The sequence below is a fragment of the Onychomys torridus genome, chromosome 21 (assembly GCF_903995425.1).
Source record: "Onychomys torridus chromosome 21, mOncTor1.1, whole genome shotgun sequence".
Classification (NCBI taxonomy): domain Eukaryota; kingdom Metazoa; phylum Chordata; class Mammalia; order Rodentia; family Cricetidae; genus Onychomys; species Onychomys torridus.
The window spans coordinates 42,262,178-42,406,356 of NC_050463.1; the positions used below are offsets into that span (position 1 = coordinate 42,262,178).

The 144,179-nt window shown below is 45.4% G+C and overlaps 1 protein-coding gene across 1 annotated transcript; it reads left to right on the forward strand.

Annotated features, from left to right (window-relative positions):
- Positions 1-905: 905 nt before the first annotated feature.
- Cyria (CYFIP related Rac1 interactor A) lies at positions 906-115,374 on the forward strand. The gene is made up of 12 exons (XM_036171424.1): positions 906-972; positions 46,429-46,574; positions 78,983-79,062; positions 99,341-99,462; positions 100,156-100,261; positions 102,968-103,104; positions 103,769-103,846; positions 104,009-104,125; positions 104,231-104,310; positions 106,962-107,088; positions 112,406-112,476; positions 115,119-115,374. Exons 3-12 carry the CDS (start codon positions 78,993-78,995, stop codon positions 115,180-115,182), a joined length of 972 nt encoding a protein of 323 aa, XP_036027317.1. The 5' UTR covers positions 906-972; positions 46,429-46,574; positions 78,983-78,992; the 3' UTR covers positions 115,183-115,374.
- The last annotated feature ends 28,805 nt before the right edge of the window (positions 115,375-144,179 follow it).

The window sequence follows — 144,179 nt, forward strand, 5'->3', positions numbered from 1 at the left end:
GGTGAAGATTTAATATTGTAGAGATTTTATGGTGATCTCCCCTGGTTAACTGAAAAGAGCAGTCCAACCTGGGGGGTCTGCAGGACACACACACACACACACACACACACACACACACACTACCATCAGGGGCTCTGACTCACACAACCTGTTTGGCACAGCTCTGTCCTCTGGGTTTCCGGGATCTCCCTGTCCTTAATGCACAAAGCCTCCATGGCAGATGTTTTAAAAGCAATGATCCGGTGACAATGATAGTTGAAGCTACTTTCTCCTTACACCGGAGAATTTGAGACTTACTCTTTAGAAGACCGTTGCATTTCATAGGCTAAACATTTGGAAAGACTTTTTTTAGGGAATCTGATCCAATAACTCCGGCCCTTAAGGCTGGGTGTGTGTGGCTAGGATAGTCAAGATAGGAAGGTGTGAGAACAAGCAGGGTTCGTAAACCAAAGTAACTTGACAGCGGGGGGGGGGGGGGGGAAGGCGCTAGGGCTTTGGGGTGATCCCGCGTGGGCACACTACTGTCAGTGTGGGTGTATGTCAGCGGCTTGCGGGGATTGTGTCTTTGGGGGATCTTTTTTGTTGGAAGGGGAAAGGTGGGTATGGAGGAATTCGGGCCTCTTAATGAGTAGCAAGGCAAGTGACCCAGGCCGAGGGACGGCAGGGTTACCATGAGCCGGGAGGGCCAGTGCTCGCTCCTGGGTGCAGCTCCTAGTGCTTACTTAGTCTAGCTAGAAGAAGGGAACCCGGCTGCCGGGTGACAGCGGGGTGGGATTCCCGGGCCAGGGAGGGGCGGGCCGTGGGGCGTGGCGGGGGCGGGGACGGGGGCGTGGCGGGGCGTGGCTGGAAGCCGACTCTCGGGCTGCGGCTGCGGCGGGAGAGGCTCGCACAGCGGCGGAGCGGGCGGCCGAGCGCGAGCAAGGCGGCGGCAGCAGCGGCGGGGCGCTGGGGACAGCGGCGGCGGCGACTCCGGTGAGCGTGGTGCGGGCGGACGGGGCTGGGGCGCGGCAGGGAGCGCGGGTGGGGAGCCGCCGGGAAAGGCGCTGCGGAGCCGCGGGGGCCTCCCCGGCGCCGGGCATGGTGGAGCGGGGCCCGACCATGACCATGGCCCTCCTCGCCTGGCTCGCGATGCCCTACAGCCCTGGGCGAGGGAGGGAGGGAGGGACGGAGGGAGACCGATCGACCGGGTCTTGAACCCTTCCTCTAGATTCCCGAGTCAGAGGTCTGTGCGTCCATTGCTCTCGCGCGCGCCGGGACTCTCTCCTGATGTTATTCCTTTTCCTGACGACTCCCTGCACCCTCAACCACTCCCACCCACCCCCCAGACCCTTCATCCCCAGAGCTATTCTTCGGGAGACCCCAGTCATACCCCTTCGGGTTCCTTTGCGAGCGCCCCTGCTCCCCATCTTTCAGCAGCCCCGAGGCATGGGTGAAGCCTGCCCTGGCCCATGCACACCTGGACCCTTCGGCTGCCACCTGCCACAGAAGTGCTTAGCCAGCAGGCAAACTGCTGTGCCTAGGACCTCGCCTCCGCTGCATTTACTCCCCCTCACACCAGAACTCCTAACTGGGAGTCCAGAAGGAGGAGACTTTTCCAGGCTGGAGCTTCGGGAACAATTTGACCCACTTCCCAAGGCATTGGTCTCAGGCCAGCCATGCTTTTTGGTAGACACACCTGTCTCGTTTGCCAGCTGAGGGACTGACAAGAATGCCCTCTTGTCAAAATGTACCAGCCCATCCTTGAGTCTTTGTCCAAGCTGCTAAACTTTCTGGCCTCTGTCCCCAGAGACAAGGTCCAGGGCCTTTGGCAATTGAAATCTGCTAAAGCCCCACCCTCACCCCCAACCCTCCATTCCTGTGAAGAGCTCCGGAATTCTGTCAGCCATCATTGGAGAGGAAGGGTCCAGTACTGTTAGTACCACGATTCCGGGTTCTGGGCATGATTCTGCTCCATAGAGAACCCCAGGCACAGTCATCAGGCTCCCTCAAGCTGAGTGGTTTCCCTATTAGAAACTTTCCCTGCTCTCCAGTCACCACCTCCACTAGATTGGCCCAGGCCATCTGCACAGTGTTGGGTCCCCAGGGCATAGAAAGCTGGACTGGGACCTGTGCTGGGCAGCAAGAGGACAGTGGCACCTGGCCCGGCCTCCACCTGGGAAGACCAGCCTGTTCCGGTTGTTCACAGTGGGACTGAATTTCATATAACTCCTAGACGGGTTTGAGGGTTTCACGTCAAGAGAGGAGGCAGAACAGGGGCTGTTTTTCCTGCCTGTTTCTGCCAGTCTTGTGTTGCTATGGTGACACTTTTGCCTCTTCCTCCCTCTGACTCTTCTGGGAGCTGGTTTTTATTGGTCTGTTGTCCTGTCTTTTATGGCTCTAATTTCTTCTTTCTACTTGCTCTGAAATAAACAGTCATAAACATGGGCATTGGGCCCAGGCTGGGGGCTGGCAGAACTTCACCCCCTGAGGATGGGGGGTGGGGGGAATGGACCTACCATACTCCTTCCTGCTTTGACTCTGAGGAGGGGACCATAGTAGCATCCCAGGTGGAGTGCATAATTGATAACACACTGCTGAGGGTGCCAAACGCGTGTGGTAGCTCACTGGGGTGCGCTCATGTTCAGGATAGTGTTCTAGGGGAGGGGAAGCCCCCCCCCACACACACATACACACACTTTGTAGATGTGGCAAGTCAACTCAGCAAGTGAGTTGCTTCCCATGGGCTCCTGCTGCTGTGAGCACACAGTCAGCCCTCAGATTTGATAAATGAAGGGATGTCATGGCACTGATATATGGATCTCCTGCCTCCCATTCTGTTGTGCACCCTGCTCTGTCTCCTGGGGGACTTTGGTGCGCACCAGGAAGTTAATTAGAAAGGGTTCCAGGCCCCTAACCCTGGTTGAACCACTGCACCCCAGGGAATGTGATCTGCCTTCCATGCCCTTTGTGCATCCTGAACCCTGAGTGTTGGAGACCCAAGTTGAGAGCGGAGTGAAGCCACTTGTGACTTCCTGTTTTCACTCAGCACTGAGAAGAATTCAGTTTGCATGTGCTCCCAGAGCCTAGATGCAACCGGATGAGTCAAGGACACAGAGCCAGCCCTGAGTGAGGAGTTCCCAGGGAGCTAACCCAGGCCAGAGTATCACCCACTGTCCCCTGTCAGTGACACTCTGTAGTGAAGCTGCTCCTCCCTTTCCTGGTTATTTTTCTGTCCCTTGCATTCTTCTCTCTGACTCCCCTTTGGATGGCAGTGCCCTGGGCTTGTGGGATTAGGGCAGCATGAAAAGACAAGGGCATGAATGGCCGGCCTCACGGTCAGCTGTTGACCTAGAGGAAGTCAGTTAATTCACATGGACCTCACTCTGTCTTTAAAATGGACTTGACAGCATCTTTATGTTTCCTGCTTGATATTGCTTCTTTTTTTAATCATGGGATGGATGAGCCTATCAGGTATATTTTGAATGGTTGGAAGGCTGAAAGACCTTCCCTAGTTTATGTTGGGAGGTCTCAGTTTAAAGAGATGCCTTGAGCCACTACTGGCAGGTTGAAAAAAAAAAAAAGAAAAGGATTTTAAGCCATACTCTCTCAAGACTAGTGGCATTTCCTCAAGTTATTTTATGGCATGTTCATGAAAAACCACATCTTCATTTATACACCTTGTGTTTATGTGTCAAAAACACTGCGGGCATCATGGAGACACTGCTCCCATTTCTCAACAATGTGGTCTGGTGAAGGAGCTAGACATCGGGATAGATTCTTGTCATGTAGTCAGAGGAGTGTTTTGACAAAGGGACAGGTGATGTGGGATCTAGAGGTGGGCTCTTGGTCAGATAATCCCTTAGGGTTGATTCGGGTAGCCTGGGCTTTGTGGCTGAAATGCAGCTACTGTCCCCTTGGGAAGTCTTCATTTAGTCTTCACAGAATGGGATTACTATCCAAGAGAGCCCTCCTTTAGTCCTTTAGTTCTGGCGAGCACACAGCTACGAGGCAGCCCTGAGTGCCTCTGGGAGTTTTGACTCATTCACAGTAGCCTCTGGTTCCTACTTCATCTGGGTTAAAAAGCCTGTCTGTGGTGCCCCAAGAATTCTAAGATTAGGTTTTACAGTGGTCGGAAAGGAGGAGGATGTTGGAATCAGACGTGAGTTGAAGCTCCATTCTGGTGTGCTCTGGCTGAAGAGTCCTGAAAGTGTCTACCTGGCCTCCCCAGCCTCCATTCTTGTGGCAGAAAGACTCCAATACTTACACCTGCCTTCTTTGGGGTTAGATGGTCTTCCATATTTATGGGGTCTGGCATGGGGCCAATCTCACCATAGACTTGCTGTTATTTAGTTGTATTGATTAGAAAAGAGTTCTCTTGTTAGTGGGCCCTTGGGTCCTCTTAGAATCCCAGGAGACGGCTCTCTGGATGGATTCTGGCCCTTGGAGATCTATTCATTATCTACGAAAGTTAAAAATTGCCCACCCTCTAACTGCTAGCACGTCTAGTTAATATTCCAGTTATATGCCGCCAGATAAACCATGTTCTCCACTACTAGGGCAAGTGCCAGTCTCCAACACTTTTTGAAATGCAAACAAACTTCTAGAGTGGCAGGTATGCATTTTTTTTACCTGTGAGAATCCTTGAAAATCAATGTTTGCTTTAAAAAAGAAAAAAACATCCTGGACCTCTCTAGCTGCCCCCTTATTTGATTTTTTTTTTTTTTAAAGCGAGAACATACATGTTTATTTATTTGCTTGTCTCTGTTCTGCAGTTAAAGAAATGGAAGCAAGGAGGTAGAATCACTTGCATAAGTGTTGTCAGCTCCTAAGAGGCAGGGCCAGAATGTAAAACTAAGTCCCGCTTACTCTCTGTGCCATGGCATACAACTTTGTCATTTCCTTGGCTGGTATGTCAGTGACCTAAAATGAGTGTGTTTGGAGAATAGGAGTGGATTTGATTAAGGGAGGAACTAGTCTGTGCTGTAACTCAGACTCATAGTAAATATTTAGAGCGTTTATTAGGGTTTTGCTCTGAGTGCAGCATTAACGGGGCTTTCTGCAGCTGGCTGCAGATTTCTTTCTACACGTGATGGATAGAAGGGGAGTTCGACATGTCTTAGTTAAGAAAAGAAGAGTTGATGGAATTCAAAATAGTTTTGTTAGCACAAGAATCGATTGTTGGTTTGTCATTAAAATAGCCCAAATCATTGGGCAGGCCAGGGTTTTATCACCGGACATATGAATGGAAAACATTACAAGTGTTGCCCTGGGAGGTAGATAGAGAGACAGGCTATGGAGTTCAAATGGTTGGTGACGGGCTTGGGGGCAGGGAGCTTTTCAAAGGTAGAGGTGATGTGGATTGTGTCTGTAGGTACAGCTCGCGTCCAGGAAGAGGAGAGTGAGAAGTAGCTTGAGAATTGTTCTCTAGCCTTCCCCAGCTAAGGTAGAAGCCAGCATTTCCTGAGGAACCCTGCTGCCCCAGCTGCCCTACGTGCTTGTGGAAGACAGGGACCACGTTTCCCAGCAGTCTGCTTACCGGGTCCAGCTGAGCACGGCCGACAGATGCGTTTCTATTTGCAATTATCTCAGGGCCTGAGTCTGGTGTCTGCTTACTTAATGACTTCACTTTCTAATAAAAATTCTGTATGGCATAGATAATTAGATTTTTAAAATGAAACTGGGAAATCGGGTGCCCCAAAGAGTTTAATTGCAGTTTTATGATGGATCAGGCATTAAAAAAAATGGAATCATTCATTCCTACAGCAAATACATACCATGTGGGCCCTTGCCCTTCGCCTGCACTGGGTTGAGAGCATACAGATCAGTATGCAATCATTCCTGCCCTCATGTGGCCCTTACACCCAAGGAAAAAGCATCTGCCTAAGCATGGCCAGAGTCATAAAACAACTATCTAGAGGAAGAGAAAAAGGACCCAGCCCAGCCCACCCTCCTCTTCTATTGAGATGCCATCTGAGGGCATATCAGTTCCCTCTTGAATGCTGAAACATAAAAAGCATGTGCCCAGGAATAAGAGCTGGGTTCAGCAATCAACATGCAGCCTAACTTCCGGGATCAGGGAGGAGCAAGCCCCGGGGTTCTGTATCACCCTCACATATAAGACAGGAAGGGATTTGATGGCTCGAAAGGGCTTTTCCACATCTAGTCTGATGATCTTCAAAACTCTTCATTCATTTTACCCAGTAGCCAGAGGGGAAGGGTGACTTGGTAGCCTTAGTGAGCCAGCTTTGTTGAGAGGGACTGGGGGGAGTCAGACCGAGGAAACACTGTTCCCTCCCAGGAAGGGAGCCATTTTCTAATGGAGTACCCCCCAAATGACTGAAAAGTCAAAGCTAATGAAAGTAGAAAACCAGGGGAGGTCACTGGAGTGGAGCACAGTTAATACCATATTCCATAACTTCCATTAAGGTGAGTGAAGAAGGCTGCTGGTCTCACAGGTGTCTTCTGTTAGGAGGTAATGCTCTTAAAACCTTTTACAGGGAGGCTCCATAAATCTCACTCTTTTTAAATGCACATGATGGGGTTGGGGATTTAGCTCTGTGGTGGAACACTTGCCTAGCAAGCGCAAGGCCCTGGGTTGGGTCCTCAGCTCCAAAGGGGCGGGGGGGGGGGGGGGGGGGGGGGCGACGACCAAAATGCACAGGAGGAGCAAGGAGCAATATACTTAGCCCAGGACCTTTAGGTTCTTTCAAGGCCATTGGTAACTTGGTCTTGGTCCATGCAGGAGCAGTGATGCAGCTGATTCCAAGTCAGCCAAAGGAGAGAGAGAGGCAGTGGACAGGGACATGGTTGGAGAGTCAGAAAATACAGAGAATCTCCTGTCCATGTCATCCGTGCAACCTGGGCTTTGACAAATTCTCATTCTCTCTCTCTCTCTCTCTCTCTCTCTCTCTCTCTCTCTCTCTGAGTCTTCTGTTGCCTTTGGTACTATGTGGGCAACAGCATTTATAGAGCAATAGAAGATCTTGTCAGCAAGATAATACCAATCATTTGATAACCATCTGGGGCAAAGTTCTGAAGAACATGTGCAGCAGATATTAACTCTGCCTTGTGGCTGGGGAAGCTGACATCCAGAGTTATTTATGGGAACTTCCATAATGTTGCCTCACTAGGAAGCTGGCCTAGATGGTGTCTACTCCCATGTAGATTGCCTTCCAGAGCCCACTTTCTCCCCATCGGCCACACTGTAAATAAGAACCACACATATGTGAGGAATGTGGTCCCCATAAGCAAGTGTCTTGGTAAAATATTGACCTCACAAAGGCAGCAATTCCATGCTAGCCAGAGGCGCATCCATACTCTTACACTGAAATAAATCAAATCAAGCTTGTGTTTTAAGTATTTCCCCGTGACTGATGTCTTTCAGGGTGCCCTTTGCTCAGCCTACTTTGTCAGAGGATGCGAGCTGATAGTAATGAGCTGAGCCTGAACTCAGCCTTGTTGAGTGGTGGGTCCCTTCCAGTTGAGGCAGGTACCATGCAATGCATTTTTCATGCTCTTCCCTGGGACAGCTGGTAACCCTGGGAATATAATAGAACTATGTTCTCAGTTTACAGAATGGCAGAGTCAGATGTCCATGAATACCTCTGGTGTCTTTATTCTAGTTTGGCAGGGGGGGGGAATCGGGCATGGGTGGATGGATGAATGGATGATGGATGGATGGATGGATGATGGATGGAGGATGGATGGATGATGGATGGATGGATGATGGATGATGGATGGATGGATGGATGATGGATGATGGATGGATGATGGATGGATGGATGGATGGATGATGATGGATGGATAGGAGATGTTAGAATGATGGGAAGGATGCAGAGGAGAAAGAAAGAGGTGAGAGTGTAAAAGAGAAGAAGTGATAGATTACAGGGGGAGGGAGAGAAGTGGGGAGAGGCAGGAGGACAATCTACAGAGTGATGCCATGTACCTGGGAGTCCTTGAGCATCTTTGAAGCAAACAGAGATGATCTGGAATCTTGGCGTTCCCCTTGGTCAACATTCCTTAAGTCTGTGACGTTTTCCAGTTTGTGCACAGCAGCTGATGATGCTGTGTCTCCTGGATGGTATGAGGGATGTGTGGATTAAATATTTATCAGGTTCTTTTTTTTGCTGGGGGCTTTGAATAGAATTTGCTTGAAAAGTTTTGGCCACCCCTGTCGGTTCCTCTTTGGTGTTCTGATGAGAGCAGCCACAAAACTGCCCCCGCCACCACCCATAGCTGAATCTCCCCTGAAAAGTCCCTTCCCCCAGGCTAGTGTCTCCAGCCAGTGAGCCTGCATCCCCAGCACACACACACACACACACACACACACACACACACACACACACACACACACACACACAGAGCAACCTTGTAGTACTGATGAATCCTCCCAAGGCAAACCAAGACTCAGTCTGTGCACATTTTATTATCAATGTCCTTGCTTACTTTCTTATTCCTCAAAGAGGTCTGTCCCGCCCACCCGCCCCTCTCCCCACCCCATATTGAGATTTCAAACCTGTGCTCTTGAAGACCTTCCCAGGTAATAATAAATGGGGTCAAAAGCAATTTTCTGACATATCCACATCCTCTTATTGTTGAGTCCGAAAATCTGAAACAACTCTGAAGGTAGAATTATTTTTTCCATCACTCTTTTGGAAGCTAGCCCAATTTTATGTGAGACTATTTATAGCTCTTATGGGATAAATGGGCTTTTTTTAGCAGAAAGATGAGTACTTCAGGACCCCCCCCCCCCCCCCGAGTGCACATAATAGGTAGGTAGTTATATATTTTGTTCCCTTCTGCAGTTTATAGAACTCTGAATCTAGAGGCACATCTGGTCTGAGAAAAGCATTTTAGTGAGGGCTGGTGGGCTTTTATTGCAAAATGCCTACAGGAACTGGGCGGCGGTGGCACACACCTTTAATTCCAGCACTTGGGTGGCAGAGCCAGGTGGATCTCTGTGAGTTCCAGGCCAGCCTGGTCTACAGAGTGAGATCCAGGACAGGTACCAAAACTATACAGAGACCCTGTCTCAAAAAAAGAAAAAAAAAAAAGCCTACAGGTTTGGAAAACATAGCCACATGTCCACCCCTGGAGAGAGTGTGGTGTGCTGGTTAGGTTTTTGGCATCTTGACACAAGCTAGTGTCATGTGGGAAGAGGATAGGGAAGCTCAGGTGAGAAAATGTTTCCATCAGATGGACAGGTAGACAATTCTGTAGGGTATTTTCTTGATTAATGATTGATATAGGAAGGACTAGGCACTATGGGTGGTGCTACCCCAGGGCTGGTGGTCCTGGGAGGGATAAGGAAGCAGGCGGAACAATCTAGGAAGCCGTGTTCCTCTATGGTTTCTGCTTTGGTTCCTGACTCTACCTTCTTGTCTTGAGTTCCTACCCTTGACTTTTCTCAATGATCAGCTGTGACTGGGATGTGTAAGCCAAGTAAGCCCTTCCCTCCCCACGTGGCTTTAGTTAGGTCATGGTGTTTATCACAGCATAGAAAGCAAATTAGAAAAGATAGCCGGGTGGTGTTGGTGTTGGTGTTGGTGGTGTTGGTGTTGGTGTTGGTGGTGTTGGTGTTGGTGTTGGTGGTGGCGGCGGCGGCGGCGGCGGCGCACGCCTTTAATCCCAGCACTCACGAGGCAGAGCCAGATGGATCTTTGTGAGTTCGAGGACAGCCTAGTCTACAGAGCAAGATCCAGGAGAGGCACAAAGCTACACAGAGAAATCCTGTCTCGAAAAAAAACAACAACAGCAAAAAAAGAAAAAAGAGAAGATAACGTGGTCACATAGTTCATTTCGTTCTAATCAAAAGCATTGATGGCCACTTTAATATTTTTTCACTTTAAATAATTAGAAATGCATTATGTGAACGTATTATTGTTAGGAATAAAAGACTAACAGCAATTTGTTCAAACGTGGCCTCCAAAAGTTTCAAAAGGACACAGTCATTTTCAAGCAGAACTTTCTTAGAAGTAAAAATATGTTGGAATTTTGTTGTTGTGTTTTTTAACCAAGTGTGGCATTAGGGGAAGACAGAAGGGACTTTTTCAGTCTGACTCATCATTTTAGCCTTGTGAGGAGGAACCAGACTCGAAGTGGGAGCATGGGGAAGTGAAAAGCCCCAAGCAGAGCGTGAGAAGGTCTTGGCTCTCACTTTGGGCTTGCTCTTGACTTACTGAGTGACCTTGGCCTTGCTACTTCCTTTCTCTGCCTCTAGGAATCAAGTTGAAGTAAATGCCCTTTATCTCCTTGAGCCTGGGTGTGGGGACCAGGGTCCCAAAGGACAGGAATCGGAATGAGATGAGGGATGCACTGACTGCCTACGGTCGCCTCCTGTGGCTTCCATTCGGACCATGCAGACTTAAAGGGACACAAGAAGGTCTCCAGTGTGTTGTCTTGGTATCTTCTGGAACTTTCCTTTCCTTTTCTTTTAACAGTGACCTTTCCATGTCTTTCTGGATGCACTTTGTCTCCCCACACCTCCATTGTCATTCCTAGAGACAGTACCATCAAGGGCTTGCTGCCCAGTGGGCCAAGAAGACAGTGACCATAGCCCCAATGTGGCCATTGTCGGTGATTGCCTGGCTTTCTATAATTACAAGTTAAGAACACACTGGGCATTGTGGTGCCACAGAGGGCTGGAACAGTTCCCTGTTAAGGAGTGGAGGATCAGGGCTAGACCTGCCCAAGAAAATGAAAAGATGCAGAGGCTACCCATATAGTCCACATCTGTGTGTGGACCAGGTTCTGAAATGGGAATGTTTAGGCACAGAAATTGTACAAGCAGTGCGCAGGCCACCCCTCACCCCTTCTCTTTCTTGCTTCTGACTTTATGCTTAGTGTGCATTGTAAGTCTGACTTTTGTTTGCCCTGTTGAATGTTGAACCTTATTCCAGGCTCCGTGAGGTATGACAAGTAGTAGTCCTTTGTTCTTTGGGGACCTCCCCTGATCATCTGGAGGAGATTCTCCCTCAGCAGGAACTGTGATAGGATCTCAGGCTATAATATAGTAGGTAGTTTCCACAGTACAAAAATGCCAGTAGGCTCCGGGGTCCTCAAAGCCTTTGCCTGGTATAGACTATTGGGGTCTCAGGGGAATTATAAATAAGGCCCATTTCAGAGTACCATTCTACAGTGTTGGGCTTTATGTGTTACAGAAGCCTCTCTGTGTGTGGGTTTTTTGTTTGTTTGTTTGTTTGTGTGTGTGTGTGTGTGGTGTGGTGTGTTACTCGTACAAGTTTATTTTTTATTTTCTTTCTTTCTTTCTTTTGGTTTTTTGAGACTGGGTTTCTCTGTGTAGTTTTGGTGCCTGTTTTGGATCTCACTCTGTAGACTAGGTTGGCCTCGAACTCACAGAGATCCACTGGCTCTGCTTTCCAAGTGCTGGCATTAAAGACATGTGTCACCACCACCTGGCTTTGTACAAGTTTATTTATTGTTTACTTGTTTAGTGTATGAGTGTATACAAGTTTACTTATTATTTACTTATTTACTGTGTGTATTATTCATATACAAATTTGTTACTTATTTAGTGTGAGTGTGTGTGGATGAGAGAGAGAGAGTGAGAGAGAGAAAGAGGAAGAGTGAGTGAGTGAGTGATATGTGCATGCGCCTGCCATGACACTTGGGTGACGGAGTTGAGAGGAGAACCTATGGGAATTGATTCTCTCCCTCCACCATGTGACTTACAGGGATCAAACTTAGGCCATGAGGCTCAGCAGCAAGAGCCTTGATCCACTGAGTCCTCTCCCTGTGCACATATCATGTGGTATATGTGGGAGGTGGGCAAGTGCAAGTGTGTAGCAAACATATGTTTTCGAGTAGGCCAAATGTGTAGAGGAGTGTGTGATTGTATGGATGTCCTGCAATGAGTGTGTAATCAGTGTGTGGGGGCTATGCTGTGAGTGTGCCTGCCGTGGGATGGGTGTGTGACTGTTTGGGAGGTGAGAGTATGGATGTGCTTTTTGTGTGTGCTGGGGGTGAACATAGCAGTGCATGTTGGTGGGGTGGTTGGAGTGCACATGTTGGGGGCATGTGTGTATTTAATAAGATCTGAGGCAATGCTGCTCCAGGCAAGGCCTTCCTAGGTTTGATAGGCGTGGCTTTGGCTCAAGCCAACCCGTGCCTCTGTGTGGCTTATGAATGGAACTGACCTCTCAAGAGCTCCTGCAGCTGAAGCTGAGGGACCTTCTGGGACCTTTCAGGCACCAGTGACCACAGAAAAAGGCACACTAAGTGGCAGAATGCAGCTAAATCAGGCCTCCTGGGAGACGTCTCTAATCCTTCTGTTAGAGAGACAGACCCTTGTAAAAAGTCATCTAAATGTATTTTTTATATAAAAATTCAAAGCATTTGAATATGGCCATAAAAAATTAAAGAATCTGAAATATAGGTTTTAAAAGAATGGGGGGGGGGAGGTGGTTGGGGATTTATCTCAGTGGTAGAGTGTTTGCCTAGCAAGCGCAAGGCCCTGGGTTCGGTCCTCAGCTCTGAGAAAAAAAAAAAAAAGAATAGGGGACTAAGGATGTGTTCCATTTTGCTTAACATAGACCATTGCCATTGATAGAAGTGGGGAAGAGAGGGAAAAGAGGCTGTTGAGTTGTCTCTCTGCCCTCTGGAGCTTTGACTTGCTCTGTCTTTACCTCCTGCATGTTCTCACAGTCGGGGTGGGTGGGAGGGGTGAGTGGGTAGCAGAGTCTGGACTAGCTGTGAAGGAGAGGGAACAGAGCAAGGATAGACCCGAGCCACACAGTTCTGAACTGGTGGTAATGAAGAGGGAGAGGCTGTGGGCAGAGAAAGGCCTGTGTGGATCCTGACCCAGGTTACTGAGCGTGAGCCGATCTGGCCCCGCCTCAGGAGGTCCACTTCCGCCTCTGAGCCTCAGCTCTTCCACCTTGAAGCTTGGCTAGGCCTGGCCCTGCCCACCAGTCCCAGAGGCTCCTGAGATGGGGTGGGGGAGGGGGGTCGATCTCTCTCTGGCCTGAAGTTATTCTTGTGGAGAGCTTCTTTGTGCAGGGTAGAAGTTGGGGTTCCCTCTGAATGTGAGTGTGGCAATGGATGTCACTATATACCTATCTCCTGTTTGCTTCCCACTTTCACACACTGTGCTGGAGCCCTCTCCTCCCCTTCCTTTCTCCTCTCCCCTCCTCTCCCCTCCTCTCTCCTCCCCTTCCCTTCCTTCCCTCACTGTACTTTCTATAACCTTCTAGTAAGGTAGTAAGTTTTGCAAGTTTATCTGTTAACCTCAAATTCAGGAACTGGTTTGAATAGCCCATGAAAACCAAAATGGCTACAGTGTGCTCCCTATTATGTGGTGTATACATGTGAGGTATTTTTTTTCCCCTAATAATTTTGAGGTTACCCAGACCCAAGATGGCCCCTACCTAAGTTTTCCAAGAATTCTTAAATCTCTTATTGCACTCATGAAAATAAGTTATGTTCTTCAGCAAGCATTAGCTATTAATAAGTGTTAATTGTCTTGCTGGCAGACTTTTGTATATCCTTCTCAGGCAACAGATACTTGCAAGGTACATCTTTAGGCCTCCTTTAAAAATCAAGACCCTGAGCTTAAGAATGCTTTTTTTTTTTCCTTCTGAAATCTCATGAAGACATAGGATCTAAAGTGGGCAGCATGATTAGGGTACAATCTGTCTCTGAGAATTGTCTGCATTGCCATGCCATACAATTCATAATGGTCCTAGGTCACAGAAAGAAAATCCTGTTTTCTGTCCATGGCTAGTCCCTTAAGCTTCAGAAAAAACAAAAACAAAAACAAAAAAAAAAACCTCAGCTTGATTTCTTTGCCTTTTTCCCAAATGGAGTTTCATGGTTCCCCCTACCTTAATGTATGTAAATTTCATGCAAATAGCATCTTCTGTTTGCCATGTGCTTCCAAAGTGCCAGACGCTGCTCTGGAAACTTTCATATGTGTCAAGTAAAGGGAGAAGATGCTGGGTGCTCACTATATAGAGAGCAAAGCGTGGATGCAGAGTGTTGCACTTACTTTAGATGCAGAGTGTTGCACTTACTTTAGATGCAGAGTGTTGCACTTACTTACCGGAAGGCAGATCGCATAGGAAATGCTTTGCTTGTTTTATGCAGGAGCTGTTCATAGAGTATTTGATATTTTGCTCTGGCCTGGAGTGCAAGTACCCTTATTAAAGCCTGGGATTGGGTCCTGATGACTCTTTCACTTCCAAACTCACTGTGCTAGGCTCCCCCAGCTTCTTTCTGTGGTCAGAGCTGGGGCCCTGATTGTGGAGAAAGGCATGCTACCCTTTGGCTTTGTTCATGTTTCATCAGCCCACATGGTGGTTGGCACTATTTTTACTGGCCCAAACTCCTTTCTTTTTAGTTTTATGGCTCACCGTAGACTTGCACATATTTTTTTTTGTTAGCTTCATATTACAGAAGAAGAAACGGTAGAATATGATTTGCCCCAAATCACACAGGAGTTGCATCCTCTTTCCAAGGTACAGTCTTTACCTCAACAGATCCTTAGGGATCTTTATTCTGGAAACCTTCCCTGTTTTCCATCATATTCATCCCCCCATTCATCCATCCACTTGTTTAATAGATATTCATTGAGTATCCATAAGCAGATACTTTCCCGGGGATTAAGCAGTGAGCCAGACAGATGCAAGTCATTGGCTTTGAAGATAACTGTTTTCTGATGGGGAACGATGGTCCATGACACAGAAGGAAGTAAAATGAGGGCGGTAAATTGCCTCAAGAAAAGTAAAGCTGAGATGGGGGTAGAGCAGTGGTTCTCAACCTTCTTAATGCTGCGGCCCTTTAATACAGTTTATGAATCATATGTAAATGTGTTTTCTGATAGCCTTAGGTGGTCCCTGTCAAAGGGCCATTCAGCCCCAGAGGGGGGTCTCAACCCACACGGTGAGAACCACTGGTGTAGAGGGTGAGGCTTGGCTGGGAGGAAGTGTAGTCACTATTTTGAGCAAGGTGGTCAGGGAAGAGCTCACCAGAAGATGGGGACTCTGTGGAGGCCTGAAGGAAGTGAGAAAGCGAACTTCACGGGGGAGAGCCATGGGAAACCATTGTGTGTTGAGCCTCAGCAAATACCAAAGCGGGGACTGAGTGTCCCCAGGCCTGCAGGTAACCACAGCTGAGTGAGTGTGATGGCTTGCAGGTGATGAGGTTGCCAGCCAACCTGTGATTTTAGTACTTCCTGACTCCCTTTGACCAAGAACGTAGACTTCCTCTTTACCGTCTCTGCTTCACTGGTATGTCCAAGACTAGACTGTGCACCCAGAGAGCAAGCCTGGGCTGGTTTGTAATCACATCTCTAGCACACCGTGGCAGCGGCCTGGGGCAGGGGGCGAGTTCAGCTTGTGTGAATACCTCTGCGCCTTTCTCTTTTTCTCAAAGCCAAAAGTCCTAGTTAAAGATGATTTGAAACACGGGAGTTTTGGTGGTGTGCCGTCTCCACACTTTACTTGGCTAGAGTTTGCTTTAAAAAAAAAAAAAAAAAAAAAAAAAAAGCCATCATCAAGCAGGATTGCTGTGGAATGAAGAAGGTGCCAGGGAAGTCTGGAAGTGAAAGTCTCATGTGGAGCGGAACAGGGAGAGTGTTCACTGGAGTCCTGAGGATGAGGAAGAGCCCCCAGGGATTAACAGCACAGGAGGTCCCTGCTGGGGACTGGTGTTTATAAAGTGTGACCACAGGGCAGGATGGTGAAAGCTCTCTAGAAACCCTAAAGTGTGTTAGGATTTCATCCAGGATTCCTCTTCACCAGTGGTGTGACTCAGAGGGTAGCAGGGGAGGAGACCTTTCAAGAAACAAAAGGACCTTCTCTGATGATGGGGCCCTTCTTCTCCCAGATTAGGGCACTAATATCAAAGGGGCCTGAGTTTATTCTCAGGTGGGAATGTAGGTGAGCTGAAGGGGAGGGAAGCAGGCTGTGAAGAGCATCATGGGAGTAAGGGGGCATCTATGCCGTGTGTCCCGCCTTCCTGTGCCTCCCGATCTGAGGCCCGTACCCATAGGGCAGAAAGATGTCCCTAGCAACTTTTGCCAATGGGAACCAGTTAGAAGATAGTGGTGAGTTGAATTTGAAGAGAGAGGATGTCATGACGTTATGGGGAGGCCATTCTAGTGTTTTTACAAAGGGATGACGATCTTGGGACTTCAATCAAAGTGAGTGTGTGTGTGTACACATGTGCACATGTATGAACATGTGTGTTTGTATATCAGTTATTCCATTGCTAGGACATAGACAAGTGAGGAATGGTTTCTGTTGGCTCATGTTTCAGAGGGTTTCAGTCTGTCATGGAGGGACGGCACAACGTTGCAGCTCAGCTCTCGGTGTCAGTGACAGCATGTGGCTATGGCATCACACAAGGCATGCAGACACCCAAGGACTCATCCCCAGTGACCCATCTTCTCTAAATGGGCCATAAGGAACACCGTTTCCCTCACCTCCCCAAGTAGTACCATCTGCTGGGGACTAAGCTTTTGAGACACGAGGGTATGTGGGGTACACTTCAGATTCTAATTACAACAGTGTGTGTGCCCTGAGTCTAAAATGGTAGCGTGTTCACTTATGCATGGGAGGGAGAAAGTAATTCTTGTTTAAGTGGTGGAAGGTTGGCTCAAATAAAATATAAAGGGAAAAGGCAAAGAGTTTTTGTTTGTTGTTTTTGGTTTTGTTTGTTTGTTTTGTTATTTGTTAAATAGCTGTCTTTGAGAGATAAACTAATAGCACATTACCTTAAGGAGCATGGGGGGGGGGCATGAGCGGTAGAGAAGGCTCCACAGTTAAAAGCATACACTGTTCTTGCAGAGGATCCAAGTTTGGTTCCTAGCAAACACACTGGGTGCCTTTCAACTGCCTGGTACTCCAAATCCAGGGGGTCTGGCTTTGTCTGTAGTCACCTGCAGTCAGTTACACATAGCCTCCCCCCACCCCCCCTCACACCCCCCCACACACACTTCCACACTCCCCCACCCCCCTCACACAAAATAAAATAGATCTTGAAGAAGCCTAGGTAGGTTGCATAAGCCCTGGCCTCAGGGAGACAGGATTCTTCTGGGCTCCAACACTTGTGATAAAGAGATTCGATTTTCTGATTCAAGTGTACCTTTCAAGTTTTGAAGTGAAGATGTTTAAAAAAAAAAAAGAATAGACTATTTCTGGTACCTGATATTAAAGAAGGCAAAATTCATTCTGTGTCTGCCAGTGATGCTGTTGCATGGGCGTCCCTCCCCTCCATGCTCCCCTGGGGTTGATCTTCTGTCTTGCTTCCTTCCCTCTGTAGGGTAGAGTAACAAACGCGCTTCGACACAGATTAAAGTTCCGCACAAATTGCAGTGTGTGAATCACATGCCTAATCGGGGACCTCTGCTCACCATGTGATGCCTGGGTTCAGATGAAGTCTTAGCATTTGTTCCAAACTCAATTTCTGTCAACTCCGCTCCCCTTGGTGTGTCTCCAGCTGCCTGTTTGGGCTTTCTCCCAGCCTTCAGCACAACTTTTCCTGATTTATGTTAGTATTTGGTCTCCTTCGTTGAACGTAATGCTTTAATAACACACACATGGGCACACTTAGCTGATTACCAGGAGGTGACTGTTTGATTGTTTTTCTTTAGTTGCTATTACAGTAATGAGGGGGGTGGGGGAGGCTCGGAGGAGGCGGGCCTGGTGCTGCATGGAAACATCATCTGTGGGCAGAAGGGGAGGGTGGTGTTAAAATTCAGCCTAGCCAGGGTTAGCATTTGAAACCAGTGATGGGAACTGTGGTGGGAAACCACATGCAAGGTGCCAGTGCCCCCAGAAATAGCTGTTGAGAACCAAGCTTGCTAGCAGAGAGCTGAACTGCTGCAGAATACCTTCCCTATCTGCTAGCAGGCTGGTTTGGAAGCATGGGATCAGGACGAAGTGGGTCTAAGTTGATGATACAAGCCGGCTCACATACCCTGGATGAATAGGGGCTTTTTGTTGTTGTTTTTTTGTTTTTGTTTTTTTAATCGAAAGTAAAAGGGAAAGGAAAATTAAAGCAAAACAGTGAGTTTTGAATCAACAAGAGGAACAGGAACATTGCATTAGTCACAGGAGTCAGACAGGGCCTGTGAACTTCTGTCCTGCATGAGTATCTCCTTGAAGAGACAGGGAGGCCAATGGTCCTGGTGTCCTGCTGAAATCACACACACTCTATTACCATCCTCCATTCTCATTCCAGGCATGAGGTGGGCATTCTGGGACCCTTTGTCAAGGAGTCTTAGATTACTCCCCATCCTGAGCTCAGGGAGATTTCCCAGGGCCTCAGAGGAGCAGCACCCCTTCATCCCTCCTCTGTGGCCATTCAGCATTGTCGGGGAGAGCCCAGGAGCTGGCCCATTGGGTTGAATGGGATTAGAAGCTCTGTATTTTGACTCTGGTGTCTTTAGTTGCGTGCTTCTTATTCTCTTGCTAGATCACCTGATGCTGGGAAATATCCCAAAGACCAATGAAAACTTTATGGTTTGCTGGGGTTTTAATTATCTGTAGTTTGTACAGGTTTTACTTAGTACAGTTTGAACAGTCTTTTCATTGCACTTAGCTATTAAAATGAGCGTGGGTTTGTTCATCCTGCTTTTAGATCCTTCCTGTTTGATTCATCATCCAGTTGGGCTTTACCTACTGACTCTCAGGTCTTAGGGACCTCACTAGTAGAGTGGACATTGTTCTCTCATCTGTTCCAGTATAGAGATTGTAAACACAAAATAATCTGGGAAAAATGTAGTGTATCAGTCAGTTTTGCTGAGGTAAGAAATAAATCCTCATCTGGGTAGTTTATAGCAACAATTATCTCCCTTATGGTGCATTTCAAAGGCTGTGAGTGGGCTTCTGTGGCTCTTCCCACATTTCTTATTATAGCTGGGACCTGTGCTGAGGGACCAGATGCTTTTTGGAATGTGTCAGGCTCACCGCATGGAGAAGAGTCTGAGGAAGGCACCACACACTTGAGAAGCCTGCAGAGGCTTCTGCTGGGATGCAACATTCTCTGTGCTACTCAAATTCCATTTGCTAGACAAGGCGAATGACCTCGGGTTCTATCAGTTGATACCCTCTCATGGAAGAGTAGATGCTACATGCAAGTCACATGGCAGCCAGTAAAGCTGTGTGATCTTTTGGAGCCGGGAAAACAGTACCGACTAACCCCTACATGGTAAACCCCCACATACAAACCATGTTATATAATATGTGAACAGTATGTTCTTAGTAAGACAGTATTTAATGGCATCCGAGGAACGGAGGCTAGTCTAATGTCAGCATTTCTGAGGGACGTATCTAGACTATAGAAGCTCCAGGATGAAGGAAGCTGTGTTATTTACCCTTAAGTCTTAGGAACCAGTCTTGCATTCTGCCAGGTTAATTAGTAGGTGGTCAATATATCCAAGTTGTTCTGAATAAATCCACGAGATCACAGCTGCTCTTGTATTCTGGAAACCCAGGAAAATCAAACACAGTAGGTCTTCTATATCTACAGATTTGCAGTCTGCAGATCCCACTTGCCACAAATGTAAAAATTTGAAAATAGGTTGCATTATGCCTGATGTATCCCACCTCGGTGTGACCGTTAGACCTAAAGGGTTACAGTTTTGAATGTGGGCTTGTGTTTTTCTTTGTCATTATTTCCTCAGCAATGCATTATGCAGTGAATTATGTAGCATTTACATTGTGTAAGGTATTATAAGGGTGGTTTAAAGTGATTGGAAACATATGTGTAGGTTATATATAAATATTAAGCCATTTTGTAGAAGGATTTGAACATCTGTGAATTTGGGTGTCGGGGGAAGCACATCCCCAGTAGATGCTGAAATATGACTATATAATTATGCTTGCTGCAATCTACTTATGATTAGAAAATTTGACAGGGCATGTATGTCAGCTGTGTGATAGGAAGATACACATGTTTATCAACTTATTCTTTAAATTAAAGGGTAATCCAATTTCTGAAGCATTTAGCCCTGTGCTAGAATTCATCATCATGTCTAAGAATAACAGTGTTGTAAACTTAACTTAGTGTCCCAGCATCTTGATGACCAGCATCCTTAACAGAGACAGGAATCACATAGTGCTTTTGACCACTGTAGCATCTTGTTTGGGGCTGTCCTGAATGCTAAGATTCTTCCTACTTCTTATTGTCACAGTTATACCTTGTCTTTCTGGGGTACAGTGATGACCTCCTCAATTTATAGAAAAGAAAACCAATGTGCCAAAGCTTTAGGGCAGAAAGAAAAGTCTGCCCTTTGGGTATCTTGACAGCTCTCCCTCCTGGGTAGCTTTTCCTCACACAGATAAAGCTACCTGTAGTAATTCTCTGATTCTCTCTGTCTTTGTCTCTGTCTGTCTCTCTCTGAAGGCCCTGAGAAGATCCCTGAATCTGAATTGCTACATTATTTATTTCTGTGGAATGGGAACAGAAAAATAGCATTGCTTGTTGCTATTTTGTGTTATGAGGACAAAGCATTTGGAGCCTGGACATTTGGAGTAGGGGTGGGGAGTGGGGTGAAGGTGCATTGTGTGGGCTTCCTAGTTGGACAGAATTTCTAGTTAATTCCAGTTTGGTTCCTATGTTCTTGGGGGTGGTTTGTAGGGATTTCTTACAGTGAAGCTCATTCACAGAGATCTTATCTCTTTTTGTCCCAGACCTGTAGACTGTGTCTCTTGTGACTGGCCTGGGTCAGCAGTCTATAGAAGCCAGGGTCTCTAATGCCAAGTGTGACTCAGGAACCATGTTATGCCAAGAGCCATCACAGGAGACAAAATGTACAGAATTACATGGAAAACTAACTGTGTAGACCAATGTTCAGCATCCTAAGACTATCCACATGCTAGAAACGCCTTCCCATATCCTCCGAGATGGTGGTATTCTGTCAATCTATTTCTAAGAGCTTGACTAACTCACATCTTGAGAGGCCAGTGTGACCCACAACATGAACTTGAGAACAATGAAATGTCATTCCTCTGTCTATGCTGGCGTGGACTTTCTAGCACATTTAGTTGAAGTTATTTTATCCTGAGCATCTAGAGATTGCAAAATCTACCTCATCATCTCATCTTTTGCTTACCAGAATTAATAGGTATCAGCAAGACCAAAAGAATGCCCATTTGAAATGGTGTGGTCCCTCCCTCTCCAAAAGGAAAAACAGAAAAGAAAACTGGTGTGTGTGTGTATGTGTGTGTGTGTGTGTGTGTGTGTGTGTGTGTGTGTGTGTGTGTGTGTTAGCAGTAAGAAAGAAACTATGGGCCTTACGTGCACATCAGTTGTTTTTAACTTTGGCTAACATTAAGTAAGAGAACTCTCAATGCCCCCCTGCTCCAAAGATATCTGATATGCGGAGAATCCTACATTGTTACCTTGGATCTTCATGATAATCTTGGGAATTAAACTCATTACCATTATTGTCCCTATATTATGGAAGACAGAAAAGGAGCTCATATATGTACATGTATGGCCTAGGCCACACAGCTAGTAACTGAAGGGTACGGGATTTGAACTCTTAGTGTTGAGTGTGTCCAATCCATAGTACATGCTCTTGTCTTTGTATAGGACAGTGGTCAATGGCCTGATGTCCTCTGCATGGTACTAAGGAAATTCATCTCCCAGCTGCACGGGCCACTGTGGCTGAGGAATTATGTTGGGAAAAAAAAAAAAAACCCAAAAAACCAAAACTCTGTAACAGCATTCCTCCTGAGGAAACTGTCAGGAGGGTCTTGGTGACCAGGAGAGGCCCACTATAGACTCCCCTCTCCTTTCCCAGTTACCTGTTGGTGTAAAGAACAAGGGCTGCTCTAGCCTGGCATACTAGTGCGTGGCTTCTTTCTATGGATACCTTATTATCTTCTACCCACAGCTGAGTGTCTACCCCTGATGGCTTCTGAGCATGTGCGGTGGTATCAGGACTGTGGTGTTGGGCTGAGTTCAATCATGCATTTATCTTTTCATTCAGTGAGCAAATATTTATTGAATGCATACTATGTTACTGGCCTCTTGAGTAAAGTAAAACACCTGACCTATCATCTATTTGTCTGTCTGTCTGTCCATCTATTCCAATGTCTATATTGTGTTAGGTAATCATAGGTGCAATGGGAAGATGTAGAAACAGTGGGGTAGGAGTAAAAAGCATTTACACGTTGTTCAGGGAAGACAATTTGATGCCTGGATTTACGTGAAAGAAGCTGGCCAGATTGAACCATATGACTATCTCAAAGGAAAGTGTAGAACATACGAGATAAAAGGAAAAGAAATTAGAGAGATCCTTCCCCATCCAAGGAGAGCTGCAGAAAAGGGCAGAGTATCTGGGGCAGAATTAATACAAACCATCAGAGGTCGTGGGCAAGGTGGAGGTTATACCCCATCTGGAGAACCTCACAGGATGTGTGTTGAACAAGAAGAAAGGAAACGCACACAGAGGACACTTTGTATGCTCAGCTCTGGCCTGGGTTGAATCCCTTTTCATCAATTTTCAAGAGAATCTGCTAGAGGCAGCATATCTGAGGAAGCAGGACTGAAGTGCCCGTCTGTCGTCAGGTAGCTCACCAATGACAAAGCCAGGGTGTGGACAGCCTTGGCTTCAGAGAACAGTCTAGACCTACATCAAACTTACAGAACATATTTTCAGAAGGAAGAGTGTAGCCAATGTAGCTTCTCTGCTTAAAAAAAATACTAGCACATTCTTTGTTACCCAGTATATAGATTTTATCCAGGTCTAGGTATAGTTGTAAATATAGAGATACAGATTAAATAGATGGTAGATAAATAAATAGGTGATAGATGATAATGACAGACGGGGGGGGGGGGGCAGGTTCTTAAGGAACTAACCCATACAGTTACAGGAGCTCAGAAATTCAAAGATCCGCAGTTGGCACACTGGAGAGCCAGGAGAGCTTATGGTCTGGCTCAGGCCTGGATCTGCAAGACTGAGAACCAGGAGAGTTCACAGTGTAATTTCCAGTTCCAGTCCAAGTCCAAATGCATTAGCCCTGTTCTGCTCGGCCTTCAATATAGATGGGAGGAGGCCTACCTAATTGTGGGAGGCCAATGTGCTTTACTTCATGTGTAGATTCAAAGATCTCTCTCTCTCTCTCTCTCTCTCTCTCTCTCTCTCTCTCTCTCTCTCTCACACACACACACACACACACACACACACACACACACACACACGCACACACACTATAATGATGTTTAATCAATATATGGGCATCACCCTTGTGACCCAGGCAACTTGATATATACTATTAACCATGATGGAAAGCATTTTTAAAAAGTATAATAGGATTAAAGAAAGCAGAAATAAGCGCCATCATTTTTCTGGGACTGCTTTGGCCATGCAGGGAGGCCTGAGCCTGTTTGCCCCACAGCCCCATGAACTCCTAGTACTGACTGGCTCCTCTAGATTCCTAAGATTCTTTCTTTGGCTGATGTGAGCACATGCCATTTTCAAGGCAACAGTCAAACTGGCGCCCGAGTCCTCTGATTCCGAACCCTACACCTGTGCACACATGTGGGACACTTCTTGGCTTTCTTTAACCGAAGTGTGTGGGACAACTGTGTAAACCAAAAAGAGGTGAATTTGTCCATTTAGAGGCTCCCAGTTGCCAAACCTAAGTCATTTGTAATCTTTGTTTGTGGTTATGAAATTGCTGGCAAGAAAAAAAAAGTGAAAGAATGCTGGTTCTCATGGATCAGTGCTGCTTGCCTGCCAGCTCCCCTGAAATGTCTGTAAGTTCGATTGAAATATGACTTTCAGATGAAGAAATGGGATCATGCTCCAAGTATTCTTCCACCCCTTGATTTCTACTACACTGAAAAATAAGAATGAATCCATTTTCATTTTAATGTCAATTGCTTTGCTGGATAGATCTTTATGAGCAATTCCTAATAAGCTACTGATCTCTAAGAAGCTGAGTTGTGTTGCTGTGTGTGTGTGGTGTGTATGCATGCACATGTGCCTGCATGTGCATGCATAATATGCACATCCTGCTTTGTCTTTCTGCTCTACTTTCTTCTTATTTCCCATAGCAATAATTGACCCCCTTCCATATTAAAGACCCCCCTCCAAAGGTAGAAGAAAGCACACACAGTGATTCTGGAAGCATCTTCCATGTGATTATCTATGTGTGGCCTCCAAGGAAGTTACTCCCGGAGCCCAGTTCATTCTTGACTTTAATCAGAGCCCCCAAAGCCCCTAATCATGCTTCTGAACTTGGTAATGGCAAGCCTTTCTGCATACGTCTGGGAAGAAAGTGTAGTCAGGGAGGCTTTTGATGGACAGCAGTAGTTAGACGCAGCAGCCTTTGGACTGGTGCCTCTGGAACACAGTGTGCTTCAGCTCCCGAAAGATAGAACAGGGATGGGTCACAGGAGAAATGGTCATCTGAGGCCAGGACTTGGGCTCCGTTTCAGAAAGGCCTAAAAATTCTTCTGTTGGTGAAGACGGATTCTTCTGTGACCCATTCCACTGGAGGAACAAACCTTAGATTGGGGACTTTATGACTTTACCTTGCAAGCTCCATGTGTTGGAAGCAGACACTGTAATTGCCAGGAGGTTGGCTCCAATGCACAGCAGCATGAGGACCCAGTAAGCTGCAGGGGCAGGAGAGTCCCAAGAGGCTGGCCCTCTAGAGTTAAGATGTTCAGAGTTAAGATGTTCTCTTGACCACTTTCAGGTCAGCAGGGAGATGAACTTGACTTTCAGTCACCAAATGTTGGTCAAGTCATTGCTGGTAGTCAGACACTGTGCTGGGGCACAGGAGCTGGGGGTGGGGGATGAGTCTCATATGGCTTGTGTGCTTTGAAGGCAAGCCTTGTGGAGAACTGTCTCCCAGGACACACAGGTCCATTATAGAACTGGTCCTGACAGAAGACAGGTAGCAAGCGTCATGCATCTCTTTATCCACAGAATACTTTTTAAAAACACTGTTCAGTTGAGCTCTGATGGTGAGCAAGACCAGCATATCTCAGCCCAGAAAGTGTGCTTGTTGGAGTTCCAATTGTGGGAGAATAGAGAAGGAATGAAGGCTATTATCTTTGTAATATTATATGAGGAAATGGTGAGGGGGACATGTGTGATAGAAACAAAATTGTTTGTTGAGGGAATGTTTATGTGCAATTACTTACTAACTTCGGTGAGTTTCATTCACCTTGTTTAGGAGAGAAAGCATAGGTCTGCTCTGGAGTCCCTTGAAACTGCGCTCAGGTGGACTGGGGAAGTCTGAAACTGCATAACAGTGCTTCTTTTATGGTATCCAGGGATTGAGATGCTGTTGCTTGTTAAAGTGAGGGAGAAGTTTATGCCTCGACTACCTTATTTTCCAAAATTCTACTGTCAACAGATGCTGCTTCTCTGCCTTTCACTGTGCCGAAATGCTACCAATTGTCCAAGCTCCAGTTCGGGGGGGGGGGGGAAGGATAAATAATAACTGTAACTAAAACAACAGCGTTCATAGTGTAGTAATAAATGTTGTAGGACAATGATTTGTATTGCTTACTATGTGTAAAAATAACATGGGAGTAGTAATAACTTTAGCATGAAGTTAGAAAGTAATATTTGAAAAAGGTGAGGGTGTAAATGTATCCTTAGGTGCAAGAAATGTGTTCTGGGTAGGCAGGAGATATATCTGAGGATCAGCAAGGAAACAATAGAGCCCCCCCCCAAAAGGAGGGGGGGAGTTGGGATGATTTCCGAGAATCTTGGGGGAGGCATGACCCTTTTAGTATGAGCAAAGGGACCCTACTAGACAGCCTGGACTGGAGGATGGTCATGATGGCATCTGGGTGTTAATATGGCTCTGGCTGTTGTATGAAAAGCATACCACCAGGGGATAGAGATGGAACTGCAGAGGTCTGATGAGTGGATATTCTAGCTAGAATCAGGGTATGGAATTTCCAGAATGATTGGATGTGGGTCATGAAATAAGTAGGCTAGATGACTCAGTGTTTGTCCTGAGATCCTGAATGTCTGGAATTTCTATTAGCTGAAATGAGCACTTCCCTGGATGAAGAGCCTAGGAGGAAGGGTAAAGAGTTGTAGGCATTAGAGCTCAAATTACACATCTGAGTGTAGATTCCACATAGACTGTTGCTTATGACAGACAAGGGGCAGATCACAGCTGGAAGTATAAATTCAGAATTTATCAAGATATAGATGGTAGTTCAAGCCTCCAAAAGTAAAGAAAGACCACCAAAAGAACACATCCTGGTGGAGCACACCAAGACTGGAGGTTCCAGAGAATGCCATCATTTAGAATTTGAAGAGGAAAAAAAAAAAAAGAGGAGTCATCTGACCCAGTAGATTGAGGAGGAGCAGCCATTAGCTACTGGACAATAAGATACTTGGGTCCCTAGATAAAGACCTTGGAGAAAGGGCGGTGAGTCTCGTATTGGTGGTACTGTGTGGGCTTAGGAAAGATGAAGTCTAAGAGCTGACTTTTCCTTTTAGTCTCCTGGAGCTCACCACTTTCTCCACTGTGACCCCTCCTTGCCTCCTCTACCTGCGAATGTGACTTCCGTGTTCATGTCACTGTGCCTCCCACAGTCCCACAGACTCTCACTCACTCACTTACTCACTCACAGCTGTTGTGTGTGCTTAGTGCCTCTGGGGTATCAAAAAGAGTACTTGCTAGGGTGAGCACACAGATATAAACCAGTTTTCCTCCCCCCTTGGGTGTCTTACCGTCTCGAGCAGTGGTTCTCAACCTGCCTAATGCTGCCCCCCTTTAATACGGTCCGTCATTGGTGCTGACCCCCAACCATAACATTCTTTCATTGCTACTTCAGAACTGTAACTTTGCTACTGTTATAAATCCTCATGTAAATGGCTGTTATGCGACCCCGGGAGGTGTTGACCCACAGGTTGAGAACCACTGGTCTTGGGAGAACAAAAAGGCGAACAGAATCCATGGCAGCAGAAAATGAAAAGGACGGAGACAACAAAATTGTAAGAGCTCGAAGGGAAAGAAGTTTTCTCTGGAGGTCAAGATCTAGTCCGTGGCTGATGTGGCCTGAGTTTGGTCTCGAAGGCTGAGTAGCACTGGGAACTGAGGAGGCAGAATGGAATGAGGAATAGCTGATGCAAAGGGAAGTTGTGACCCAAAGCATTCAGATGGGAGTTGCCAGAGGGTTCCATTGCTCCAGGAGCAGATTCTGGAGAGGAGAACCAGGACTAGAGGAGGAGACTAGAATTTGGATCAGGGACCGAATGAGAAGACCTTTGGAAATGGGAGGAGGCTGTGCTGTATTTCCAGTCAGTCAGGGCATCATGGTTGAACCATGGAGAGATACCATGAAGATAACAGAGTATAGTATTTGTTCCTTCTTAAAACCTCAGAAAAACAATGGAAAAAAAAAAAAAAGAAACTTCTCACCCAAAAGGTGACATTTTTACATGAGGGTGTGAAAATTCCTTATCTAGGGAAAATAATACGTTCCAGGAAGAGAGAGGGGCCCATGATAGATCGGAGGAATCCGGAGAACAAAAGGTGAGCAGAGAGTGACTTCAGAGAGTTCTTGTGGAAGAGGACTATCATTCCTAAGGATTGTCACCAGACTGTAACCAGAGGACGGTTACAAATCTAAATATTAGTAATGCTAGCTGCCTTAGGAGACTTAGGTCACTGGGCAACCAGAATGGAAGGATGCCCTGAATCAGGGCTGGGGACAAGAGGGGGTTGACGACACATCAGAGAATCATGAGGTGGAGCCAGGGCTCTGAGACTCCATGAGAAGCCACCAAACCTTCTGCATGCAGTATACCTGGCCCCTGCTACCACACACCACGCTGCCTCCCTGTCTTCTACCCAGCCTGCCCTTCAAGTTCCATCTCCTTAATGACAGGAAGCCTGTTTATTTGGAGTGGGGTGGGAGGACTCTGTGATTAACACCATTTCACTATTAAAGAAACAAAAGGGCCCTGTGACTGACTCTTCACTGCACTCGGCCCACTTTAACAAGGCAGTCCTGGAGCCTGAGAGGCTGGCCTGGCCATCCCGACCCCATCAGGCCTGAACTCTCTGGGTTTCTCTCACATCTGCCCTGATCGAGTGCATGCAGGCAAGGGTCAGGAATTCTTGAGCAAAGCACCTCCTGAGACCCAGGGAGGGCCACACACAGCACCCCCAACTAACAAGCAGGGCTGTTATGACATGGATGGCTAACCAACCAGATGGGGCTCTCCACTCTGCCGCTGTGCAACTCAGCCCAGGCAACCTGCCTGCACGTTCTGCCTAAAAAATCAGACCCAGGAGATTGGCCATTGATTGTGCCAGAGAATGGAACCCTACTCGGTTAGTGCCCTGGATTCTCTCTGTCCCTAGCCAGCTGGGAATACTGGGACATGGTGGGTAATAGCCCATAAGGGCATCATTCAAGGATTTCTGCAGGTTGGAACCCCAGCATTGTGGGGGTGGGGAGGGGTGGAGGGGTGGGGGGTTGGGGGTTGGAGTGGGGAGGTGGGGATGTCTGGGCTGAAGTCAACCCTCAGCATCCCCCATTCCTGTGGCAGCTCAGGGAAAGAGCCCTTTGTGGTAGACAGGCAGGCAGGCAGGCTGGCTTCCTCCTGAATCTGCCCATAAAAGGATAAAAGTGCTGTTATCTGGTCGGCATTGGGTAGGATGGCTAATAATACATTTTTCAAAAGTGTGGATCCTTCCCTCTTTTTGTAAAGATGTGTGCTTGTGTGTGTGTGTGTGTGTGTGTGTGTGTGTGTGCGAGTGTGTGTGCGGGTGTGCGGGTGTGCCTGCTATCACACAGTGTGCGGTCTGTATGTGCTAACAGATGAATCCAGTCTCATCTTTTATCCGGTGTTACAGAAGATAAAACTGAAACTGAGTGTCTGGCTGCCTCTTCGATTTCAAGGAGAAGGGAAAAAAAAACCACTAAAATAAAATAAAAAAGCTTTTCAAGGGAAGCCCTTATGCTACAAAAGAGTGATCCAAAATCTCATCTGGCTTTGCTTGAACAGCAAAAAACGCAGCAGAACCATTTCAAAGTGGCTTTTTTTCCCCTCCCCCTTCTCGACTGCTCCAAAATATATGATCTCTTGTCAGAAGTAGGCCAAGCTTGAAGGCGATCATGAATTATATATCAAGGGACATCATTACCCAGGAGCCTTGAACAAATGCCCCATGGTTTAAATTTTACAGATTTTTTTTCCCCATCTAGTAGCAGCAATTTTTGCCTGAGATGGACTCAGAAAGTGTTTTTACAAAATGCACAATGAAGCCTTATGCTAATCAAGGTGATTGGGCAATGGCTGGGAACCACTTCTTTCTGAAAGAAGGCTTTTATCCTCCCCCAACACACACACACACACACACACACACACACACACACACACACACACACACACACACACACTGCCTGCACTCCAGGTACTAAGGCCAGAGCCCTCCGCTTGTCTTGACTTTATTTCCACAGGAATCAAAGACATCCACAACGCTGGCTGATTGAGAGAGGCAAGCTGGGATCAGCTGCGTATTCTGGGCCCACCTTTCGTGGCAAAAGCTCTGCCATTTCATTTGAATATCAAATATGCTTCACTCTCTATTTATTCACTGAGATTCAAAAAGGCTTTGTGAGAAGCCTCTTTCCACCTGAAACTGGAGCCGCTCATTTGGGTAAATAAGAAAAGGAGGACTTGGGGACGTCGGTGCTTTGCTCTCTTTCTTTTCTTTTTTTCTTTTTTTTTCTGTGCATGCATCAGAGAATTAGCCCCGAATACAGGTGTAAGAAGCAGTTGTAGGACACAACACTTCTAGACGGAAACTTCGATATTGTGGGTTACCTACTGGCTTGCATAACTGGACGGGGTGGGGGGGGCGAGTCCTGAGAAACTTGGAGGCAGTGAATGGTTTATGAATTTGCAACAACCCAAAGTGAAGCCAGAGTCAGATGAATCATGCATATAAGGTGTTTCTGTTGGCACGAGCCCGCGTCACCCTAGGAGACGTCGTTGCATCCTTGGTTTTGAGCATGGGCAGCCATGAGATGCCAAGGAAAGCTGCCTGAAGCCTGTCTGCTCAGATTGGAATGGCAGTGTTTTTGCTGTCCATCAAGTGTTCTCCTCATCTAGAAACACGGTTTTAATGATGAAAAACGAAGACCTTTAATATTTCCTACCATTGTTTCTTAGCATGTATCAAATTAGTATCTCTTTGGATTGGATTTTTTTTAAAATAGGTATATCTATCTTTTTAGTATGTATATTTGCTTTCATCTTTAATAAATGGTAAGATTTAGGGGTTGGGGATTTAGCTCAGTGGTAGAGCGCTTGCCTAGCAAGCACAAGGCCCTGGGTTCGATCTTCAGCTCCAAAAAAAAAAAAAAGATAAGATTTAATATATAATAAGACTATATATAAATCAAAGACTTGCTTTTAAAGTTATTTTTATGACGTATTACTGGTACATGTTTGATTTGTATAATTGTTGGGTATACCTATGTACCTGGAGTCACATGGTGAAGGGGCTGTGAGTGGAAGAAGCCATAGAGTCCCTGATCTAGACAGAACCATAGCTACAGATTTTGGCCATCTCTGCTCTGGCAACCAGGGTCTCTTTCCAGTGTGTTTTTGTTTTTCTCTCTGTCTATCTCCCTCTCTCTCTCTCTCCCTCCCTCTCTCTCTCTCTCTCTCTCTCTCTCTCTCTCTCTCTCTCTCTCTCTCTCTCTGTGTGTGTGTGTGTGTGTGTGTGTGTGTGTGTGTGTGTGTGTTATATGCTCATCCACATGGATACATATAGGGAGGCCAGAGGCCATCAGGAGCCTATCACTCTCCACCTTATTTTTTTGAGCCAGGGTCTCTCACTGATCCTAAAGCTCACCACTGAAGCATGATCCTGATTAACCTTATCAATAAAAACCGGGAGTCAGATATTGGGGTAAAAGCTGAAGGGAGCAGCCTGAGTCACATCTTACCTCTCTGAATCCTCGGACCAAAAGGGCTGAGATCTGTCTCCACCTGCCTTATCACTTCCTTTCTCGGCCCTGGCTTATCACTTGGTGTCTCCTCTCTGTACAGATCTCCAGATCTCTATGGTTAACTAGTGGCTAGGTCTACTCTCTGATCTCCAGGCCAGCTTTATTTGTCAGAACTCAAACAAAATATCACATAAGACACCATTCAGCTAGACTGTCTGGATTATAAGTTCCTGGGACATTGGGGATATGGAAGGTACATGATGTCTTCTTATTTTAGAGATGCAACTATTGCTAGAGCAGGAATATAGATATTAACAAGATAGAATTTGTACATGAAGCAAAATACAAGCCAGGAAGCCTTGTCCCCTCTAGTGTAAGGGAAGTAAAACCCTATATCAGAGTGTAGGTTCCTTAGGCTCTTCTAGGGCCCTGTGAGCTCAATGCCTGTGCCATGTTGCAACCCTGACCTCTCAGGTCTCTCCGTATCATTTTCTCTTACTCCTGTGAGTTCAGTTATTTGTATTCATTGCTAGAACTGAAAAAAGTTAAATCATGTAAATGGAGGGAACAGGAGGTGTGCGCACGTGAGTGTAGCTGCCCTTGGAGAACGAAGGTGTTGGATCTCCCTGGACCTGGAATTTGAGTGGCGTGGCTCTTAACCACTGAGCCACCGCTCCAGCCCACTTCCGTTCATTTTTATTGTTATTCACCTGGGCGTCTTCCTCACATACCTCATCAGCCTGGCTTACAGCTATGTGGCTCAGCCTGGGTCTCTCCAAGAATCCTTTCCTAGCCAGAGACTTACCACCATGCAGATGGAGTCCCGTGCACATCCCTGTGCCTCCCGCCATGGTGGTTACCACTCTGTATTTAACTCTCATGCTGTGTATTCTTTTCTGGCAGCCTATCAGTTATTAGCAAAAGGTGGGGTTGCCACATTTTGTTCTCAGAATCTTCCTGCCAGGGTGGAAGAAGCACAGTTAGAAGTTAGGAGTCTAACGGTATGTCTCAGTGAGATCCATCCTCCTAAGCCCCCTGCCTTTGTCTAGACATTTCCCAGAGAGACTCCATGCACTAGTGGGACTCCATGGTTATCGTATGTGGCTGTACCTAGAACTGAAGATAAAGTCATCGTCAGCACCTTGTGTAGCACCCATGACCCTGGTTCTCACTATCATGCTCAGCTGACATCCTGAAGGAGGCGCCTTCCAGAGTCCATGGCTTGTAGTCTGCACCAAGTTAATGAAATCCCTGGTGAGGAAGGTTGTCCTGCTATGAGCATGAACCCAGGATTCTGACTCAGACACCCTCTGCCACTGACTGGCTATGTGCTCTCTGACATTTTCCTACTGGCTCTGGGTCTTCTTCATCTCTGCATCAATACAAGGAAACTAAAAGATGCTATGAGAAGCTACTTTGATAAGGAGACATTATTTTGTAAAGTACTCAGTTAAAAAAAAAAAAGTCCACATAGATATTGGCCAACATGAGGATGAAGACATCACAGCTTCCACATGAGTAAACCATGGACCATGGTATTATTAATACCCAGCCAAGTGATTCTCGCTGGGACCCATTGTCTTAGTTCAGGAGTATAGACCTGCTGTGGGATGTCCTGTATATTGTGAATATATGTTGCTATGATTGATTGATAAATAAAACACGGATTGACCAGTAGCCAGGCAGGAAGTATAGGATAGGCGGAACAAACAGAGAAGAGTAGCTGGGAGGTGGAAGCCGGGGGGGGGGAGGTGCGGGGGTGGAGGGATGCCAGCCTGCTGTCTAGGGAGCAACATGTAAAGGCAACAGGTAAAGCCACGGAACACATGGTGACATATAGATTAACAGAAATGGGCTGAGTTAAGTGTAAGAGCTAGTCAGTGGTGGGCCTGAGCTAATGGCCCAACAGTTTAATTAATATAAGTTTCTGAGTGTTATTTTATAAATGGATGCCGGGTCTGTGGTACTGGGCAGGACTGGAGAAAACTCCAGCTACATAGACCCATGGCTTAAACAATAGAAATGTACTCTTCATGGTTCTGGGAGCTAAAGCGTTCAAGATCAAGGGGCTGCAAGATCTGGTGTCTGGTGAGGATCCTAATGTTCAGATGGCGACTTTCTAACTGTGCGCCCAGATGAGGGATGGGAGCCCAGCCCTTCAGAGCCACCCAGTCACAGAGTTCCAGCCTTGTGGCCTGGTTCCTCCTAAGGCCTTACCTCCACATCCATAGCATTGGGAATTTAGTGTTCAACACATAGATTTGAGGAGATCCCATCATTTAGTTCCTAGCACTTGTTCTTGTGTTTACATATTACAACTTTAAATTAAAAAAAAAAAAAAGAAAGAAAAAAAAAGGAGTTATTTAGGCCTGAACTGTCAAATCATTGAAATCCGTTTACTGTCTGGCCAGGCCAGTGTATGTATTTCTCTTAGCCTGGCTGTAATAAGACCCACCTTGCTGGAATGTGAACTTGAAGGACCAATGAGAGACAAGGGATTGGGAGGAGCCACACTGAGTCTTTAGGTTGGAAACTTCTTTCCCTGAAGCTATCCTGTCTCTATTCTGTGGCCCCAAGTCCTAGCTGGCTTGTTCTGAGCTGCAGGGAAACCTTAGGGAGGTGGGGAGTGTAGAAACTTTAAAAGCCACTCTCTCTCTGGCAAGCTGTGGTAATCAGTGTCGAAAGCGCGCTAAAGCCTGTGTTTATCTAAAGAGCCAGTGAGGAAGGCAGCCAAGGCTGCCAGGCCTGGGGCATCTGCTGCCTCTCCCACCCCCACCTCGACCAAGCCACAGGCCTCATCCACAAGGAAAAGGGAGGGGCAGGTACTTGCTCAGGTGCCTTTCAGCTCTAGCATTCAGGAAGTGCATTTTATAGCTGAGCCAGCTGTCATTCATAGACCAGGAAGGGCAAAATTATCTTGATTGCTTCACTCACAGTTCTGGTGCCTGCAAAGCCACTGGGTCCTGCCACGTCTAGAATTAGCGCTGAGCCCTTGGGCTTCTAATTAAAGGGCTATGTGAGTCGGATGGCTTTGCTTGGCCTTACATCTTCAGGGAGACACGGAGGGAGGTCCTGGTCTGTCATCTTCCCCTTTAGAAATCTACTGCCTCTCTGGCTGGAGGATGTGGATGAGGAGTCTCCAGGAAGGGCCTGTGGTTAAGCTTCTCCCCCAGCTCTGCAGACACCAGGCCCTGGAGGCTCTGTGAGGATAGGTATGTAGCCTGCTGTTGGTCTTTTCCTTGTGAGGGCCGGAGTTGAGCCAAGCCCCATGGGATTCTCTTGTGGTTCCCTGGGCTCACCACAGCTTGTTAGTGTTTCCTAACCCAACACTGTGTTCCACTTTGGGTAGTTTGTGCTAAATGCATTTCCAATCCTCAGTGGGTACAGAGAATAAAAGGATTGTCTTTGAAAAAGTGGTTTTGAATGTGTTGAAAGGAAGGCTGCCTGCTGCTGTGTGTCTCTGACAATTGCCTCCCCAGAGGACTGCTGGGAAACCTTATCTTCCCAGATATCTCAACTCCTGTTGGAAAGGGACTTAAATAAAATTGCCTTTCTGACCAAAGCTGACAAGGTCAGCAGGGTAGTGATTATTTATCTAAGCTGGGTCTCTTAGGCTGCAACTTTACACCATCCTTCCCAACACCTTCCAGAGGAAGAGAAGTCTGATGTCTCACAGGGTGTCACTGCGGGGGGGTTATCCACATCCTGGAGTGCGAGAGTGTGTATCATGACTTCATTAGACCCACTCGCCCTTCCCATGAGCATCTGTGGTGTGCCCGGCACTGTGGTTATGGTGAGAGCTCTGCCTCCCACCAACACTCTTCATCCCTGACATGCATCAGGGTTCTGCCCCTTTGGCTAACCTTCCAGGGCTCCTGCCAAGAAACCTGGATCCTTTATTTATTTTCATTCTAGAGGCTAATGCACGCGCAGACCTGCTTTAGCTCCGAAGCGTCAATATCTTCACACTAAGATCCCTCAGTGTGGTGGTTTGAGCGAGAAATAGCCCCTGCAGGCTTACATATTTCAATATCTGGTGCTTGGTTGGTGTTTGGAAAGCTTACAGAACTGAGAGAGAGAGCCTTGCTGGAGGAAGTGTGTCACTGGGGCCGGGCCCTGAGAGTTTATGGACTCGCTTACTGTTTGTTCGCTGCTTTCTGAGTGTGCTTGGAGATGGGATTTCTTGGTTTCCTGCTCGGGCGGGCTGCCTGTGGCTATGCTTTCCCACCTTTTTAGATGCTATCCCTCTGGAACTGTAAGGCAAAATCAATTCTTCCATAAGTCACCTTGGGCCTTGGAGTGCTAGTGTAGCAACAAAGTATGTTACTGGTATACTCAGCCTGAGCATTGCCGGCATTCGGTGCAAAACATGCCTTTGTTGTAGGGTCGTTAGCAGTTCCGTAGCCAGTAGCACCGCACACAACTTCGATTTTGATGAACTACGTCTGTGAACACTGACAAATGCCTGGTCTGTATTTACTGTTCCCCAAGTACCCTTCTACTCTTGTCCGCAAAGGAAATGGATGGCCAGGAGAAGTATGGGCATTTCAAACAGTTCGTTGGGGACAGATGTAGCTACGGTTGAAATGGCTTGTGTTCAGGCTGGAGAGATGGCTTAGTGGTTAAGTGCACTTGTTAAGAATGCGGGTTCTGTTCCCAGCATCCCCGCGGTGGCTATCAACTGTCACTTAACCCTAGGTCCAGAGGATCCAAGGCTGTCTTCCTGCCTCTGGAGGCACGGCACATTCGTGATGCACAGACATGCATGCAGGCGAAACAGCCATGCATATAAAATAAAAATAAAAAGTTTAAAAGCAAACATGGAGATTAAGACATAGCCTCTTGTCTCATGAACCCATTCTGCACTGTGGGGGTCAATGTTTAATTAATTCTGTGGGGTAAGGAAATAAAATTGATTAGGGCATATGTCCATTTCTATGATGTAAACACTCCTAATCATGGCTGCTTTCAACATGCTTATATGGCATCCTTGAACATGGTGCTCCTCGTTCTGTACCTGGTCCTTCTATCCCAAAGACAGGCTGCTCACTATCATGATGCTCTGTGGAGGAAACTGTCCCCCCTCATGGATTTTTTGATAAGTATGAAACATTGAGGCTGGGCTGTTCTTTGCCTGTGAAGTGACTGTTTCGTTCCAGTCCTTGTACTTAAGGAGTTTCAGAAGCAGGATGGTTGCTCTCATCTTGGAGCAGAAGCTTCAGAATGTTCACCCCAAGGGCATGATCTACTAGAAAGAATGCACTTCTGGCAGGGGACTTGAGTGCTGTTTCTCAGTAGTCAATATGCTGAGTGTAAGGTTCTTGGGAGGGACCACGCGGGATTTGTCATGAGAAAGATAGCCACCTCCTTTGCTATGGTTATAAAGTGAACTTTTTTTTTTTTTTGAGCTGAGGATTGAACCCGGGGCCTTGTGCTTGCTAGGCAAGCGCTCTACCACTGAGCTAAGTCCCCAACCCATAAAGTGAACTCTTATGCCTCAACTGCAGGTGCCTCTTGCCCCCTGGTTCCTTGGTGGTTGGTTGTCATAGAAAGGTATGCTAACTGACCCTGAGGACATAGTCGATTTTTAGCTCTTTCTCTGGGGCCATGGCTCAGTGCCAAGTGCTCCTAGGCACCTCTGTGCTTTGTTACTAGGAGAGTGAGAAGAATCACATTTGGCTGTCCAGAAGTGGGTGGTTCCTCTTGTCTTTGATGTCAAGCCCTTGTGTAACCTTTAGGGGTAGCCTGGGACTGCTGTGTGGATCAGGGAAGAGATAGGCACCCTGTGCATTGGGATTTTATCCTCAAGGCGGTGGGTGATCCTTGAAAGGGGTCTAAGTCAGGAAGAGACATCACCAGATGTGTGCTTTACAAGTTCCCTTTGCAGGGTCACAGCCCAAGAGGGATGGAACTTGTCACGAGCTGGGAGGGATGGTCCAGCTGAAAATTGATGAGACAGTCATGAGCACTAAATGCCAAGAGGTCAAAAGGGTAGAGATCAGTGTGAGCTGCACTATCAGTGGGAATCAGAGAAGACTTCCTGGAGGAAGTGACTGCTGCTGGCCTTCAAAGATGACATAAAAAGCAGAGGGAACATCTAGCCTGAGAGAGAACATAAAGCCTTGGCGATCACCTTTGGGTTAAGCTGGCTGTTCATAGGAGTTGCAATCAGTCTGGGCTCATTTAAGGAGGGATGTGAACAATTGGCTGAGGAACATGGATTCAGCTTGATGATGATGAGTCTAGAGAAATGGTAAGAATTGGAAGGTGGGTTTGGTTCTCACGTTCTCTGAAGACTGTATACTTGTCTCTTCTTTTATCTCTTTGCTTCCTCTTTCTTTCCCCTATGACAAGGTGTGAGGTGCCAGGGGTTCTGATATGCAGGAATCTTGTTCCCTGTTCTTCAGGGACAGAATAATCCCTTGGCTTCTTGGCGAGAGTGAAGTCTCGGATGCTGGTCACATGACTTGGGATTTTCCTCACAGCAGGAAGCCCAGGCCCCAGAGCAGCTGTGTTTTTGTCTAGAGCAAGAGCCAGTTTTGTCTGGGAGGTCAGGGATGACTCTGGTTCCCAGCTGTCATAGGTAGGTGAATCCTCTCTCTGGCTGCCCCTTATCAGGAGCAATGCAATGGTCCTATTTCCCTGGTGCCTCCTTTGGGGCAAGACCACACTGCCTCACCTGCCTGGACCCTAACCTGGACCTGTGCTATACGAGAGACACACAAAGCACCAGACCCAGCTTCCAGATGCCGTCCTTTGTGATGGCACCGAGGCCAGGGCCTTGACAGTTCCAGCGTGGCATATGGGATTCAGGTGGTGTTTGCTATGTTAGACCCATGTAGTTTTGGGTTACTGAGTGCCAGAGCCTCTGAAGATAGGCTTGGAGCTTGGAGTCCGCTGGTCTAGCTGGACCTTTAATAGCAAATACCTCTCACCACACAGCTTTCACTTTGTGCTCACTACAACACAGCCATGTGCCTTTTCTGACGTTTCTGTACTTGCCAATGGCACTGCCTTCAAACTCCTAAAACCTTTATTTACACCAGATGACCCAAGGCAGCTTTGTCTCAATAATTTGAGCCCAGCTGAAGTTCAAGTGGTCACTTTTTAAGTACTCTAATAACCCTGGGATGGAGCTAGTAGTGCTATCGTAGAAAAAGGCCGATAAGACAAGACTGAAATAATATGTTTCCATGGAGCTAGGATTGATGTGTACAACTGTCTGACCTACATGGCCACAGCTGTGCCCTACCTGTACTGCATACAGTAGCTTCTCTGTTACCCTTACATCCTCCTTGGAGTTGCTGAATGCTCACTGCCTTCAGTGAAGTTGCATTTAATAAATTAAGATGTCCATACTTCTCTCTTGTACAGACTTCTTGACCAGTCACAATACAGAGGAGGAGGATGCTGAATCTCCTCGTAAGAATTGGGCATCCCGTGATGGGTGTCGAGTATGAACACAGATGCCTGTGACTCTTGGAAGAGAAGACTCATTTGATTTTCAAAGTTACCCAAAGAGGCTTGCTGGAATGCCATTGCTGTGTGAACTGCATTCAGCTGGGATTTTATTTTAATGTCAAAAAATAATGGCTAAGGACTGCCCAGTCGAGGCCAAGTTTGGGGCTACACCCAAGTCTCCAGTGGTAGAATCAAATCATCGTGCTGGCTTGTGTGTCCGGGAAATAGTCAAGCACAGATTATTGTAGACTGTCCCCTTCTGTCTTACTGCTTACCTTCCCTGTGGAGACAGGATAGGGTGTCAACTCTTGGCATCTCTGACTTACTTAAATGGTGTCCCTTAGGGTTTCGCCAGGTGACACACCTGGAGTTGCTTCCCTAGGGAGAGAAGAGGCAGGCAAAAAATGTCTGGTGCCTGGCATTTAATTGTCTTATTACCCAGAGCTGTCAGAGGAGGAAGCCAAATTATGGCTTGTGCCTCCCTTCCCCTTAACACCTGGAATAAAGAACACTCTAAAAACTGTCTCCAGATAAAGGATTCACCCTGGGCTTTTGTTCAGGGAATGAGTTGTGGCCTCACTGAAAGGTTGAGTGGAGATTTCGGAAGGCTCCAGCCTCTATGACAGGGGCATTCACTTTAATGGCAGTGTAGACATGACAAAGATCGCAAGCCATCTATGAGCCTGAAAGTAGACATGTGGTTCTTATTCTTGTTCTGCTACCATAGGCCTCTGGCATCTCCTTTGCCTGAGACTTGGACTACCAACCATGAACAACACCTGGATTGGCTTTCTCTTTATAGAGCCCAGATACACACTTCCCTATTCCAACATTAACACAGAATATCAGTCTCAGCCTCTCTCACTTGCCCCCATCTGTGTGGTGTGGTGGTGTGGATAACAGATGCACCACTATTGCCAGAAAGGCTGATCTGAGTCTTGGGAAAGGACCCAGAGAAATAGTCAGGAGGTTCCCACCACATAGCACTCGAGACAGGTGATGACTTGTGGTAAATAGGACAGACATCTCCTCTCAATTAGGCAACATGCACATAGTATGTCCCTGTGTGAATAGGGGACAGCCACACTGTGTACTACTACCTCAGATAAGTCCTGGAGCCCTGTACAGAGACAGGGACTGCTCAGAGCTATCTTTCCTTGGGTCTCAGCCAATCCCCTGTCTGTAATATCTCCTGGATACATTCTAGAAACTTGAGTCCCTTCAGAGCGTGGATGGATGGATGGCTGTTGCTCCCTAGTTAGTATTACGTTTTATCTGTGTTGATATGTGGGTTGAATTCATGACTGATTTCCTGGTTTCAGAAAAAAAGCAGGTACTTCTCTTGGCCTAAGATTCTTAAGAAGGAGGGTTCTTGGGGAAGATAATAATAAAAAAACACAAAAACAAAAACAAAACCCCTGCTCCTTAAGTGATGAATCCTTCCTCCTCTGGCCCAGGACAGGCAGAGAAACTACAGTTGCTCACCCTCCAGATAGGGTTGGACACTGCTTGAAGAGGGGAAGGGTAGGGCTTGGGGAGGTAATAGACTGATCTCAAAGGAAACTCTATCTGGTGAACTTAGGCAGCGTAGTCATGTTTACTACACCAGCCAGCTCATCCAGTGGCCCAAGTGTCTAAGGTTATGGAGCCACTACCAGACCCTCACGTCTGGAGGAATAGTTTATCATCAAAAAACAAAACAAACAAACAAAGAAACAGTGGTTCAATTTGTGGATGGCCAGGATACAAGGAACCTAGGAGCCCTCCTCAGGTAGCTTGCCAAACCTAGTCCTGTCTTGTATCTTACTTCTTCAATCACATGGATACCTGGAGATTATGATACATGGCCTTATAAACTCCAGGATGAAAGGGAGGAATAATTGTTACCGAGGAGGGTTTGTGTGGATTGGGGAGTGGAAGAATTGTACAGCAGAATTCCTGTGGAACTGGCCATAAGAATGACCAGCCCATTGTGAATCTGAATTGCATTCAGGGGTCCATGTGTCCTGACGTGTCTGGGTCAGTGCTGGCTTCTGTCATTTGTCCCAGCCGTATTACTAGTGAGACTGCCTTTTGTTCTCAGAAACATCCAAGTTTTGTAGACAGACCGTAAGGACACGGTAATTATATTCGACCTGTATACACAGAAGTGGTTAATATCACTGAGCATAGTTGTTCAGGGTGGACCACAGATTTTGTGAAGTCCTGTGCAGGTGACTCTAACAGCTAGGAAGTTGGTAATTCCTTTAACCACTTATTTCTAATGCGGCTAGTGAGCCAGTATGCTGAAATGTCAACAGTGTCTCTCATAGTCGGCTACCTTTGACCTTTATGAGATTACTTAGTTATCTCAACTACGAAGTAGGAATATGCATACAGACCTCCAAGAGTTGGAATAGTGATCTACGCAAAGCATCCAGCTTACTTCCGGCTGTAGGACGGACTGCCAACTAAGGGCAGCTGCTGTTATCGTCATTATTACTATTAGTTAGCCCAGGGTTGCTGGGGTTGGGGCTTTACTCTCAGCATCTGTGACATGGCGAGAGATGACTTCTGTCCGGCCTTGTACCTTCTTCTTTTCGGGAGATTGAAACTAGACCTCCAGGAATCCTTGAGAGAATATATGCCATTAGTCTGGGGATTGTGAGCAGAGAGTTGCCCACCTGCCAGCCCCCGCTGCTGCATCCTCTGGGCCTTGGGAACTGACTTCCTGAGGCATCATCATCCCTTCCACCCACCCTGATGATCCATCTCAGGCCTCCGGGGTCCAACCACTTCCTTCTCCTATGAGAGGGGCTATGTAAACACCGAGATCAGGATGCCATTTACTGGTACTGGCTGACCCCAGCGGGCTGCCGGCCAAGAGGGATCAGGGACTAAATTCTCCAGTCAGCTGTGAGCACTTTGTGGCATTCCCTGCCCGGAGAGCTTTAGTGCCTCCTCCTTCCCTTCTGAATGAAGTGTCCTCTGTTCCTAAGGGATTTGTTTTTATTTAGTTCTTTCCAGTGTTTTTGCCCTCTAATGTAGCTGCTTTGGGAGGGCGTTTTAGGAAGTGCTTCAAAGCAAGAATTCCAGCCAGAGTGCCCAAGTTCATAAACTGACCCGAGCTCTCAAACACTGAGTCCCTTAGACCAAAGGCTAAGCCATGATGTATCTCAGTTTTCTCAACTGGAAAACAGACAGAGCAACGCCAAGCCAATGGGATTTCTGTGGGACTTTAAGGGGTGACAGGATGTATAATCAAAGCTTAATGCACAGTAAGTCCCTGATATGACACCACTTTGTCTAGTTCTATCCCTTCATTCTTTGCTATGCCCCAACGCCTGCTGCTGTGGGGAAAATGTCAGACGGAACATCTTGAACTGGAGACCTCACTCTGCTTTGGAGGATGAGGAATTTTGAAGAAGACCACTCCCAGGCTGGCCTTTGGGTTCCCTACGTCTGGATGGAGGCACAAATGTGTTTTCGCAGGCCTGTGATCCTATGGTTTTTCTCCTGTGCTTCTGTGTGTTTCTAGCCCGTCCTTCTGCCATCACAGGCCCTCAGAGTAGAAGACATACACCTGTCTGCTGCTAGCCCCCAGCTCCTTCTCCGGAGAGGAGGGAGGGGATGTTATGAGAAAGTCACTGCATTGGATGTCGTCAGTTAGACACTGCCTGTCAAGCCTTAACTGTCCTGTGGCCCTTGATAAAGTTTTTCACATTTCTGGATTTTTGGCTTCCCCAGTTTACTAAATGGTCTTTGTAACTCTTTCTTTTTTGTTTGTTTGTCTTTTGAGACAGGGTTGCTCTGTGAAACAGTCCTGGCTATCCTGGAACTCACTCTGTAGACCAGGCTGGCCTCGCACTCACAGAGACCCATCTGCCTCTGTGATTCAAGGATTAATTGCAGGGATTAAAGGCATGCGCCACCACCACCCGGCTATCTTTGTAACTCTTTCAAACTGAGCAAAGGCTATGGTATTGAAAAACACATTCCTGGTCAGCGTGTGCTATGGAGCGGTGGCCCTCCTGCTTACATGCAGCACCATAGGCTGCCATGGTGTCCACAACCCGACGGTCAGGAGCAAATCAGTAGAGTGGGATGCTAGCTCATGTTGCTCTGGAGACAGAGAAGGGTTTGATGTTGCTCTCCTCATCTCATCTCTGTTCTTCCTTGTGGATATTTGGTTCTTACTGTCAACCATGAGCTGCTACTTCAAAGAGCTTGGATTCCTCACAAAGACAAGCTTATGCAGGGTCATCCCATGTTTATTTGGATATTAAGAAAATGATTTACAGAATCCAGGACAGATCCCCCAGAAGGCCATTCGATGTCAGACCTTGAGACAGTCCTCACTGGGTCTTTGTGATCATGTCTAGGAAACAAGAAGAGTGGGACCATGATGAAAGCTGAATCAGTCCCCCTTGTTATCCGAATGCTAGCCCATGATCCAAGCCAGGCTGATGACAACTAAAGCCATATAGATGCGAGCTTCCCAGTCCCTTCTCCTGGATTGGGCTGTACTTTCTAGTAGCTTCTCCGATGTACAGCCAGTTAGTTAGGGGGAACCACTGGAGTGGGGAGACTTGTGGACTTGTTGGTTGAGGATTCTGCTTTCTCTGTTTTTTCCTCACACCCATGGGAGAATGAAGAGTAGTTAAATACTATTAGGTAGTGTGTGTGTGTGTGTGTGTGTGTGTGTGTGTGTGTGTGTGTGTGAATACTGTCAAACACTAATGGTGTTAATAATTAACTCTTCCGTTTTTGTTCTCTGACAGTTTCATACATGTCTGTGGTGAATTTTGGTCCCTTTCAATCCCACCCCCTGTTACTTTCTCTCCTCCTCCTTGGTCTTTCATGGAAATCCTCTTCCCGATAGGCTTCCCCATCCCCTACTTCATTTTTTGTGTGTGAGAGAGAGACAGAGACATTCAGAGACAGAGAGACCAGCTGATTTGAATTAGGCTTGCTTCTGAAGAGCGTGGGTGGGTGTCCATTGACTGAATCATGGACCACCTAACCAATGACCAGACTACAGAAGAAAATGACACCCGCTCAGCAGTAATCATTAAATGCCAACAGTCCCTCAAGGAGCAGTGGGTCCCCATGACCCTCGCTTGTATAGTTGGGCTATTTCTGTGAGGTTGTTGAGCTCACCAGGAGATGTGATGTTTAATGAAGTGTATTTGGAGATGGGGAACTTCTGGAAACATCTTTTGAGTATCAAGAGTGAACCAAATGGATAGAAAACATGAGGGCAGGATCATAGCCATGCTGTGAAGACTTAGTGTTCTAAACCTCTGGGTTATCCAGTTGAAGGTAGCCCGGTCCTGTTTGGGTGTGTAGTTGGAGTTTTTCTCTCCAGGTTCCACCAGGGCCCCGCCCCCCCCACGGTCCCATAACCCACGTATAAAATAAAAATAATCATATGGACACTTATATTATTTAAACTGCTTGGCCATTAGCTCAGGCCTACCATTGTCTAGCTCTTACTCTTATATGTAGCCCATTTCTATTAATCTATACTTTGCCACGTGGCTCGTGGCTTACCAGTACCTTACATCTTGTCATGGCTATGGCTGGCAGCATCTCCCCTCAGCCTTCCTGTTCCCAGCATTCTCCTCTTCCTTGTTCCACCTACCCTATCCTTCCTGCCTGGCTACTGGCCAATCAGCACTTTATTTATTTTAACCAATCAGAGCAACGCATTTGACATACAGACCATCCCACAGCATGGGTGAGTGACATTCACTTATGCCTCCCGAACCATTAATAATTTGAAAGTGGTTGTGAGAGAAAACAGGTGGTGGGAACATGGGAAAGCTCTCCTGATGTCTGGTCATCATCACCTCAAGAGCTTCTCTCTTGTTTCTAGAACCTTCTTGGCCTCACCTGGCCTGACAGGCTTTGCCAAGAGGTGGGGAAAACGGTCTTCCCCTCTGGCCCTTTGGAAATTCACTTTCTTTAGTGTTTACACCCAGCCTTGTGTTGGACAGCCCAGGCTCTAGGGCTGGAAATAGAATTTATGGGTATGCACCCACAGGACCCTCTTCCTCATTTCGACCGCACCCTATTTTCCAAAAACACAGCTCCCAGCTCCACAGTCTGCTCAGAAAACACTCTCTCATGGAGGACGTTCCAAAGTGGCTGTTTTCTCTATCATCTCCTCCCCCGACTTCACTTCCTGTTTTTTTTTTCTTCCTCTTTCTCCGCCCCCACCCCATCTCTCCTGGCATGTCCAGGCTGTGTGAGAACAGGAACAAAGCTCATTGCCTTGATCATCATGATTTCCTGTGGTGCCCTCTGGCTGCAGCTGGACAGAGCCCGGATGAGTCCAACCTCCTTGAGGCAAACAGAGAGCTGGGCAGTAAGCCTTGGCTTCCAAGGACCCCCTCCACCCTGCTCCGGACAGAACCTAGTAAGAATAATCCTCCCTGTCTTCCGAACCCTGATGGCCTCCAAAGCACTCTGTGCTGCATTTGAGGAGGACAATGCATGCACAGACAACTTTTGATTTTTGACCCCAATAAATGTCACCCAACTGACATGAACAGAAAGATCTGGCCTTATTTCTTTTTCTTTTTATATATATTTTTTATAATTTTAAATTTTAACTTTTGACCAGATTCATCTGGCTACTTTTCTTGCAGCCCCTCCCTCTACTGGCAAACTCCTTTTTCTCTTTCCAAGTAGTTTACCTCCTCTTCTTGTGTGTGTGCAGGTGCGTGTGTGTGTGTGTGTGTGTGTGTGTGTGTGTGTGTGTGTGTGTGTGCAAGGGAGCCTCATGCAGGTCGGACTCGTCTCTTTCTCTACAGTGTACTTTCTTCACGCCTCAGCAAACATCCTAGCTGTAAAATTCAGGGTTCTACTTGTTTAGAAAAATGAAATTAACAGTACCTGAGAAGAAAATTTTTAAGCCATGTTGGGGAAATGCGCGCCATGTTGGGGAAATGCGCGCCTAGAGGTCACATGACGTGCCTGGGAGATAGGGTTAGGACATGTTAGATACTTGCATAGCTTCGCTCAGTTCTGTTTTCTGTGTTGGCTGTTCAAATACACAGGGCAGTCAGAAAATCCCTTTAAGAATGGGTACTCAAGGGAAGAGTCCATATCTTTTCCTATTTTTCTGCAACCGGGAGAAAGAAAGGAGAGGGCGGAGGGAAGGAGGAGGGTGGAGGGATTGACGGGGGGGGGGGAGAGGGGGGTTTGTTGCCTCTAAAGAGCAAAGCCCGCCTACTGCTGTGTCCCTGGTTCAGTCTTCTGTAACAATATTTTTATAATGAGAAACATGGACAGCATCCGAGTCACATGCCTGAGATGAACTGTTTGACCAGTTTTGTTCCCTCGTGGTAAAACCATAAAAAACTATAAAAACAGAAGCCTGGGGAGAGTATCACCTCTCTGTGAAATCTATTTTTAAAAGGGAGGGGAGCTGGGGTTAAGTGCCTGCTGGGCCATTGTGGGGACCTACATTCAGATCTTCAGTACCCATATCCATGCTGCAGAGGCCTGGGGACCCACTTAATCCCAGTGCTCAGGGAGCAGAGATGGGGGGGAGGTTCCCCAGGGCAAGCTGACTAGATAGACTGGCCAATAAGTGAGCTCTGGGGTCAGTGACAAACCGTGCCTCAGTGTATAAAGGGAAGACTGATAGAAGATACCCCTGGCCTCCACACACATGTATACACACATACCCGTGCACACAAGGCCCCATACATATATGAACACACATACACACATACAGAAAAAGCCTTCCCATTCAGGGCCGGCAGCCACTCTAGAGTGAGCCTGACCACGAGGCTGCATCAGAACCTTCCAGTTGCCAGAGAGTCCAAAGCCAATGTGGACCCTCTCCTAAACTGATGATCCTCAAAGCTGCTGTTTCCTTCCTCAAGCCTCAGTTCTCGCCAACTACAGGATGAATGAGTTGGACAAGCTGATCTCACTCACAGATGTCTTTCCGTATTGGTAGTCCCTGCTCCCGTGACTTTCTGTGCTTGGCTTCACAACTGCAGTGTCATGGGAGAAGGTCTGGAAGTGGTCTGTCATCCGTCTAACCTGACTTTCATTCCTTTCCTGCAGGCTACCACTCCTGTCACGACAGAGACGCTCAGGAACCAGGTCCCTTGACTTAGGGAGCTCCTTCCTGTGGCCTTCTAGCTGCTCCACTGCGTTCTCCCTTCAGCCTGGATTGGTGACACACAGCCACTGGCTGGAGATATTTCCAGGTAATGAACTACTGAGTTCGAGGACGGCAGAGATCGGTCACTAGCACTTTGGTAGGAAGTGTGTGATGTGTATGTTCGTAGAGCACCCGGAAGCACAGGGCTTGCCCACCTCCCTGGGTCTTTGATTAGAAGCTGTACCTCCTAGCACTGTGGCTAAAGAAAAAAAACCTAAATGAAAAGGGACCTAAAGAAGAATTGACATGTATTCCAAGGAAAGCTATGATTAGGACGTGGTCTGAGGCGTCTGGGCTTTTTCAGCTGTATTCTCCACGGTGTCTGGGTCGCCACGGGTGTCTGGAGTATTTAGGCCTGAAGCAGTCGAGTAGCCTGACGTGTGGGGAAGGAGGAGGTTAGAGCTGGAGCTTAGTCACTTTTGTGTCACCCATCTAAGACGAAGCACAGTTGAAGTCCTTTCTACCTTTACTAGCTAAGCATATTGAGAAGAGCAGAAGTCCTTTGGTAGGCAGCTTCCTGAGGTGGGTTTTAGTTGTCCTGTGAGAGGCCTGATTTGCATCCCATTTGCAACATTTTTAGGGAGAAAGGCAGTTTATGGGGTTGTCCTCCAAGGGCTCTTGTGATACGTACACAGACTGCAGTGTACCTTTCTTGTTGACCGTCCCAGACAGGACCGCATCTATTTGAATTTCTTCATTGAATTTGCCTATGATGACAGGGCCTGGCAGGCCTCCCCATTTGACTAAAGCTCTCTGGGGCTTTGGCTTCCTGGGCTCATCTCCCCCAGGCAGACCTGGGACTCAGCAGGACTAGATTGGGGAGGACGAAAGCAACATGATTGCCCACTTCTCAGTGGAGTTACCTGTCTCTACCTCCTAGGCTCAATCAAGCTCTTTTCCATTGGGCTGACCTTCATTTTTCGTGGAAGCTAGAACCAGAAGGAGTTCATGAGCATAAGAGAGAGGACAGAGCTGAGCGAGGGGACCGCTGAGGTGACCGCGGACATTCGGTTCCCAGAATCTTCAGCTCCACACTTTTTCGTTCATTCTTTGGGGAACAGCCTAGCCTGGGGCTCCCTTCCTTTCTTCCTCTTGTCTTTTTTTTTTTTCTTCTCTAGAGTGCTCCCTGAGCTGTGGGACCATCCAGAGGGAGGAGAAAAAGCACCGTGCATTTGAACCACCTCAGGGTGTGTTCCGAACTGTGCACTGACTCTGCTTACCTCATTGCTAAGCTGCTGAACCTGTGTCTCTACCTGTCGCATGGGGACAGTGATGGTGTCCACAGCTGCCGGCGGGGACTGAAAGACATAATCCATTGACATAGTTTTTTACTCCCAGTGAGTCACAGCAACGGTTAGATCCTTTTCCCACCCCATTTTTGTAGAGCTCCTTAATCACAGCTGATGGATTCCATGACCTGTGTGCCTAAAATCTGTGGGCAGACGCTGTCCCCAACACCAGCAAGGCCCCAGCAGTTAACTATCACCAGGCTTTGTACCCTAACACTTCTCCTTGGCTTTGGCCAGAGCACCCTCCAAGCCATTTGGAAGGTTTGCATTTTCCACTGCCATAAGCACCTTCAGGACGCACCCCTCTCCCAACGCCTTGACCCTGAACTACCAATTACAAACCCTCCCCCTTCCAGAAGCTTCTCCTCAGACCAGCACATCCCCATGGCCTAGACGTAGGTTCATGCGATTTGGGGCCAGGGTTCTGCCCTGAGACTCAGACAGAAAGTTCAGTTCCAACTACAGTCTCCTCCAGATGTTCTTCCTAGGCTGTTAGCTGTTAGGGGCCTTTGCCACCCCCAACCCCCAGGGGGCCATCCATTCATTCAGCAAATATCTGTAGAGCATGTGTTAATGGACATGCGGCAGGTGTTTCTTAGTGCTGAGGATAACAGTGTACTAGGAAACAAAGTTCCTGTTTGTAAGGAGCTGGCATCCGAGTAAGTAAGGCCAGGCAGGGATCAGGAGCCATGAGCACTCGTGCAAGAGAAGGTGACTTCAGCACAATGGGAAAAATACTGCAAACAAAAAAAAAGAACTAAATAAATCTGAGTCAGAGGGCCAGGCTGTCGGAGGAGAGGTATTGCTAGAGCAAGGGCTAAGCAGAAAACTCCTGATAAAGAGTCATTATCTCAGGAGGATTGGAAGAGGTGAGAAGGAATGCCGAGATAAAGGCCCTGGGCATTGTGCCGCCCTCAGTGGGGCTGGAGCAGAGGAATCCCCCCGCATAGTGGAAGGAGGCAGGCAGGAAAGTGTGGGTAGATAATAAGGATCCCTGAAGGCAGGACGTTGGTGTTTATGTCCTGGCTAACTTTTCCTGGTTCCTTTACCATTCCTCTCTCTTCCCTAGTACCTCTCAAAAGCCTCCTCTCTAAAACATCCCTAACTAGACACAAAGATGAGTACGCTTACCCAATATTGTGTTAGTCATCCATTCAAAGGCTCTGTTTCTGGGCTCTGGCTCCAAGACTGGAGATCAGTGAGTCTTGGCCCTGGCCTTAGGAGTCTCCCTGGTGCCTGTTCAAGGCTTTGGGGAGAAGTTCATCAATAGGTTAGGGCCAAGTGAATAGTTGCCCTAATTTGAGCAGGGTACAACCAATTGGCTAGCGTAGGGTTTTGTTTTTTTGTTTTTTTTTCTCCCAGAACCACCCAAAGGCCGTTTCCACCAACGCTTCTGGAATTCATTTACATAATAGGCTTTTGCCAGAACTTGCCTTCAGGGTGATCGAGATGGGGGAGGGGGGATCAATTTCATTCCGTAAATGTTTGGGTGTTCATTCCCTGTCAGCACCCATACGCAGTCCTCAACCCAACTGCTGATTAGAGTCCACGCCCACGCTGTGGCTGTTTATGGTTTTATCTGACTATGTAGCCTGCAACACGTAGTTAGCAGGAGTGAGTCCAAAGGGGTGTCAGGGGACCTAAGCAGAGGTCCCTGACTCAGACCCAGGGCAGCCAAAGGCCAGAGTGGAGAAGCAGCCTGGGGGTGTTTTGCTCTCAGACCTAGCCAGGAAGTCGACAGGTAAAATTGAGGGAGGCCAGGAAGGAGCAATGGCCTTGGCTGCTGTTGTGAACTCTGTTTTCCTGGTGGCTGTGGCTGGAATCGGAGAACCCAGAGACTCTGTGCAAAGCTGAGGGGTCAGCATAGAGCCCTATAGGCCAGGTCAGGTGGTTTGAACTTACCTGAGGATGTGCGTAGCGCTCTTGACGGGTTTTAAGTAAGTAAAGATGGATTGCCAGGGCTGAGGAGGTGTACCTCAGCTGTGAAACTGCTGGTCATGCAAATATGAGGGCTTGAGTTGGACCCCCAGAACCCATTCTGGTCCATTCTTAATAATCCCAACACTGCTGGGGCAGAGACACACAGTCCATAGGGCTTGCTGACCAGGAAGCCTCTCCCTCCCCCTTGGTGAGGTCCAGGCCAGGGGTAAATCCTATCTCAGGAAAGTAAAATAGAAAAATGGGCAGTCATTTCTTGAGAGGTGGAACCCTCTGTCCTACACAGATGCCCTCCCCCCCCCCCCCCACACACGTGCGCATGCACACAAATATATGTGCACCCAAATACACATGAACATGCACACACTGGCATACACACACATACACACAGAGGCATACATACACACGCCCACAAATATGTGTGCCCAAGTATACATGAACATACACACACACAGTAGTTTTCTCTCTCTCTCTGTCACACATACACTTTCACACACACACACACACACACACACACACGCACATATCCACAAATACATGTGCTCAAATATACATGGATGTGAATACACACACACACACAAATATATGTACATCCAAATATGCATGAGCATCCACAACACTCATACAACACTCATTCTCTCTCTCTCTCTCTCTCTCTCTCTCTCTCTCTCTCTCTCTCTCTCTCACACACACACACACACACACACACACACACACACACACACACACACACACACACTGGACAGCCTGATAGGATTGGAGTTTCAGAAAAGAAAGGCCTGATTTCCTTTGCCCCCCCCCCCCCCCCCCCAGTTCCTTTGAATGCCGACTTTACTCCTTCCATTACCGGAAGACACAATGTTCTCTGGTCTACAGGAGATTCGCACAATCAGCTCCACACAGGCTTCCTGGTGGTCGATGGTTACCAGGGCCCCTCCACCTCCTGGTGAGTGGGGAGTGCTGCTCTAGGTTTTGCCTACTGTCTTGGAGCACCAGTTGCTGTGAGCAGTGGTTGGACCTGACGCCCTCTCTCTGATAGGCTGGTGGCCTGGCTGATGTGCATACTGTTCTTGTAGAGGCAGAGACTGGAACTCAGGTCCTTTACATTTCCCTTCAGTTAGGAAATAAATGGATCATTTCCACCTTTTAACCTTTTATCCACTGACATGACAAGGAAGTGCCCCTTGGTAAGATAGGCATTCACTAAAAATGTACCACGTTTTTAACTTCAGCCATGCACCCAGCTCGGCCTGTGAATGCCGGGTAACTGGACACGTTCAAGGAGTCTGCAGTTGATGGACAGAGACAGCAGAGCTAATAGTGAGAAGGGCAGCTCATAGATAGGAGCCCTGGCGTGGACCAAGTGATGTGGGCAGGATGCCGTCTCTCTCCCTAGATATCAGGGAAGGTCTTAAGAAGGTCTCTGTGAGCTGGGCATTGGAGGATGAATAGGAATCGGAAGAGGAGCTGTCCTGGTACAGAAGCACCTATAAATAGGGACCAACACTCAATTCTCTGCGCCAGGAGTAGGGCGAGCAGCAGGAGAGCCTGTCATGCACAGATCATGCCTCAACTTGCTTTTTAAAAATCCATTAGGAGCTGCCTCCTCATCCTCCCACCTGTTCCCAACAGTGACTAACGAAGGTGCCTTGATCTCCTCTCTGACCCCATGGAGGAATCGGTGAGCATAATAAGATAAGAGGAGCCAAGAAAAGAAGTGGAAAGTGGATGAGGAAGAGGAGGAGGAGGAAGAGAAGGAGGCAGCGGCGGCAGCAGCATGGCCCTATGTCTTCTAGGTTGCACTGTAGTTTCCTGGTAGGAAAATGCAGCTTCCCAGAGAAGGGAATCTGCTGTTGCTTTGTGAGGGTACAAGCCAGTCCTTTTCTCTTTCTCTAGGAGACAGACAGACAGAAAGAGACAGAAACACAGAGAGAGACAGAGACGGGAAGAGACCAAGACAGATAGAGACAGAGAGGCAGAAACAGAGATAGGGAGAGACAGAGAATGAGACAGAGACAGAGACTGAGAGAGACATGTGTATGTCTATATACATGTATGTATATAAGAGAGGTTTGTGCATGTACATATGAGTGCATGTGTACAGATGAGTGTATGTGTGTGTTTATACACATATCACAGTTATTCTCGAACCTAGCACAGGCCCTGGTTTAATAACCTTCCATTGCCTTTGCTGGCTGGAAGATGCATAGGTGGGTGAGAATTAACCTCGCCACCTACACACTTCTTTAGCTGTGTCAAGGTCAGTACACTTGGTGCTATTTTTGCACCAGCAGAGAGTATTAGGATGGCTCCCAAAGAATCAGAAGTTCAGGGAGGTGGCACGGCTCGCCCAAGGTCTACGGCTCTTAGGAAGTCAACTTCCAAACCCTGGCTCCATTCCCCTCTTCCGCTGTGTGTCATCCTTTCTATGACAATGAGACTTTTTCATCAAATGAGGTCTTTTTGTGCCTTTGGGCGTGGTTCAGCTGACCTCTCAAATGCAGTGCTGGAGAGAGTGGTAGCAGATAGAGACGCAGGGCTGTAACGCTCCCAATGCAACCTCTTGCCCTGCGGGTGTCTGCTCGCGGACTTTCTGAATTCACTACCTTACAAGGCAGCCGAATCTAGTTAGTTCCAGATGCTGTGCAGCTTTCCGGTTATGTAGAGTCAGGCTGAACCCAGCCAGGCCTCAGTCCTCATGCCCTTAGCAGCTCAACCGCGGGCTCGGAAGGCTGTGTGTGTTACTGCCCTGATGGGGTTTCCCGGAAGACTCCTTTCCCTCCCTACAACGCCAGCGTATCTGGCTCTTGCTTCTTGGCATCCAAGTTGTCCTGGTGGGCTGAGGTTGGAGACAGGACATGTGGCTTTGTGAATTCTCTTCGCTCAAAGGAAGACTGCGGCCCAAACTTCCTCTTACCCACTTCTCCATGGGGAGGGAGGCCTTCCTTCGGCAAAAGGATTTTGACCACGAGAAAGAGAACATGCCAGGAGGAAGGAGTGGCAGGGAGAAAGGAGGGGCCGGCATTCTCCTCCAGGTGTTCCTATGGAGACCTAGGGAGAGCCCCCCCCCCCCGCCCCTATCTCCCACCTCTCCCACCCCCACCTCCACCTCCCCCACCCCCACCTCCGCCATCCCCACCCCCACCTCCGCCATCCCCACCCCCACCTCCCCCATCCCCACCCCCACTTCTGCCATACCATGATTCCCCCCTGTTAATCAGTCATGTTTCCTCACATGCTTCTTCTGATCTGCCCAGGCATCATGGTCCTTTAATTCCCCAAATCCACCCCAGACGGAGCACCCTAAGTAACCCTTTCTGGGTGACCCCGCTGCAAAGGATTCTTTTTTTTTTTTTCTCCTACAGTGCTGCCTCCCTGTGGCGCTTCTCAGTATTACAGGAACAGGTAGAAGAGAAACTGGAGGAGGTGGGGGTGGGGAGTGGGGGTGGGGCTACTGCTGGGAGCCCAGTTCAGCAGCATTTCCTGTTCAGCCACCGACTTTTAGGCCCCTGGACACATGGAGGCTCCGAGTTTGTTCCTTCTCTGGGTTGGGAACTAGGAGAAGCAGATGGGGGTGATTGGCTAAGTCTCAAGGCTGAGCCAGCCTCTCTATTGGGTGGATGGAGATGATACCTGGCTTGTTGGGAAAACGTTCTGGGGTTGGGAGTGGGGGCAGTCTGGCAGAGGGGCCACAGAGAATGGCTACAGCAGTGTCTCAAGCAAAGACTCTTGCTGGGCTGTCACTGCTTTTCACAGGACCTCCCTGGGAGCTCTTTCTTCCAGGTCTGGAGCCCGAGTATGGTGCTCCTCAAGGGAGCCAGGGAATGATAGTCCACCACCTGTCTGTAGCTGCAGTGGCATGGGATCCAGACAGCCTGGAAATCTGACAATGTGAGCAGAGTCCTCCTCACCAACTTTCCAGGATTCCCATGTTCCAAAGAGTGTACTTCCTAGGGCACGGGTAGATTCGGTTCAGATGGCAGCCGTTAAATAATTCATATATAACGTGGCATTACAAGGAGCACTCATGAGTATGCTCTCCAGCCTCTTGAATCTTAAGTCTCTACAGAGGTAAAAATGAAAAAAAAAAAAAAAAAAAAAAAAAACGGCACCAGCCACACTTGCACCCACGAAGGCTCTGATCCTTGAATGAGTTAATACATGCAAATACTCAGAGTGCTGTCTGGATTACGGTAGGGACGCAACTGGTTCTTGTTTGGGTTTTCACCTAAAGCCTCTGGGATTTCCTCCTTAGAAGTAGGCTTCTGGGCCGCAGAGCCATTCAGCCTCTGAATGCCTGCTCATTCAGCTGCTCCTGAGTAGAGACAATTGAAGTCCTAGGCAGTGAACTCACAGACATGAAGTCAGCAACAGTGATGAGAAGGTTTTAGGCCACCACAGGCAGGAGCATTCTTGAACAAGGAAGTTCCAAGAGAAGAGGGGTGGAGGTCCAGGGTCAGGACAGAATCAGGAGGCTGAGGGAGTGGCGGGTGGAGGGGGGTGGGCTAAGAGTGACTCAGCCTTAGGGTGCCATTGTAAATAAGAAATATCAGCTAAGGGAACTATTACATGTGGAGGGTTTTGGGGTTTTTTTGTTTTGTTTTGTTTTGGGTTTTGTTTTGTTTTGTTTTGTTTTTTTTTTTTTTTGTATTTTTGGTGGTTTTTTTTTGCAGTTGGAGGGGTAGTCGCTTCTGTCTGAAGCCCTGGCTATAAATCCCTCTTCATTGGACATAGCCTATAAAAGTGGGGGGTCCCCAGCAGGAGGGACTTAGCCGGCAGCACTCTGCTCCAGAACTGGCCCAGCACAGTCCCCTCTTCTGTGTGAGCCTGAGCCTGGCTGGCCTGGTCCCCCTGAAGGACTTAACAAAGACTTGCCTGTTCTCTTCCTGCCATCAGATCTTACCCTCAGGATTTCTCTGTCCTACTGGGGCAGGATCTCACACAGTGATTATAGAAGGAACGGGAAGAGATGAATCAAGACTGTCTCAGACATCACCATGCCAACGTGCTGGGCCTGTAGGGGGAGGAAGATGATGCCTGCTGTGGGCAGTGAACCAGCTCATACCCGGGCCAGGTTCCAGGGGCCTGGGCCGCTGGTCTCTGTTCAGATTATCCCTAGCTGCATGGTTAGTGAGTATAAAACGCTAGGGTTGGATAAAATACTTGCTTCATACAGTGGACTGATTCTTTTCTGCTTTTCTTATTTTTTTTAAGTATTGAGCAAATTTACTTTCTCTCTCTCTCTCTCTCTCTCTCTCTCTCTCTCTCTCTCTTTCTGAGGCACAGGCTTGAACTTGGTACTGGCCTCAAATTTGATCTTTTTAGAGGCCTTCTAAGTGATGGGATGACAGGTTTATATCCCCAGGGCCAGGCTGAATTTTCTTATATCACCAAGATTTATGTAGACTTTTGCCTTGGAAATCTCATAAAAGCATACTGTGTAGAGGACTGAGAGATCACCAAGTACCACTTCTGTCTGATGTGTGTGTGTGTGTGTGTGTGTGTGTGTGTGTGTGTGTGTAGGCAGGGGAGTCAATAGTGTTGATTATGGAAAGGGTGTCTGTCAACTGTAGCCATGAGTTCTTGGGCTTGAGGGGATGAAATACTGTATGGAAAGATACCCCAAGGCACATCCGGGAGGCCCCACTCATGGACCTTATCCCCATGAACATTTTCATTGATGCAAAGCAAGATTGATGAGTGAGCTGACTTATAAGAAAAAATGCAAACTCAATCAGCATGAGGGCAGCTCCTGTGCAGTCCAGGGAGACAAGGATAGCAAGGCAACTTGATGCTGGGTGGAGTGGTCCCTGACCTAAGGACCATGCAAGTAGAGTCAGAGCTTGCAGTTTCTGCGTGGGTATGTAGTGAGTCTGTCAGTGGGTGGTGGGGCTGCAACCATCGGCTTAGAGGGGCAAGAATCCAGAAGGCTGAGGAAAAGAGCTTTGAATTCATGATTGGAAATAGGTTACAGTGCATTTCTTTTCTAGAATTCTTTGTGGGCAAGAAAAATTGATTGCAAGCTTGAGGACCTGAGTTTGGAACCCAGAGCCCACATGGAAATTCTGGGTGTGGTAGTGTGAGCCTGGAATCCAATGGTAAGAGAGGCAGAGATAGGAAGGTTCTTGGGGATCATCAGCCAACCATTCTAGCCTAATTGGTGGACTAAAGTGGCACTCTTGGGGATGACGCCACACCTCACAGTGTCCTCTAGCCTACACACACACACACACACACACACACACACGCACACACACACACACGTGCACTTGTGCATACATGGACACACACCCATATGTACACACACACACACACACACACACACACACACACACACACACACACACACACACACATGCATAACAATTTTTAAGAGTCTACTTTTCAGAGGAACTTGAGGAACTAGGAAGAGCCAGGAAAGAGATTTGTATCCAGTCAGCTTTCAGATAAAGATGGCTAGAAAGAGAGAGAGAAAGAGAGAGAGAAAGAGAGAGAGAAAGAGAGAGACGTGACCCCTGGCTGTGGCTATGTGGTGGTAAGTGGCAGATGTCCTGGGCCTTCACTGTCACCTCAGTTGGTTTCCACCCTCCACTGAACCTGAGATTGTGATGGGATGTGTTGGTTTGGATGAGGATGCCCCCAGGGGCTCCTATGTTTGAACGCTTGGTCCCAAGTGGTAGAACTGTTTGGGAAAGAAAGATGAGGAGGTATGGACTCAGAGGAGGTGTGTCCCTGAGGTTTCAAAGACCCAGGCCCTTCCCAGTCAGCTCTCTGCCTCGTGCTTGTGGATCATAATAAAGTCTCAGTTAATGCTTTGGGGCTGTGCCTGCCTGCCTTCCTGCTGCCATGTTCCCGCACCATGATGGTCACAGATTCCAGCCCTCTGGAGCCATAGTGGCCTTAGTCATGGTGGTTCTTAGCACAACAGTTGAAAAGTATCAAAGACACAAACCCTTGAAGATCTCTTTTTCTGCCAGATCCAGTGACTCACACCTACAACCAACCTTGGCAGAGAAGAGCCCTAGATCCAAGGCCAGCTTAAGCCACAAGTGAGTCTAAAAATGAGAGAGAGAGAGAGAGAGAGAGAGAGAGAGAGAGAGAGAGAGAGAGGCTTTTACTAAAAAGCGTTGACGCCTCTCCTCTTGGGTCCACAGGAAACAGCAAGGTGCTCCAGGTGTGACATACCACCCCGAGATAGAGCATCTCTATATGATCGAGATCACTGTGGGGGTGACAGTGATCAAGATGACAGATCCCTGACCTCCTCACAGAGCTGAAGTAGTAGTGGGTGTGATGACACCCACTGGGACTGCTTGGCTCTGCATAGTTCTTGTCAGGACTCTGGTTCTTACTCTTTCTAGACCTAAAGCGCCTCTCTGTACTCTGAAGAGGCACTGCAGTCATTGGCCAAGTGTGGCTTGTGGGTCTGCTGAAGCCGGAGCTTTTGCCCCAGAACTTGGTTCCAAGGACATTCCACTGAGCTGGACTCTCAGGGCCCAGGGCTGGTTCCACATCAGGGGCTAGAATTTGCTGTCTTCCAGGAGAATGGAAGACTAGGCCAGACAGTGTCCCAGCTGTCAGTGCGGCCTTCAGGCCCTGCAGAGAGTGGAGGGCAATACATTTGGACTGAGTGCCCAGTGTGGCCCGCAGACACCACCCTGAGAAGCCTAGCGGCTGGAGGAGTTTGTGAAGATGGAGTGTGGCCAGCGAGTCCTCAATAGCTGGGCGGGGCCTGAACAGAAATCCGGATGTAAACTTCAAGGGTTTGTTTGTTGGGTTCCGTCGTCGTGGTCCTGGTTCATTCATCTAAACAGGGAAGTTCCTTGAGGACAACGTTGCTTCTCTTGTGTATTGTCAGCTTCCTAAGCTTCCTGCAGAGGCGTCTTGTGTGGAAGCTACTGGAGTTCTGACCACCCTTCATTTGTGGAGTACAACGCAAATGGAAAAAAAAAAAAAAAAATCTCATCTCCCTGTGGTATTTCAAGCAGATATTTTAAGTATCGATATTGTGTGTGTGTGCCTTGCATGTGTGTGTGTTTATGTGTGTGTGTTTCGGGGAGGGGTTCATGCACCTGTGTTGGGGCCTGTGTCCTGCCCCACTGCTGTCTGCTGTCTGTCTTGCTCTCTCGAGACAAGGTCTCTCATTCACTGAACCCAGAGCCATTTTGCAGCTAGGCTGGACATCTGGCAAGCCTGCGGTCGGCTCTACCCAGCCACCTGTGGTTACAGGCTCATGCCACCAGACTGGCCTTCCTGTGGTGATAAGGATTCAAATTCAGGTCCTGCTGGTTGCACAGCAAGGACCCTTCCCTGATAGGCCATCTCCCAGCACCAGATCCCGATATTTCTCACGTGAGCTGTGGAAGCTTGCTTGGCTGATCCTGCAAGGGAATTTCGGTGCCCCTCTGAATTGAAGTCAAGGTCAGCCATAGTGACAGATGTTTTCCTACTTGGAAATATGATTTCAAAAATGTATCAAGGAGACTGGGGAGAGCAGTCAGTGGGTCGAATGACGAAACCGTGGCTCCATTTCTGGCAAACTAGTCTTCAAGACTCGTGATTCTGAAATTACCTAGGAGCAGGAAGTGAGTGTCCACACTAAGTATTGGGTATTACGGCTCTGAGCTCAAACACTTTACTCTAGAAAGAAATTTTATTTAGGAGAATATTGCAGGTGTTGGAGGGGATCCTGCTTTGTTCTTGGAACACTGCTTTTCAAAACCTAGCTGTCATTTCTCATGTGAAGCGATGCCGCCCTCTGGTGGCTAGATTCTGTAATTGCATCCGTCTAAGGGCCTCATTTTAGAAGAAATTTCTGGTATAGCCACGCCCGCTTGCATCGGAGGTTCTGAGAAAAATTAAGTGAGATGCTTTGTGTGATGCATCTCATTAAATACTGAACACCGTGCTGACAGTCAGTGACTGGTCATCTGCTCAGGAACACTTGGCTGTGGTGGAGGCCTGGCCAGAAGTAGAAAAATGAGAGAGAAGGACCTTTTGGGGCCTTGATGATTTCAACGGCAGGACATTCATTCACTGTCATCTCTGATATGAATTTGTAAAGGGACTGAAGAGTATGTGTCCTTACCTGGAACGGAACTGTGAGCACTGCCCACTTACCCTAGGATGGAGGCAGTCAGGACCATTCCTGCAGTACTTGAGGAGTCTCAACCTGATACCTCCTCACAGCACAGCCAGGAGGGGGCCACCTGTTGACACCGTGTCATGGTGTTATCATCTGTGGGATGTTCAGTTGTTCTAGTCTGCACATAGGGCTGGCATTGAGTGGACCTAGCTTTTCGGCTTTCCATCCACTCAGAGCTGACTGAGCCCCACCCACCTGAAGCAACTCACCAGACACGTGCAGACTATTTTTGTAGGAAGATGAGCAGAATCTGGGTCTAAATGTTGATGCGTATAGAGGAGGAGGCTAGTACTACCGTGGAGACAAAAGACAAGGGTGAGCAAGGGTATTGAGTGTGGGTGGAGTTAAATAGGACCTCAAACACCAGTAGATCAATTTCAATTGTACTTACAGTGTCTACACATTCGGGGAAAGGTTTTAACTTCTTCCAACTAGATGCTGTCATCCCCTGGGCCACGTAAGTAGCTTCAACGGCCTCTGAGTCATTATTAAGAGTGCTGTGGATACCATACATAGCCTTGATATTTGGAAAACACTCAACTTAGTGCCTTCATGTTACAATTTACTATTAATGTAAAACAGGGAGACATAATTCGAGTTCCTGGGGCTGGAAATGTGGCATGTCCTCAATTTCTAGAATCGCAAAGGAAAAAAAGTTTGAATTAGAAAAGCATTGTCTTAGCCCTTGTATCAACATTTCTCAACCTGGGGTGGTCCAACAACCCTTTCACAGTGGTCACATATCAGATACAGCTGCATAGCATATGTCTACATTACAATTCATAACAGTAGCAAAATTGTAGTTATGGAGTAGCAGAAAAATAGCTTTATGGTTAGGGTTCACTCACCACAACATGAGGAACTGTATTAAAGGTCTCCGCATTAGGAAGGTTGAGAACCACGGCCTTAGGTGACGTTAGGAAGTACAGAGAGTAGAGCCTGCTTTATGGGATCCATAGGAATGGTTTGTAGTTAGCATATCGGTACCTTTCGTGACGTGTGATGACTTGGAGATGTACAGAAGGCCTGTCCAGAAGCAACTTCTCTGTGAGTTGTTGCATCCTGTGAAGTTTCTCTATTTCTCCCTCCTGGCAATAAGGCGAAAACACCCTGTGCATCCTTTGTCCTGTGTCTGGGTAAAGCACGGTACATGGAATATATGACTCTGTCACCCATCATCCTTTCCGAAGGCTTGAAAGTGCAGGAGGCTGCAGGGGGAGGGCCCGCTGAAGCTCTGCAGGGATGCTACTGATGCTCAGCTCTGCGTCTTATGCCAACTGGTGTCCGCTCTCCATTAGCATAGCTGTGGCTTGGCCTTAGACTGCCTCAATCACATTTGGGAATTTGGGCATGCTCATTGGGTAAAAATCTAGACTGTTGACACAGGGAAGCGTTTCTATGGCCATCCAGCCACTGGGTTATAGATGATAAAGAAAATGACCTTCCCAAACATCAACTTGGCCTATAAACAATCCAACGTGAGATTTTTGTCACAGTTTAACTTTCTGCCTTGGGAGCTGTGTAACTGCTGGTATTTTCCCAGTACCAGAGGCCTGAGCCACATTTCTGCCCTGTTTATTAGGTGCAGATTTTCTATGCAACCAATCCCTAGTGAGCCATCCCGGCCTCTCACCTTGGTCACCCAAGAACAGACCTTGTTTTGGGGTGAGGCACTATCCTCATGAATACCAGGCACACCAATGACTTCTCTCTCCCAGTGAACCTCCTGGTACCTTTTTGAAGCCCACATCCTACTCTGGCATCCAGGAAGCCTGGTCAGCATCCCTTACATTATTTTCAAAAAGGAACCGTGCTCGGTGTCATACAATCCAGCACACAGCTGTTTTATGGCTTCTTGGGTGTGGCTTCTGCAACATGACTCTCACTAGAAGTGATAAGCCATGTGTTAAAGCTGTTTTCTGTTTCTCTAAACATTGGGTAGTAGTTCTGGAGTATCAGATGAGTGGATTAGCACAGTGGCTAGAAGTGTGAGTTTTCCAGGATGCCCTGTGCTCAAAGCCTGGTTTCACTGGATGCCGGTTATAACTTTACAAGGTGCTCAATGTGTGTGTGTCAACCTTCTTGCTTCTAAGTCAGAGACAAGAGCAGCGCCTAGCCTTGTGTGTGTGTGATTTGACAATATCTAGGAAGTATTCAGCACTGTGCCTATCACAGAATACACACAGAGTGTAGGGCTGGGATTGCTAACCAGATCCCCATGTGAGAATAAGGATTTGGTTTCATGTTTTCTGGGGTATAACTCAATACACATGAGCCATGTGCTCTGACTGCCAGAACTTCCCAGTACCATCCTGGTCTCATCAGTGGAAATGTCAGGTCCAGATGGAGGAAAGATGGAGGCCTGCTGCTTGGACCACACTTGAGGGCCTGCAAACAGTCCTGGATACTACTTAATAGCAGAATCTTGCTTTGGTATAAGAAAGAGTAGTGTGTGTGTGGGTAGGGGTGAATCTCAGGAAGACTTGAGAATTTCCTCTTCCCTGTGATGTGGAGGAAGGAACTTGTTTTGTTTAAGAGGAGGCACTACAGCAAGATAATGGATGGTGTTTTTATTTATTTCATACTATATTGTGTATATGCATATAGATAGATAATAGATATGTATACATATGTATATGCAGACAGATAGACAAACAGGTAGGTAGATAGATAGATATAGATTTCCTACTGTGTCACAGGCTCTACTTAGGAAATTTAAGGGCACATAAATTAGGAGAGATAGATATGAAAATAAAAACCAAGAGCCCAGGGCATGGTATGTGGCAAAGTACTATTATGAACATAAAAGTTAGGTTGGCAGCTGAGCAGTGGTGGCACACACCTTTAATCCCAGCACTCGGGAGGCAGAGGCAAGCAGATTTCTGTGAGTTCAAGGCCAGTCTGGTCTACAGAGTGAGATCCAGGAAAGGCACCAAAACTACACAGAGAAACCCTGTCTCGAAAAAAGAAGAGAGAGAGAGAGAGAGAGGGAGGGAGGGAGGGAGGGAGGGAGGGAGGGAGGAAGGAAGGAAGGAAGGAAGGAAGGAAGGAAGGAAGGAAGGAAGGAAGAAAATAAGTAAGTAAGTTGGGCTGGACATCACAGAAAAGCAGACTGAACAGAGACCTGGAGAAAAGCATTTCAAATAGAAGGACTAGCAAGGGCAAGAGAGAGTTGGGGTGGGGGCATGAACCTGAACAAACAGAAGGACACCGGAGTAGCCAAAGCAGAGTAGAGAAGCTTCAGCAGGTGAACAGGCTACACAGGATCTTGGAGACGGTGACAAAACTCACAGTCCTTTAAGTGAAGTGGCGGTCACCGAAGGGATTTAAGCTGAGTGACGGGGTGTAATTTTTAACGCAAGGCTATAGTGGCTGATGGGCAGCTAACTGAGTGGTTGGGAATGGGCAAGAATAGGGCTTGGGGACCTGTGGAGGAAGACTCTGGATGCTCTGGCAAGGGATGGTGGATTCCAGCTTGGTCTGGAACTCTGGTGATGGGGAGAAAGGATTGAACTCAAGACCTGTCTCAAAGCAGAGCTGTGGGATGCGTGGGCTTGGATACGGGGCATGAGAGAGGTCCAAGTAAAGTTAGCAACAGTGCTTCGTACAGAACATCTGGAAACTCATTCAGGTGCCGTCCGCTGAGCTGGGGAACACTATGGAGGGGGCTGATTTCCAGGGGAGAAACGAAGCCTTTGATTCCGGACTTGTTAAGGTTGAGATCCCGATAAGAAGTTAAGAGTCACCACTCTGTGTGGCCTTTAGGAGATGGGGACATCATCGGTACTTGTCTTTTGATGTTTCACTGAGAGTCCTCGTGGATACCCACTGTGAAGAGACGGGGAATTCCCCCATGAACCAGGACAGAACTCAGACTAGCCTGTCCTAAGGGAGGTGGCAATTATGGCAACGGCCGCTCATGTGTTTGGCTGCAGCTAAAACCATCTGTTCGCTCACCAGTGAGGTGCAGACTGGGGAAGGTTAAGTGAATGTTAAATGCATTGGTTAAGACTGTGGGACCAGTAAAAAGGCCGCTCTGATATTTCATGCGGGGCCTCCCTGACTCCAAATATCACATTCTTGCTGACGTACTACACTCCAGAAGCCAGATCACAGCTCAGTTTGGGAAGTCCGATGGAGCGATCTGATCTGTCATCCAACTTTGAAAAGTTACAACTTGGCTAGAAAATTCTACCATTCACCCCCAGCATAAAGTTGAGACTATTCCAAGTAGGGCATTACCGATGCCAGGTGAAGCAGAGTCTTCAGGGGCATAGACGGCGCTGGCCGTGCCAACACATGAGACATGCCAACACATGAGACACAATGGTGGCTCATCCGCAGTTAGAAGTAATGGCAGTGTTCGAGAATCGAAGTATCAGGAGTTAAGGTCATTGCCCTGATCAAAACTGCCTGTCCTGTTGAAAGCAATCAGAGGAAAACCATTTTCGTCACCCTGACCAATTAATTGTCAGGCATATCTTTTACATGTGATCTCAGGGCAGCCGAATGAATGGTGTGAACTCCAGTTAGAAAGTATTATTTGATGGGCTATATGATTTGTCAAAATTTCTGAAGCTAGTACCGGTTGTTATTGCAGGGTCCCTGTTCCCCAAAGCTCACGCCCACCCCACTTTTAGAGCTTGAAAGGCAGAAAGTCTGAGATCTTGAGACTCAATCCTCCAAGAACTAGAGGACCTTAATAGCCCTGGCCTGCAGTTCTAGGCATGGCCAGCAGAGGGACACATGCGCCGGGTTTCTAGGTCTGCCTGCCTGAAGCCATGTTGAATGAGCCAATGTCTGCTGCTTGGGCTCTGTGAGATCTAAACGTCTCCTTGGCAGGAAATCCTCGAGGAGCAGGACGGGGTTGTGCAAACACCCTTACAATGTCCGTTTGTGTGTGAGCACATGGCTTCTCCCATGTCGCCCACAATGCTCTGTTTTGGGGGAGGATAATGGGCCTCTGTGGACCCCTCCGCCTTGTCATGCAAAGGGAGTGACCTGTGTTTGTCATAAATGGGCTCTTGTATGATTAATAGCCCTGTGAATGAGCCCAGTGCAGCCTTCAGCGCCCGCCTTCTGGCGGTGGTCTGCGTCGGCTTTCTTCACTCAGCTAGAGCAGCTGCTGCAGATGTAGAACTAAAGCAGCTGCTGCAGATGTAGAACTGCGGCTGCAGTTCTACAGATGCAAGGCAGGGGGCGCACATCGCTAGTTCTTGCTTTGGGGATGGATGAGCAGGGGCCCAAAGGCAACCCCAGACCCTTTACCAACGTTCTGGTAACATGTGTCAATGCTGAAAGGGAAGTGTTACGGTTTGCTTCTGATGGACAAGGAGAACCCAAGAATCTAGAGTGAATGACACCCCCCCAAATCTTCAAAGCTCGTAGGGTTTCCAAGAAGTGACTTCCCTTTTTCTTTGGTGTGTGTGTGTGTGTGTGTGTGTGTGTGTGTGTGTGTGTGTGTGTTGTGTTGTTTGTTTGTTTGTTGTTGTTTTTTGTTTTTCGAGACAGGGTTCCTCCATGTAGTTTTGGTGCCTGTCCTAAATCTCGCTCTGTAGACCAGGCTGGCCTCGAACTCACAGAGATCTGTCTGGCTCTGCTGGGATTAAAGGCGTAGGCCACTGCTGCCTGGCTGTGACTTGCTTTTTTTTTTTTTTTTAAGGCAGCTGAGATCACAGCTTCATGCAACTATAAGTTCAAATTCCCCATTTTAACATAAACGAGGGAGTCCAATCCTGGTCTTCAGTTTATTTATTGCACGCCTTGGGAACATGTCTTTTATACATTTTTACCAGAAGGCTCATTTTCATCAGATTTTCAAAATAGCCTTCTGGATTCCCAAAAGGTTCAAGCACTTCCCCAAATGTTGAGATTCGGGTGGGGGGATGCTGATCTTTCCATCCATTCTTAACAATGACTGTTGGGTCTGTTTGTAATCAGTGCGGTTGCCTTTATTATTCAGTGGCTGCTTAGCCAGCACTTGAGGTCCATTTCAGAGAACACCAGTGAGGAGCGATTGTCTGTCTGGACCTGTGCATGATGCAAGGGTCAGGTAGAGGTGTAGACAGGGTGCTGTTGGAATGAGGAATGCACTACAGATGAATAAGAAACAGCCCCTTAAAAAGCATGACAACTGGGACTGGGAGGGGGGATCTCTGAAGGTGCTTTGAGATCTGGTTGTCAGGTTAGACCTTTACAGGCACAAGGGGAAAGGATGTTCTTGACAAAGGAAGCATGGGAAAACAAGAAACAAGAAGCAGGCAGAATTCTGTGCCAGGTCCATAGTCCCATGAGCTTCCCCAGGTCTGAAATTTGGAAGGAATCTTTGAACTAATTTTATGGGCCTCCAAGACACCAGAAAATCTTGGGGCCCTTGTGCTGAAATAGCTATGGTTGGGTCCTGCTGATTCCCGATGCTGCCTGCCTCATGGGGGTCTCAACTCAGGAAGCAGCCCCAGGTGCCAGACTCAGACCTGCCAACCCTGCTCCATCCCCTTCCCTTCCCAGGCTTAGGTTGCTGTATACACAGCCTGCTCAGGGCTCAAGACAGGGCTTTTCCCTTAAGGAGTTAGTTTTGTTTGTGGGCAAGAGTGTTTTCAAAATCAATGAGACGACTCCTTTCAGGGACAAAGACACAGTCTTTCTTGACTCTGAAATCTCAAGTGAGATTCCGATACATTCTGGCACTCTACATTCTGTGGGCATTCTACATTCTGGAAACTAAATGAAGCCCTAATGCTTCTGGGATTTTAGTACATGCAATGGCTTTTGATAGAGTTTTTGATGCTTCTGTGATGTCTGGGATCCTGGGACTCTTTCCTATAGCACTAACTTTCCCTGTACTTTGGTTATTTTATGTTTCACTTCCTGACAGAAAACTAGAAACTTCAAGAAGAGGTATAGGTGTGAGTGTATGTGTGTGTGTGGGGGGGGGGGTTGGAGAGGTGAAGATAACTTAATTAGTAAAGGGCTTGCTTTGCAAGCATGAGGACCTGAGTTTGATCCTCACATCCATTTGAAAAAGCTAGACATGGTAGTGTATGCTTGTAATCCCGGTGTGAGGGAGGCAGTCACAGGTGGATTCTGGGGCAGGTTGGCCAGCCAACCTAACCTACAGGTCATTTAAAGACCCTGTCTCATAAAACAAGGTAGATAGAGCCTGAGGAATGGCATACTGAGCTGCACATCTGTACACACATGCACACACATATACACACACACATATACATACACACATACTTGTGCACTAATACACAGATATACCACATGCATGCACACACATATGCTGTTTGCATACATAGACACAGTGTACACACACACACACACACACACACACACACACACTTGTGCACTCATACCCAGATACACCACACACGTGCTGTTCACTCACTCATGGACACACGGCATACACAAATACATACACCTATACACACACTTGTGCACTCATACACAGATATACCCACACATGCACACATACACATGCTTTCACTCATACATAAACATACTGTATATACACAAATGTTTGTGCACTTACATTATATACCACATATGTACACACACACACACATGCTGTTCACACATGCATAGACACAGTGCATACACACATACACACACACACACACTTGTGCACTCATACACAGATACACCCCACACATGAACACACTCACGTGCTATTCATCATCCATAGACATACTGCGCGCACACACACACACACACACACACACACACACACACACACACACACGCAGAGTATAGCTTCCCTTGGATTGAAGCCAGAAATGGTAGGGCTTTAACTCATCAGCTTTCATTTTGCACATAATATGCCATCTCCCATTATGTGCTCAGAAACCAGTGACTGATCTGAGAAACCTTCGCTCTCTCAAGGGGGAGGCTAGGGAAATGGCTCTGCTACTGGGGCAGATAAGAAAACATTGTACAGAGGGAGAGGAGGATCCAGAGCAGGAAGTGGTTTGGAGGGTAGCCGACAGAGTGTGCTGAGAGAAAGGGATGTGGTGAGTATAGACAGTTTCTGGCTGATGTAATCAGGTAGATGCCGGTGCCTTGAATACACTAAACACAAGGGGGTAGGGAACACAGAAAGTGAGTGTATCATTGCCATGCCAGGCTGCTATGCCTGTGGGAAGTCCACCCAGGTGTTGGGCCTATGGCTGAAGACCACAGTTGAGATGACATTAGCATATGGATGGAAACTGGAGTCAGGGCTATCTCAGCAGAGAGGACGAGGAAGTGTGAAGAAACATTGAGTGGAGACGTGGATCCTGCAAGAGGACCCTTCCTAGAGATGGGTAAGGATACCGCCACATCTTTTGAGGAGGAGTGTAAGCGGAACCCTCCCCTGCCAGAGCACAGTTGTTACAAGGAAGATGGCCAGCAGTACACATGGCACACACCCCTCTGTACAATCCCTCTGTACAGCCCCTCTCTTCCAGGAGGGTCCCGTCTATTCTTTGCTGGGAAAGAACTTTAGAAAAGAGTGGATTACCCTCGAGGACTGGTGGTCTGTCATCTCATTAACTGACTGTTGGAACAGCCTAGATGGCAGGTAACTTCTGGGTGGCGATTTCATTTTCTAGACCAAAGGTGAAACCGTCCAGTGGAAACAGCATTCCCAACACAGCAGAGAGAGCACAAGGCTTCTCCAAGGCTCAGACCTCTGGGGCTCCTTGCCTCACCCTCGGTGACTCTTTCCATATGAGATTCAGTACATGTGCCCTGGGTGGGCTAACACTCTTGGCTTTCTTCCGTAAGGAGCAAATACTTCAAACTGTTTCCTCACAGCCCTGCTCTGGATTCCATGGGGAGACTGGACAAATTCACAAATTTCTCAGCACCAGGTCAGCCCAGAGCCAGGCCCCACTTTGATTGCTTTCACACTCACTAGAATTTGAAATGCAGGGAGGGGCATGCTGATTCCCATTCCCTAAAAAAAAGCATCTAATTTCGCCCTCATTTCTTGGATATTTTTCTGCTGTAATATTGGTGTTTATGGGAGAATTAGCCGTGATGAGGTAAAAGTCTATTTTAGAAAGCTGAACTCAGATATTGAAGGGGCTATTTTAGCCCGCGCTTAATTGCTCAGTTCCATTATGGTCTCTTAGTGGGGAGTGTGTGTGTGTGTGTGTGTGTGTGTGTGTGTGTGTGTGTGTGTGTGTTGTGAATTCTTGTGGGCTGGCTTACAGCTGGACTTCAGGAGCTTGGATTCCCTAGAGGATGTCAAAACTTTCAGAGGGACACCTGAGTATTAACGACCATGAGCACATTCAAGACATTTTCCCATTTGAGCAACATCACTTGTAGTGTTAAAACGTTTTGAAAACACATTTAAGCCATTAACTCATTTTTATGGTCAGATGAAAGTGCCTAATAGACTCAGTTCTGCTTTGTTCCTCCTTTGTCTTGGAATGAAATTGTCTGCTGGATTCTTGGCAACTCATTCCGCAGCGGAACTGGAGACCTTATGACTTCATCCCCAAGATGGCAAAATTAGTAAAGACTCATCACCCAGCCCAACTAATTTACACTGCTAAGCTGCCTGGCAATTTCAGTTTCCTAGAGTTAACAAGCTAAAATACTTCATTCCATGGATGTAATCCTCCCCCTAGCAGTATCTGTGGTGTGTGCGCGTGCGTGCATGCTTGTGTGTGTGTGTGTGTTTGTGTGTGTGTGTGTGTGTAGACCAGAGGACAACCTCATGTACCTTGCATCGTCTCTTTATAAGACAGAGTCTCTCATTGGCCTGTAGCTCACCAAGGATGCTAGGCTGATTGGCCAGCATTGGCCCTACGATGCATGCCACCATACCCAGATTTTTCTATGTGAGATGGGGCAGACAGTTTCAGAAGTTTAGTCCATTCTCATCATAGCAGAAAGCATGGCGGTATGCAGGCAGACATGGTGCTGGAGATTAGCTGAGAGCTGTACATCTGGATCCACAGGCAGCAGGAAAAGAGAACCCCTGGGCCTGGGCCTGAGCTTTTGAAACTTCAAAGCCTACCCTTAGTAATATACTTCCTCCAAGGCCATGCCCCTTAATCCTTCTCAAGTAGTGCCACTCACTGACTAACGGCATATGGGGGCCATTCTTATTGAAACCACCACACAAGGAAAACACTTCACCTGCTGAGCTATTGCGTCAACCTAAGAAGCATGATTTTGGTTTTTGTTGTTGTTGTTGTTGTTGTTTTTCAACCACCCAGTTTGTATCCTATATGGTATAGGCTGAGGCAAAGGGAAGCTGGTCATTTGTCTCACTTGCAGTTCTAAAGAGCAAGAACTAGCATTTACAGCAAGAATTCTAGCCTAGTGAGGATGTTTCTGCACGGATAGGAACTTCCTTTTCTTGAACTGGTGAAGGCCCCGCGAGGGAGTTGACTTAAGCTGACAATGGACAGATTCACAGGAGATGAGACACACACATTAATGGGAAGGTACACCAGTTAGGCCAAGTATGACCGCCCCCACCCCCAAGGAGGGCCAGGTGGTTGATGCTTAAGCACCTGCTTTACAGGGAGAGCAGAAAATGAGAGGTGTCATATACTTTGGTAGGAAAACAGTGATTTTCAAGGGAAGACAAATGGTCCAAAGAATAGATAGTAGGTGGGATGACATACCTGGCCATGGAGGGTGACATCAGTTCTGGTCTCCCCTCCTGCAAGTTAATCTTTTGGAGAGCACAGCCTGTAGCAGAGAAGGGAACCTCAGCGAAGTCCCCTTCTGTGCCACAGGAGGGAGAGGGCAGGAGGAGGAGGTGGGAAGAGCAATGGAGAGACCTTGATCCTCCCCTGGTTCAGAGCAGACAGTGTTCAGAGGTTGGCTTGTAGACTCCAGCAAAACCAGATTCCGGTATTATCAAGTCAGACTCAAGACAAAGCAAGGTGATCGAGTAGCAGTGTAGCCAAAGGCACTGTCCTGAGAGATGGGAGGCCAGATCCCACTTGGAGTATTGCCTGAGTCCTGGGGAAGTCACTCTGTGTGTGAGCAATTCCCGGATGTCCACATTTTATAAGCCAGTAAAACTTCAAGGTACATTCTGGGGAGGGAGGATACAACAGTCACCTTCAGTCTGTAACATAAGTCAGAACAGAAATATAGACGTGTGTGGTTAGTGTTAGCTCTCTGAAAAGCTGCTGCTGTAGCCTTGGCTTTTCTCATTTACTTTTGGGGAACCGATGCTTGGGAACCCCTGGACAGAGTGTTGACTGTCTGCCAGGCCCCCTCTCTAAGTGCCCGGAATGCAATGAGGTGTGATAACAGCAGCTCTGCCCCAGAACTCTTCATGTTCAGAGAGACCCACGAGAAAGCGAGTGATTATGATCCACAGCCGAGTCACAAGCTGCACCCAGCTTGGGAAGGGAGGAAAATGAAGCACCTTGCTCGATGGCATATAGGGTTTGTTTGTTTGTTTGTTTGTTTGTTTTTTTGGTTGTTGTTGTTATTGTTGCAATGAGGTGAAAAATCAGAATGATTTGAGGTTCTTTTCCAAGAACCCAGGCTCTCACACCCATTCCTTTTCTTTCATAACCTCTTGAGTGCAATTAGTGCTGCCCATATATGCATGGGTGTAGGACCATCCACAGGAATATGGTCAATCTACTAGGAGCCACACTGCTAAAGAAGCTACCTCTTGGACTGAAGAGATGGCTCAGTGCTTAAGAGCACTGGCTGCTCTTCCAAAGGTCCTGAGTTCAATTCCCAGCAACCACATGGTGGCTCACAACCATCTATAATCAGATCTGATGCCCTCTTCTGGCCTGCAGGCAAACATGCAGACAGAATACTGTATACATAATCAATGAATCAATCAATCAATCTTTAAAAAAAAAAAGAAAGAAAAGAAAAGAAAAGAAAAAAGAAAAAGAGACTACGTCTCCTCCTGGAATCCATCAGCTGTTGATAGCTCTTAAGTTGAGGGTGGTGGTGGTGAAAGTTAGTGTGAATTGGGATTGTAATGTCTTCTAGCTCATGTGTTGATTGTGAAAGTTAAACAGGACAAGTCATGATGTGCTGTCACCACCTACTGGTGACGGCGAATGGAAAGCAGGAAGAGGCACACGTATAAGGGCCCTGTGGCAATAAGGAAGCCATAAGGAAAGTGTTTCATGTGGCTCAAGTGGAGGGAGCAGGTGAAAGGAAAGAGGGGCTGGAGGAAGTGAGCATAGACCAGGATTTCTGTGTCCAGGGCATGCATTTGGATGCCTACTGCCCTGAAGGCAATGGTTATCCATGAGAATTTCTGAAGGCTTGTGTTCAGAAAAGCTGTGCAGTCAGCAACGTGGACATGAGCGGGGAGGAAAGAACAGATTGAGCTTGGGGATATTGGTCTCGATACTATTTTCAGGACATAGGTAAGTCCTACCGAGGGGCTACACTGATCACTTCATGGAAAGGTGGTACAGTGTGCAAAGCTTCTAATTCCCGCTGAGGATGTCCTTCTTGGGGGAGAAGCGAGACTGCTCAGTCAGCATGCACAGGAGAGACACTTCTAACAGGATGCACAAACAGTGGATTGACAAAATCACATTATACTTTACAATGTTGTGTCTTTAACAGTGGGCATCCAGTTACCTTCATGTCAGTTGATGAAGTGTGAGATTGGGATACAAGACATCTGGTCCCCGTGCTTGAATCCATTTGACAGAGCCCATTTCTTTTGTCCTGTAAATTAAGATATTGAAAAGAGGATCCCAATGTCCATTGCTTCCTGAAGGAGTTTGAGGATGCATCGAGATTACAGATCAGGAAGCCCAGCCTCCATTCGGAATGCCTGAGAATTTACTATCCTCCAAGTCATGGTATTTTAGTATGTAAAATGAGCCTCATAATGCAGGTATCCATAGCTTTACAAGCTTCTGTTGATGATGAATGTAACCAGATCCTTCCTTGACACAAATGTGATGTCATATGAATATATATCATTGTAGTCAAGATTTATTTATGGTGTATGAGCTGTGTAACAGAGGAAACAAAAGTTTCAATGGTGACTTCTTAATTCCCAAAATATGGAGCTGAGTCTTTGATTCTTAAAATCTTTGTGCCAAAAGACTAAATACTCTAGATTCAGGAAGGTAGTGTCTCCTTAAAAAAACTAGTGAGCTCCACCCTTTCTGATGGAGGCACTGACTAGTTCCTACTGAAGACCTTCCAAAAAAGTTGCAAAACAAAAGCTGTTAAGATCGACATTTTGTTTTCTCCCTCTGCACTTGGTTGTTCTGAATTCCTGAAGATGGATAGAAATTGCTTTGGTATAAGAATTCATTTTCTCCATAGTCATAACTTTAAAAAGAAGAAGGTCTTCTAGATGATTTTATGAAATCATCTCCTGAAAACTGATCATTGGAATTTTGGTGTGCATGGTTCAAAGGTCAGTATTCACATTTTTTCCCACCACCTGTTAGGTGTCATTTGTGGAAAGCAAATAGAGTTTCCTTGCATTTGTTACTTCTCTGTGCCTGGGATAAAAACACTATGACCAAAAGAAACTTACAGATTTACAGTTCCAGGGGAATAAGAGTCAGTTATGACAGAGAGGCATGGCAGCAAGAGAGGAAGCTAGGAGATTATGATTCAATGGCAAATGTGAAGGCAGAGAGTCAAAGGGACCAGGGTGAGGCTATGAACTCTCAAAGCCCACCCCCAGTGGACTTACTTCCTCCAGCAAGCCTGTGCTACCTCCCCAAATAGAGTCACAACAGGGGACCAAGCATTCAAATGTGTGAGCCAATGAGGAATATTTTTCATTCTAACCACTGACTGCACTTCTTTTCTCTCTCTCTCTCTCTCTCTCTCTCTCTCTCTCTCTCTCTCTCTCTCTCTCTTTCTCTCTCTCTCTCTTTCTTTTTCTTTCCTTCTTTCCTTCCTTCCTTCCTTCCTTCCTTCCTTCCTTCCTCCCTTCCTTCCTTCCTTCCTTCCTTCCTTCCTTTCCTCCTCCTTTTCCTTCTCCTCCTCCTCCTTCATTTTATTTATTGTTCATTTGTTTGTTTTGTTTTGGGGGGTCAGTTGGGAGGGGGTTGGTTTTTCAAGACAGGGTTTCTCTGTGTAGCTCTGGCTGTTCTGGAGCTCACTCTGTAGACCAGACTGGCCTCATACTCATAGAGATTCCCCTGCCTCTGCCTCCTGAGTACTGGGATTAATGGTGCGCTCTACCCCGACCCGGCTTGGACATAGCTTTTTAAAAATAAGACTTGATAGGTTTTAGGCTTGGTTGCATTTGGCTTTATATTCTGAAAAGACAGCTAATGCTGGCATTTCAACTTTTCTTCCAAACCAAAGTAAAATTCTAAGGAGGGGGAGGGAAGAAGAGGGAGAGGGAGGGAGAGAGAGAGAAAGAGAATGAATTTCTCCCTTTTTTTGAAACTGGAAATGTTAGCAGTGAATAATTTCATCTGGAATGCTGTAGATTTTCCACTGGGTGATAATAGAGCCAGTTCTATAGATGTCAGTTGAACTGAGAGGCCTAGAGAGTGACAATATATATAAAAATGTGATTTGTATAGCTAAAAGTGCCACCCCTTAAAGATGGCTGCTTCCCATGTCAAGAACATGCAGGTTGTCATCACAGATGCCAGCATAACCTGAGAAGCACCCTTTGTCTTTGCTATTTGGAGGGGTCTTGGCTGGTCACTCCCCTTGCATACCTTCTATTTCCTAACTCCCAGTATCCCCCAGATGGAAAAACTCTCGCCTCCACCCATATTCCCCAGCTCCCTCTGTGAGTGGCAGCTTCCTTCTTGAGCAAAGCAGACTTGCCCAGGTGCCCCATGTGCTTCATCTCTTCTCTGAATGGCTGAAGAGCATACGCTTCCTCTACATGCCACAGAGCTGATGTGGAGCAAACGCCTTTGGTAACTAACAGAACCTGTAGAGTCTCTCCATAGAAAAAGGACTGTATGCCTACAGTAATACCATACCCTTCGTACACTTTCAGAAGACTATAGATTTTCTGATGTCTCCATACAGGGACCCCTAGAGTGTCTCATGTGATACTTTGTCTCTGGTGGAGAAAAGAGCTTTACGTTTACATTCTAAGACTTTCAAAGTCAAGTGTGAGTCGATTGGCCAGTCACCCATTTTGAACGCCCTCATCTCCTGTCAACCAATGTGAACATAAACATAACATCTTGAAAGTTGTGAGGTTTCAACAAATAAAGTGTGGGAAGGCTTACAGACACACAGTTGGTACTCCATAAAGTGTTGATGTTCTTCATAAGTACCAGGTACATACTATTATTTCCACGTATTGGTGGATAATCAATGAACATCTTTGAATGCTTGCCATATGCCAGGATGTGTTTATGTCCTTTCAGCTAGATTAAATTCCTAACCGAGTGCTAGGCTACAAGTAGGCTGTGTATCACTGACCATTGAGATCATGGCTTCCCTCATGGCATTCCCCACTTGCACCTGTCCTTTGTACGAGGATGCTCAACATAGGCTTGATCAGTTCTTGAAGGGCAGTTGTGAACAGTGGCATGTTTTCTATAAAGCCAACGAGCAAGAACAAGTTGCTGCCACATTGTTCCCAGGTGACATTATTTTAAGGAAGAAGGTTCCTTGGGGGCTCCAAGCACCTTCTGTATGGCTGTAGTCTCTGCGACATAAACTCCTGCAGCTGGGGAGGAATGACGAGCAGCTGAAAATCCTTGAAACAGGAGCGAGTCATAGAAGTGGGGGGGCAGCTCTGAAGTCACTGAATAGAATGTGCAAGCCAGATTTCCCAGCTCTGCAGAGTCCACCCCTGGACTGCCACAGCAAGCAGCTCTGCCACCCATATGTTGACTCTGCCATGGGAACTGTGACTCAGTATATCCTCAGATATCCTCTTTGAAGCAGCTACTCTGAGCCAGAGGGGAGGTTTTCTTGTCTTCACTTGCTCTTAACCATGATGTCTATATTTACCCACTGTGATCTTCATTTTTTTTTTCTGAATACTGAATCCTGAAAGGGACTATTTTTACCTCTTGCTCTTTGATTCTGCAAAAGCTTCAATGCAAAATGTCTTCCTTAGCTGCGGGCCCAGTGGCCTTGTGTTCTGCGTGCAACAGCCTTTTTGTATTCTCTTTGCTCCAACTTAATTATGTCAGTATCTGCATCCTCCAGTAGAGTGTGAAATGTTATTCTTTTATTGAATGACATAAAGTATGTCTAATCTCAAGTATTAATCTATCTTAATTAAGCTGTCTCTTTAATACTGTGGTGCATAGCAGTGTGCTTATGTAGGAGCTGTTTGAACAGGCTGGAGAGTCCCTGCCACGAAGGATTTAGGTGAGGGGCCTTTCTAAGCGGAGTTCAGAGTTCAGAGTTCAGTTTTAAAAGTACCAAAGTGGACTGGGGATGTAGCTCAGAGAGAGCATAGTCATGGCCCTGGGTTTGATTCTGAGTATGTGCATAGTAGATAGACAGACAGACAGATAGATAGATGGCTCTATTTGATGACCATCTTTGTGATGTGCTCATTTACTTGGTAGACTTATCTAAATGAGAATAAAATCTGCTGCATTATTGACCTTGGAAAAAAGTAGCAAGTATTACACCTTTTTTCCCATGAAAACAATGAGGTGAAATATTTCTGTAGGAATTCAGGGATCTTGCATTGGGTTTGAAAGACATGCTTCCAAGGTTTCCATAGGAACAGAATTAACCCCTAATAGTGCATCATGTCCCCGAGTCATTGTTCCAGATGTACCTGGGCTAAAAGCCCACACATCTAGAATCCCAAATGTTCCAGGTAACCGAGCATGGCTGATGTTAGGATCGTGTTCCAAAATATTTAATGTAGTTGGACAACCATCTCAAATAACCCAATGAAGTGTTAAAGTTCTACAGGTAACATTTTCAGATATCTTTATATTTCTTTGTTTGGGGCTTTTACAAATTTCAAAGCCTTGGCATATTTGCCATGTAGGGATTCTGGCAGGACAGTCATTTATAAAACGAGTTTGGAAGGAAGTGAATCTGAGACACACTCTTAGCAGCAAAATAGGGAAGTTAAGAATATTTAACTCCCATTAAGTTGTTAGGTACGAATGCCAGCCTACTATTACATGAATCATCTTCCTGTAAGAACTGCTTCCAGCTCAGAACTGAAATTGCTCATTAAAATGAGTTCTAATGGTGAGGTTGCCAGAACCTGCCTACCCTGGTAATCAGATTGGTGAATACCTCAACTAACATCATAGAGCCTTCATCCAGTAACTGATGGAAGCAGATGCAGAGATCCACAACCAAGCACCAGGTTGAGCTCCGGGAGCCCAGGCAGGGGGATTATTTGAGCAGGGGCGGTTGTGATGGGGAAAGCTACAGAGACAACTGAACAAAGCTCATGGGAACTCACAAACTTTAGACCGACAGCTGCTGTGGAACCTGCATGGGACTGGACTAGACCCTCTGCATATGGAAGACAGTTGGGTAGCTGGGTCTGTTTGAGGGGCCCCGGCAATGTGATCAGAATCTATCCCTGGTGCATGGTCTGGCTTTCTGGATCTCATTACCTATGGTTGGCCACCTTGCTCACCCTTGAGGCAGGAGGGAGGGGCTGGGCCCTGCCTCAACTGTATGTACCAGGCTCACCTGTCCCCCCATGGGAGGACTTACCCTTTTGGAAGAGGGGATGAGAGGTGTCGGGGAGATTAGGCGGGGGTGGGAGGAGTAGGAGGAGGGATGAGAGGGGGGATCTGTGGTTGGTATGTGAAAGGAATAAAACAATTTTAAGTAAAAAAGTAAATAAATGAAAAATAAAAATAAATCATTAAAACAAAAAAATGATGGCAGAGTCATAGTGTATATTAATGGTTTCATTTTGGCTTTAATCACTGATGTAAGATTTTGACAGAGTTGAAAATGAACTCAGCAGATATTGACAAATCTTGCTTGAAAGAACACTTACAAAAGTTCACAGTTCATTTTCAAGAATGTTTTTATTTTAACCTTTATGTTACATTCCACTAAGACTCTTGGCTATTATTAAATTATTTTATAAGTAAATAAATAGATAGATAGATAGATAGATAGATAAATAAAATAAGGCCTAAGAGGGCTTGAGAATACTGTTTAATCCAGGGTAGTCTATACCCATTCTGAGCTTTACGTCTGGCAGAGGTTGTGGTATGTGGGGCTTGCTCAGTTATCTTTTCATAGGAAATGATGTGAAGGCAGGGGATAAGAAGCAGAGTGTCACAAAGGATGGGGAAGGTGTTCCTTCAGAAGAGAGAGATGCAGCGTTTTCCTCCATTGGTCTTCTCCTCTGCAGAGCTCCATGCAGCCTACCAAACCCATATTCCACCAGAAAACCCTAAGTGTGTCTGAAGGCGATTAGGGTAATCATGACGGTAGTGATAATGGTGCTAAGCATCTATAAAACAGAGGTAGATGAAGTCCTTCCAAAGAACATGGGCCCTAACCTGCTTTCGGCCCCATAGATATGTTGAATGAATAGGATGCGTGGGTGAGTGGCCTCCCCAGAGGACAGTTAATATCTCTAAGATCTGTAGAAAGTTTGCTGTTTCCTTCATAAATAACTCTTACCCATTCTTTCAATGTTAGGTTGAGGACCGTAGATGTGTAACAGATTTGTATTTCTCTGCTGATCTTACCTGCATTTGTCCATGTCTCAGGCTACTACTTCTTTTAAAAACTTTTCTTTTTAGCTTTATTTATATTATTATTTTATGTGTAGGAGTGTTTTGCCAGTGTGTATGTGTATATGCATATCCTATGCCTGCCTGGTACCCATGGAGGTCTGAAGAGGGCATCAGATTCCTGGAACTGGGGTTATAAATAGTGTACAGACAGTGAGTCACTGTGTAGATGGTGAGGATCAAAACCTGTCCTCTGCAAGAGCAATAAGGGCTCTTAATCTGAGCCAAACTGTCCAGCCTCTGAGGCTGCTGTTTCATTGAGAATGGTTTTCTTGATGTTATACCTTTCGTTTTTTAAAAATTACATTTACTGTTGTGTGTGTGTCTGTGTGTGCACTCACGTACACACACACACACACACACACACACACACACACACGTGCGCGTGCGCACTCACTCACTCATATGTAGAAGTCAGATAACACAGTGGGTTCCTGCCTTCCACTGTGTAGGATCCAGGAATTGAACCCAGGATGTCATGCTTAGCAGCAAGTACCTGTACCTGCCTGATCCATCTCGCCAGCCCAAAGCTTTACATTTTTGTATTTTATTTAGTAGTTTTTTATCATGGAAACATCAACTGATGAGATCCTGTAACTAGACTAGGAATTATAGTTTGAGAAATCCTGCCTCTTACGAGCATCAAGAGAGTCCCTGGGACCTGAAATCTGTTTCTTGGACTTTCTCTCACAAACTTTAGGAAATTTAGCATAAATTTAGCATGGGCATACAGGCATACACCTGGAGCCTCAGCACTTGGAAGACTAAGGTGGTAGGATCGTGAGTTCAAGGCCAGTATGGACTACACAGCAAGACCCTGGAACTCTAGGCTACTCAGCAAATCTGAGAGAGATGGTGGGAGGAAGGAGGGAGAGGACGGAAGTGAGGGAAGACAAATTTTTGAAAATTAAAAATGAAAGAGAGAAGATAAAGGAGAAATCCCGGCTATTCATGGTGGATGTTTTAATGACACCCTGTCTGTCACACTTCTCCAGTGATTTCAGTTGTCCTACACTAGCAGGAAACAAAGTGAGGCAGAGGTGTCAGCTGTGTTGTTACAGGGCCTTGTCAAAGGGGAAGGGAAACATTTCATAAAAATAGTCAAAATTCTACTCATTTGTTGTTATTATTATTGTTGTTGTTGTTATTTTATTATTATTATGTGAGTGAGATGCAGGGTGTCAAGTGTGTTCTTCAGAGGCCTGTGACACACCCACCCGTCACTGCTGTGCTTTGGAGAGCCCCACCTCAGGGTTACTTAGCTCCCAGCAGCTCAGGGATGAACTGTGAGGTGATAGTTCTCAGGGTTCATCTCCAGGTGATGGAGCTGCTCTCCTCCTGGTCCTCAGGATGTGAAGGTGGAGCTGTATGCACAGGAGTCAGCTTTTCATATCCCTGATGGTTTTTGCTTTTGTGTTGTCTTTTCTAGGTTTGCTGGCATGGGAAACTTGCTCAAAGTCCTGACCCGGGAAATTGAGAATTATCCACACTTTTTCCTGGATTTTGAAAGTAAGTTCTGAGCACTATAACACAACATCAGAAACTTTGCACTTGCTTGGTGGGCTTGCTCGTAGGGAAGTCATAGAGATTTTGTATGAGACTCAAACCAACTCCAAATGGCATCATGCATTTCTTGCTGACATTGTTTCTAAGCTGTTTTCCTCCACCCTGTCTTTATGATTTTTAGAAGCCCAAAGAAAGGTTTAATTTAATTGGTCCATGGTTTTCTTTGATATAAGGATTAGCTTTGGTATTATATACATAAAACTTTACCATAAATCTTCCCTAAGATTTATTTTATGTAACATTTTTTCATTTATTTTACATACCTACAGCAGTTTCCCCTCCCTCCTCACCTCCTTCCCATCTCTCATATTTCCCTTCTACCCCTCTCCCCCTCCACTTCTCCTCTGTCTCCATTCAGAAAGGGGCAGGCCTCTGATGGGCTTGAACAAAGCATAGCATATCAAATTGAGGCAGGACCGAGCTCCTCCCCTTGTGTCAAGACTGGGCAAGGTAATTCAGCAGAGGGAACAGGTTCCCCAAAGCCAACTAAGCACCAGGGACAGGTCCTGATATCACTGCTAGGAGCCTTACAAAGAGATCAAGCTACACAACTGTCATACACATGTAGAGTGTCCCATGCAGTTAGATCTCTGTTGGTGCAGAGTCCATGAGCTCCCACAAGCTCAGGTCAGTTGTCTCTGTGTGTTCCCTGTCATGATCCCCTGGCTCGTGCAATCCCTCCTCCCTTTCTTCAGCAAGACTCCCAGAACTCAGCCCAATGCTTGGCTATAGATCTCTGCATCTGCTTCCATCAGTTACTGGATGGAGCATCTCTGATGACAATTAGAGTAGTCATTAGTCTGATTACAGGAAAAGGCCAGTTCAGGCACCCTCCCCAGTATTGCCAAGAGTCTTAGCTGGGGTCATCCTTGTGGATTCCTGGGGGTTTCCTTGGCACCACATTTCTCCCTAACCCCAAAATGCCCCCCTCATCAAGATGTCTCTTTTGTTACTCTCCCCTTCTGTGTCCTGCCCCCAACCCCACCCACCCAGCCTGCCCAACCCACTCCCTCAAGTTCCTATCCCCTCCATCTCTCCACCCCTGCCCCCAGTTTATTCAGGAGATCTCTTCTAGTTCCCCTTCCCAGGGAAATCCATGCATCCCTCTTTGGTCCCTCCATGTTATCTAGCTGCTTTGGGGCTGTGGATTGTAGGTTTATTATCCTATACTTTACTTCTAATATCCATTTATGAGTGAATACATACAATTTTTGTCTTTCTGGATCTGGATTACCTCACTCAAAATGACTTTTCTAGTTCCATTCATTTTCCTACAAATTTCATGAGGTCATTATTTTTTTACAGCTGAGTAATACTCCAGTGTATAAAGGCACCACATTTTCCTTATCCATTCTTTGGTTGATGAGGATCTAGGTTGTTTCCAGGTTCTGGCTATTATGAATAATGCTGCTATGAACATAGTTGAGCAAGTGTTCTTGTGCTATGATTGAGCATCCTTTGGGTAAATCTGGGTCTTGAGGTAGATTGATTCCCATTTTTCTGAAAAACCACCATATTGATTTCCAAAGTGACTATACAAGTTTGCACTCCCACCAGCAGTGGAGGAGTGTTCCCCTTACTCCACATCCTCTCCAACATAAGCTGTCATCAGTGTTTTTCATGTTAGCCATTCTGACAGGTGTAAAATGGTATCCCAGAGTCATTTTTACTTGCACTTCCCTGATGACTAAGGATGTTGAGCAATTCCTTAAATGTCTTTCAGATATTTGATATTCTTCTGTTGAGAATTCTCTGTTTAGATCTACACCCCATTTTTTACTGGATTTTTTTGGTATTTTGATGTCTAGTTTGAGTTCTTTATATATTTAGAAATCAGCCCTTTGTCAGAAATGGGGTTGGGGAAGACCTTTTCCTATTCTATAAGCTGCCATTTTGTCTTATTGACCTTGTTCTTTGCCTTTCTGAAGCTTTTCAGTTTCATGAAGTCCCATTTATTAATTGTCGTATCAGTGTCTGTGCTACTCTTGTTATATTCAAGAAGTAGTCTCCTGTGCCAATGCATTCCAAGGCTACTTCCCACTTTCTCTTCTATCAGGTTCAGCGTAACTGGATTGATGTTGAGGTCTTTGATCCACATGGACATGAGTTTTATGCAGGATAATAGATATGGATCTATTTGCATTCTTCTAGATGTTGACATCCAGTTATGCCAGTCCCATTTGTTGAAAATTCTTTCGTTTTTCCATTGTATAATTTTGGCTTCTTTGTGAAAAATTATGTTTTCATATATGTGTGGATTTATATCAGGGTCTTTAATTCAATTCCATTGATCCATGTGTCTGTTTTTATGTCAATACCAAGCTGTTTTTATTTCTGTAGCTCTATAGTAGAGCTTGAAGTCAGGGATGGTGATACCTCCAGAAATTCCTTTATTGTACAGGATTGTTTTAGCTATTCTGGGTTTTCTGGTTTTCCATATGAAGTTGAGTATTGTTCTATCAAGGTCTGTGAAGCATTGTTGGGATTTTGATGGGGATTGCATTGAATCTGTAGATTGCTTTTGGTAAGATTTCCATTTTTACTATGTTAATCCTACCTATCCATGAATATGGTATATCTTTCCACTTTATGATATCTTCTTCAATTTCTTTCTTTTAAGGCTTAAAGTTCTTGTCATACAAGTCTTTCACTTGTTTGGTTAGAATTATTCCAAGATATTTCATATTATTTATGGCTATTAAAAAGGGTTTTGTTTATCTGATTTCTTTCTCAGCCTGTTTATCATTTCTATATAGGAGGGCTACTTTTTTTTTTTTTTTTTAGTTAATCTTTAATCCTGCCACATTACTGAAGATGTTTATCAGCTGTAGGAATTGCCTGGTAGAATTTTTGGGACCACTTATGCATACTACCATATTATCTACAAATAGCAAAAGTTTGACTTCTTCCTTTCCAACTTGTATCCCCTTGATCTCCTTTGTTGTCTTATTGCTCTAGCAAGAACTGTGAATATTATGTTGAATAGATATGGAGAGAGTGGCCAGCCTTGTCTTGTTCCCGATTTTAGTGGAATTGCTTTGAGTTTCTTTCCATTTAATTTGATGTTGGCTGTCGGCTTGGCATATATTGCTTTTTAATATATTTAGGTATGTTCCCTGATCTCTCCAAGACCTTTATCATGAAGGGGTGTTGAATTTTGTCAAAGGCTTTTCCAGCATCTAACAAGATGATCATGTGTTGTTTGTTTGTTTGTTTTTCAGTTTGTTTATATGGTAGATTATATTGACAGATTTTCATATGTTGAACCATCCCTGCATCTGTGGGATGAAGCCTACTTGGTTATGGTAGGTTTTTTTTTTTTTATGTTTTCTTATATTTGGCTTACCAATATTTTATTGAGTATTTTTGCATCAATGTTCATGAAGGATCATGGTCTGTAATTCTTCCTTTGTTGCATTCTTGGTGGTTTGAGTGTCAGGATAACTGTAGCCTCATAAAAAGAATTTGGCAATGTTCCTTCTGTTTCTATTATGTGGAACAATTTGAAGAGTGTTGGTATTAATGGCTGTTTCTATTTCCTTAAGGGCAATAAGTCTATTTAAATTGTTTATCTGGTCTTGATTTAATTTTGATATGTGGTACCTGTCAAGAAAACTGTCCATTTCTTTTGTATTTTCTTGGCAAGGAACAAGAAAATATTTTTATTTAAACTAAAGAGACTGAGGAATGTTAACTTTTTTTTTTAAATAATTTTTTAACTGCATCTTGAGCCTAGATAGAAAAAAAAAAACAAACTTCTTTATGTCTACACAAGCAGTTCCATTTCTGTACAAAAGTTTCATTTGTACTCAAAATAGTTCATGAGTCACCACAATTAATAAAACATATATGCATAACAAAACAATTCAGAAGTCATCACAGGTAATAAAGTCTATATGCGCAAGTGAATTGTCCCATTTCTGCAGTCTGAAAAGTTCAAAGAGTCAGTTCTGGTACCAGTCTTCATGTTCCACAGACAACCCAAGATCAGGCCCTGGCTAGTCAGCCGCCCCAAAGTCTTCATATAGCTGTCCAAGTCATCAGTGAACAGCTCCAAATATGAGAAGTTCCATTACCAAAACTTTTTGCGGTTCCCCTTGCATTCAACCCAGTTCAAACCAGCGTCTCTGAAGCCCCACTCTGAGCCACAGAGGCGTTTTCAGTTAGCCTTGCCCAGGCCATTTGCTGTAGGGCAAAAGCTGTTAGCTGGTCAAAGACCTCTTTGCATAGCCAGCACGAACCAACAGCAAACAAACTGGGCAGCCTTTGCTGCTGGCTCCGTTCAGCTTCCACAGTCCTGGATTGTCTGTGCCTCTGTCACTGGCATGTCCACCCAGGACTCGCTGTGAGCTACGGCTCTCATTCAGCAACACTGGGTCTGGGAGTAAACCCAGTCTTGGACAGTCATGGCCGCTGCACCCCCACCTGCTCTGCCGGGGCAACACAGCCAAATGCCATCCCAGGGCAACTCCGTGGCTCAGCCTCATCCTGCTGCTGGGTGCTCAGGCTGGCCTAGGTTCCTGTGTCTCAGCCAATCAGCCTGGAGCACAGCTCTGCCTCACTTCAGCTTTGCTATTCCATGCAAGGGCGTGTCTCAGCTGCTTGTCCAGCCGCTGCTTCTCTGCCCTGGGTGGCAGCCTCTCTGAAGGGTGTTTGATGCTCGTTGCTGCTCTCTGTTAGTGTTAGCCTCTCCTGCGGTGTCTCTGCTGGGCTCTGGCGCCAGGGACTCCAGCTCTTGGTGACAGGCCTGCTCTAGCTGCTTGGGTCCCAAGTTTCTGCTGCTGCTCTCTAAGCCACACATTCAGGCTCTACCTTGCATACTCCAAAGTCTACCCTGCTGCATATTCCAGGCTCCACCCTGCATAATCCAAAGTCTACCCTGTATACTCCAGGCTCCACCCTGCATAATCCAAAGTCTACCCTGCATACTCCAGGCTCCACCCTCCATAATCCAAAGTCTACCCTGTATACTCCAGGCTCCACCCTGCATAATCCAAAGTCTACCCTGCCTACTCCAGGCTCTACCCTGCATAATCCAAAGTCTACCCTGCATACTCCAGGCTCCACCCTCCATAATCCAAAGTCTACCCTGCATACTCCAGGCTCTACCCTCCATAATCCAAAATCTACCCTGTCTACTCCAGGTTCTACCCTCCATAATCCAAGCTCTATGCTGCATACTCCAGGCTCTACCATGCATATTCCAGGCTCTACCCTGCATATTCCAAGCTCTATCCTGCATACTCCAGGCTCTACCCTGCACACTCCAGGCTCACCAGCCAGGAAGCTTCTGGGTGATTCTTTTGTCTCTACCTCCTATCTCATTTTAGGAGCTCTGGGTTTACAGATGCTGGCTACCCTATCCAGTTTTTTTTTTTTTTTTTTTTTTTTTTTTAATTCCAGGTCATCAGGCTTGTGTGGCTATTGCTTTTACCCACTGAGCCATCTCCCTGTTCCCCTTTTGTTTTAAACCATAACAATAGCTGGAACCCAGCTGGATCTCTCTTTTGTATCCACATCCACTGCCCTCTTTAACGTGCTTGAAACTTTAACCTGTCAAGTGTTTATCTATATTGAAGAAAATGGTCAGAATGTCTTCACGTATAGGCTGAATTTTCTAGCAGTTTTGTTAATTAAATGCCAAAAGACCTTTCCAAGTTGCAGAGCAAACGCTCTCTAAGGTGTTGTACGGTGTCTCCGGTAGATTTAAAAGAGCTGCTCAAAAAGGGAAGTGGTTCCGGAGCTCATGAATTCTGGCGACGAAACTCTTCATTACACTCCCTGAAAGATGCTTCACGTCAGATCTAACCCAGTTCCTCCCCGCTGTTATCATTTGGCTTGGCTTGGTTTCATTTCATTTCCATTTGGTTTGATAAGGATTTCAGCTAGGAGCTCAAGATGAATTTACCTATTATTCTTCTGAAATCTGTCTGTCTGTCCACCTGTGTGCATATATTATTGTTAAAGTAAGATCGGTCAATAAGTTAAATAAGTTGTCTGTAATCCTAACCTTTGTTACTTTAACTTTAATCATAAGTTTTTTGTTTTTTGTTTTTTTTTTTCTTCAAGAGAGGGTTTCTCTGTGTAGTTTTGGCGCCTTTCCTGGAACTCACTCTGTAGCCCAGGCTGGCCTCGAACTCACAGAGATCCGCCTGGCTCTGCCTCCCATGTGCTGGGATTAAAGGCGTGTGCCACCACTGCCCAGCTTCCCTTCCATTTTTATAGCACACATTTTGCATGATTGCATTCCATGTATACAGTAGTTAAGATTTTTGTTAAAGTCTCCATTCGATCACAGTTTCCAAACACCTAGGAACCCAAAGTAATCCAGTGTCCATCAATGTCCATTCTCACTGGGGAGCCCTAAATGCCACATGAGTCTGCTCTGACTCCCATGTAACTGCCAGAATTTGGCAGCCCCCACTGCTGATCTAATTGTCTTCATTTCTTGGCTTTCTATGCTGCCGCTGCTGTGGATGTGGATGTTGAGTCCCTTTTCAGGGTTAATCTTCAGAATCTGGAAACAGTACAAATAAAGCTTGCAAGGATTTAAAACAATGGTTTCCAACTGGTCCTCCCCGGGCCTCTGGGGTTTGCCTAGGAAAGTCTCTCCCTCCTGCATAGCAGCAGGCAAGGTGGCCTAGAGAGGGCTCAGTTCCTCTTCTCTATGGTCATCGCACTCTGATTTGCTCGGTCATGTACTTCGGACATTGTTTCATTATTCAGTGAAAGGTCCTGGTGGCTAAATGATAAGATGAGAGATTGAAATTTGATGTCCACTATACAAAAGCTCCCTTTACAGATATTATAATTTCTCTAAGACAAGGAAGTGAGCACCAGATTTCCACGTCTGATGGCTTCCTATTAGGACTATAACTATAATCTATATACTATATAAATATATAAATCTATATAAACTATAAAGGAAATACAAATTTAGAAAAATGTACAAAATTCTGCTTTCTCCAAAGAGAAAATACAAAGAAACCTGTTTCATATTCTCCAGAAGGTTAGTTTTACTCTAGGAGGGAACTAACTGAGCTAAGGTCACACAGGGAGGTAAGATGGGGACATGGATCCCTCTGTCATCTTCTACCTTGTTCCCAAATGCTCATCACAGCAGCCAGCAGCTTCTTTGAAGTACCCTGCCGTCATTCTATTCCTGACTAGGAAAAACATGTTTTATTCCTCTCCAAACTAAACATATGTCATGATAACAAACAAAACAACAACAAAAACATTCTTTTTATCCTAAATGTCTCTGCCTTCCCCCTCAACAGACATGCTTGCTTTGTGTAGCCCTGGCTGTCCTAGAACTTGCTCTGTAGACCAGGCTGGCCTTAAACTCCTTGAGAGACGCCTGCCTCTGCCTCCCTGAGGACTGAGATTAAAGGCGTGTGGCACCACAACCCATGGCTTAAAAGTGGTATTTCTGAAGAAGGTTTTTAAGAAGGATCAATGGTAATAAAGATGGGCTTTAGGAAGATTTTTCCCTTGAACCTGTGGGTTGCAGTTTAGTCAAGAAAGGGTATGTTGAGCATGGTATAACTTCCACGTCAGCCACACACTAGCAGAATTTGTAGCTAATTGACAATGAATGGCCTAATGGAAAAGTTGCAGACTGAAGTGGAGAACCAGATAGACATTTACTTGAAGACAAACTAGGAGACTTGAGAAAGGCATACCGTGCCACCAGAGGACAGAGGGGGAACAGATCTTGCATCTAGGTTCTGGAAACGGAGGGCCACAGAAAGGCTAGGACAGCACATATTGCAACAGGTGGTGTTTTAATGGGCTGTAAAGAATGACTGGTTTTCCTGCCAGCCCAGATGGGGTGTGGAGTTTTCCAACAGATGGAAATAGTGTGATTAAAGGCATGGAGATTAGAATAGAAAGGACATGTTTGAAGAACAACAGGAAGTCCAATGTAGACAGAGCACTGAAAGTCTGTTGGGAAAACGGAGAGGGGGGCTTGAATGGAAGGCTGGTTTGGTTAGATGATGCTAAGTATACTTGCCAAGCTTAAGGCTGGAGGCTCATCCTTGGAGCTCACATCCAGACAGAAGAGCTCAAATTCCTTCCATAAATGGGAACTGAACAGATGAGAACTTCAGGCACTCCACTGAAGAGGTCTTCAGTGGGTAAGGGATCCTGGAGAGATGCCACAGCTGGTTTGGTATTGATCTTTAACTGATGCATCCAGTGACCCGCCATTGTGTTCAGTACCAGGCAAGCCATAGCAAGCAACCTTGTGGGTTTTGAGTAATAGTCTCCAAGACAGTAGAAGGATACCCTGCTAAGGTGAGATTCCTGGGGGCAGAGCCTGAGCCTTACTGAGTATTGTGACCAAGCACCTAGCCTTATGTTGAGCCAGGGGTTTGGGTACCGCATGAGCATCAGGGGTAGATGATGATCTTGTAAAGGAAGAACCAGGCAAGCCAAATCTAGGCAGTGAGGGGAACATAGGGAGTCCAGATAGTGTACAGTGGTCAAGGAAGAGAACAAGGAAATGGGGCATGATCGTGGAGCATTCAGGTGTCACCAGTCACCCTGGGAAAGATCTTTCTTTCTATCCAGAGACTGGGTGGTAAAGAGTTAAGGAGTGAGGGATGGAGAGAGGAAGGAAGGCTGAGCAGTGTAGTAACAGCTTAAATAAATTTAGCACGTCTTCTTTCAGTGTTGAATATTCTTTTTGAAGTCAGTGATGGGATATAATTGAACTGGGTCAAATAGATATAATTAAGCTGGGTCAAAACATAATGCAAAATTAGATACATCTGTCCTTGGGTTCCTCAGTGGCAAAGATCTGATTTAAATTCCTGTTGACCTTTTCAGTGAGTTCTACAATTTATGCTCCTATTTTCCCACAGACCCTTAACATCTTCTTCTTTTTTTCATTGTATCTTTTATCCCTTTACATTTTTCTCCCTTTGCCTCTCCTGTCTCCTTACTAGGCCTCACTTTCCTCTTTGAAGGCCAGGAAGCAGGGTTGTAGTGGGGAAGATTAATGAATGTCCCTTCAGTGAGTGATGGTTTGAAGGACATTGTGCAAGTATGGCTAAAACCCTAGTGTAGGTAGGAGCCTCCACAATGGCCCCTAAGGTGGGCAGCAGGCAGCAGCCTTCCACACAAGGGGCTGCTTTGATTCCCAGGCTGGAGTAATTAGAAACATCTGAAGAACTCTCTTTTATAAAGGGAGCTAAGCTTCACCCCCAAAATCTGACTCCGCGGTCTAGTCCCTAAGGATTTGGTTACCCCCACCTTTCTGGTTGCTTCCAGTGCTCAGCCAGTTTGGTTGCAATCTTTAACTGATGCATCCAGTGACCCGCCATTGTGTTCAGTACCAGGCAAGCCATAGCAAGCAACCTTGTGAGTTTTGAGTAGTAGTCTCCGAGACAATAGAAGTGCAAGTAGCTTAGCGGGGGTATGGTGGTCACATGACTGTGATCTCAGAACTCAGAAACTAGAAGAAGGAGGCAAATCCAGACTTTATAGTAAGCTTACTGATAGCTTAAGTTACAAAGTAGCATCCTTTCTCTCTGTTTTTTTCTCTTTCACACACACTCACACAGGCATGCACATGCACAGGCACACACAACAAATAATGATAAATATCTTGAAGTATTCAAAAGCACCTCACTTGGGAGGAAGTTTTTGTCTACTAGGAAACATTTTGCCCTATCAAAAGATGGCTCTGAGATCTGAGCAGACATTTCTCCACCCAAAGTCAGGTATCCGTGGGAAAGGAATATTCAGTGTCATCAACCAGGAGAGAAGTGCAAGGCAGAAGTACCATGAGAGAATGCCCAGCAGGGCAGCTGTCATCAAAGTGAAATTGATAAGCGTGCTGTTGAGACTAAGAAGAAATTGGAATGCTCGGGCAAGTTGGGAATTGCATCTGCTTTGAGAGACAGTCTGAAGTGCTCAAGGTTGAGGTTCAAGTTACCATATAATCTAGCTCTTCCTGTATATGTCCAAGAAAATGAAAACATACACATAAAACTTATATTTGAGTACTATGTGGGACATTATGCATTATGGCTGAAAAGTACAATCCAAATGCTCATGAACTGATGAATAGGCAAATAAAATGTGGTCTATACATTCCATGGAATATTAATAATCAATAAAAGATGTGAATTGCTAAAACATGCTACAGTAGAGACAAGCCTTGAAACCATTAAGCTAAGGGAAGGAAGCCAGTGAGGGAGACTGCCTATGGACTCTACTTGCATGGAGTGTTAGAGAAGGCAGATCTGTGTATAGATAGAGACAGGAAGACCAGCTGTTCTGCACTGTCTTGGAGATGGTTGCCCCCTGACTCACTTGAATCAGCCCCATGTTCCCCATGTTGGCTCCTGTAGACACTCTGTCTTGACCGTGCTTCAGAGGCCACGTCCCTTGGCTCTCATACTACCATGGAATGCTCCTGTGGACAGCCACTGCCTCTGGCTCTCATAGGACCCAGAGTGTGAGACTATTTACAACCTGAGCTTTCTACTGTGCTTTCAGGTAGACCTAAGGCCCCACACCCAGGGTATCTTCTTAGTTTTGCTTCCTGCTCTCCATTCTTTCTTGTCAGCATTGGGTTCGTGGTACCATGCTGCCAAGTTGACACTGATTCCCTTTCTGCCGTGAACCCCTAGGGCTTCTCTGCTTCCAGGGCAGGACCTGCACATGGGATCATTTGTGAACATGCAAACACGTGGACGTTTCCATTGTTTTTTTTCTTCCCTACATTTGTAGAACCTTCCTTTTCTTGCTTCTCCTCTGCCAAACCTAAATACACCTGTTGCCCCCATTGTCTAGGACAGTTGACTTGCTTTTCTGATTATATTGCACTCAATATACAGCCTTGGCTCCTGCAAGAAAAACAGCAAAGGCTTGGTTTCTATATTGTGTGACATGTTCTCTTTGTTAGAAAGAAAGCATTATTTCTTATAATTTTTATTTGTTTCCACAATAGTAAGGAATTTTGTCACAGAACTATGGATTTACACACAACAAAATTAACATTAATTCTTTTACGCCCTTGAATATATGGTTAGCACATTGAGGTTTCTCCAGTTCCCTTAATTGGATAAATGACTAATCAAGATTGAAACTGCTATACACGTAAAGTTAATCACTTTTAATTTTTTGATATTGTCTGTTCTACCATGAGTTCTATCATTTTATCAGATTTTTAAATGTACAATACACTGTTGTTAACTAGCCAGATCATTGCGCCCTATGTCTAGAACTTACTCATTTTGCATAAAAGAAGCTTCATCTCTGGTAATTAGCGACTATGTTGCCTACCCCCATGGCCCCTGACTCCACACTCTACACCTATTAATTGACATTTTTATGTGCATTGCAGAAGTGAAATCACACAATGTGCCTCTTTCTGTAACTAGTTTATTTCAGCTACTGTAACATCTTCAAGGTTCATCTATTTGTGTGTGTGTATTGCATGTCTTTATTAAATCTGAACACCATTATAATTGTATTTATGCTACTTTCTTATTCTCTGTTCCTTTTAATTCAGTGGTTCTCAACCATCCTCATGCTACGACCCTGTAATACAGTTTCCCAACCACAAAATTATTGCCCTTGCTACTGAATAACTGTAAATTTGCTATTGTTATGAATCAGAATGTAAATATCTGGTATTTCCGATGGTCCCAAGCAACCCCTGAGAAAGGGTCCTACGACCCCCAAAGGAGTTGTGACCCACAGATTGAAAGCCATGGAAAGAGAATGACTGCCTTATAGTTGCTATGATCCAGTTTTTCAAGTGATCTTGAAGGGTGTTCTGAGCACCAGCCACCCTATGGTATAAACAACTGGAGATCTTGTCGTCTGGTTGGGGAGGCCATCTAAGGTGCATTGTTGGCTCAGGCATTACTGTTTGGTGCACTGTCAGCGATTGAACAATGCTGTTTTCTTCTGCTTGGGTATGTTTACCCCATCCCTGGTGCACACTTTCTTGGGATGAAGATTTATGGGAAGTCATGTGCTTCGATTGTTGTTACCTCCTGCGTCTGTCCTCTCGTTGAGCACGGTGGATAATTTCATTGGTTTTGGAGGGCACTAATTGAGTGGCCATAGGCAAAGAATCCTCCTACATTTAAGGATGAAGCAGCTATGATGGTGTGTTCTTGCTGGGGGCAAAGAGACCTGGAAAGATAAGATGTCGCACATTAAAATGAGAGTATTAGAAGGACTTGATCTCTTCTTACAGGCTTTTTAAAAGATGATTTTCATTGGGAAAATGCGATATGAGCAGGACAGAGACAATAGTACAGGAATTGGGTACATCCCAAACAGAGATCAGATACTGTGCTAGTCAGGAGAATGGATCCTAAATTAGGCTAAAGAAATACTCCTTAGTAGGTAGTGGCTGAAACAGCGGAGGAGCTGGAGAGGTGGTTTTACAGTGGGGAGCACACACTGCTCCCCAGAAGCCCCCTACACTTCTCGTGCGGAAGATCCATGTTCAATTGCCTGCACCCACGCTGGGTGGTTCGCAACCACCTGTAATTCCTCTCCAGAGAAACCAGTGCCTCTGGCCTCTGAGGGCTCCTTCAAACATGTGCATATATCCACATACATACACACAGACAGACTCACACACACACACACACACAATTAAAAATTAAGGATGAATTTTTAAAAAATGTTGTTCTTATGAGGCAAATCCATGTCTCATAAATTAATCCAGGGATGATAGTGGATCATTAAGGAAGTGGATTATTAAGTGGGATAATTAAGTGGATAATTAAGGAAATTCTAAAACATCATCCCATCGCTGTACTTACGAAAGGCTTCAGTTTCCTCTTCTTGGGAACAAAGGTTTGTATCGGATTAGCCTGTCTTCTGGGATGCCTTTGTGACTCAGACCCACTTCCTGCCTCAGCTGCTCTCTGCTTGCACCTGTCCTCTGTCAGTCTTGTATCTGCCCAGGGGAAGCTAGAGGGTCTAGCAGAGGGGAAATACATTTCTTTCATTAGATGATCAAATGTCTTTTTCTAGTATGCTTACTCGACCAAGGAGAATAATAAAAAATCAGAGCAGAACAGACCTGCAAAAGCAGTTTATGGATCCAACACAAATACTCAGTGACAAATATGCTCTCGCAGGGCTTGGACAAACAGCTCGGTGGATAAAATGTTTGCCATGCTATTGTGAGGACCTGAGTTCAGATCCTCCAAACTCATGTAAAGCTGGATGTGGTGATGCATGTCTATATCCAGGGCTCTTAACTTTGGAGGTACGGGGATCCTCGGGAGCTCACGGCTGGCCAGCCCGTGTACACAGTGGTGAAGAATAAGAGACCCTCTCTCCAGCAAGGTGGAAAGTGAGAACTGATACCTGAGGTTGACCTCTGGCCTCTGTACATATGTGCCTATACTTATGCGTGTGCACATACACACACGTCTACATAAATACACACAAATGCAGATTTTTTACATTCCATAATATTCTAGCATGCCAGCTTTCTAAGACCTTTAACCTTGTCTAAATTCTCCCTTCATCCCTTCAGGTAGGAACAGACAGGGTTATTATTAACTTCCCTTTCTTGGCCTGAGATCTAATCTGGAGTTTAGAGAGGTTAGCTAGTGTGCCCTCAGGGCGGTATTCATTGTGTGTTAGTTAAGGTGGCATGGGATTTGCTTTCAAAACTCCACCCTTAGAGTACCACATCCACGCAGGAATCCCAGTGGAGCAGATGAAATAGACAACCCTTCACCCACCCAACCCTGATCAGTCCCTGGGGTGATTGTTCCATGGGCTCAGGTATGTGATGACTAATGTCCAAACAAATGTGTCAGCAGGCCCCGCTTACATTTTCCAATGGACCTTTGCAATTTCAAGCTGCTTCTGTAAACAGTGTCTTGCTCTGCTATAGGTCATTACCATTTTGCATCCCCCAAACTTAACACCAGGTAATTATTTATGTCTCTTAGTTTATTTGGAGCACAGGAGGGGTTGGGAGAGTACGGAAGTGGGTGGGAAGATGGGCTGGGGATTTAATTTATGGCTTAGGCAAATCCTTTCTGCTGTTTCTCGCTCCAGTGTTTACCCAGCAGTCATTGGGGCACAGAGATAGCTATACATCCTGATGATGAAATGCCATGGCTGCCTTCAAGACCAAAGGCATCTCATAAATTGTGTCTTCTCCTCAGATTATTTTAGGTTAATTTGCTCCTTTGTCAGATTCTCCTCACAGGCCTAAGTAGGCTGTGGGGAAAGGTTTAGGTGTCCCTGCTGCCTTTGAAGACAGGATGAGGCCTTGGCTGATTTACAGAGATAAAGCCTTTTTGATTTGACAGCCCCTTTGCAGTCTGAGGCCTGCCCTTGTTCCCTGTGGCAGCTTTACTGAAAGTCTTTCTGACAAACAAAGACAACTACTTTCTTCCCATTAGCACAGAGGAATGCCAAGCATTCTGCTTTGAAAAAAAAATATCAAGAGTCCACCACAGAGATACCTTCCACCTAGCCTCCAGTGACACCCAGAATGTTGGAAATTAACATGCACCATCACTAGCAATTACATCCAAAGGAGGAGCAGTCAATATATTCCCTGCCTGCGAACAAAATTAATAGCCTTCATCTTAACTGATAAACGGGTGTTTTATCTATTAAAAATTGTAGACACATGGAATTTAGTGAGTTCTTGACAACAAAAGTGGGTGTGTACAGTCACAATACACACATGATTTACACTTTCCACAGCAGTGAGTCCAAAACGAGCCTTAAATCATCACCTGGATAATGGCTAAGGATACAGGTGTTCCAGACCCTCCTAGAGGTATTGGTTTCTGAAATTGCCTGTGTAAATCACTGGGACTTTAACAGTTCCATTGTCAGATAGGATGAGCACTCACTTTGTGTAGCCATTCTTCTGCATTCACTAAAGTAATTGAAGATGATTAGAAGTTCAGAATGTGAGTCTTAGAAGGAACATCACCCAAGAATTCACTGGCTGCAATTGGAAACAAGGACCCGTTGCCATCATGAGTAGTGATGAGTGTGGGTATGTGTATATGAGCCTATGTGTTCATATGTGTGCACAGTGTGTGAATGTGTATATTCATGTGTGTATGTGTGTTTGTGCATATGTGAATATCTGTTATGTGTGTATGTGTACATCAATGTGATAAATATGTGTGTGTGTGCGTGTGTGTGTGTGTGTGTGTGTGTGTGTGTGTGTGTGTTGTACCATTTCATAAAAAGTCAAGCTTCGTGTTAAAAATAGAAAAGCGAAGAACATAGTTCAGAGTGGCTAGTCACTCAGCAAATGCTCTCAAGGTTGCTGGGGGGAATTGAGCACAGTAACCTTTTCCAGCACTAACTCTTCAGAGTCCCCTTCAGGATGTCATTTCTTGACATCTGAAAACCCAAAAAACTTTTGAAATCTGGTCCGCAGTTGAGTCTGAATGTGGAGAGAGCTGGAAGAGCATCCGGCTCCTCTCAGAGTTGTCCCACAAAGCAAGGCAAGGGCAGTCACGGGGCTGCAATGGTAGATCTCTGGCAGCTTTTCATTCTTCCAGACAGAGCAAATGTCCCAGCAGCTTGCCAGCCACAGCGAGGCCCTGAGCGGTGGGAGATTTAAGTACACATGTTGATGAAGCAGGGTCCGTTTGGGCACAGGTGAATATGGATATCTTAGCAGCAGATACATAACAGTGTACAAGCTCTTTGTGGGAAGGAAACAGGACAGAGTCGGGGGTGGGGTGGGGTGTGTGTGGAACCTTTGTTTATTCCACTGCCTCCTAGTACCCACTGAATTCTGTTTCCTAAATTCTTATTATCTCCATTAAATGTGATGTCCTAAGAGTACTGAATATAAGTGTGTAAGCCCTGTATCCAAAGAGCTCAGAACTCAAAGACAAGCATCCCCAAATGGGGCTAAGAATGAGGTTCCATTAGTAAAGTGGTTGCCTAGCATCCCCAAAGCCCCTGGGTTCCATCCCCAGTATGGCGCACACCTGAATCCCTGGCCCCTGGGAAGCAGAAAGGGGATGATCAGAAATTCAAGACAATCAATGCAATATATAGTGAGTTCAAGACTAGCCTGAAACACATGAGACCCTGTCTCAAAAAAAAAAAAAAAAAAAATCCTGAAACATGTGAAAAGTATATATAAATCATTCCTTCAACTATCTGTCTAGCACATTTTCCTTGAGCCCATATTATATACTAACCAGACACTGAAACAAATATGGTCAGAGAACTATGTCTAGTGGATAAAGTTCTTATTAATTACTTCTGATTTTTTTTTTTTTTTTTTTTTTTTTTACTATGGAATAAAAGTGGGACGAATCATTGGATTCTGTATGGATTCGGGACGATGTTAAATGTCACTTGGGGTTGTACAACTCTTTTCCCACTTGCATCACAAGCTAGGCACTAGAAAAGACACATCCCACCTGCAGCCTGGTCCATATCCAGCCCAGGATAACTGCAAGTGTGACTCAACACCTGTCTAGGTGACAACAGCATGTCACGTTGTCAGAACTTTGGCCAGTCGTGAGATCCGAGCCTCTCAGCTGTCACTCTGCCCTGGGAAGCTGGAGCCACCAGTGATTTGAGTCCCTTGTGAATATTCCACCTTCCGGCCCAGACGGCATGGTGGCCTGTTGGCTGGCATGAGGGGCCTAACTGTTGATTGAAAGAGAAATTGACTTCAGTTCCGTGACAGGAAAGGTGGGCGAAATCAGGTATCCCGTGAGACTAACAAATTACGGCAGAAAATGAGCCAACACATCTCTGAGCCTTGATGGAAGTGGGAGTGATGGATTAGGTTTCTGCACCCCACCTCCTAAACAGGACCACACTACAAACATTCCTAATGGGCAGGACATCTGCCAAAGGAAACAGTTTCCCAGAGAATGAGGCTGGGGATGGACGGTCCTGGTTTATACATCCTCTAGCTGCTAGAACAGCTCCGTCAAGTAGAAAGTGCTCACCCTGCACCCCTAATCCACCTCCTGTGACAGAGAAAGGATACCACCCCGCAAGCCACACATGCAAACTCTCTGTGGTCAAAAGAATGTCCATTTCAGCTTATATAAGAAAATGTCACTTCACCTGCTATGGAGAACAGGGGCTGGTTGTTCCCAGCTGTAGGAACACTTTGAGGCTACCCGCAGGATGTTTATTTTGAAAACACTTAAGAAATTCCTCTGCTATTTTGTGTGAAATAGCAGAAGTGTTGTGAAAACTTTCTCTCTTTGTGTTCCGTGGTCAAAAACAGGATGCCTTTTGGATTTTGTCTGTGTTCTGATAGCCCATTTAATTTTAATTCTGTTTCATGTGACACTGTTCCTTAGTGACTTGTTGGGATGGGACCACATGACAGGGGAGAGTCAACCCATCTCCTTGCCTCCCAAAGCAACCCTCTTTCACAAACAGTTGTATAACTGTGAACCCTCCTTGTATTGGACATGCTTTCTTCTCTAAATACCTCACCTGGGAATTTTCTACCTTATAAACAGTGTGTTCCTGGATTTGAGAGAGTACTTTTTTTTTCTGTAGATTTTTGTTGTTATGTTGTGTTTAAAATTTCATGTGTATGGGTGTTTTAGCTACATGTATGTCTGTGTGCCATATATGTATGTCGTGCCTAAGGAAACCAAGAGGAGGGCCTCAGATCCCTTGGAACTAGAGTTACGGATGACAGTTGGCCACTGTGTGGGTGCCGGGCATCAAATCAAGGTCCTCAGGAAGAGCAGCCAGTGCTCTCAACCACGGAGCCATCTCTCCAGCTCCCGAGTGCCTCATTTTTATTTGCTTTGTAGGCGTTTTGCTTTGCTGTGTTTTGTTTCTCTTGTCTTTTCCTCCCTGCTGCCATTGCAATTCAGAAATTCCTTGCCTGGATTTTCTACCCAAGTGCTCTCTGCAGTGATGGGCTTCCCAGCTCATGGGCGTGCAGACTTCTTTTTATGATGTCCGTATTGCTTTGAGGAAACAAGAAGGGATAGCGTATGAAGTGATTCATATTGTGAGACACCTCAGACTTGTTAATGTCTACCCTGTGTTTGTGGGAAGCAAAGCAGTCAGGGGTAGAGGAGGAATTGGCTGGGCTTCCCCCTTCATTTCCTGGGTCAGCCTCTGATCTCTCTCCCGACATCTCTTTCTCGCTCCTGGCCCAGCTGTGCTCCAGCCAGCCACCTGGCCCTTGGCCACCCTGTCCCCTCCTTGTGGATATACCTCCTTCTATCTCCCACCTCTGCTATCATTCTTTACACCCACTTCTCCAACTCCTTCCAAACCACATTCTTTCCCTAACCCTGACCAGCATGAACCTTGGACCTGCTTATTCCCTAGTTGACATTGTTTCTATTTCCTTGGAAATTACCAATTTCTTTGTCTTTCTGTTTCCTTGGAAACTGCCAAGTTCTTTGTCTTTGGCAGGACCTGGTGAAGAAACTAGTCCACAACTCACTGAGGACATCACTCCTCTGGAGTTTGACAGGAGCTTCATCTCTGGCCATCAACTCTCCCCTTGTGGCCCCGTCTGCGTATGCACTCAGCCAGTGCTCCCTTTACCTGTCTTGTGAATCCATCTATGACACCCCAGAGTCCCACTAGTGATGAAAACGTCACACTTTCGGAGCATCTGCCCTCTGTATTATGGAAAGATTAAGTACAATTGGGGTTGGGTCAGGGCAGTGTCAGAGGTCATGCAACTCTGTCCTTGTGGCTCTGTTAGTTAAGTCAGCTGACAGCATCCCCCATCTCAGGATCTGAGTGCCTGGAAACATAGGTACATGACATGTTGTCTGTCCCTCTCTCCCTGAGCAGTGGTATCACCTTACAGGAAGAAACTAGCCTGATTCAAAGCCCATGTTTCTCATCTGTCCGTCTCCATGAAATGCTTCTGGGGTTAAGAACCTGCCAGGGTTCCAGAGATGCCAGAGCACAAGACCTGCCTAGAGAGCTTAGACAGCACCTTGTGGCTATCAGAATGCTGCCTTTGTTTATGTGAACCTAAGCACAGCACATGTTTCTACCGGTAATAAAAGACCGGCGATAAACAGAGCAGGCGTTTTGACAACGAACTCCCTGTGTGTCTTGGCTGAGAAACTTGTGTGTATACGTCTTACTCCTGCTGACCTCTTTCTTCCTCTGGACTAGCCCCTCTCACTTTCATGGATTTTCTTTTCTAAGAGTATTTCTGTGCACTGATGAATTCCCAGGAGACTCTACCAATGTCTTGGGTCTTAGATGGGATGTTTATGTGTGTCGGGTGCTTTCTGTATGTCACAGTTCTGGAATGATGTGCCGCTACTGTGCACATTAATGACCCGTCTTCTTCTTTATTATTATTACATCCACTTCTTTGGGAGAGGGTGTGCCATGACACACCCATGGAGTTCCTGGGACAACCTTCAGGCGTTGGTTCTTTTCTTCTACTAGGTGGGTCCCATGCATCAAACTCAGGTCATTAGGCTTTGCAGCAAGTGCCTTTTACTTGAAGAATCATCACACCAGTCTCAAATTAAGTGAGTTTTAAAGTTGATTAATATATACAGATATATATATATATATAATATTAATATAAATAATATAAATATATAAAATAAAAGAACTTTATATAAAATGGGCTTTTTTCTTTTCATCTATACTTGTCTGCACATTTTCAATGATGGAAAAATAGCCTGCAATTTTTCCTCTTAAAAAGCATACACGCTATACAGTGTTTTGGTTTTACAAGATCAAGAGAGCTATGGAGCTGCATGTTGGGAAGGATTCATATCTTTATTGACAGCACTGTTTGCCACATTTGAAGATGGCTAAGGTGATGCCTTTTATGTTATGGATTTTGACCACCTTGGAAGCAATAGCTTTAAGGAAGAATAAACACAATGAAAGGGTCGTTAAAATGAAGTTGGCTCCTCCAAACTAATGCTTACCCCTCCTATTACCCAATGTGAACATAAGGCATACAAAAATGCATTTTATGTGAATAAATTAGCAAATGAACACTTAGGACGACTGATCATACTAGGTTGAATCTGCACAAAAAGATTGTTGGGTGCTTTGAACGAAGCCACTGGGCAGAAGCTGTGTTCAGTCTCCTCACCTGACAGCTTGTAGAGTTGCAGAGTAACTTCCAAAGCTGGAGGAAGAGAAGGGGCCGCTTCGCTGGGAGAACTGACTGTCTATGGACTTTGAGAGCCATTGGGAAACACCAGCCTCAGTTTCTCTTGGTTTCTTTGTCACTTAGATGCCCAGCCTACAGAAGGAGAGCGAGAGATATGGAACCAGATCAGTGCTGTCCTCCAAGATTCTGAGAGCATCCTCACAGACCTGCAGGCTTACAAAGGCGCAGGACCAGAGATTCGAGATGTAAGTCAATGGCAGCACCGAACTGACCAAAACCCTTTGGGGAGAAGGAAAAACCTTACACATACGCCGAGTGCGTGTGCATGCTCATGCCCGTGCACAAGCGCGCGCGCGCGCGCACACACACACACACACACACACACACACACACACACACACACACTTCTATGAAATTTACCCTGCCTCTGCCCCTGTCCTCATGAGAACATACCACTGTCAGGATGCTACTGAGGAAAAGTCTATTAAGAGATGGCATTTCTGCTTCAAGGTCACCATAATTATAGAAATTATTACAGACTGTCAAGGACACAGTGTACCACTGAAAAGGCATAATAGCCACAGCCTCCATTCTTTGAAATGAGCAGTCTTTAGATGAATCAAGTGCTAATGGAGAGAGCTAAGTCTTCCAATTCCGATTTTGTCTTTAACCCAAGAACACAACAGCAAGTGAGACTAGACAAGATCTACCTGGGACCCATTAGCTTTATGTTCAAGTGTTGAAACTGCCTTTGAGAATGAGTTCTTTGGGGAATCGTCCAGATAATCATTGTCAACTGAGGTGGTTCTAATCCTCAAAGCACATTAGGGATTGCATTTTTTTCTTTTTAAACTAAAATCATTCAGGGTAATTTGGTGTGAGCTAACTAATTTTCTTAAACTGAAAACTCATCATCACCCCCTTTTTCTCCTGTGTAGGCCATTCAAAATCCCAATGACATTCAACTTCAAGAAAAGGCTTGGAACGCGGTCTGTCCCCTGGTTGTGAGGCTGAAGCGGTTTTATGAATTTTCCATCCGGCTTGGTGAGTGAATGCTAGAGTTACCATGTCCCACATGGCACTTCTTTTATTTTTATTTTTATTATTTTTATTGTTATTATTATTATTATTATTATTATTATTATTATTATTATTATGCCAGTTGAGAGAGTAGAGGGAACAGCTCTACATGTTGGAAAATATCCCCCACTTGCATATTATGAGGATATTCACAAGCAACTTCCATCATTCTTCTTTCTTTTGATCTACCACGTGCTTCTTTCTCTGAAAGTCATTGATTGGCACATGGAGGGTTTCTTCTCTCTCATGGTGTCATGACACTCTGTCACTGTGTTCATCTGTGCCCAGCTCTTCAAAGCCTACTGATAGCATTTCTTTGAGACTTCTTTGTTGTTGTTCTATATGGGCCTGTGTGCTGAGTCTAGGGACACCATTGCATAGAAGCACTTTCAGAGGCCAGAAGAGGGTGTCAGATCCCTTGAAACTGGAGCTACACATGGTTGTGAGCTGCCATGAGGGTGCTGGGAACCAAATGCTGGTCCTCTCTAAGAGGAGCAAGTGCTCTTAATTGATGAGCCATCACTCCAAACTGGTCTTGGTTTTTTTTATCTATCATCTATCTATCTACTATCTACTATCTATCTACTATCTATCTATCTATCTATCTATCTATCTATCTATCATCTATCTATCTACCTATCTATTCTTTCTTTCTCATACATTGCATCCTGACCACAGTTTCCCCTACCTCCCTCCCTTCCTTCCCTCTCCCCCAGATCCACCCCTCTGTCTCCCTTCAGAAAAGAGCAGTTATCAACCTCTCAGGGTTATCAACTGAACATGGCATAACAAGTTACAATAAGACTAGGCAGAAATCCTGATATCAAGGCAGGATGAGGCAACCCAGTAGAAAGAAAAGGGTCCGCAGATCAGGCAAGAGAGTAGGAGACACCCTCACTGCCATGTTAGGAGCCTGACAAGATCACTAAGCCACACAACCATAACATATATGCAGAGGACCTCAGTGAGACCCATACAGGCTCTGTGATTGTTGCTTCAATCTCTGTGAGCCCCTGTGAGCCCTGCTTAGGTGATTTAGAGGGCTGTGTTCTTATAGTGTCCTTGACCCATGTGGTTCCCATAATCCTTTCACCCCCCTCTTCCATGGAGTTCCCTAAGCTCTGCCTAATGTTTAGCTGTGGGTCTCTGCATCTGCTCCCATGAGTCGCTGGATCAAGTCTCTCTAATGACAACTGGAATAGTCTCCAGTCTATTGGTCTCAGTTGTTAATGAAAACTAAGTTGGAGGATAGAATTTATCCAATGCTATGGTTTCCCCACCCCCAAAAAAACACAATTAGCTGGATGCAAAATGTCAGAAAATAAACTTGGCATTTTTACTTGAGCTCTAAAAACAAAAATAAAGCTGCACAGAAACAGCATGACTCTGCAGAAGCTGGAGTGGAGGCAAATGAGGTTGACAGCCTGGCTCCCTGCCACCATCAGTATGGTGTAATCGAAGCCAGTGCTTGGGGTTTCATTTGTTAATATAGTATATTTAGAGTGGAAAAGGTAGTCAGCAACTTCTGCTTTAATCTGCCTCTAAAATGAGTGCCATATTTTAAGAGGAAAACCTAAATTAAAACCATGACTGTGATATTGAGAAGGACTTGTTGTTAAGACCAGCTAAGGAGATGGTACAAACTGATTTCACAAACAAAGAAGGTTGCCTCAGGTGCTCAGGCAGCAGAGCAATTAAATTCTCTGTTTCCTCGCATTTGTATGGAGTGAGCTGAAATTCCAACCTGAGAAAGAATTTGCATCTTGTGAACTATCCTGTCTTTTCAGTAACTAGATTTTTACCATCTAGTGCCAACACCAACAGTAGTCCTAGTCAATACAGGAAGTAATGAACATATCTACCTTTTAAATAAAACTTTATTTATAAAAACAAGCAGTGGGCCAGATTTGGCTTATGGGTCATAGTTTCATCAACTCCTGCCATAGAAGATTGGTTAAATGACTTTGCTCTTAAAAGATATAGGGAAGCAAAAAGAGTGGGGAATGATTAGAAATTTGCAAATGGGAGGGATGAGATTATTGTAAGAACAATGACTAAGGTAAATGTGGTAGGTAAGGTAGATTTGTAGCAGAATATCCTGGGGATATAGAAACAGAGAAGCACGCTTGAAGAAGACCAGAATTTCCACCGTGTTAAGCAGGTGACTTAACCCATGTGTCCGGGGCTCTTGGATATGTGTGTGGAGATCAGAGACTGACCGTGGGGTCTTTTGTTGCTCACTGACTGGTTAAACTATCCAGCCCCATAGATCCCTGACTCTTCCATCCCTGTCCTCATGCCCACCTTCAAAGCTAGGGTTACATGTCTGTACCCCAATGCCTGGGCAATTTTTGTGGGTGCCATAGGCATAAAGTAAGTCCTCATGTTTGCACAGCAGACATTTCACTGATTGGCGCCTTCTCCTCAGCCTGCTCATCTCAGCTTGAATCATTCATGGTTCTCAGGCACACAAGCTCCATACATGTATTCATGGTTTTCTACAAGGCTCAGGAAGTGAGATTACTAAGTGAACTGGGCTTAGGAAACATTGGGGAAAGGGAACAGCCATGCAGGTGGCCTCTGAGAATGTCAACTTGTACCCGGGCACTGTGCTACTTAAGCATGTCTCTGGTCTCCCTAAGTATATCTCTGTCTCCCCCTGACTTTCAGAAAAAGCTCTTCAGAGTTTACTGGAATCTCTGACATGTCCTCCCTACACGCCGACCCAACACCTGGAGAGGGAGCAGGCTCTGGCAAAGGAATTTGCAGAAATCTTACATTTCACCCTTCGATTTGATGAGCTGAAGGTCAGGCCACATGTGCTGTGGAAGTTGAACTGGGTAGCACCATTGTAAGGTTCTTCTGCTAAGGCTGTAGGGTCCGGGTGGGAGAATCAGATGGAAAACCTTCCCCAAGGAGGCTTATAACATGGTGAATATTTGCATTCCACGTGGTGCAGTCAGAGCTGGCTAAGAGGGTGACTTGCATGTGGAAATTTGAAATCTGTCAAGTGAGTGCAGAGAAACCCCATACAAGTGTCTTCTTTTCCACACTGGGCAAATGTGCTTTCCCAGAAATACTGCCCACAGTAAAAATGGGACATATTTCAGAACACTGGAGTTATAGCCTCTTATTTTTTTTTTTTAAGATTTATTGTATTTATTATGTAAAGTGTTCTTTCTGCAAGGTTGCCATATACCAGAAGAGGGCGTCAGATTTCATTATAGATGGTTGTGAACCACCATGTGGTTGCTGGGAATTGAACTCAGGACCTCTGGAAAAGCAGACAGTGCTCTTAACCTCTGCGCCATCTCTCCAGCCCCCAGCCTCTTAATTTTAATGGTTGCTCCAGCTCTTGAATGACAAAGAGACGTCCTGCCATATTTACAAACACTCTTGTCTGGGCTCCCTATGTTGTCTCCGTCACCTGTTTCTGGAAGGTGACCTTCTTTCTTCTCTCCCAAATTTCAGATGAGGAACCCAGCTATCCAGAATGACTTTAGTTACTACAGAAGAACAATAAGTCGCAACCGTATCAACAACATGCACGTGAGTCCCTGCATCTCCCTGGCTGGGGCCGCCCTCTCTCCTTGGCTGCTTTGCCTTCTGCGACTGGCAGGGGCCAGAGAGAAGGCAGCGTGCTTGTCTGGAACTTGGGTTTGGAGACCATGACTGTCTTTTTATAACTGTCTCTTCTCTTGTTTTCATCAGCTAGACATTGAGAATGAAGTGAATAATGAGATGGCCAACCGGATGTCCCTGTTCTATGCAGAAGCCACGCCGATGCTGAAGACGCTTAGTAATGCCACGATGCACTTTGTCTCAGAGGTAAGTGCCGTCCAGCGAGCGGCACAGAGTGGCCTTTCTCCACCGCGCGTGCGTGCGTGCATGCGTGCTAGGAGGGCTAATGCGTGTTTGTGTCTCTCCCCTCAGAATAAAACCCTGCCCATAGAGAATACCACAGACTGCCTCAGTACAATGACCAGCGTCTGCAAGGTCATGCTGGAGACACCGTAAGTGAAACCGTGGTGGGGGGGATAGGGGCGTGGGGGGGGGGGCATGGCTAAGCTCCCACCCCTGGGGACCTGTTGAGATGTGTTGATAATGGCATGGCCTCCTTCAGATGTCACATTAAAGTTTCCATGTACAGTATTTGAATCAGTTTCAGTAGAAACTCGGGGTGGTCTGTGTCCATGCTATATCCATTTCACAACTGAAATAGCTGAGGCCCTGATGGGTTGATTGGCTTCTCAAGGGTTTTACCGCCAAGAAAGTGGTTCTCAACCTTCCTCATGCTGCAACCCTTGGATACAGTTCCTCATGTTGTGGTGACCCCCCAACCTTGAAATTATTTTCAGTGCTACTTCGTAACTACAATTTTGCTACTGCTATGAGCTCTGATGCCAATGTCTGATAGGCAGGATATCTGATATGCTACCCCTGTGAAAGGGTTGGATGACGCTCCCCCCAGAGGGGTCATGACCCACAGATTGAGAATCACCGCTATAAGCCATGCAAAGAAATGGAGAGATGGTCTAGATGTGTGGGTATTATTATCCTCAATATACTGTAGAGATCTGAGAGGTGTAGAACCAAGTGTAGCAATGGCAAGACCTCTATAAAAGTAATTCCCCCAAAACTCTCTTCGCCCTCTGTTTCTTCATTCCTAAACTGGTTGCTAGGTACTTAAGAGGAAGGATGATGGGGTCATTAAGGATGAAAGACACAGCTACAGGGCAAGGTTGGGGATGTTTAGTCTGCACTGCTCACTGTGACTATGAATGAATGACCTGGCCTCTCTGGACCTTCCTTGTATTCTGTCTCCAGTAACGTTCCCATAATACCATCTGCTCTGTAGGGTATTTGGGGGTCCAAAAGTGTCACAAGCACCTTACAGCAGCTGACTGTCTTCAAATATAAAATGACTTTTTTATCCTTTTATATGTTTGCATGTATGTTTGTGTGTGGTGTTTGTGTGTGTGTGTGTGTGTGTGTGTGTATTCATATTCATATGCATGAGGGTTCACATATTTGCAGATGCATTTATATATGCATGTATGCCCCCCTCCGTGTGTGTGTGTGTGTGTGTGTGTGTGTGTGTGTGTGTGTGTGTGTAGGCTAGAGGTTGACTGTGGGTGTCTTCCTTAGTTGCTCTCTGACATGTATATTGAGGTAGGGTCTGTCATTTGAATCCAGATTTTGCTGATAGGACTAGGCTGGGTAGTCAGCTTGCTGCAGGCATGCTCTGTTGCTGCCTCCCAAGAGCTGGGATTGCAGGTGGGCGGCTGTCTTAGGGTTACTATTGCTGCAATGAAACATTATGATCAAAAGTAAGTTGAGGAGGAAAGGGTTTACTGCTCTTACACTTCTGGATTTTAGTCCATCAATGAAGGCAGTTAGGACAGGAATTCAAGCAGGGCAGGAGCCTGGAGGCAGGAGCTGATGCAGAGGCCATGGAGGGGTGCTGCTTACTGGTTTGCTCCCCGAGTCTTGCTCAGCCTGCTTTCTTTTTTTTGTTGTTGTTGTTTTGTTTTTGTTTTTTTCAAGACAGGGTTTCTTTGTAGTTTTGGAGCCTGTCCTTGATCTTGCCCTGTAGATCAGGCTGGCCTTGAACTCACAGAGATCCTCCTGCCTCTGCCTCCCAAGTGCTGGGATTAAAGGCATGCGCCACTGCCGCCTGGCTCAGCCTGCTTTCTTACAGAACCCAGGACCACTAGCTCAGGGATGGTACCACCCACAATGGGCTGGGCCCTCCCCTGTCAATCACTAATTAAGAAAATGCCCTACAGGCGTGCGTATAGCCAGATCTTATGGAGGCATTTTCTCAGTTGATGTTTTTTCTTCTCCAATGATTCTAGCTTCTGTCAAGTTGACATAAAACTAGCCAGTACAACCACCTGGCATATATGTAGGCACTAGGGATCCAAACTCAGTTCCTCTCTTTTGTACAGCAAATGCCTTGCCCCAGTGAGCCATCTCCCCTGCCCCATAAAAGGGTATTAATTTTAAATCTGTCCTTCATATCAAAGTTAAGATTTATTTCAAGACAGAAATAGTAATTGTCTGCATTGTGGGGCCAACTCCTAATGTAATTGATGCTAAAAACGTCTCTAGCATTGGCCTAAATTATTGCAATCATCAGGGCCCCTATCAAGGTAAGTGAGCAAAATTTCACCTCCACAAATAACTCCCAGGTACCTAATTTCTTTGAGCTATCTGCCAATCCAAGTTCATCCTCAGCCTGTGTCTTAACAAAGGAGGTGGCTTCAGCTGGAGACAAGAAAACCGCAGTGTAGAAATGAGCCTGATTCTTTTTCCCTGTAATGAAGCCATTATTCTCTATAATCTTGGACAGCCAGAGGGACCAGCTATAAAATATTCAAGATTGATGGGCAGGGGTTGATGTACATGGTGAGCTAGCTGCAGAAAAGGGAATTTACCGCCCTCTCATTTACCATACTTTTGCACTGAATTGCTAGTTGGATAGATTCAAGGAAAATTATCATCTTGGGTCTTTTCAAGAGCATATTAACCTGGTTGTTGCAGGTCCTGGATGAGTTCTGTGGAGGGTGTGGGGTGGGGGTAGAGGAGTAGCCAGTTGTGGATCTCAGAATGCCTGTGTTTGAACAAGGAAGTGATGCCATGGCTGTGTCTTCTTTTTTAGGGAATACAGGAGCAGGTTTACAAGTGAGGAGACACTCATGTTCTGCATGAGGGTGATGGTGGGGGTCATCATCCTCTATGACCATGTGCACCCCGTGGGAGCTTTCTGCAAGACATCCAAGATTGATGTAAGAACATTCATGTAATGCACTTTCCACATAAAAGCCTATGAATGCCATCTGGTAGACCTTGCTTCTCTTCCTCTGGCCTCCATCCCTCACTGAGCAAGACCTCTCCAAGATGTAGATTTCGGAGATGCATGGCAAGTTTCTTCCTAGCAAGGAGTCTACTCTTTCTCACATGGTGCTGGGATGCTGATCCCCCAGGCCTTAGTGGAGCTGAGCAGAGATGTTCTACCTCCACCCTCACCCCACCTTTCAACCATCCCAGCCCCAGCCTCCCTGTCCATGCACCCTCTGCACCTTCTGTGTGTTATAATGTAAGTAGAGTTGGGAGCTTCTGGGTTACAAGGCACAATGGCCAGAGACCACATGACCTTCCAACTTCTTCTCTTATCACACCTCACCTGCTGCCCCACCAACCATCTTGTCTGTTCTTACTGCAATATCCAAGAGTCTCTCTACTACCTCCTCCTCTAAGGGTAGATTTCTTCCAAACACTATTTAGCTGTAGTTTACCCAGGATCACATTTCCTGTGCCCCACATAAGTAAAGCCTTCCTTCTCCTCTGGTCCTCCCATCATTTACCAATTTGCTTTTTCTAACATTCCCACAGACCCCAGGCTTTTAAGTGTATAGGGACAATGATCAATGCACCTAATGTTCTGGGACCTGGGATACTGTGCCTGATACTCACTAGATGCGCCCACGGAGCATCTATTCAGTGAATGAAATAAAGAAGGAAAACATGGATGCATATGCAGAAACCTTTGGGAGCACCTGCTGTCTGCACTTGCTTTCCTGCTGACTGTAGAATGAACCACTACTGCAGTCCGCCAGCGTTTACCTGCAACACTGTATTAGTTACTTTTCTGCTGCTGTGGTTAACTTCCTTGACGGAAGCAACTTAAGGAAGAGTTTACTTTGGCTCTCAGGGCACAGTCCATCATGGTGGGGAGTCACGGCAACAGGAACTTAAGACAGCCTGGCACAATGCATTCCCATGTAGGCAGCAGAGAGAAATGGCTACTTGTGTTTTGATGGGTGGATGAGCCTAACAAATTAGAACCCCGTGTACTGTGTACTATTTTATAATATATTTCATTTACATAAGAATGTATTATGAAGACCTGGCAATAAATACATTTCTTGTATTCATTGTGGAGGTTTAATGGTTTGGCACTGCAGATCGAGTGTAAATAACTATTAAAAAAAAAAAAAACCACCCCTAAATATCATGTGACTATGAATTCAGTTTAGTGCCTGGTATACCTATGGCATTTTGGTTTACCATAGCCAGCCGTTAACTTGTCACAGAGTCAACAACTAAAATTGTGCTCAGCGAAATGATCCCTTCATACCCTTAACCTTTTCTTTGTGATTTTTCACATGTGTGTGTGTTCACGTATGTTTGTGGGTTGGAATACCCATGCACACACCTGCAGAGGCCAGGGAAGGATTGCAGGATTCCTGTGTCATGACTCTTCCCATCGTTCCTTACAGACAGGGTCTCTCACTGAACCTACAGCTTGCTGATTTGGCTAGGCTGGCTGGCCTGTGAGTTCCTGGGATCCACCTATCTTCACCCAAATGTTCTGGGGTTATGGGCACACGTAACCAGGAATGACATCTGTACATGGCTGTTGAGGATTTAAATTCAAGTCCTCATGTTTGTACAGCAAGTTTTCTTACCCACTGACCAATCTACCCAGCACTTCTCACCCTACTTTATACAAAGCTTGGCTTTCTATGCCACTTACTGAGTCTGTTAAGTTCCCAAATGGGGAATGTGTTGATTTTCTTGGGCATTTTTCCAAGTCTGTTTATTAGTGCAGATTAAGAAAGGCCAGTTCATGTTGAACTGGGCATGTGCCTCTAAGAAGGTTTTAGGCTTTCTAAGCACCAGACCTACCTGAAGTGAGTCCATTCTTCCAGATAAGACTCTGAATCTAAAGCAGCAGTTATAGGTACTTTGTGATAAGTCCCTAAGATGTTAGGATCGACTGTGAGGAAACATGTTTTTTTGTGAGGCTCTGGAAGAGGTACTGGTTATACACACAAAGGGTGAGGCCTGGTTTGCAGAGAAGACATGTGGAGAACTCTAGAAACCAGTTGAGGGGGAGAATATTCTGCTTAGAGGCAACGGCATAGGAGGTGGGGTTTGAGGTAGTCCATCAAGGGTTTTTTCCGATGGGTAGAGGGGGAAAATGAAGTGTCAGAGAAAAATCACCAAGACTCAGGGAAAATGAGCTTGGTGCCAGGAAAGATGTGTGGGGAAGAACTGGTGTTCTCAAGTGATTTCCAACCCTCTTAGGAGGTGGCCCCATAAAGAATCACACCTTCACCCTGTCCCCAGCCAAGACTTGGCCCATCATTCCAGACAACACTTGTTATGGAGACATGAAACATGGCCAGTCCCCAAACAAAGGGTCTCCTTCCCTCATGAACCCTATTTTAGATATGGTCCCATCCTCTCATCCAGTATCCAAGCTAGAAGAACTCCAGAGTTGTCATCCCTCAGATCCTAGGAATTGTTTGCGTCCCTCTTCCTCACCCTCATAAGTCATCATGGATTGAGCATCTCTCACCCCATGTTTCAGCCCCCTGCTACCCCCACCCCTCACATCCTAAGGGATTTTCACTCATCCCCTTCTTCCTGTCTTCGCCTCCTTCTAGTTCTTTTCTGTCCTCACTATATTATCCAGTGCTTAACACCTGCCAAGGGTATTTTCTACAAGGAAAAGCTTCCAAGTTCCAACTGTGTTGTTAAACCCACACTGGATCTGGCCCTGAATGTGTTGCTGACAGTTTCTTGTTATTCACACCCACGGTTTTAATCATCCTGAAACAGAACTGGAGACTCCTCAAGAGTACCCACCGCCCATCCACCTCCTTCTGCATCTCTGCTCTCACTGCCCCGTGGGATGTCGTCACGTGAACACCTACCACACCATGATATTGAGCTACCTGTCTCTCTCATCCCACTACACCCCCATCTCTAATGGGAGAGGGACAAAATTCTCTGCATCTCTGGGCCTGGTGCCATCACAAACCTGGAGTGGCACATAACTGGCAGACTTTTCTAAAATTTATTTTACATAAACAATCACAGTTAATCCTCCTTCCTCTCCTCCTCCTCTTCTTTCCCCCTCCCCCCATCCACTCCTCAGAAAGGGTAAGGCCTCCCATGGGAGTCAACAACCCATGGCATATCAAATTGAGATAGGACCAAGCTCCTCCCCACTGCATCAAGGCTGAGCGAAGCATCCTACTATAAGGAATAAGTTCCAAAAAGCTAGCTTATGAGCCAGGGACAGATCCTGGTCTCATTGCTAGGGGCCTCACAAGCAGACCAAGCTACACAGCTGTCACCCATATGCTGAGGGCCTAGGTTGGTCCCATACAGGCTCCCTAACTGTTGGTCTAGAGTCTGAGTTCCCACGAGCTTGGGTCAGCTGTCTCTGTGGGTTTCCCTGTCATGATCTTGACCCCACCTTGCTAACATAATCCCTCCTCTTTCTCTTGGACTGGACTCCAGGAGTTGGGCCCAGTGCTTAGCTGTGGCTCTCTGCATCTGCTCCCATCACATAGCTGGTATACTTGTAGCCTCTCTCCACACCTGTATCTTTGATAGACATATATATTTGACCATGACACATTATTGTGTGACCTCAGTCTTTGGGTCTATCAAGCTGTTAACACAAAACTTTTGCATATTAGATGTATGCCCACTAGAAATTTTGAGAAGTTACCACTCTGCACATAGCTGTTGTTATAATCAAACTCATCAGATGTCCACATACCGCATGAATGTCTAAGATTGAAATTAGTGATTGACTTTTATATAGAAAGATCTTTGCTTTTCCAAAGGATAAATAAAACACTCGAGGATATGCATAAAATAACATGATCTGTGTAAATTTTAATTTTCATGACAGAATTAGATAACTTTAATTCCAAGGCCTCAGAAAACTTAGAAAGTTATATAAGTTCATGCAAATACAAAGCAGCATGAATAAAAACTAGGCATTTGACCTCTATAAGATTCACATCCTTTACAAATGCCCCTTACCAGTCTTCTCAGAGATGGTTAAGACACAGACCTGCACTTCTAGGAGTTACTGGTCTAGTGAGGGAGAGAAATTATTGACTTGAGGAGGGGCTGTCCATCCAGATTTAATCTAATAAATACAAAGCCGTACTGGGGTCACAAATAAGTGGTAGTGACTATCTATGGTATGGATAGTGGGATGAAAAGAGCCTTCTTTGCCAGGCGGTGGTGGCCATGCCTTTAATCCCAGCACTCGGGAGGCAGAGGCAGGTGGATCTTTGTGAGTTCAAGGCCAGCCTGGTCTACAGAGCAAGATCCAGGAAAGGCGCAAAGCTACACAGAGAAACTCTGTCTCGAAAGAGAGAGAGAAAGAGAGAGAGAGGGAGAGAGAGAGAGAGAGAGAGAGAGAGAGAGAGAGAGAGAGAAGAGGGGAGGGGAAGGGAGAGGGAGAGGAGGGAGGAGAGGAGAGGAGAGGAGAGGAGAGGAGAGGAGAGGAGAGGAAAGAGCTTCCTGGTGCTCAGTCCTCATAGTGTTTACTTTGAAAGCACAAGGAATAAGTTTCTCTCCGGAGGCCACTTTTTTAAAAGAAAGCATATGTACTTGGTGGGTTTGCATTCCCAGCCTTGGGGGAGTGGAGATGGGCAGACGCTTTCTCTTCTGCAGCCTAGCCTACTTAGCAAGCTACAGGCCAAAGAGACCCGGTCTCAAAAATTAAGTGGGCATTACCTCAGGAATAACAGCTGAACTTGTCCTCTGGCCTCCACATGTAACACACATATACTGGTACACACACACACACACACACACACACACACACACACACACGCACGCGCGCGTTTCCTAGGGCTGGTGACACTTAAGACTTTACAAAATATGAAGGGTGTGCCAGTCAACAGCTGAAAGAGGAGAAGCATTCTTAACAGGCAAAAGATTAAATTATTGAGTGTGTCAAGCACTTGCTGAATCTCAACTGAGAACCAAGGAGAGCGATTTCTGTTCCTGGTCTGGGCTCCAGAATACAAGGCAAGATGTTTATCCCCAAAGTAAGTCAAATGGACACTTGTGGTGTAGGATGAAAATCCATAGAGATTGCAATCATACAGTCATCCAGAACTCTTGAGAAACCCAGAGGCACAATGCACCGTCCTGAGAGGGGAGCGAAGTTTATTCATGATTTCCATGTGCTGCTGCCGCATAGAGTTCTTAGTATCAACAGATGCCACTATGGACAGGGTTACTAGAATGTCAACAAAATGCTGTACTTCCTTCTTCCAGATGAAAGGCTGCATAAAGGTGTTGAAGGAACAGGCCCCGGACAGTGTGGAAGGGTTGCTGAACGCTCTCAGGTAAGCCTGTCTGTGGGGCGGGTTAACAGTGACACTTCCCTTTCAGACCATTGCAAATTGGGGTGCTGTTGGGGGCTAAACGCCTGAGCACCTGGTCTTAGCCCTTATTGTTTTCATGCCCTCATCTTCCTAACAATGTTGGGAAGGCAGCCCATTTGTATCATTCACTTTTTACAGGTGGGAGAGATCGAGGTAAGTTAAGTTTTGGGGTTTTGAGACGGGATTTATTGGTGTAGTCCTGGCTGTGCTGGAACTCGGGGATCCTCCTGTCTCTGCCTCCTGGGTATTGGGATTAAAGGTATGAGCCAGCAGACCCATACCTGACTATGTGAGCTCAAACAACTTTTCCATGTCACACTGTAAAAGGCCAAGTTAGGACCTATAGCTGGGTCTGGGTGGCCCTATCGGTCTTAGCCCCGACTTTTGACCATGCTGCTCTGTGAATAGTGGAGTTCCTGAGAAGGAGAGCCTCCTGTGTTCACATCTATCTTCACCAACGAACCCCAACCCTGGCTGCATGGGAGGAAGATGAGGGGAGTTTTCAGTCACTGAGGTCACAGGCCAAGGAAATGACATCACTGGCCTGGAAGCTCAAGCATTCCTCTTGTGTTTGCTTGTTTGTTTGTTGGTTGGTTGGTTGGTTGGTTGGTTGGTTGGTTGGTTGGTTGGTTGGTTTGGTTTGGTTTGCTTGGTCCAAACTCCCCAAGAGGCTCCCGCATGCTGCCAGAACCGAGGACCTGTTATTCATTGATGGATGCCAGAATATTTAGCCAGCTGTAGTGTGTCCCTGCTCTCTAGGCATCTCCTCTGTTCCCAAGGATACTTTTGGTTAGTCCACTTCAGGGAGGAGATGGTTATTTTTGGCTGTGCTGCATCCAAAGGAATTTTGCTGAACCACACAAACCATCCCAATACAGAATTTTAATCTGGAAGACTTAAGGACCTTGCTGTCTTAGCCTTTCATTTCCTTGAGTCCCACGCCATGTAATACATGCAGAAAACATGGAGGAGTCTAAGAGAAATGAGGCAGCACTCGTTTCTACATGCAGTGCTCTACCAGTCCATTATCAAGTGCAACCATTGCAAACCCATCCACCCAAGACTGATGTGTTCTTCTCCTTCAGTAGAAAAAGAAACCAGCAGTCTCAATACACTAAAGATACTGTTTTTCTGAGTGGCCATCTCATCATCTTTAGAGAATATATGAGTCCTTACCATAAGAGCTTCCAGGATCCTAGATTTTCCCCCAAGGGAGACTGTAGCAAGCACACCAGGCTGGCATTCTATATTCGTTAAGAAGACTTCAACTTCTGAATTTCTGGAAATTTCCAGCTTCATTCTAGCGGCTGAAACACATTGGAGATCAAGGACATTGTGTAGAGCCACAATTTCCCATCCCAGTGTGGAAATGTTTCCTGGAGACACACGATGAAGTGGGAAGATTGTATAGGCTTTCATGGCAGCCAGACTTAGGCTCAAGTCAAAAGTCACAGATTGGTCACGAGTCAAAACCATCTGCTGTGTGGTTAAGAGTGAGCCATGCTGGGTGCTGGTGGTGCACGCCTTTAATCCCAGCACTCAGGAGGCAGAGGCAGGCGGATCTCTGTGAGTTCAAGGCCAGCCTGGGCTACCAAGTGAGTTCCAGGGAAAAGGCACAAAGCTACACAGAGAAACCCTGTCTCAAAAAAACAAAAACAAAACAAACAAACAAACAAAAAACAACAGTGAGCCGCTGAGGTTCTTTGGCCCTCAGCCTTCCCATCTGTGAAATCAAGTCACTTACCACATTTAAGAAGTTCTTTGTGGCCCAGAGTACCTAACATATGGTCAAATTTTTGTTAGAGGCCAATTTTTGACAAATCTTTACACTCAAGACTGAGCCGGGAGATGCTTCAGATTACAGCTTCCGTTGTGTACCTGCATTTGTGCCCCCTGGTGGTGGCAATGGGGATAAGCACAGTCCCTACAGTAGACAGTCATCAACGTTTAAATCTTAGGATTCCTTGATTTGAATTCCATAACTCAGTAGGGTTAGCCTCAGTGGACATGATGTTGAACTAAGTGCAGTGAAATTTATCTCCTTGAAAATTAGATCAGTTATGTCTCCTCTTTGTAATCATTTGATGAGGTTAAAAAAAAAGAGTTTAGTACTCACAACACAAGAAAAAGCAAATACCATAGCTGCCTGCCTGAAAAGCTTGGCATTGTGGGGTGTGTCTATAATCTCAGCAATAGGGAGGCTGAGACAGGAGAATTGCCATGAGTTTGAGGACAACCTGGATTACAGAATGAGCACAGTGTCAGTGTCAGAGCAAAGCAAAGTCAAATAAAAAATAAACTTTCAGGGTTGGAGAGATGAGTCAGCGGTTAAAAGCACTGGCTGCTCTCCCAGTTGGACCTGAGTTCAATTCCCAGCACCCACATGGCAGCTCACAGCTGTCTGTAACTCCACTTCCAGGGGATCTGACACAAACGGACATAAAATAAAGGTTAAATAATTAAAAAAAAAAAAAAAAACTTGCAGACACTATATGGAATGAACACCAAAACATGGCTCTCTGTCTAAAGAAGTGAGCCTATGGTTTTTATTTACAAATTTCAATTGGATAAGCCCTGACCTCCAACTCTCTTTCCCCGTTCAGGTTCACTACAAAGCACTTGAATGATGAATCGACTTCCAAACAGATTCGGGCAATGCTTCAGTAGAGCCCTGCTCCCAGAAGAGGATCTGTGTGCTGACCTCAGAAGATGTATATGTTTACATAATTTAATACAGATTGATGTTAATACTTGTGTATTTACATAACCATTTCCTTCTTGTCACTGAAAATATATGGACCTTAATTTGTATCCTGACTGACTCAACCCAGCAGAGCATAAATTGTCTTGAGAGCCTTACCTTTGACGTCTGAAACGGAAATCCTTTCTTCCAAGGGCCACATTCGGAAACTTCGATCTTGGCTGCTGGAGTCTTGTAACGGCACCTGTAACAAATCCAGAATTCTTAATAGTTTGTGGTATCATTTTCATACTAACTGTGGGATCTCTCTGGGAGTATAGTTTATAGAAACACAAAGTACTTGATTTCCTGTGTCGGCTCAGATACAGGGAACACACACAACTGTTGCCCTGACAGAGATAGATAGAGACGAATCCAAGATAAGAAAAATGCATGTGAAGAGCAGAGTACAAGTTCCAAGTTCAGCACGCCGCCACCACCCTCCCCCCTTCCTTCCATCTGCAAACCTTGCGTGCATGCAGGTTTGTATGCACGTGTTTTATTAATCCAAAATATTCTCCTTCTGTCTCAATTCATGTCCCTTTCATTCCCTTTTAGGTTTTGCTAGAGGAAGATTGCCTGTCTTTTTAATGCACTAATGGGGAGGCAATGGGATAGATAGAAGGGTTCTTGCAGCGGGATTGAGGAAAGTGGCTGTCTTAAGAGTATCTGAGAGAGAGTTCGCATAAGGACAGTCATGTCTGTGTCAGCCCTCTGCCTGTGGGGACAGATAAATGGAACTCTGGTTGTAAGTAAGACCACTCACCTCCCAGGTGAGTCTGCAGAGTTCTGGGTACACCACCCTTCTTGATAAGGGAGTCCCCCACGCCCATCCCTCTATCAAAATGGCCTATTGATGTCAGAACTGAGAACTAAGGCACTTTGTTATTTACCAGCAAACCAGAGGAATTTAGAGAGAGGAAATGTACATTTTCTGATTACTTGGTGTCAGCCTCCGCTGATCTGAGGACTTGGGCTGATTCACTTTTAGTCTTACTTTCCTCGTGTATAAAGTAGACAGTGTTGGGGCAGGAGAGATGGCTCAGTGGTCAAGAACACTTGTTGCTGTTGCAGAGGATCCAGATTCGATTTTCCAGCACCCACATGGTGGCTCACAACTCATTACTCCAGTTCCATGGAATCCAGTACCCTCTTCTGATCTCTATGAGCACCATACATGCACATAGTACGCTTCTAAACATGCAGGAAAAACACTTATACACATAATAGAAAATAAATAAAGCTTTTAAAAATCTGAAACAGTTCTAAGAGTCCTGGAGGGCTAATAGGAACCACTCCACCAACCTCCCTTCATTCATAAATTCCATTGAGTATCCTTATGATTATCCATATCACCAGGCCTCTAGTCTTTCTGCCTATAAGTCAGAGCTGAGTTAGGATGGAATCTGGGAAACACATTCTGACCTCTAATGGAAAGATGTGGGCACACAAGATGACTCCTATGTAGAACTAGATTCCTGGGTGTTCCCCCCTGAGTCTATGCTCTTCCCTCTGCACCATGTGGCCTGTAAATATATCCAAGTGTATGGACCCTTGCAGAGAAATCTTGAGGCTAACCTCTGTTGTTATTTGCATATCTCCACTGGAAGCAGAGAACTGTCCAGACAGCTGATGAATGATAACCCTGGAAGTCAGGTCTAGGATGATCAGAGTATGGTATTATTGGGTTTGTAACATTCCAAGAGAAGAGCTGTGAAATACTAACACTTCTAGGCTAGGGTGGCCATCCAGCATTCCAGTGAGTCCTCCAAGAAAGGGGATACTTGGTTTGTTTCAACAAAGAAATGCAAACAAACAGGAGAACTGGTTCCCTGGACTATGTGTCAATGTAGTCAATGGAGAAGGGAAATCCCTGTCCCTTGGTGCTTTAGCAGCAGAGTAAGTACAGTCATTTGACTGATGTGGGTATTCTCACCAGAACAGGATCATGCTATTTGGCTTCTAGGAATTCCAAGATCCAGAGGAAGCCATAAAATGTGATCATGTGGGATGAGTCATTCTCCAATATTCAGCTTTAGGGATGTTCTATATGACAGCCATAGGCTCAGTTGGGCAACTTTCAAGCCTCCCAGGGCAGAAATGCACACTACTAATGAGCATGTGTCTATTTGTCCTTTCCTCAGGAGAGGAGGTTGAGATTTCAAAGAAGAAAGGACTGCCCAGTTTCTCTTGGGCTCTTACTGACAGACCTGAGCCATGAACCCAAGCCACGTGTCTACACCATAGCTGCCTCTCATCTGGCTACATAAGAAAACATTAGGGATTACCTGTCAGATTACACACACACACACACACACACACACACACACACACACACACACACACACACACACAAAACATTTGTAACTTTTAGTTAGACTTTCTAGTCACTGGGACCAAATGTGTGTACGGGTGCTGTCAGTCTGCTTCAGTTTAACCAGTCCCTTATCTCCAAGATAAGACTCCACTGGACTTGAATTTTGAGAAGCCTAGGGTCTGAGTAGTTGCCTGGGGTCACCAAGAGGATAGGCTGAGTGTGTGTCTGTGATCACTAACAGGGAATGGGCCTTGAGTCCACTCCAGAACTGTTGTGGGAGACCAATTCTCTTAAAAGACTGTCCAGTAGGCATCAGGAATCCTTGAACAATTTGGTTTTTCTTCCTTTATTATTTTTTTTGTGCTATATGCACATGTATCCAGCACTCATGGGTGGTTTAGGGGAAAGTTCTAGGGACAGTGGCACTGTTAATAATACTTCATAATTGATGTCTCATAGTTTTAAAATAAAGTGTTTTATATGACTGAGGTATTTAATTTGAGGCACGAAAGAAGGTAAAAATGATGTTTCCCAGACATGTTTCTACTTTTGGCATGGTAACTCCTTTCCCGTTCACCTAGGCATCCATAGCAAAAGCTTGGTGGAAATGGATATTTTTATTTGTGATAAATAGAGCCAGAATATTAGAGCCAGAATACTAGCTAAAGACCATGAAAAAGGTCTTGGGTGTATTTTAATATTTAGTTAATGTATTCCTCATCAACATAAGCAGACATTCTTAGTTATCACAGTTATGCCAAACATGAATGGCAAGCCTAAGTTTTTTGAGACATTATCACAATTAAGTCAACATTATTTCATGCTTTTTCAAGAGCAAGATGAAACCTACCTAATCTAGGAATCCAGTTAGAGTAGAGTTCAGAAATCTCATTCAGTCCTATATAACAGGCATCTCTCGAATGTTCTAGACATTAATAACTAACATGGGATTTTATCTTCACCAGCCCCAACCTTCAGAACTCCGTTGTCCCAGTATACCTGTAAAGATGATTGCACATTAGAAGGGGCTTTGACGCTGTTATATGTTGTTTGCCGAAGCCATTGTAATTTTTTTTTTTTTGCCTGCATTGCCTCTTTTTGTACAGAACTTTTGAGTGTGAAATGAAAATTAAAGTTTCGTACATACATAATTTAAAGCCATGCCTTTATATGATGCACAGCGTCAACTGGGTGGTACAGCGTAGAAGCCTGCCTAGACTGCTGTGAGGAAAGCATGGCATGCCAGCTGCTCTTTCTCCCTCCGCACTATAGCTTCTTCAAACATGTCATGTAATTCCCCAAAGGCCTGCTTTGGGAATCATGGATCTAATACTCATTTCAACAAGGACCTTCATTATATTTTAAAAAAAAAAGGAAGAGGAGGAGGAGAAGCGAGATTGGCATCTTGAGATGTAGGAGAGCTGCTTGCCCGAGGATGCTAAAAAATTCTAATAAATGTTTTTTTCATTCTTTTGAATGCAGTAGCATTTCATGAATTAGGCAAAATTGGTGGTGTGTGTGTGGGGGGGAACCTCCTCTGTGTAAATTCATTTTTTTTCAGACAACAGCAGCAACAAAACGATCCTTTTAACTCGTCAGCACTGACACTTCCCCAGAGGGTCACTTTTAATCTGCACTTCTGAAGCCAGAGACCTTCTTGTATGTGTACTCGATGAATTTGAGTCTCTGAGAGGGACCCTCCACTGCAGCCTGTGAAAAGTCAGACATGACACTTAGGTTGATTTGGGGCATGAAAAGAATTGGGGATGAGGACTTTTCTGTCAATTGATAAGTGGTTAAATTATAAACAGGCAAAGGCTGGAAAAAGATAAACAGGAAAGGAGGATCGAGAGTATATGAGTGTGTACAGATGTATGTGTCTGTCTGTCTATACTTAAATGAGTTCTGAGAGCTGGGGTGGGGAGGTGGTGCAGTATACGTGTTATATGTGTGCCTGTTAAGATCAATACTGCTAAATAATTTTGGTGAACTCATTTGAACTGTGTTTGTTCATTAGATACATTGATCCCATGCCCAAGTCCAGGTGAAAACTAGGAAAGAGCACTCTTCTGACCCATGTGGTGACTCGTACATAGTAAATAGAAAGCTTGGGCCCTGCGAAGTTGGTTTCCAGAGTAGAGAGCTATTCCCTGGTCACATCCTATCTGGTGAGACTCTGTTCCCTATCATGGCTCTTTTCTTGCCTCCTTATTCTTCCCAAAGATCTGGAAATGCACCAGTGCCTGGACATGGGTTCTGTAAAATGCCACCACAGACTGTCCTTTGAAATTACGTTGTGTAGGATTCTAGATAAATCCCAGAATGCAATGGTGAGTGTCTTAAGTGGATAGTTCTTAGAAACCCCTTGCAGTATTTCCTCTGTGCACAATTCCAGTTTTCTGATCAAACCTCATGCTTTCTGGAAGCTTCTTCCTCTCTACCTCCCTTCTCTGGTCACTTTTTGGTTCTCCTTGTTTGCCCCATAGCTGGTTTTGTTTCAAGGTGAGGGACACATTTCATTGACCGCCCTGCAGCTGCTAATGGTGTCAGCGGTCTGGTTTGAGGAATATAAAGGCTCAGTAAGCCCCCTTCTACCTTGAAGTTCTCTTTAAAGTGAGCTTCAAAGTACTTGGGGAAGGCTATTGAAGTACTCTCCTTAAATAACAGTGTATTTGAAAAAGATATGTCTCCCATTGTTTGGGAAAAGTACTCCGACCACCATGGGGAAAGGTACATGGTTGGTGGTGTTATATGTAAATGTAGATGAAAAAAAATGAACTACACCAAGGCGAGGGACTCTCAGCAGAACTAGGTATTTCCCATCTCTCAAATGCACTCCCATAATGATGACATCAGGCACACCGTCTTTCTTTCTGTATGTTTGAAATCGGCCTGACGATTGAGGCTAAATCTTTCTTCCATTTTCCCCACGGAGCATTCCGTGACTGCTTCCTCCCACTCCTACAGAATGCTAAACATTCTCTTCTGAATTGTTACTGCATTTAACTTATTTCCTACTCCTGCACAGTACTTCTAAGTGTATGTTTTCTTTATTCACTGTGTCTTGAGTTCCTGGGGACAAAGAATGGGCCTCTTAGTCAGCCCATTGGCCAATAGAAGCTTCCTGCCAAGGTGGACGTTTGGGTCATGAAACCCAGGTGTGCTGAAATGAAGCTGTGAGATTTAGTTTATCCAGCTTAGGAGGGGTTCATGGACAGAAATTATCTGCTCCCTGGGATAATCCATAATATTTCTGGAGGAAATATTCACTTACTGTCAGGATATTTTAACTTCTTTGAACACAGAGAACTTGCATCTTATGGCTAATCTGCCAAGAACCCAAACGAGGAAAACACGGCTCTTGAACTAAGGTCAGAACAGCTAGATCCAGCCCTGCAGGCAGCTGGAGCACTGAGCAGATGGTGTCTTGCTCCACCTCAGACAAGGCTCCTCTTTGGTGAAGGTGCTGAGTTTGTCACAGCCAGAAGACCAAAAGGGCAACAAATAAACTCAACACAAGATAGATGGGTCAACTTGACACAATCCAGAGTCATCTGGGAAGAGTCTCAAGGATGGAGGGTCTGCATTGAGTTGGCCTGTGGCTGTATCTTTGAGGGATTGTCTTGATTAATAAAGAAGACGCAGGAAGACACAGCCCACTGTGAGTGTCACCATTCCCTAGACTGGAGATCCTGAACTGTAGGAGAGTGGAGAAGTGGAGCTGAGCACAGGCAAATAGACATGCGCATATCCATTTTTCCCTGTTCTTGACTGTGAATGTGGTGCAACTAATTGCTTCCAGTCCCTACCATCTTGAATTCTTATACAAAAGGAGTGGCCTGTAATTGTTAACTAAAATAGACCTCTTCCCTCCTAAGCTGCTTTTTATTTGAGTATGTTTTATCACAGCAACAAAAATAAAAACTAGGATGTTCCGTAGCTACAAAACTTAGTTCAGCACCTTGGATAGCAGACCAGGCAACTGTTCCAAAAATGCAAGGCAGCCAAATCTGAATCACCAAGCCTTGTTGGCTGTTTCAAGTTTGTCTCTGGAACTCTAAACATTAAGGATCTGTAACTTTGAAAGCTAAACCCACTGGGTAACTGCCAAGGCATTTTTCTTCTCCTTGGGACTTCTGAGCATTATATAAACAGGATGGAAAGCAGTTAGGACACGCCCAGGGACCATACTGGCTTCTCATATTTGTGGTGTTTTAAAGTGAGAGAGAGAGAGAGAGAGAGAGAGAGAGAGAGAGAGAGAGAGAGAGAGAGAGAGAGAGAGAGAGAGGGAGAGAGGGGGGGGGGGGAGGGAGGGAGGGAGGAAAGAGAAATAGAATAAATTTACAGAAACAGCTTTTTCTCCTTTTCTTCTATTCCCTCTTCCTTCCTTTCTTCCTTCCTTCCTTCCTTCCTTCCTTCCTTCCTTCCTTCCTTCCTTTCTTTCAACAAAGCCTCTTCATGCACTCTAGAATTTCTGTGAATCTCAGGCTGGCCTTAAATCCATGAGCCTCCAGTCTTGATTGCCCAAATTCTGTGCACCACAAATATTCCTTCTTAAGCCCTATACCTTTGATTAATTATGAGAGTACAAAGCATAGCACATGTGCTTTCTAAAGAGTCTTAAAACCTACCAACTTCTCCTCAGTCTGTCTTATTGACTCCAACCTTCCTCACCTCTTCCCAGGGTCACCAGGCCACAGCACCCCTCCTCCAGTCTTCTGCACACAGCAGTCACTTTGGTTTGGGCGTGTATGTGATCATATTTGTGTCTTTAGCAAGTTTCCTGAACTATGTTGTTAGAGATATTCACTGGCATTCCCCAGAGAATTAATGATAATTTCTAAATGTTGGTCATGCAAAATTAAAGACATTATTTATTTTGCTACCTGATTTTTCCCTATAGACTATGAATTTCCACAAATGGGCTGACTAAATAGTTAGTAGCAATTCTCAGATGCATTTGTCTATAAAATTCTTTTGTATTTCACAGAACATCCATCATTCATGTCTCATAGCCATTATCATTCTGTAGAAACAGTACAAAGGTAAACCTGGGAGTCTGAGACACAAGATTTTCCAATAGACAAACCATTTAAATTCCTCCATTTCATTCACCATATTTCAAAGATGCTACTCCACTCTCCTATGCTACACAGCCATTGCCAGAGTTCTAGGGTACCATTGATTTTTCCTATTTTATGTGCAGATAATAATGTTGCTTTGTCCTACCTGATGCTCTGTTTCCCCTCATCTGCTATGTAGAGGACAGGTCATCTTGACAGCATTGCTTAGATGTAGATGTCTTCTTTGAATATTTACATGAGCTACCTAAGCAAAGTTAGGCGCTCGCTCTCTCTCTCCCTCCCTCCCTCCCTCCCTCCCTCCCTCCCTTCCTGCCTCTCCCTCCCTCTCTCTCTTCTTCCCTCTCCCCCTCCCTCCATCCCTCCCTTTCTGCTGTGTGTAGAGAATAAAACTCAAACTTCACTTTGATTGCCACAATATATATTGTCTTAGTTAGGGTTACTGTTGCTGTGATGAAACACCATGACCAAAGCAACTTGGGAAGTAAAGGGTTATTTGGCTTACGCTTCCAGATCATAGTCCATCAGTCAGGAAGTCAGGATATTAACTCAAGCTGGAACCTGGAGGCAGGAGCTGAAGCAGAGGGCATGGAAGGAGCTGCTTACTGGCTTGTTCTTCATGGCTTGCTCAGTCTGCTTTCTTATAGAACCTAGGACCACCAGCCCAAGGATGTCACCACCCACAGTGAGCTGGGCCCTCTCCTATCAATAATAAATTAATAAAATGCCCTACAGCTGTAACTTATGGAAGCATTTTCTCGATTACTCTAGCTTGTGTCAAGTTGCTATAAAAGTAGCCAGGATTTTTGTTTGTTTGTGTGTGTGTGTGTGTGTGTGTATAAGTATTTCAAACCATGTACAATGTTCTTGGTCTCAGCAAAATGAAGCTCTGTCTATCATCTATATGTGTGTATGCAATATTTAAAAGATATGTTGTTTTATATGCCAATATTCATCTTAAATTTTATGTTTATTTCTTCTTCAACAAACAAAATGGATTCCTCAAAATAAGTGCCTGCACATAATTTTAGCTTGCTAGATAGCACTCTCTAGATTCTAGATTTACATCACCCAATATGTTCTGGGTCATATTTGAATGAATTTCCTCATCCCACCTACAGCTAAAACCCAGGTCATGCCACTAACAACAAAGTAACTTCCTGTACTCATGCACACTGCTGCTCTACCAGCCATACTCCCTGATTGTGGATTCACTAACAAGCACTTTTGTCCAAGACCTTTATGTACAGTTTGAAATAGTTGTCAAGGTATGGTGAACTTCTTGCTCTGCTCACCAAGCCATGAGCCTCATATGGTCTATGTTAGTCTGTCACCAGAATCTCATTGTGATCTCAGAAGAGTGATGGTCTATGTCAGTCTGGCACCAGAGTCTCATCGTGTTCTCAGAAGAGTGACCATACGGCCATGCTTTAGGCCACTCAGAACTTCTGGCCCATTAGAACTCCTCGTATTGGATCTTCTTATCTCTAGGTCCCTTGGTAAGTTTTCCAGGATCCATAAGACGCTGACAGAACAGTCAAGACATTCAAGCTAAAGCCTCAAATATAGGTTATTATTTAATGACACATTTAGACAATAAGATTCCAGTCATGGATGTGTACAACTGAATTCTTCAGCATGACCAAATTCTAAGTATAGGAATGAGAAAGCAATCTTTAAATGGTTCTCCAGACCACACCGAGGGTCTCGGGATGCCAGAACTGCTAACCTCTACAGCTCTAATATGCCACAGTATCCCAGTTTAGTTAATTGTGTTCATATGACTTGAAGACACAGTCAGCAAGTGGAATAGCATTTTGATTGCCTAGGAAGGTAGAGATTGTCCACAGTAAGGAAAAGAAATGTAAACACATTGGTATATAAGGCTATATCCTTTCACTAAGAAATGGACACTTATTTAGAGAAATGTTCTCATCTTTGGTTCACAAAACTCAAACATCTTCAAAATTTCTGGGTCAAATGGAGCTGGGGACCTAGCTCAGTCGGTGGGGTGCATGCTATGTGTAAGCATGAGGACTTGAGTTTGATCCCCAATGCCCACATAAAAAGCCAGATATAGTGGCACATACTTGTTATCCCAACACTGGGAGACAAAGACAGGTGGATTCCTAAGGCTCATTGCCTGATCAGCCTAATCTAGATAATAGCCTCAGGTCCTAGTAAGAGATGATGTCTTTTTTTTTTTTTTTTCACCCAAGAGATGATGTCTTAAGAAAATATAGTGATGGCTTCTGAGGGACAATACCCAAGGTTGATCTTTGGCTTCCAAATGAGCATGCATACAGATGATACACATATATGCTGTTCCGCCCACATAGGTTTACCAACATGAACACACACGTACACATGCACACTTACACAGAAGAATTTCAAGGTCATCCTTAGCTGCCAGTCTGAGCTATAAACCCAACCCCCTCCACCCCTCAAAGGGGAAACAGTTTCTAAGTCAGTAAACATGAGTAGGCATTAGTTGAATGAATGAAGTCAAGAGAGAACTAGCCACAGAACCAGGGGGGAGCCATTTCTAAAGACTTTCTTCAAGATCCCCAGCCTAGCACATGTAGCTTTAGGTTTTAATTGAAGTGATGTATGGAGAATAAGTTTTTAAAAAATAAAAATAACTATTTCCCATAATACACATCTTTAAATGTTTCACTGTCAATATTTTGGCATGTTTTTAAGCATCATTTTTGGTGGCTCCATAGAATAGGAAGATTTTTATCTTGTAAAAGTAAGGTCATGCTATAAATAATATATATGTTGGTTTTTCATGTAAAATACAAAATAAGCACCTTTGCAAGACAGTGTATGTATACATACAGATATAAAAGTATGAAGATAAGTACACACACATACACACACAATACATAAAATGGGGGTGTGTGTGTCCATGGTATTTATTTAACCATTTTAGTTCACCTCTCAAACAGATTTTTTGAGGTTTAGTGGATGCATAATAGACTAAACTTATTTAAGGTGTCCATGTTAATTTTGACACATACAAATATGCACATACTCTGAAACACTATACGTAACAGTGTTATGTATGGTGTTAGGCACACTATACATAGTAGTCATATGCATTACCCCTGACTCCCCTCAACTCCTCTGTAGTCCTTCCCCCTTCCACACTCACCCCACCATCCCCAGCAGCATGGATGTGAGCCGTCCCTGTAAGTTCCTCTGTTGTAACCACAACTTTTATAAACAGAATTCGACACTCTAGGTTCCTTTTTTTCTGAGCGTGTTTAGATCATCTGCTCACTCAGGCACCAGCAAATTCCTGAATGGCAATGTGCCTCACTTCCCTGTGAGTAATGGGGCTGGATTAGGTATTTTGATTTTCTAACAAACCATCAGACTATTTTCCAGAGTTGCCATCCCACTTGAATCTGACACCAGCAGTGGACACACAGCTATCATTTCTTCTTTAACAAGTTGCAAATAACTATATTTGTTTGACTGATCATCTCTTTTTATTCTGTTTATTTATTTATTGTGTCTATGTGTGCATTCTCGAGGTCAGAGGACAATCTGTGGGAGTCAGTCCTCTCTTCCTATCATCCCAATGGTTCTCGACCAATAATTTCTTTATATTTGGCTTGAACTTGAAGAGCAAATGACTCTTTGGTATTTAAAGCTAGATATTAAGAATTACTTAAAAGACCACATAGGATAGATAAATTTGGAAATAAACAGCATTAGTGGCTTCAGAAATGTAGCATCTCCTTTGCTATTAGTACAATAGTAACACTCACCTCCTACATCAGCTTCTAATCTTGGTAGAAATGGCCACCCATAAAAGAGTTATATCTGTGATCTATGATGAGATTTGATTTCCTCTCTTTAATTAACAGACTCCTCACTGTTTTTGTTTGTTTCAGTGTAAATTGTCATCACATACTCTTCTGGGTTCTAAAAAAAAACATTCCCAAAAGATTTTTGAATAGTCCCATAACTTGATAAAGCCAGCGTAAAATTAATTGTGGCAAGCAGAGAGCATATACTCATAAAACAGAAAAGGGAGCTGAGTCAAGTATATAAAGAACATCCAGAAATATCTAAGACAGATGATGGATTAACACGGCTACTGGTAATTGGGGATCTTGTGTAATATAAGATGTTACAGATGGTAGGAATTACAAATATGAAAGGTCTCACTTTGACAGACTTTGCTGGTGTTTTTAATAAATACCCCATTCTACCCTTGGATGGAGTTAAGGGACTTGAGAAGCAGCCATGTGTGGCGTGTTGACTTAAACTATGTGCTATTAACTTCCCCCCTAGTCTCAGGGTAGCTATATGCTTCTGCCCTCTATAGAAGTCTGTGCAGTCTCTCAGAGGGTGTCAAGGGAGGGTCTCTGAATTCTTGTGCTTGCAAGCGAAGGTCCTCCACCCAGGACAAAGGAAGGAAACACTCAGAAGAGCATCCTTTCTGGTTGCTCCCAAACTCTGTCACCTCTGCATGTGTGGTAAAGTAACTGAGTCATCTTGCTCACTAGAAAATCATTAGTAATGTGTATGAAAGTCAGAGATTTCCAATATTTGGGGGGCAGGGGCTATACAATATGATTCTACATGCTAACTGTTATGATAGAGATGGATACAAAGTCATGTGATAGGAAGGATGGAAAACCTGGCCTAGTTAGGGTCAGGTTTGGGCAAAGCCAAAGGATTTTCCCTTGTGTTAGCTCAGCTGTGAAGACAAGAGGGAGATACCCAGTAGGGAAGGATAAAGGGCTACTATTACTGACAGAGGCATCAGCATGGATGAAGGCAGGGAGGCATGGCCGCTGCAGGGACAGTCTATGGATGGCACTATCAGTCCCAGTTTCCTTTGGGAATGAGGGAGAAGATAAATGGTGGGGCCTCAGTGAGAATCGAGGCTAGACAAGAATGTAGAGCAGGGGTTCTCAACCTTCCTGATGCTGCGACCCTTCAATACAGTCCCTCATGTTGTGGGGACCCCCAGCCATAAAACTATTTTCATCGCTGCTTTATAACTGTGATTTTGCTACTGTTATAAATCATAATGTAAATACATGACATGCAGGATAGCTGATATTGGGACCCCTGAGAAAGGGTCACTCAACCCCACAGGTTGAGAACCACTGATGTAGAAAGCAGGGGCGGGCACGTGGAAAGATTTTTATTAAGTTACTCTTTGACATTTTCCCATTTGTATGTAATACATTTGGTTACACCAATCCTTTTATCCTCTCTTGTCCTCTTCCCTCATTCTACCAAGTCTCTGTCTGTCTATCTTTTTCTTTCTTTCTTTCTTTCTTTCTTTCTTTCTTTCTTTCTTTCTTTCTTTCTTTCTTCCTTCCTTCCTTCCTTCCTTCCTTCCTTTCTCTCTCTCTCTCTCTCTCTCTCTCTCTCTCTCTCTCTCTCTCTCTCCTCCCCCTCTCTTTTCCTTCCTTCCTTCTTTCTTTCTTGCCTTGTGACCCTCTGGGTTTACCCAAGGCCACTCTCATGGGCATGGATGTGAAGCTACATGGGAGCACAGGTAACTCTCTGGCTTCTCCATCACTGAAGTCAATGACTTTCTCTCCACCAGTACCCTTTGACTGCCAATAGCTCCCCTGGACAGGGTGGACCCCCCGGGAGATGCTCCCCCATCTGGGACAATGTTTGGTGCCTTGTTCTTGTGTAAGCCCCATGAAGAAAACTACAGCTGTTGTGAGTTCATGAGTTCACAGCTGTGTAGTTCATGGTTCTCCTCCCTATTGCCCAGCTCCTACATTCATTTTCTGATGTATTCCCTGAGCCTTGGAGTGGATAGTATATGAGTATCCTGTTTAATACTCAGCACCATGACCAGCCATGAACATGATGTTACAAAGGCACATGGTCAAACAGCTGGATTTGTGGGTGGCTTGAGAAGAGGGATCCAGCAGCAAATGACAAGTGATACAGCATCTGACAGAAGGTCACCCAGTAAATAAATTATGGCTATGAGCTTTGCCCTGTGATCTCTTCCAACACAAGACCTTCACCATTTGGACAGAGGAGAAAGCTGAGGTACTGACATGGTCTCTTCTTGATCAAATGTTACATAGGCTCTTAGCCTGGCTTTTGGACTGCTGTACTAGTTAGTCAACTCCAGCAAGAACCATGCACACTTACTTTAATCAGAACTCATCCTTGTTGTCTAATCACTATCGATAAATAATCTTGATCTCGGCTCTCCAGATCCTAGATGATGTCTGATCCCACTGGCCTGTGTTCAGCGAGAATGTGGTAGGCTAGTTCAGCCAGACCCTCTACCCACATTTCCCTTTGGTTATTTTATGGAAACAACCCCATCTTGCTCCTTCACTGTGAATCTTGCTTGTCCATGCTGTGTGATAACTATTTCTTTGTTGACTGGAATTTCTCACCCCTACCGCCACATCTCATTGCAGTGGACCTTGAGATGTCCTGCAACAATCCTCCCCCACTCCTAGAATAAAGTCTTACCCTCTTCAAAAAGTACCGCTGAGTGAGGTCATATTTTCTGGAAGCTTAGAGCTGTGAGTGACAGTTCTGGGATGCTAAAGGAAGCCTGGCTACTGAGTATGGGCCCTCGATCACTGGGCCAGGGAAATGAATTGCCAGGGCCAATTACTACATCTAGATTTTCATAAACTTAACATATTTGATCTTAGTTACTGTTCAGCTCATGGCTGCCAGTAGTAACAGTACCCGATTCATTTGATGAAGAAGAGACTAAAAGCACAGTTTGGATTCCTTTCCCCCAAACACACAGTCGAGGATTTAGACCTTTACTCCCCCAATCTAGAGCTCATGCTCTTAAGAGTTCTGCAGAACTCTTGGTTAGGAATTGAATGCTGTAATTCTATGGGGGTCTTAAGTACTCCAGAATGAAACGTTCATGCTTTGATTGGAAGCTATCACAAAGACTAGGAACTGAAGAATACAGGGAGAAAGAAAACTGGTTTGCTATTATCAGAATTTCTATCCTGCCCCTCACAGGGCTAGATGTGGCCCCTTTCCTTGACTAGACTGTTCTGAACAGATCCCGAGTCTCTTGAAAACAGACTTATGGAAGCTGAGGAGATGATTCAGTGAAGTGCCTGTTATGAAGGCATGAAGACCTGAGTTCAGATCCTCTAAACTCACATGGGAAGCCCTTCACAATGTCCCTGGGGGAGAGGAACACAGGTGTATCCTGGGGGCTCCCCAGCCTGCTAGCCTAGCCAAATCAGTGAACTTCAAGTTCAGTAGGGACCCTTATCTCGAATGAATGAATGAACAACTAAACAAACAGATAGATAGATAGATAGATAGATAGATAGATAGATAGATAGATAGATAAATGTGGAGAAAGCCATTAGAAAAGACACCTGACATCAGCTGCTGGAATCCATACCCATACCACATATATGCACTATACCCACATACACATGTGTGCATACCCACACAAATATGCACATTTTACACACACACACAAATACACACACACACAGAGGAAGCAGGGACCCATATTCCCAAATACATGATAAATGTGAAATAAGAACGTTCACTAGTATTTCCCTACCTGGGAATGGCCCAGCTCATATGGAGAGGTCTGTTACCAGAAGAAGATGTATTTGTCCATCACAAATTCTGCAGTACAGGCTCTCTCATGGGCAAACACTGTCTTGCACCACCCAGGATGGAAGCCAGTAAATACACACAATTAAATTTACAATTGATAAAATGCAGTAATAGTTTATGTTCCGCTTCTTAGGCATGCCGGCCATGGTGTAAATGTCCAGGCGTTGCATGGAGCAGCTGTTTCAGTGTCCAACACTGATAACATTTTCCCCACAGTGCAGAGTTCTCCTAGAGAAACCCATATACCCCCAAGGTCTTGCCATGTCTATATGAGAGCCCAAGAGGGGCTTTCTACAGTATAGATGTCCATACCCTCTTCCAAGTCTAGTGATGGAAATTTCCTTGCAAGAATCCAAGGAGGATACACTTCCAATATCTAATCTTTTATTTTATAAAAGATGGTCTAAGACTTTGATGATCAACAGTGTGTGTGTGTGTGTGTGTGTGTGTGTGTGTGTGTGTGTGTGTGTGAAAGCCACTTTGTCCAAGCAAAATTGTTTCTAAGACCCTGGAGGACAAAATGAAGGAAAGCAGAAATGGTGAACTAGAGGGATGACTAAGCTAGAGGGATGATAGACTAGGGATATATCAGCAGGAGCCTGGTCTCCACAGAACACTCAAAAGCAAACATCCTGGTCTCCTTGTAAACCCCTGACTGAGTTGCAAGAGCGTCCCAGCCTCTACAGTCCTGAACCACTGTGAGAAAGAACTGCAGATATGAAGAGAGAGCTACCAGAACCCTCTGCACAAACCCCAGAATCTATGAATGGGACCTAGAAGTGAGGTTTCTATTATGACAACAGATGGGTACAAAGGTTTAAAGCCTATGCCTGTGTAGCCTGCCAAACTCCAGTGACAATGCCCAGGGAGGTGGTGAGAAGTGGCTAAGTTCAATTGTTCTTCACTAGGCCTCCAGTTTGTTTGGCTCCCTTCATTCACCCCCTGGTCTTCTCAACATGCTACTTTAAGGCAGCTGCTAGAGACCCGAGTAACCTTGAACTTGAGTGTTTGGTCTCCATCTATTAGTCAGTAAAGAGAAGAGGCGGATTCCTGGGGTTGTGAGGAGATGTGGATGGAAGGTTGGGAAATGGTGACTTCAGTCACTAGTGTTGGATAACTGGATGCTGTAGTGATTCATTCATATCATGCAGACAACTATCAGGTCAGCTGAAATTCAGACACATTCCAGTTAATTCCAGGGATGCATTCTGAGAATGCATCGTTAGGGGTTCTTGGTGCAAGAACAACACAAGCCTGCATGGCACAGCATCCCCCATATCTAGATTCTATGGATCACTACTATCCAATTGATAGCTGCTGGAACAGCCCTATGCAAAAATACGACTGCAGATTTCCACGAGAAAGTGAATCATGGTCAAAACCATCTGGATAAACTGATTACCATGGCACATCACTGCTATTGTTGACCTTCCTTCCTCCCTCTCTCCCCCCCTCCCTCCCTCCTTCCCTTTTCCCTTCCTTCCTTCCTTCCTCCCTCCCTTCCTTCCTCCCTCCCTCCCTCCCTCCCTCCTTCCCTTTTCCCTTCCTTCCTTCCTTCCTTCCTTCCTTCCTTCCTTTCTTTCTTCCTTTTTTTTCTTTCCTTCTTTCATTTTTCTATGTCTGGATTCCTGCTTCTGGCCCCTTTTCCTACAGGAGTCAGTGTTGTAGCCTTCACCTGCACCAAGAGCTAAGCTGGACTTTTCTCATTGGTGACATAATGTGTCTACCTTACCATGAAATCCATGAGCTGTGACTACGAGGCAGTGACAGTGGGAGACAGGCATCAAACCCTCCTCATTCTCACACCTCAGGCTCAGCCCAACACAGAGTCATTGTCAGCCACACAGGACAATCCATCCAAATCTGTCAGATAGTATCTAAGGTGCCACCATGTCCTTGGGAAGACCTGACTTGCTTGCATTGGGTGGGCCATGGCTGAGCCCCTCAGCAGGCTATGAATGTAGGCGATGGTGTTGATTGAGTTCCACTCATTATCTTGACTCTTTGGAGCCTTCATATGTGTTATGTTAAACTAGGAGAGCATTGGACAAAGGGATAAATGAATGAGTGACTGAGTGAGGGAGGGAAGAGTAAATGAACAAGAACACTATTCTTTTATATATCACTCTTATTTGGAGGTTGTCATTTGTGAACTAGAGGACATATGGTATTTAGTGAATCTATCACAGTAACACATGATTAAATTAAGACATTTTAATTAAGTAATGAAGACGTCATGGGCCCTCTTAATCTTTTTATGTTCATATTATGATAGGTCATTTTGATGACAACTTTTATAGCTGTGATTAAATATTCTGATGATTTAGAAAACTCACAAATAATAAGGAATATTTCATCTTTATTTTATCATCAGTGACACATCCAATTTAGTCTTGTGGCAGTCACCCAGGCTTCTTTTGTGTCTTCTCTTGTTTCTTTTCTTTTCACCTGTCTGTACCAAAAAAAAAAGAAGCTTAAAATGCTGGTGGCTAGAGATGTATTGTCCCAGAGAGGCAGAGGTGGGACTGTAAGAAAAGACTTTAGTCCCCACTTAGATATGTGGAGTAATGCTATCCAAAGTAGCCATCACCCATCTACATCACAGCTTAATCAACATAAATCCAGGTGACAGCTTGACATGTACTTGAAGGGAAGAAATCATTTTCATGGCATTTGTACGGGAAGGTCACCCTCTTGATGCCTGTTCACTCTACTGGTAGGGAGCCTATTTCTAAAGGGACACTGGTTAATTAAATGACACTGATTTTTTTTTTAAGTTAGCTTATATGCAGACAAAAAATGTCTTGTTTTTACCTTGTATTTGTTTGATTCTAGATCTGCCTCTCTGGTCTTATTCATCCATCCATCCAAGTGCTAATTCACTCTGATTTCTCATCCCATGTTGATGAACACATGGTCACCACTCTGGAAGATCAGAGTGGCTGAAATCACTGCTTCCTCCAGGGGACATTGTTGCATGGCCTGATATCTAAAGGATGTAGAAGGTTAACTTCTGCATCCTCAGAAATGAATGGAACTTCTCAGCACACAATGCCAATTCACCTCCTTTCAGGAAGGAAAGCAAGCTTCCCCAAGGGAAGTGATAGCCCAAGGCTAAGCCAACTTTCTTGATAAAACTCCTGGCCAAGAGGTGGAAAAATCTTGTCAAAATACTGTCATGGTGAGTTTAAGTCATTGGCATGTGTGCTGGCCCTGTCTTAAAGCTCCTTAAAATCTCCATTTTTGCTGTCTCAGACAAGATGGGAGAGTTGACAGAAGAAAGGAACTGCCAGGCAGTTTCTGGACAACCTGAGCCCAGTGAAGGTCAAACTTTAGCTAAGACTTCACCTGCCCACTATAAACACCATTGTAAATGAGAGAATGATGCAGCTTTTGGGAGCTCAAGAATCAGCATCAATTGAGAGCTAGTGTTTAACACAGTGGTTCTCAACCTGTGGGTCATGACCCCTTAATGGGGTCCAATGACCTTTTCACAGTGATCGCCTAAGACCATCAGAAAATATAGGCGTTTACATTATGATTTATAACAGTAGCAAAATTACAGTTGTGAAGTAGCAATGAAAATAATTTTATGGTTGGGGGGGGTCACTACAACATGAAGAAAGGTATGAAAGGGTCACAGCATTAGGAAAGTTGAAAACCACTGATCTAACAATGGTCATGATGCCTGAGTATAGGCCCTGGAGGCTACAGCCTAATTCGAGAAATCCACCAAGTCTGCTTAAAGGGCAAAGGGATTTATTAAGAAAGGGACACTCACAAGCCAGAACAGAGGAATTGTCACAGGCTCCTGAAAAAGGTGAGGCACAAGGCATGGTCCCATGCTGTTCTGTGCCTGAGACTTAAGAGTAGCCGATTTCCTAATACTGATATTTGTCATTCCCACAGAAAGTGTATTGTTGTTTTCTTTTCTTTTCTTTCTTTTTTTCTTTTTTAAAGAAAAAGAGTAGCTGAGAGGCCACGCCCCAGGGGCATGGACTTCAAGGTCATAGGCAGGTAGAGCAGTGATCTACTATGTCTTTAGGGCTGTACTTCAGGTATAGAACAGGGATCCACTACAACACCACCCTTGGAGATTCCTGAAGAATAATTTAACACCAGGTCCTGAAAAGCGATGGCTTAAGTTCTTTCCCTGACTTGACTTTAATTAGTGAATTCTAAGTCTGTGAACTGATTGGTGTCTAGAAATTAGATGAGAGTCTGTGATGGTACACTATTGTGATGAAACTTAAATAGGGTTTTTGTCATGTTTTTGGTCATCAGATATAAGAATGTACCCACACACACACACTTTATAGATCAAACAATGCTGGATACCCTGTTAAATCTTTTTTTTTTTTTTTTTTTCTGATCTCTGATAGGTTTCTACACTGGTTACAGTGAGATGTGGCCATTTGATTCTGTCTTCTGAAGAGCCCTACCCCCTGTTCTATTCATAGCTATCCTACACACAACAGTCACTGCAACTTTCCAAGGACAGAAGCACTTGCATTGTGTGTGTACGCAAGCCAGAGGACAACCTCAGCTATCATTCCTTAGGAACTGCTGTGTGTGTGTGTGTGTGTGTGTGTGTGTGTGTGTGTGTGTTGGCAGGGGAGGAGAGATGTCATTCTTGTTGGCCTGAAATTCTCCAACAAGGCCAGGCTGGGTGGCCAGTGAACCCCAGGGATCTGCCTGTCACAGCCTTCCCAGTGCAAGAATTACAAGTCCATGCCACTGTTACTGGCTTGAAAAAAAAAAAAAAAGGCGAAAACACAAACAACAAAAACATGGGATCCAGAGATTAGATTCAATTTCTCATCACTCAAAAGCAAGCACTTTGCTAACTGAGATAGCTCCCCTGAGGAGCTCCACCCACCAGTCCATCTGTCTGTCTTAGTCAAGGAGCTGAGTTCTGGATCCCCTCATACAGCTGGAAAATGAGTATATGAATCACTCAGGATCAATTCAACTCCACTTACTATCTGCCCACGCATGTAGGGAAATGACGGCATCTGTCTCTGCTCACTTTCTATTTCTGTAATAAAACACTATGACCAAAGGTGGCTTGGAAGGGGAGGGTTTATTCATCCTACACATTATGGTCTAAGTCAGACAGGAACCTGGAAGCAGGAACTGCAGTAAGAACTCACAGAAAAACAAACGCTGCCGGTGAGCTTGCTCCCCATGGCTCGCTCAGCTGGTTTGTTATACAGCCTAGGATGGCCTGTTCGGCCATCACACCACCCACAGTGGGCCGGCCCTCCCACATCATCAATGAAGAAAATGCCCTAAGGACTGAACACACAGGCCAGTCTGACGGAGTCGGAGTCATTTTGTCAGTCGGGGCTCCCTCTTCTGAGTTAACTAGCTTAACTAGCGTGTATCAAGTTGACCAAAAAAAAAAAAAAAAAAAAAAAAAAATCATCTCATTCTCCTTAAATGTGTGACCCAGAGGTCAGAAAAATTCTACTGAAAGGATAGCATAGCATATGGGTTTCTGCTTCTGCTACTCACTCAACCTGTTGTCTCACGAAAACACAGTCAGTACTGAAATGATGAAGCGTGCCTGTCTTCCAAAAGCAATTAGATGTCCCCCACCCCCATTGGAGTTTCTGTCACCTTCTAGTGCCAACTGAGAAGCCACTCCAGCTGACCAACCTAGCAAGTTATGAGAGCCACCCAGAAAGGCATAGGCTGGGACACTCAGGACTATCAAGCTATATCAATGAGTTTAGCTTAGGATATTATTAGCTCAAACTCTCATGAAACCCATGGCCACTCATGAGATCCCAAGTTTCTAAACAAGTATTAGAATACCATTGATTTTTTTTTTTTTTTGGTGCAAACTGTTTCTTTTTGAGACGTTACGTGTACCTGTGTCTCTAGAACATATGGACTGTGGCCATGAGTCTAGCAGCAGAAGGTGGCTGTGGTTGTTTTGAAGGGACTGATTATCCACGACTAAAGCATCTACCTAGAATGAGGATTCCATGCAGAGGAATAGTCTTCTCTTAGATACTGTAGTAGGGCAAGCTGATTTCAGTGGTAGGAGAACCTCTGGATTATACGGGAATTCAAGCTTGTCCATTCATAGCTCCAATCACATGTTCTCATTCACATTTTAGCATAGCAACATTTCCCATGGAATGTCTTAACTTTCTTGTTAGAGACTGGAAAGTCTCTAGACTCAATTGTCATTGTAATTCATCAACGCACACAAGAAATATGTGTTGACTTGTAGCAATATCTTTAGCTACAGGAAATAAATCCATAGTCTGGAGTTGTCCTAGAATCTCTTTGATCTACAACTTGTGGCTTTAGCTCATGGCAAAAGGTCAAAACTTACCATTTTCCACTTGGTGGTGGTGGTGGCGCACACCTTTAATCCCAGCACTCGGGAGGCAGAGGCAGGCGGATCTCTTTGAGTTCGAGGCCAGCCTGGGCTACTGAGTGAGTTCCAGAAAAAGGTGCAAAGCTATACAGAGAAACTCTGTCTCAAGAAACAAAAACAATAACAACAAAAATAACAACAACAAAAACTTATCATTTTCCTTTTGTAATTGTTCAAGTGAACTCAAATGGACTCGTCCTGTACTGTGGTCCTATCGTCATCATTGCTGACATAGTGGCCAAGCACACTGGCCAGATGAGCTCCCAAGGCACCTCATCACATTCAACCACAGGTGGCAGCTCCTTTCATTGTGATGCCATTGCGTACCAAGGGTTGCTGGCGACTCATTTTCTATTGCCAAATAACACCATAGCACCACACCCAAGACAGAAACATTACCAAACTAACTTCCAAATTCCATCTTGATGTAACTGTCCCCTGAGACTTTCTACAGTAATATTCAGCACAAGTCAGGGACCTTTCTGGAGACTGGAGCCATGCAGGTATTTGAAAGGGGAAATTAAATGGGAGGGATTATAAGCTATTCGTCTATAAGGGAATAAAGGGCTTATTTATAAAGGATGTCATAAGGTCAGTGAGGCGCAGCTTAAAAACTATCAATTTCAGAGGCAGAGGAGTCTGTCCAGAGATGGGTGATCTCATTTCAGAATATATGTTCTGTACTCTGCTAGATAGCAGGGATGTTCACTGGCTTTCCTGGGGTCACAGCTGGTCCACAGTCACCACACTGAACCTTGCAGACCTGGAACTATATTTGAAAATTCAAAAAATAGAAGTAATCTCCCCAGGTACAGATAGCCAGGTGAGCATGCAGCAATTTCCTCTCTGATGTGTCTGTGGTCCCAAGCTATCAAGAAGAGAAGTCATGCCTGAAAAGTTGGAAACCTACTTGTGATTTAAGCAAGGCCCGAGGGACCCACTGGGAGTCTACCCCAGGGTTACTGCTGGGGAGCAGTAGAAAATTGTCTACAGGGGAAGCCACCGAAACTTAACTGTCATGAGAACCAGTGGGTGTCCTGCTAAATGCAATGTTGCCTGCAAAGTAGGAACCAGAGGCAACACACTAGAACCCAGAAGAGAACCAAGCCTCTGGATGTGTTCCATCTGTGCCCTCTACTGGGAGAGCTAAACATTGCAGAAGCTGGCAATGAGAACCCAGTTAAAAGTTTCTGCTCCGTTATCAGAGGGTAAATAATGAAAGACAGATTTGGAGCTAAGGAGCAGCAGATTGATATACCGCACAATAATACCAAATACCCAGCATTTCCTAAATCTTTATGTCTTATCTAATTGCCTTATTTATTCATCCAACCACTAACTTCATTTAAAAGTTGAAAATATTGAGGTTTAAGTAAGTTCACTTACTTAGCATCCTACCATCAGAAAGTGGACCTGGAATTCACGTGAGATTTTTATATGCCACATGCATTCCCACTTCTGGACTTAATGCTTTCACTTAAGGCACAGGGATGCTAGAAGAAATGGCGGATTCATTGATACTTTCAGTAACCTAATATTTCTTAATTACCACTACATGGCAGGTCTGTCACCTCTAGTCTTCTGCTGGTGGAGGGAGAGTAATGTCAGGACTCTTTAAAGAATCCAAAAGTCCTATAGGAACTCAGTTCCCTCAGATAAAATCATCTGGCATTTGCATATAATTTATGCATATTTTCTCATATATTTAATCTCTGGATTACTTAAAAATATCTAGTGAAATATAAATGTCATGTAAACACACTGTTTGGGAGGAGTAAGAGGAAAACTACCTGGACATGCTCAGTACGGATGCAATTCTTTTCAAGTATTTTCTGTATTAGGTTGGTTGAATCTGTAGACATGAGTGAGGCATGTTAAAGTGAGTAAGAGACTCTTCTCGGTGTATAGGATAAACATAATATTTGCTAACATGGAGCTTGTAGACCAGGACAGGATCGATCAACTACCATGAATGGTAAGAATTACCATTAATAAGGTTGAAGATATTATAGGTGCTTTATAGCCATCTGAACTGTAACTGTCCAAAATGGACAAACAACTCATACTTCTCAGCATGGGCCATATTAAATAACTCATTTCAGCATTAGTGTGACTGATACCATCCATATATATGTATATATATGCATATATATGTAGATATATGAAAAGCATAAAAAAGGCACAGACCAAACGTGGGAGAGGTTAATTTAGACTGAGAATCTCAGAAGCTCTTAGAGGGATGGCATTTTTACCAAGCCCTGAAGGGTGGAGTGGGCAGAGTGCCTGATGGAGTTTTCTGGGCAGGGGCAATAGTCCTTGATAGGTTCATGGAGGAGTCAGAACACATCGGCAACAACAGCACACACACACACACACACACACACACACACACACACACACACACACACACAGGAGAGAGAGAGAGCAGACAGGCTGCCGCTTGGAGGGTTGCAGGGAGAACCCCAGTGTCAAGAGGAAGAAGGGATGAAGTTTTTCTAAGATCTTGGGAGAAGGCCAGGCTAGAGGTAGCAGTGCCTGGGAATAATCAGAAGTCAGAGGGAAAACTGGAGGCAGATACAAAGACTGAAGCCTGAGCAGTAGTGGGGGGGGGGTCCCCACCTCCAGCCAAGCATGCGTGAAATGCTGTTAAGTGTGTCAACCTGCAGGCGAGGCACTGCCTCTCATGCCCTTGGTCCCTCACAAATACATATTCCTTTCAGGTCTGTTCTTTGATGCATTCAGAGAGAATTCAAACCATCTTTCCATTTCATAATATAATGGTTGCCCCAGGCCTGAGAGAAAGGGCGGGAAAGCAGCCTGATAGCCTTCGATCCCCCCTCTACGCCCCAACTCCTCCACAAGTGGGGACTGACTGGCCCTAGAAAAGTACTCAGAAGCCATGATGGGAATGTGGGTTTCTATTATGACCTGGTCCTGGATCTCACCTTTCACCTGCCCATCTGGGTGCTGTTTTAATTGGTGACACAAAGTAGATACCACACAGGCTCCGGAACGGGACATTCCAGGCTTATCAGCGAACTCTCTGTTACTGCATGAGCAATATTGCTCTGAGTGGCTAATGAGTAGAGGTAATACAATAGTGGATGGCACATAGGAAGGGCGGGGTAACAGTTTGCCCAGCCGTCTGCTTCTTCGTTGAATCTTTCTAAAACTGTGTGAACTGGGCAAGGCGGAAAGTATAATCCCATTTGTAGATTGTAAACTCGAGGCATCATAAAATCTAGTGGTCTGGTTGCTCCTCACACCGGCATCTTCCACGTGCCAAGCTGTACCCTAGCTTGCTCTAAGTTCTTGCAGTCACCTTGAAAAACGAGCCACTGGGACTCAGCTTCCCCAACAATAAGATAAAAGTTGTTAAGGGTAGGCATCTCTCTGCACTCTCTACCCAATGTTACCTCCCGCGCCATCCGGTTCTTCCGGTGCAGTGTTTCCATTCTGCCATAGGGGGCGCTCGAGGCCCAGACCCAGCCTCCTAGGGAGCCATACTTTCCCAGGACAACTCAGCCAACCCGTGCACGAGCTCCCTTGTCACATAAAATTCTCCTTCTGACACTGTTTCCCTTTAGAAAGCAAGTAAATCATAACTTTTCACTTAAGCATTTCTGCTTCTAGTCAGACCTGCTTTAGCCCGAAGTTGAAAAAGAGTACATTTGCTTGGATCATATTTCAACTCAGTCTAATAGATATTTGCTTAGGGGGGAAAGAGGTTGAAGAAAAAAGGGAAATGTCAAAACGGAATAATAAAATGGTCTATAAACAGAAGCAGGTTTTCTGCGATACGTTACCCTGATAAACCCGATAATGGTTCCCAAATGCACCACCCTGGGTTGATGCCAGGTTGGGCGCAGGGGTGGGGGATTGGGGGGAAATAGGGGATGGGTGGGGGAGCGCTCTGGGTTATTTTTAATTTTACTGTAGCCAAACCATGACCTCATTCTGATGGAATTCTCTCCCACCAAAGAGCTGTATCGAGTATGTGTCGGCTGAAATTCATTTGAATGTAGATTCATCGGAAACATGTGTGGCCTCAAAAGCAGCCCAGAGGAACACAGGGGGGAGGGGAAGAGTGGGGTTTTCAAGGAAATCCTTCCTTTTGTTTTAACCGAACAGGCTGGTCCTTGTGGGGGCCTTCGGCCCTTTGATGGGGTTGATCTCAGGACCTCTGTTCTGTGTGACCCTCTTCAGCTTCCCCGGAGTAGGGTTACCCTAAATAAGTAAGACATCAGTCCAACTTATTACCCCCAAGAGCAGGTCCTGGTGCTATGAGGACTCTATGCCTCAGTATTCACTAATACTCAACCAACTTGAAGACAGTCACAACAATAGGTATGATTAGGAACAGCCATCCCTGTACTTTATGAACGACCTACTGTGTGTATTATATTGTATAATAGCTTTCCACATGTTATCTCTGATTCTCACAGTAAATATAGGAGATATGAACATCCTCTGTTTCACAGATGAAGATCCTAGGGTGAGTTAGAGGCGGTAACCACACAGGAGCATGTGACCATTTTGTAACTTAATCAAGTTTCCAGCCTAAGCCTGTTTTGCATCTATCTTCTGCTCTGCCTAGCAGGTTTCCATAAACAGAAGCCTGTGTGGCACAGAGAAAAGCATCCAGACTATTGGATCAGGAAGGCTTCATGGAAGAGGCGTCATTTGGGCTTTATGTAAAGGACAGACAGTCTTTGGACAAAGGAAGATACATTACACAGAGAGAATGTCAGGAAAACTCTTGCATCTGGAAGCTGGCAGAAAAGTCTGGTTTGATTTCCAAGAGGGACTGTGGGCTATGAAGTGGGAGACCCCTTATGGACTCAGCCATGGAGAGCACCTAACTTCCAAATGACTGATCAGGCTTGACCTGAAGGGGCACGGAGAGTGATTGACATGCTTGGGAAAGGAAAAGGCTGCCATGATCTCATGAGGCAATGGAGTGGAGAAGGGAAGGGAATAGAAGATGGGACAGAAGGTTAAAAGAGATGAGCTAGTTGCAGAGAGAGCTCACGTGGTGGGTAAAAATATAATGTAGAGTATATGATGACTGGTTAGCTGGGCAGGGAGCTGGGGAGTGGGAAAGAGAATCTAGGATGGATCCAGGTCTCTGGATAGGAGTAACTGGGTTGCCCCAAGATAGTGTTCCAAAGGAGTGTTTGTAGGCAGCATGAGCCGATCTAGTGACAGGACACGTTCAGCTTGACTTATGTTGTTTCTGTCTCCCCAGATCCCACAAGGCTGGCTGAAATCATGTTCCTTCTCTCCCTGGGCTCCCAGCACAAGCTTCAAAGGAAGGCGCAGATAGAATGGTACAGCTTCTCATGTTCCATTGTCTAACCAAGTTAGCCACCAAGAGAGCTGGGTTTGGCAGGACTCTGCATTCCGAGTGTGTGGGTAGCTGAAGCACAGTGTCAGCAGCTAACGTCACATCCTAAATCCAGTCAGAGCAGGGAGGCCAGCTTTCTGGGATTGTCACAGAGCAGCATTCTGGGTGCGAGGAGAGCTGCCATCCACACCAGACCCCTACCTTTCGATAGCTCCCAGAATGATGATGAGCCCATGTTACCAACAAGCTACCGTAGCCAGGCAGAAAACTCTTCGCAGAGCAGATGGGAGATGGAATTGTGTGCTTCCGTTTTCAGCTGAATTCCTTTTCTTCTGTACAAAATGACATTGTAAGGAGGGACTGTTCTACCTTCTCAAAGATGGGCACTTAGGGATTACCGAGAATAGCTTCCCAGAATGTCCAAGAAAAGTGGTTCATGTATTTGGGGGCACCATAATTTTGTTCTAGTATAGTCTAAAATAATCACCGTGAATAGTGACTAAATCATAGAGATCTGAAAAACAGAGGAGCAAGAATATCATGAAATCTAAGCTGAACAAACCTCTGTTTTCATGTGGTTTCGTGCCTCTGATGTCAGCACATGATGCTTAAGACATAAAATCCTCTTTTGTCTAGACTCATATCCACTCTACTGACCTAGATATCCCAGAGAGTAGGAACAGGACTCAGAGAGACATATCTATTTTGGATTTCTGTTTCTTGACCTCTTCATTTCTGGGAAGAGATGCTCCACTTTGAACTTGACACCCTATTTCTTTCTTTCTTTCTTTCTTTCTTTCTTTCTTTCTTTCTTTTTTTTTTTTTTTTTGGTTTCATTTGTTTGAGACAGGATTTCTCTGTGTAACGGCCCTGACTGTCGTGGAACTAACAACTCTGTAGACCAGGCTGCCCTGGAACTCACAGAGATCCGAATGTCTCTGCCTCCCTCCCAAGTGCTGGAATTAAAGGAGTGTACCACCACATCCTGCTGGACAAACTTTTTCTATAGAGACACATTTATAAACTATGTGCCATGGAGATGTTCAAACACTAACTAAAGAAAGTATTACTTGAACGTCTGAGCACTTATCACTCAACATGAGCACTCACCAATACGTTCTTGTACTTGCTTCTTTTACAGCCTCTTGGATGTTTTTATTTGCATGACTTCTCCTCAACTGTGACAGTTGTAATTAGCAATGTGCTTAATGCTATGATGAACAGGTCTGGGGGCTCTTATGCTGCTCAGTTAGGAAACTTACAGAAAAGGCCATATGTGTCCTTTATGGCCCTGGACTTGCACGCAATCTTGTATACAGTTGGCACTTGAGTGACATGATCACCTTTTACCTAGATGTCTGACTTTGGAAACATCCTTTGGTCTCTTCAGCCTCCTCTACAAAGTAGGAGCAAGGAAACGTGCCAGACAGTGTGGAGGTGGGCATACCTGGTACAGTGCATGGAAAATACTTAGCAGGATGCTCTGCCCACAGCAAGCTCAAGGATGCTGCTGCTCCTCTCCCCACCCCTTACGTCATCCTTGGTTAAAGGATACCAGTACTTCACAGACAGCTAGGAACTCAAATAGGCAAGCAGAAAGGAAGCATTTAAAGGGGAGTAAAAAGAAAGAGCCATAAAGACAGAGGAAGCAAGAGAAAGGAAACAACAGAAAACAGTAGAGTTAGAAGAGTAGCAACAACAGCAATCCCTTTTATGCCCGGATAGTCGATCAAAGCTATTTCCTGTGGGCCTGACATGGTCAGCAGCCATCATGGAGCAGAGAGGATTTGGGCCTGGTAGTCATGGCAATGAAATAGAACAATATAGTGATAGCAATAGCTAGGACTATGGTACGGATAATGAGGCTAATACTCCCGAGACTAGAGAGAATGCCACATAATCCTCCCTCAGGATCTTAGTATAGGTTCCCTACTGGGATGCAAAGGCTGCCAGACTCCAGGTTTCTCAGGACAGTGGAGGACAAGCTGGAGAGTTAGGGAGGCCAAGGTGGCTCATGAGCATCTAATTGGGAAAGACCCGTCTAGAAGAATAGTGAGGTCCAGCCATGTCTTCATTGGTGAGTAAATATTTACCCAAGAGAGAACAGGGGAGGGGCCTGTTTTCTGAAGAGGTACAATTTCTGTTGGATTAGTCCATGGTTA

Bases quoted from the DNA above. Each gene is read 5' to 3' on its own strand.
- Cyria (XM_036171424.1), top strand. From the start codon at position 78,993: ATGGGAAACTTGCTCAAAGTCCTGACCCGGGAAATTGAGAATTATCCA. The intron at 107,089-112,405 runs GTAAGAACATTC...TCCTTCTTCCAG, and splicing joins GCAAGACATCCAAGATTGAT to ATGAAAGGCTGCATAAAGGT. The intron at 112,477-115,118 runs GTAAGCCTGTCT...TTCCCCGTTCAG, and splicing joins GGGTTGCTGAACGCTCTCAG to GTTCACTACAAAGCACTTGA.